Source organism: Fringilla coelebs (genome assembly GCF_963513975.1).
Source record: "Fringilla coelebs genome assembly, chromosome: 4".
Lineage (NCBI taxonomy): Eukaryota > Metazoa > Chordata > Aves > Passeriformes > Fringillidae > Fringilla > Fringilla coelebs.
In genome coordinates, this window is record NC_140032.1 from 46,397,940 (window position 1) to 46,523,634 (window position 125,695).

Consider the following 125,695-nt stretch of genomic DNA (forward strand, 5'->3'; position numbering starts at 1 on the left):
CACAGAGTGTTTGCCAAGATGACACCAGTGAGAGCTGCTTTTGCAAGTATGATACACAAGCAAAAGTATCAGTTTGAATGTTCAGAAGAGATTAGTTTCAGAGACAGAAATACAGATGCAATTGGGATACTACTGCTTCCAGGGGTAGGTGGCAACTGGGAGAAATCTTGAGGGCACCTGCCTGAAACATGGAACCATCACTGATAGTTTTGTTAGAGAGTCTGACTGTGTTCCCAGAGAAGTCTGGGACATGTTGGATAAAAACTTTGTTAAAATATCCATTAAAATGAGACAAAGAGAGTATTTTGCTTTCTCAACAGCCCAGAGTTTTAAAAGAGCCGGTTGAGGACCTCAGTATTTCTAGGATGAATTTTAAACAACTATTTAGAGACAGAGGCATCTTCAGCTCTATGCCAATGTTTACAATCAGAAGATGGCATGATTCAGATGCTTTCAACTGCTATTTCTCACCCTGACATTCATTCTGTCTAAAGTATTTTAAATGGGATATAATAACAAAATAGAGGAGAGAATTAATGAGTTTATAATTATTACTTCTTGCTATTTATTAAAGAGCTTAAATGGATGCTTTCATATTTGAAATAGATTGCTAGATAAAAGGATAAATTTGGCTAGCAGTGGGGAATATAATGTCCTCAAACATCTGGTAAGAGTTTGATTAGATCTTACATAATATTTTGATACTAAATAAGACTGCCACAAAATTACCAAAGCACATCTTAAAAAAATAAAATGGGTGACAAGTCTTCAGTACATATAAGCAGGTAACCATGAGCAAGCATATCTTCTTACAGAGTGGTCAGCTGGTGGCTGCTTCTTGATCATTGACTAACTGCCAGAAACCAAAGAGGTTTACAATGACAGCAATGTTGAGCCTAAAAGCCAGAAAGAACAATGTGGTTTTCTGAATAAACTGAGAATAAGCTAAACAGTGTAGGTCTTAAAAAACTGAAGTTTATTACTCAAATACATGATCTGGGTGCAATTTATAATAATAAAAACTAGTGGAGGAAATCTTCCTGCATCTCAAAAAGCAGCATTTCTCTAAAGGATGGGAAGGGTAATTTGAGCTGCTGGGGTAATCAGCTTCTCCTTGACAGGATAGGGTCTAATGCAGTCCTTGGATGTATAAACAGAGGTAGTTCAAATAGCAATGGAGCAATGGTATTTGGATTTGGCACTGGAGAGAGCACTAATGGAATCTGTGTCCAGTTCAGTCATTTGAGAACGATATTGGCAAACTGAAATGGGTTAGAGAACAATTAAGAAGCTGGGAAATACTTATTACGGGCAGAAAACCCACAAGCCAGGAGCTGGTGTGTATTTTATGGAAAGAAAGTTAAAGGGTGCCTAATTTGCAATCCATGAGTTTACCAGGGAGGAAGGCTTTGGTGATGGCTTCCTGCTGCCTTGAAGCCAGAAAAAATGGAACTAGAAGCATGGCACAGGATCTAACAGTAAGGCTCTCATCAAAAGTCATGGTAGCAATTGCAAAACTTTTTTTTCTTGTTTTTTTCTTACAGCTACACTTTAATAAGAGTCAACATAGGGGAGTGCCACTCCAGAGTCACCCCCATGGGCCTCAGGAGCCACGAATCTAAGAAAACTACTGAGAGTATCTCAAACAACAAGTGAGTTAAAATTGCGTGAGCACCCACACAGAGCCATGAGGTCAGGGTCTTACCTGAAACCAAATGCTTTGAATAGTGAGAAAACTGTTCTAGACTGTTCACATGTACATAGAAAACAGGCACCTTACGGCACACTGGCTGCCAAGAGAGAGGTAAGAAAGTTCCAGTGTTTGAGACTGAAAAAGGAATCCAATATTGCAAGGGAAAAGGGTTGGTTGGGCAAATAATGTGTAAGGTGTGGAGCAATGAGAGTAGCAGAGAAGCCAAGTAACTCCCTGCCATGAAAGGAGGTCTGAGAAGAATGGGGTTTTATACAAGCATATAAGGGTGAAATTAATCCTGAAAGGAAAATGGATGAGGTAGGGATTTGTGTTAGGCTCAGTTTTTATGCAGGTGTTCTCATTAATGTGAGAGTAAGGGGAACTGCAGATGATGTGAAAGTACAACTGCCCTGGAGGAAATATAAAAGAAGATATAAAAAAGTGGTAGAGGATAATAACACAGGCACAGAAAAACAGTGTGAGATTCAGAGTGAAAATATGTAAATTAACTCATTGAGGCAGAGGAAAAGATGGAATTAATCCAAAGGAAGGGAAAATTATACAGAGCAGCTATGCTGAAAGATAAGAAATGTGCAAAGATAGAAATACAGAGCCAGTGAAATGAGACTGCAGTGTGATATGGGGCTTAAAAGATGGCATTAGTTCTGTATTTCACATGTAAAACCACAAATTCGGAGTCTAGACCTGTAGGAAGGTCTGCTGCCAGGCCCTAAGCACAATACAAGGTAAAGATGTCCTCCTAATGTTGTTTTCTTGGGAAGAAAAATACCATAGTGTGAGTTGAAATATCAATAAAACAAGGCAATTTTGGGGAACTGAAATTAGTTCAAGCAGGATCCAGACATGGGTCAAAGTGCATTTGGATCAGAATTTAGCTGAGGTATTTTGATATTGGACAGGCTCTAGCCAAACTCCCATTTGCACATTGAAAAGTGACACAGATCGGATTGAGGCATGTTGCTCAGGAAACTACAGGCTGAAACTTGAAGAAAATTAGTTCTGAAACTGATCTGCAAATCTGAGTCTTCCTTGGTTGTCAGACAGGGCATTTCCTTAGAAAACTTCTAACAACATTTTCACCATCTTAGATACAGCACTTCTACAACTGTACCATAAAAATGTTTCAGAGGCAAGGAGATGGATTAGAATACTCACGGGGTTTTTTCCGCCTTTGTGACCACTTTATGAAAGCACTTTGTCAGCTCTTCACTAACTACTGTGTACTTAGCTCTGATCTGTCCTGTCAGTCTATGGTTTGGGAAGTTAGATTTAGCTATAAATTCCAATCTGTTTCTCTGAAATCTAAAAATAGAATAGTTGAGAATGTATGGGCTAAATTATGGATCAAATGTGTCACTGCAGAAATCAAGGACAAAATGTGTGACATTAAACTGATGTAAAAGAAAAACTCTTTACTTGACTATTTCTGTACTCATAGAGTACATTTTTCATATGCAGAGCTCTGTGAAGACATTAGCTAATTAATCTTCATAGGATGTCAGGGGACCATTACTCACACTTTTTAGGCAGAAGAGAAAGTTCAGAGAATCTTTCCATCTTCCAACTAGAATCAGGAATATGAACGTCTTGCCCGTTGCCCCATGCTGAAGTCTCCAGCCCACACTGCCACCTAATGCCTGTCTCATACATGGGAGAAAATGCAGCCTTGACAGAATGAATTAAGTAGATATTTTCAAACTATTCACAATTTTTAGTATTTAAAAAAAATTATATGCTACATAAATTGGCTCAAAGGAGGTTTTGGACTGGTTTATACTGGTCTGGACTGGTTTGAACTGGTTTGAAATGGTTTAAACCTGTTTAAACTGGTCTGGACAGGTCTGAACTGGTTTGATCCAATTAGAACTGGTTGGAACTGGTTTGGACCGGATAAAACTGGTCTGGACTGGTTTAACTGGTTTAAACACTTTTGGGCTGGTTCTGACTGGTTGGAACTGGTTTAAATTGGTTTGGACTGGTTTGAGCCGGTTTGGACTTGTCTGAACCAGTTTGAACCGGTTTGGGCTGGTTTGAACCATTTTCAACTGGTCTGGATTGGTTTGAACCGGTTTGGACCTGTTAGAACCGGTTTAAAATGGTCTGGAGTGGTTTGGACCGGTTTGAACCGGTTTGAACTACCAAAGGCAGATCCAGCACACACTGAGAAGCATTGTTTCCTCCTGTGAGCAGTCGCAGGCTGCCTTCCTGTGCTGGTTTGGTACAATGTGATCCACAGCAGCACAGGCACAGCCTCTGCACATCTCTAAGGAGCACTCGGATAACTCCTGGCTGGGGCCAGCAGTCATTGGAAGGAGTTTCCACATCACTCAGGGGGCTTCAGCATCGATATTCCCCTCTATCACTGAGGCAAGCATTGGTGTATGAGCTCCACCTTTCTGGTAGAGGGGGAAACTAGGCCAGCCTGTGATTGCAAGTCTTCTCATACCTCAGGAGCTCAGGAATCCCCAGCCATCACTCGTGATTACAGCAGCTGCTTTGCCCTACATACTGATGAAGCCAAAACTTGTCCTGGGACCACAACGCTGAATTGCTGCTCCCTCCATAGCAGTAACTTCTACCGCATCATCAGTCACAATTTCTTTTTCCAGATCTGCCACAAGCAGTTAGAGTAGCTATATTCACACGTCCATGCCCAGCACAGTGATATTCATAGGCACACAGGCCTCTGCGTGCTGCCCCTGGATTGTTTTCAGCTGCTGAGGCACACACGGACACATCCACCCTGGCCCTGGACCAGGAGCACACTGTTTGCTCAGCCATCGACTGCGAGATGCCACTGTCCTCGAAACAGAGCGAGGTGGCACACTTGTCGTGCTGAGGTAACATTCCTGATGCACCTACACTCTGGACTTGCTAAAAGGCATGCTTGTCACTACAGCGTGCAAGTAAGTGGCCATTGCCCAGAGGCAGTATAAAGCAATTGTAAATCTTTTTTCTCAAATTCTCCAACAGTTAGAATATTCCATTAACAGTAATATTTGCATGGTCTTGCTACTCACTGAGCAATTTTCTTGTAACTATTAGGTTTAGTACCGGCTTAATGAACCCTGATATTTTATTGTCCCAGCAGTGCTGACAGCATTGCCACTGGAAGACAATAACAAGGGAGAATGAACTTCTATTGTCATCTTGTTGCCATTTTTACAGAGGTGAAATTCTGTTCTGCTCTGGTTGAATAACCTTTAAATTGGGGGAAAAATCAGGCCCATACAAGCACTCTTGCGTTTTCATGTACAATATCCTGAATGTAGGGGGTTGCTGACAAGCAAGGGAAACATTCATAGTGAGAGCCAAGCTTTTTCCATTGGAAAACATTTCTGTCTTTCTGACCATCATTCAGAATTCCCTTATTAATCTAATGCATGGCTTGTCCAAAGCTACAAATGTATTCTCAGAAACGTATTGCTATGCTTTTGAGGATTTGGAGATTACACAGTTTGCTTTTGTCCTAATTCAAGTAGAAAAACAAAATGTTTGGAGTCCTTTATGTCGGCACTTGAAGGCATCCTTACTCTTGACTTATGTTGACTGCATAGCAGACATCTCTAGACCCTTCAGTCCTAAAAGTACCCAAGATTTGTGCCTGCCAGAGATCTGTGCACAAGGCAGACTAGCTTACCTGACATCTTTTCCTTTTGAAGAGAGCTGCCAACTGACTGGGAAATGGGACAGGCAAGAAACCTGCTGAAGAGACCTTGTTTGTTTTCTTTCTCTCTAAATTTCACTGCTACGGGCACACATTTGCAAAGCATTTCAGGTTCAGTTAATTCAGCAACTTGTAGTGAAAAGAGAGTTTTCTCTGTTCTGCCCTCCACACAGAGGTTCTAATCTTACCAGAAGATAGCTAAAATTACTGAGTTTTAACTTTCATTAGAAACTGTCAAAGAGAAAAATTTATAGCCTGATTTTTAAAAGGTAATGACTGCAAACTTTCCCACTGGAGTGCACATGCTTGAAGAAATTAGGTTATTTTCCTGTTTCAGTATCTTTCAAAATAAGCCAAATTCAGCTTGGGAGAAAGTAATTGTATTTATTACAGGAGAACTCAGTTTTCTGGGAAGTCAGTGGCTTTTTCTCGGGAAAACTTCTGTTGTTGTTACTATTATTGGTAGTGGTGTTGTTTCTGTTAATTCTGTATGGCAGGCCCACTATGTTATGTAATATAAGATAAAAAATACTCCCTACATCAAAGGAGGTAGATCTCAGGAAAAAAAGAGCAAAGCAAGGAAAAGAAAGGAAAGGAGGGAGGAAAATTGCAGTTTCCCCATAGGATCACGTGTATAGGCCTTACTGTTTCTTATCAGTCATCTTCTAACTTTCCCCACTGCCACTCAAGTTTAAAAAGGAAATGTTTTTGATGTCACCCACCCCCCTCTCAAAGCACCACAGTGTCAGTACTCTGTGCTGGGTTTCCAAGTGCATTCCCAAGCAGCCAATTAAAGCAGACAAGATAGGTACCAAAGGAAAAAATAAATATTTGTCAGCTGCCACCTTGTTATGGAATGCAAGCGCCTGTCTCCTGTCAGAATCACTGGAAGGTTTTTGCAAATGCATAAGTGCATAAATTGTGTCTGGGAAATTGCAGCTACCATTGCTCCCAGAGAAGTGCATCCTGTCTAGCTTGCTTTTTAGATTATATAATTAAAGATATAAGTGAGGTTTGTGCAAAATTCAGACATACTGAATCTAGACCATGGACTTTTGCAATATTAACAGGGCTTCCATTCTTCACATATCTTGGCACATATCCTCCTTTGCCAAACATTTCCATTCTGCTGTTTACTAGATATGGGACAGGCTAAATTCAAGAAGAAGCAAAGTCCTGGTTTTGACTAAGAGTGTAGACACAATTTCTTGCCTGCAGTGAGGTACATGTAGTAGCCACTCAAATGTTGAGACTTAGTATGTTAAGACACACAGAATTGCCCTTCAGAAGAAATAATATCTTATGCCTATGAGGCAGCAGACATCAATTTACATAATTTATCACGGATCAGTCATAATTAGTGTGAGGAGCACGTGCTAGGCCTGAGCATTTTATTGCCAAAGTTATGCGGATACAGTATTTGTATAACAGGAATGCTACACTTTTTGTTTTGTTTTTGTTGTTGTTGCTGCTAAAACCAGCACATTATAGTGTTATTTGTATTGAGTGGCTGTGGGGAGTAGACCTCCCCTCTTCCCTTTGAGCAGAGGGTGGGACAGAGGACATTTTGGACTGTGATTTCTACCTTTAATTGCTACTGTTTTCTCCTTAGAGATAGGTTAGATAGAATATGTATTTCTGAGCCTGATAAAAGAAGCTGAGATCAAAGGGTTGATCTTCTTCTTAGTGGCATTGCTGTAACTAACTAAATTACTTGGGAATGGAAAGATAATGAATACAGAAAATGGATTGGAAATGTTACCAGAATACCTTAATGAAATTAAAATTTTAGAAAAGCAATTCATCAACACACTGATTGTCCCTTACAAAGTCACACATAACAGTGAGTGCGCAGTGCAAAGTACAGGAGGAGGAAGGGCCTCCCACAGTGACCAGCTTCCATTAAGTAATAACACCTAATGAGGAAGGTTTTGTCCTTGACCTCACCTTTGATGAGCCTTGGTATTCTCCCTGAACTTACTTATGATACTTTAGGTTTTACAGGTCATTTTAGCTGACAACAGGAGTGAAAATCTTGCCATTGTAAATTGTTGGTTCAAAGATAATCCCAGTTGCTAGTGGCCAGAATTCATGACAGCTGCTTGCTGGCACACATGGCCAATGCTGGCATCCAGGCTCTGGTGAGATAAATATCCAGGTCCCAGAGTCACCATGACTGGCTTTACTTGCATTTGCAAGGAAGGGATGTAGCTGGAAGAGATCTGCATTTCCACTTCTGGAGGCCAGCATGATCATGCATACTGCTTTTGATATTTCTTTCCTGGAGGGAGGTGATTTGCCTTCAGTCCTATTTGAGGCTCTCAAAGACACCTCACTGCCTTGCTGGAAGGGAATACCTCATGCAGTAGAAAAGCCTGTTTTCCCACACACATTTTTAACTCTCTGACTCCACATAAACACAACCCTTACAGACTGAGTATTTCATAATAATGCAGTAGGAAAAGAGCAGTACTTCAACTCTGTCAGTTCCCAGGTGTGTTCATGTAGCTCTTAAAAGCCTGGCACCTTCAGCAGTAAAACCCTGCCTTGTAAAATCTGAGTTGCTGTTTTTCTGGTGGAGCTGAGGAAGTTGTTGGCATCCAAGCTGCACAGAACACCTTATTGTTCTGCTTGTCAGCTACGATGCCAGGATCATTGCCTGCACGCTTCAGTGCACATCTCACAAATTATAGCTGTACCTGTATGCAGGCTCAATTAGGTTTGTTTGTGTACAGGGGAGCTGAGACATTTCAGTGCTGCCTCTGCCAGTGCCTATTCCCAACACTCTGATGTGAAAAGAAAGAAGAAAAATACTCCTTTTCACAAGAGAGAGCAGAAAAACCAGAAAGGAGACCTGCAGTAACACTGGTCACTGCTTCCCATTGTATTATCTACAGAACAGGCTGAAAGATCCAGGGTAGTAGCAAGGGCCTGAGATGTGCGCAGGCAACTGGGAAAGCAGGGAAGGAGCACCAGTGATACTGTGGGGAACCCAGGCCAGACCTTTAGGGCCAGAAAGAGGTTGGGAATAGAAGCAATAAGCTTGAAGTTGATTTATAATCATCTGCCTGTTTGGTTTTTTCCCCTTACCTCTCCTCCCCAGTTAAAGAACGGGACAATAAATTAATATTTCTCTAGTTTTCTGGTAACTGAGGTCTTTAATTTTACTCATAAGCTGAAAAAGCAATGAAAAAAAAATTCAGAATGGAAATTTGAACCTTTAGGTTTCAAAGGCATTGAGATGAAATTTGGCTTACCCTAAAATATGTTATCGAGGCAAAGAAAAACATGGGATCCAAACTGATTCAGCTGAATTCATGTGTGATCACTTGAGACTGAATTCTCTATTACATTTAGCTGCATTTGCTAACAAAGTTTAACCCAGTCTTGTTTTTTCTTTTTTGTTTAATAATTAAAGTTTATGGTACAACTATGCTCATGCTGTAACCTAGATAGTTCCCACATGTGGATGTCTGGCTGTAATGCTATTTCTAATAAATTTGGACTCCTTTTTATTTTTCATTTCTTACTACTTAAATGAAAACTATTTCTGATATGAAATAGTTCTAGATATTGAAGAAAAGGTGCTAAAAAATGGCATAGTGAATGTTTGAAGATTAGATTTCAGTAAATACACATGGGTTTGAACAAATTAAACAAACCTTGCCAGAAGATCCATGAATTATGTTTTATCTAGGTGGTGAGAGATGCTTATAATTTATATAGTAGGACTTGCCCTTAAAACGTCTTTTACAGTTAAGGTTCTTATGTCACCTGTATTTATGAATTATTTGAATGAAGGGGAAATCAACCAGTTCCTTAACATGTGACTGAGGGGAACATTTGTCCGCCAGGCTCTGAAAATGTGAAGTAACATAGGGAAGAAACAGATGTGAAGAAACATAGACATTATTATGGCCAGCAGGTGGACTGGGGCTACAGATGTGCTACTAAGCCTGAAACCTGCATTTTCATCATCATGCTTGTACTTTGACTCAGTCTTCCCGGCTGCTTGAGCTACAACACAGCTTTTTGGAGACAGAGTTTGTTCTGTTTGAAAAAGAGGGTGGTGACCTTCCAGGCTGGAATGACAGATGAATGCCTTTGGAAAGGCAGCAGGAAAACTGTCCTTAGTTTCAGCTGTCAAAAATGAAAGGCGTGTCTATGTCAGTCATGGTACATATAGGCACACACAGTTCTGAATTGATCTCTGGTCCTACTTAAGAGTAACAAACAGGTTAGAATACACAAAATGCTAGGAGATATTTTTAACCTTCAATAATGTGTATGGTAAAGCAAGGTGCATAGTAACTTAAAACACAGGCATAAAAAAGAAATTTATTTTTTCATTATTTCTATACAAAAAAAATCAGTGGTGACAAAGTTGAATGCATATAATTGTCTAACTCTTGCCCAAAAATAATTTCCTTTCTATTTCAGTTTCCTTTCTCTCCGCTCTTCATAGACCCTCAGTAGTTTTTGTCCCTGCTACTTTTCTTTTAGCTCAAAGCATGGCTTCCCTGCAGAGAAAACACATGAAAGGAGTTTTGCCATTGATTTCAAAAGGGACTTGATTTGACTCCAGATCATCTTCCTGGCCATCACAAAAAAGAGTAAGGGCTGAAACACACAGTCTAGGAGCTTTTATGGAAATTCAGGGCTTCATTCTGAATGCACTCAGGTGCAGCATTTCACAGGAAATTTCCAAAGGTTCAGCCAGATGATAGAAATCAAAAGTACAGTCTCACAGCCAGTCTGACCACTTTGCCTGAAACTGAAAATCATGAGGATCTCCTTTGAGCAGGGCTGATCCCAACAAGTGCATCAGGCCTTTGAGGTTAAATGTATTGAAAGGCAGTCATTAATGTCACTGGAGTTATAGCAGGGATGTATTTATGCTGAGAGAAATCTGTGGTGTAGAAGTACAAAATGCCAAGCCCAGTTGAAATGTTTTGGGGCATGTGTGTGCAGATGGGTAGAAAGATGTGATTTCTTTCTGCTCTGTTTGGTATTTGGTTTTTTATTTTATTAAATTTTTGGAGTAGTAATTTATTCAATGCAGCATGTAGTGCTATTTGTCATCCTTATTCCTTCAACTATTCCAAAATCAAGGCTTACCAGCTTTGGGTGGCACATTTCAGGTCACTAAATCAGGAAATGAAATGAAACTGGAAAGCCTGTAGAAGTAAACCACTAGGAAAAACTCCTAAAGGACTGCTATTATCAGAGCATTGAAGAACAAATATGGAAAAAAATATGCCTGTGTTTCCTATTTATCTGAGCAAAACAGTGACTGTGACCTACATAAGTTGTGGACAGGACAAGGTCTGTTTGTCTAGATCCCAACCACGACATGGACACATACAGCACTTTCTTCAGGGCTCCTGAAGGAACACCTTAGCCTGTCCACAGCAAGTCAGTCTAGAAGCTTTTATTTATAGATTCCAGAATGCCAGTAATATTGGAAAGTTTTCCAGTTTCACTCTGCAATTGGAGGAAAATCTCTCCCATCACTGCAGAGACCATAGTAATTGTGTGTGTGTGCACGAGTATTAGCTTTGCTGGAGCACAATCTCCCTATCAAGGAGTCTCCCTTCAAAAATGCCTTATTATTCTAAGGCAAATTCAAGGTGAGCCCACAACCCTTCTTGAATGTGAGGGCAGAAACTAGCCCCAAAATGCAGCTCAATGAAAGTGTCAATGAAGGTATTTCAGAAAGAATAAGTCAGTTACTCATTTTATTATTAATTTTGATCTCTCAGGGGTCTTTGCAAAATCATTGAATGAAAATGTGATTTGGGATGTTTGCACTGGATGTGGAGGCAATATAGAGTCTTTCTCTACATTGCTGTCAGCAGAGGAAAAAGCTGTGATGGAATTCATAGTAGACTTGAACCAGCTGATGTCAACAGCCCTACCTCCACTGACTTCCACACAGCCAAATTGGTTGACCCTCATTAAAAATCTGCCCCAGTAATTCTGGTCCTTCTCCAAATCTGTCTCTTATTAGCAAATAAGTTTCCTGAAGCACCTTCGTCCATCTTGTGCCCCTCTTCCTATCTAATATTTTCCGGAGTAAGACATCCTTCAGTAGAATATATTTCACTAGGTTCATTCCCCTGAGGTTTATAAATAATAAGTCACATAAGCACAGCATCTTATTTGCTGTACCTGCTTCATTTATTTCAATACAATTCAGTTGTATTTCCCTGCATGGAAGCAGCAGGATATAGCCTGCAAGTACCTAACAATACTCAAGACAGTACAAAAGATTGTACTGAATAACAAGCTCAGCACAGCTCAAACATCCAGTGAAGCTGTGACAAAAGCCTCTCACAGACCACAGCTTACAGACCCAACCTCCAAACTATCTCTTGGTGCAAGAGTCTTGATTGTCCCTGCAAAATAGAGAAGGAAGCAACACTTAAAGATAGTTCAGCAGCTGGGCCTACTTATCAGGGTTTCTCAGTCCTAAGGCTGGTGCTTGCCATCCATCTATTCAGTGGAGAGAAATGGAGCTGGCACTGGGGAAAAGAGCCTGCTAACAGGCTGGAAATTGACGTATAGACTGCAGGAATTAATTAAACTTCCACTGAAGCAGAGAGGAACCAATAGTGAGAGCTCTTGTGCCCTGCAACCAAAATTTAACTGGGAGCAGAACACCAGAGCTCAGGTGCCTGGCTCTAAGGTTTATTCAGGGTCTATCCCAAACCCAGCAGTGGCACCATTGCAACCAACAGGACCTTTAAACCAGCGGGGGAGAACTGTTACTGGCCCCACCCCTTGAATCAGCAGCCTGGGAAAGCCCTCAGGGACACATGCTGCTGGGAGGGGGGGCTATGGAGGGCTTACTTGGTTTTCACTGTCTGGCTCTTTTGCTCAAGCCTGGTTTTGGGTCTGGTCATTCCCCAGTAGTGTCCAAAACGCAGGCTCCAGCAGAGGGCACAGCCACCCAGCAGAAGCAGAGAGCTGGGCCAGCAGCAGAGGCAGTGCCAGAAGCAGGATGTTCCTGGGAGCAGAGATCGCAGAATAACAGAATCTGCTGAGTTGGAAGATACCCACAAGGATCATCGAGGCCAACTCCCAGCTCTGCACAGGGCCATCCCCAAGAATCACACCGTGTGCCTGAGAGAATTGTTCAAATGCTTCTTGAGCTCTGTCAGGCTTGGTGCTGTGACCACTTCCCTGGGGAGCTGTTCCAGTGCCCAAACACCCTCTGGGTGAAGAACATTTTCCTAACATCCAACATAAACCTCTCCTGACACAACTTCAGGCCATTCCCTCAGGTCCTGTCACTGGTCACCACAGAGAAGAGATCAGTGCCTGCGCCTGCTCTTACTCTCATGAGGAAGCCATAGACTGCAATGAGGGTCTCCTCAGTCTCCTCTTCTTCAGGCTGAACAGACCAAGTCTCTTCCTTCTAAGGTTTCCCCGAGGGATCCTCACCATTTCCACTGCCATCCTCTGGACACTCTCTAACAGCTCTGTGTCTTTCATATATTGTGGTGCCCAAAACTGCCCCCAGCACTCAAGGTGAGGCCATTCCAGTGCAGAGCAGAGCAGGATAATCCCCTCCCTTGCCCAGCTGTGCCTGATGTCCCCCAGGACAGGGTTGGCCCTCCTGGCTGCCAGGGCTCAGTGACTCATGTTTAACTTGCCATGGACCAGGATCCCCAGCTCCCTTTCTGCAGCGCTGCTCCAGCCTCTTGTTCCCCACTAAGTACATCCCAGGTGCTAAATCTGGCACTTTCCCTTGTTGAACTTCATATGGCTGGTGAAGTCTCAGTGCTCAGCAGAACTGGCTCCTGCTGACCCCAGATGCACGCCAAGAGGAGCTGGGGTCCTTTTCTAAAAACACCCTGGTCCCTGCCACTTCCAAGAGAGGTGCAGCATCTGCTTTTAGCACCACAGCATATGAGCACCTGGTCCGGGCAGGTTAAAGAAAGGTAGCACAGCCAGAATGTTGGGGTGGAGTTTTTTTGGTGGGTTTTTTTTTTTTTTTGGGGGGGGGGGGGGGAGTTGGCAGTTGGGTTTTTGGGGTTTTTGGGGTGTTTTGGGTTTGTTGTGGGGGGTTTTTTTGGGGGTTTTTTTGGGTTTTTTGCATGGTTTTTTTTTTTTCAGTGTTATGTTTGATCTTATTTTGGATATGTGCATCAGACAGGCTTCCTAAGCTGGCAGCTGAGGTTTACCATTTCTTCCCACTAAACTCAGGTTCTAGATTCAGGGGTGTTTGACAGTTACCTGGTTAGAAATTTGCTTGCCTTGCAAGAAACAGAAAACCCACCAGCTCTAACCTGTAACTAGCTTTTCTACCCAGTTCAACAGGGAGCCATGGGCCTGAGGTGAAGTGGGCCATGGAGGCCCTTCCTGTCTGAGCTGGGACACCTCTGCTTCCTTTCCCCTCTATTAGCCTGTTCAGCATTTCAAAGGGACCAAAGCAAAGGGAGGGCATTCCTCCTTTTCAGCCAACATGTGAGGAGAAAGCGATAAACATCCTTCAGGGAGTTACAAATCAGGAGATGTGCCTTCCTTGTGCGAGGGAGAGCTCAGGGACCACTTCTTCCTGTGATGCCTCCCAGTGCTCATTTTAGCTCTGTGCTCTCCCCAGTCAGGGCTCTCCCTCTGTGGCATGATTGAAAGCACACTTGAGCTTTCTGTTTGTCTCAGTAGAGCATCATGGCAATTGCAATTGGCATATTATACAACATGACAGCAATTAACACCTAGCTACAGCACTATGGCATCTAGGTCTTTCTCCACTGATGACCACAAATCACAGACAAGCATTTACACTATGAACAGTATGAACAGGGCACATTTTAATTATGTGGACAACGTTTGTAACAGATATGCAGCATAACAATTATGCTTTGTACATAAACACTTTCCTTCTAAGGCTTTCCCTACATTTAAACCTCAGTAATGAATTTAGCCTTCTGAATCAGCTGTGATGGGAGAGTTTTGCTCTTTAGAGAGAAAATGAAGCAGGGAGTTTTGCTCTTTAGAGAGAAAATAAAGCACAGAAGTGACTTTTCAGAAGCATCTTGGAAACTCTGCCATTGACCCATTTAGGCTTAATGAATACAACCCATAAAGTTCACAGGTTTGGCGTGTAACCATAAATTGTGTTTGCTCATGCCTGCTTCTGGGGCCTGACTGAAGCCCAACAAATATTCTGTTGATTTCTGTAATAAAGAATCAGCACTTTGACCTTTAGAGATCATGCCATGACACAAGTTATAAGAAGCAAGTGATGAAATTTCCTGTCTTCTGGGTGTTGAACAGATCAGTGTTCAGATAGGAAATTTGTTGTCCTTCCTAAGGAAGCTAGTGAAGAGCACCATATAGAAATGCAAAGAATCTTCCTCTGGTCAGTTCCTCATGCTGATCAGTGCTCATATCTGACCTATGTGTATTCAAATCTTCATCCAATTGTCATATAAGCATGCTGGAAAATTCATCTCTCTTTTTTGGACTGTCCTGGACCAGGGAGACAGAAATGACAGGAAAAAGGATCTTGAGATAAAGTTAGTGGTATATTTCTGTATCTTCCTATGGGAAGGCAATTCTTATCCCTGGAAGGATCTTTCCCTATATCTGTACTTTTGAAAATGCTGGAGAAAAACCCATAGTTCCAGATTTCATCACCCTTTTTTCATAGTCAATATTACTTAAACTGATAAAATGTCCTACCTTATGTCCATATGACAACTTATATATGTCCCTCATACCAGAACTCTGAAACCCCTTATTTCCAATTGAGAGCCAAACTTTAAATAGAGCCCTTTCCCACACTGAGCACAAGTTAACTAAGCTGAGCAAACCTGAACCTATCCCTTTCTGATCAGAACAGTTGGCCCAGGGCTAATCTATTTCAAGCACTCTGCTTCTCTGAGTGAGAAGTTGTGTCTGCTGTAAGCTTGCAATGCTGCAGGCTTATCCTTGGACAGCACCTGGCTGTAGCAATGTGCATTTCCCAGTTTACAGATTAGTAGATAGATGACCACTGAAGCAGGAAAACAAGATTAAAACAAGCAGATAGCTGGAACTGAGGAACAACCTGTCTGCTCAGTAATGTATAAAACCCAGAGAGAACTGACACCTCACACTTTAGCACCCTTGCCATACTTAGCACGTGGTCTTTTTTCCCTGCCCCTCCCACAGCCCCTGGAGATGTTTCAAGAGTTGGCCACTACAACTTGCTGGCTCACTTGGCCCCTTTAGAAGAATGCAAGGGAGCATCCCTGTGCCAGCTGCACCACCAAGCACACTACTCACCCTTTCTATGGGCCAGACCTGACCTTTCAGGGAGCCAACACAATTCATTGCACAAGCTATTTACCTTTTTTTTAGATGAATTACCCACCCACTGTAGTGAGCAGCATCAGCTGATGGAGGGGCCAAGGGAATGCCAGGGTTGCAGAAGCAGGGGAACCAACAGGAAAGCAAGGAGCAGAAACTCCCCTTCTGTGGCAACCAGGCTGGTTCAGCCCTTCCACCCAGGCCTTCCTGCCAGTGTGGCAATCGGTTGGAGTGCAGAGAGCAAGATGACATGTTATTTTGGAACACTCCCCAAATAGCATTCATCCTCCAAACAACTGTAATTCCTGTGGCTCTTCTGTTGGAATGCAAACAGCTCGAGGCACACAGGCATGGTTATGTGCCCAAGCGCAGGTGATTGCATCCACGGGTAGGTAGGCTAGGGTATCCAGCACATTTCCGGGGCTGGCATAGAGGACATGAGATTTAGGGGAACACCTGCTGGAGGCCAAGAAGAATACTGGAGGATATCTCAAAGAGCAGTACCAGACACCTATCTCTCTGAAAATGAGCTGAGACTGAAGCAACTTTTGTTAAGGGTCCTCAGCCATGATGTAACATAGCTCCAGCTACACTGATGGAACTGCTCAGTTATAGGATACTCCAAGACTTGAGTAGCAGGGGCAGAGCCTGCACACAGACTTCCCCAAACCTCTGAAACAGTGACAGCAGATTTAACATACAGCTGGATACAAAAACTTACCCTTGACCCCACTGACTTCCTTGTAGTTTTATTAGCATCATAATTTGTTCTCCTTTCTTCATATATTCAATCTAATGCTATCATAGACCATTTTTTATGCCAACAAAAAGTACTTATGAAGCCAAAAAATACATGTGCACAAGATGTTCAAAGATGTGTTTAAAAACTAAAAGAAGTCCTTTAGAAATAGCTTATCTGTGCAACTGTGCAACTGCTTCTATAAAGCATTCCTTTCTTGTACTTTTAAGTGCATGCATCTCTATAATGCAAAGTAAAGTTCTTTTCAATAATATTTTTGCACAGATTGCAGATGGCACAGAGCAAGTGACTCTGCTATTGAGAACTAAAGGTTTCAGAGGAGGTGACTATAAAAATTTCTTCATCTTTTGCATCCCCTTCCTCATTGTCTGCAGGGTTTTGTCTGACTGATGAAGTGAAAGAACAAGAGAAAAGCTCAGCAATCATTTCCCATTTTCAGTCTTGAAGAATCAGCTTAAGCATAATTTGAGGCACCGTTACTTTTTTGATAATTCCCTAAAAGTGAATATAATCAAATATTTGTATGGTTAAATGTCTCATTATTACATGGAAGAGCAAGACCTTCTTTTTCCTCTTTTTAATCAGTGAGCCTTTGTGCATACCTGTATGATCTCAGCAGCAGCAGGAAGATTATGCAGCATACCTATGACTTAGTCCTGTCCTTCATTTTGGTAATCTCTACATGGCACTTGTGTAGCACATCCACATTTGATCTAATAACAGCACTAAGTAATCATAACCTTAACAGATAAGCAATAATTAATAGGATTTAATCCTGTTCCTGCTGTGAAGGATCCTAAGTGATAATTTTCACCTTCAAACAGGCAGCAAATGGGCACCATTTCCAAATCCCATCTCTGACTCCATCGCCTCAGACAGCAAGTGTGCCACCACATCTAATCCCTGCTGAGACCAGCAGGTCTTTCCAGACCCACTGCAAGATACAGCCCAAAACTCTGCAGCAGAATCACAATCTGTTTGTACTGCAAGCTGAAACAGTTGGGATAGAGCCTGTAAGCTATTTGGCAATGCCACTGTTGCATTATCAGGGTTTTTTAGGGAAGGGAGTGAACTGATTTGTTCAGGAGTGATAGCAGTATCAGTTGTGTTGGCTCTGGAAGCAGTTAAACCTGCACAGAGCAGAAGCAGGTGAAAAGTCCAGGCCTGTTTGATGACACTTTCCTAATCACGGCTGGCAGGCAATCTCACTGCTAGAGGGTAAATCATAAAGAAAAAAACCCAACCACAAGATTTTCAGGATGCCCAGTATTTTGCTCTGTGGCCACTTTATCAAAGCACCTGTCAGCTTTTTGCTCACTTTCCAAGAGCATGAAATATGCAGAAGCTTGTTTTCAAGAAATCTAAACTATAAAAAAGGATGGAAGGTAAAGGTTGAAGTACACACACTTGTTGCTATATTTACATCTTTTCACTCTTTACCCAAAATACAGGCATACTTATCCGACACCGGCAATAACAGCACTAGGCATCTGAAACCATGTTTTCTGCTTCTCTTTTGTACTGTAATGTAAAATTAAAATAGTCTGTAGAATGTGATTGCACAGACCCCATTACTTCAACCATATTTTCCATTTTTAACTTAATTCAATTAAAAAATAGTACGTAGGAATGTCAAGAAAATATATGGATTATATAGAATATATGGAACATCAAATATCATAAGTCAGCTCCTATTCCAATCTCTGCCATAGACCTTTATCATGCCCTCAGCATGAAACAGGTAGTTCAGCAGAGGCATCCAGTTCCAAAATTATGTGCCCATATTTGAACTTCTTCATCTTTTGCTTCTGCATCTTGCCTCCTTGCCTTATAAAACAGATTCTTTTTGTTGAGTTCTGAACAACGAAAGTCAATTTACTTTCTCTCCCATTTACTGATATCATCCTACCCAAGGTTGTAGGGAAGGAAGGACGCTGTTGGTGTTGTGCTTTCCCCAGCTTGTATGGTTGAAGCAATCCACAGGTCTGCAGATGTACTGGCAGATAATGCAGAAAAAGACTTGTGTCTTTTGCCTATGAATGAATACCATCTGGGATATGCTGAGAACTGCTACTAGCGTGTGCAAAGATAGCAAATACAAATTTGGTGATTTATATGGAAATGGCTGTAAGGAGGGAGATCTTGCTGTTGGATTGTGCTTCATATACAAGATGTCATGTGATCTAAACCCACAGATATTTTCCACTTCTTGCCACAAACCACAGGCTAGCGCTTCGGCTCAAACTGAAGAATGCTTCTGGTTCTTATGGCTGTGGAGGAAATACTGAGAGGGGTTGAGGAGGTGAACCATGTGAAGACAAAGATAAAATTACCCCACTTTCAACAGTCAGATTTTATCGAGCCAGTCTAAACCATAGCCCTGACGATGAGGAGGGGCAGATTTCCATCTGAGCTACCCACAAGGGCTGCACCCTGGAGCTGCTGCCCAGGTCTAGCATGCACTCTGCAGCTTGCTCCTGCCCATCATCTTTTCTGTGGTAACTGGCATGAGCTGCATTAAAAATATTTCAGAAGAGCTCAGATCTAGGTGGCCTCAGAGCGCACAGTTGACTTCTAAGCATGTGATCAAGCTGAAGTCCCTGGGTTCTGTAGCATGACAGAAGGGAGCACATTGAGACACAGACTATTTTACAGGCCTTAAAGATGACACAATAATCCTGCTTTACATTTCCTTGTAACATTGTAATTCAGGTTAATGCTTCTATTAATTTATTATGTGCTAACACTTTCTGTGTACAACGGTTGGTTCATAGGGTTGCTTAGACTTAGCATGGAATCCATTCAAGCACCTTCCCAGCTGCCCATGGTTGAGATCAGGACAAATGCAGTAGCACAAACAATTTGCAGGCCTGAGTTGCCAGGTAGATTTGGGATGAACATAAATGCCCTTTGTCCATTTTTGGTTCATTGCCTGGCACTTGATGAAATCTTTCTCTCTGTTAAGATCATTCATTCTTGATACTAACTCCCATTACCTTATCCAAGAGCATCACCGAGTTGTTTCTAAATTATGGGGTATATAGAAGAACCCAGTTTTCCATGGCTTCCATTATTGCATGTTGCTTTCATTTCAAGTATGCCAAATCACAGATGGAGAGATTAAATCCTTTGATGCATTAATTGATACAGGTGGAAATAAACTCTTGAGCACACAGGCCTCCTTCAAGTCTTTGTGTGTTTTAGTAATCGATGTCACATTTAAATCACAATGTCAACTCTCATTGCCACTTACTATACCTTATGTTGACTTGTCAGCAGTACAGCATCTCATTTCCCAGCAGCTGCTAAGAGTTTAGTTGAGACCTAGCTATACATCAGCAAGACAAACTATTCAAAATTACTTCTTACAGCAATAGAAGCCTAATGGTTTTTGCAATAAATTAACTTTATGACACGGAGGGAAAAGTATTTGCTTAGTAGCAGAAATGATAATGGTAAGGTGCCCAACCTGATTAGAGAGTTATCTGTAAATCCTGAATGAAGCTGCTTGTATTATTCAACCAAAAGGTCTTGGGTAAATGGAAACAGCATAAACATATATCTGGTAGAAAATGTATCATTTACCTGCCTTCTGCACAGCCTTAGGAGACATGCTAAATAAAGGGAATAAAAAGTAACGCTCAATAACTATCCACTTATTAACAAGATGGGCACCCCATAAAAAACCACAATAATATAGAGGTATGCACATGAACAAGCACAGAGGCACTAACATTGTACTCCCTGCCTCTTGAGACCACATAATTCTCCCCACATCCTTTCTCCTGAGAGACATTTCCTACTTTCACTTCAAGTTTGCGCTGTGATGTGAGAAGTAATTAAATTACTTCAAAAATGGTCACACAAAAGTTATTTTCCTTTAAAATAGACTATATGTTTTTGTTTACTGTTCTTGACAGTGATCAGTTTAATCAACTAGAAGCAGGTCTTACAAACTCTTCAAGGCTAAGAAGGTTTTTATGCTTTTCCATTGTTCACACAGATTTTGCAAGTGACCCCAAGCTCGAGGATTAACTTGTAGATAGTAATGTGCTAGAGGAAATTTTCAGGTAGAGCAGGACAGGAAAGGAAGTAAGACTCACTGCAGATTGTTTAACCTATGCAGAAGTCATAAGAGCTATGGAAAACTTGGAAAAGTCCCCAGTGAGTTTTTGAGACTCACATGAATCTCAGTAAGGGTTTTGTATTTCCAGGCTGTTTATGTATTTTCTGAAACTGTTACAGCAAATTTTCAAGTCTTGCTGTGACTTACCCTCTACCTGATATCTTGCAGTCTGCAATGAAGGCTGAATGCCACATGGATGCTTTGCGAGTCTGGTTGACAGCTGAGCTCCCAGGTAGACAGAAACCCTGCAGGGGCCATAGTCAACCTTATCTGAAGCTCCACGGCCATATTAACCCTAAAGGAGCGCTTGTCATAACATTTCATAACCTTCAGCTTCATCCTGTGCACTCCACCAGCTCTGACACCAGCTTTAGGAAGCTGGCAGTGTAAGGGAGCAGGTCTTCAGACTGAAAAACATGACTGAAGAGCGTGGTAGTCCAGTTGCAAGCAGAATCATCAGACTGGTTAGCTGTTGATGTCCCAGTACTTGAGGGCTCTCTTTTTTAATGCTTGGGTTTAATGATACTAAAAACTTCCATATCAATGAGAACTGAAGTCCAGGAAAGTCAAGAGCGTGCTGACCTTGCTGGACCTACTTACTTACACTGGTTTCTTTGACCCTGTTTTCCTCCTGCCTTAAGACTCCGGGTTTAGTGGGGGCTGGGACCACTCTTTTAGCTCGGCTTGTACTGCAATGCACAGCCAGGATGCTGCTGGAGTCGGAAGATCACAGCTGGAAACATCAGCAAGAGGCAGATGAGACGGGAAGGAAAATTAAGGCTACATAAACACCGTGGGACCCAACTGCGAGAGCGGCTCAGCAAGTGATGGTTAGACTTAGGGTCTCTGCCCCAGGCTCCACCAGCCCCACGCATACTGTAACATCCAAAAGCGTGTCTGTGCACAGCAGGGAGCTCGGGGCAGCCTGGCTGCTGAGGAGGACGGTGCACCTCGCATGGGCACACCCAGCTACAGCCCCTGTTCCCGCAGCAAGCTGGAGCCGGCTGGGTAGGGGGGCCGAGAGCCCGCTCCCGCTGGATGGAGGCAATCGCAGCAGGTGCACTGGGGTCTAAATGCAAAAAAGGACACGTCCGGGGTGTGTAGGCTTCTTCTGAGGGTGGGTATGCGTCTGCCCTTCTGGCTAAATTCGAGCCTGTTCTTTTTAGTTCCCGGCTGGCCGGCAAGGGCACGCAGGGCGCTGCGGCATGGATTCAACACGGGGGTGGGGGCTTCCTATTTTTGTAGCTATTTTTGACAGCCTGCGGTGTGTATGGGGGGCTCCCTGCCATGAGCGCAGCCCCAGCGCGGTCCACGGAGGAGCGCCGGGGCTGTGCGAGGGGCGGCGGGGGCGGGGGGCGGGTGTCCCGGGCGGCGGCGGCGGCGGCGGCGGGCGGGCACTAAGACCGCGCCGCCCCCGGGCGCTGCGCGGCGGCCGCAGAAGAGGAGGAGACCGGCGGGCCCGGGAGGAGAGGCGCGGAGGGGAGCGGAGCTATGTTAAACCTGGGGTACCGCTGAGGCGGGGCGGGCCAGGCCAGAGGCGGGGGCTCTCCGGCGGCGGGCGCGCAGGGGCCCGGCTCCCGAGGCGGCGGCAGGCAGCATCTCGGCGCGGGGAGCGGCTCCGCAGCCACCGGGCCAATGAACATGTCAGTGTTGACTTTGCAGGAATACGAATTCGAGAAGCAGTTCAACGAGCATGCGGCCATCCAGTGGATGCAGGAAAACTGGTGAGTGCCGCCCCCCGGCCCCGCCGCCCGCCCGGATCGGGGAGGCGCTGAGCCCATCCGGGTGCGCGGGTTGCGCCCGGCCGGCGCGGTGCGGCTCGGCTCGGCGCGGCTCGGCTCTGCGCCGCCGTGCGCGGGCACACGGGCGCTGCCGCCGGGGCTACCTGCGCGCCCGGGCGGGGTCCACCCCGCCGGGTTACACAAGGCCGGAGCATCCCGCCGCGGGCGCGGTGCGGTGCGCTGCGGGGTCCGAGCCCCACCGCCGCCCCCTCCCGCCGCGCCCCGGCTGGCCCGGCGGCGCCGAGCCGCACACGTGCCCCGGCTCTGCCCTCGGCCTCCCTCGCCTCCATCCTTCCCCGACCCTACCGCTCCCGGCGCTGCAGCCTCGTTCAAACAACTTGCGCGTTTGCCCGCGCTCCCCGCGGAGCCCCTTTGCCTTCCCCCTCCCCTCCCCCAGCTCGTATTAAACTTCATTTGCAGCCATGCGGTTATTAACTTTCCCGGCGTGTGCGTGCGGCCGGGGAGCCGGGGCTGCGCATGGACCCGTCGGGACTTCCCGGGTGGCGGCGAGCCGGACCTGACGGCCCCGCTAAGGGGTCCACGCTCACAGCCTGCCCCACCGAAGGGGAGCGGCTGTGCCGGCAGGCTGCTCTCTGCCAGGCACTGCCCCGGGGGCATCCCTGGGCCTTGTCCGGTAGCAGGGAGACGAGGATGGAGAGAGCGCCCCAGCTGCCCTTCCCCCCTCCGCGGCGCCCTCTGAGCTCTCCTCGGGGCCGAGATCTCGATGACACTCGCCCACCTTGCCCCAGTCCTTGTCCTGGCTTTGTCCACCTGCACGGGCCTTGTGTTCACGGTCTTCCCCCACTCACCTGTGCCTTGCTGGTGCACTGTCCCTGACCACCCTCTCCTAGTGCCCAGTCTTGCCCTTTCTGCTGCTCCTGTGGTCTCTCTCTCCAGCTAGCCCCCAGCTTTTGCATTGCCCTCCCCTGACAGGGCTGTGTGCCCTTTTGAGCTCCTGAGTGAGGACCTTCCCCATGCCACCCTCATGGGACAGTGGTAGTATAGGACTGCCTCTGGGCCCAGGCTATGGTCTCCACATTTGTAGGGCAGAATGGTCCAGGATCCTAGGTGGGTCTCAGCCAGGGATGTGCTAGAATCCTTTAGTGATTTGTCTGGGGGTTTTTAAGGGCAGTATAATTAAAAGTGCATGTATGTCTCCCTCTGTTCTGCAGGTGAGCTCATTACCTCTTGAAGGGTGCCTGGTGTCACTCATGTTTCAGGAGAAAGGAGACCACATAGATATTCTTGGGCTGGGAGTATTGGATGCTTCCCATTCTGTCTATGTTCCAGAAGAAAATTGGCTTCATAATAGGACATGCTGGTGAAAGAGGATGGAGGGGGTGATACATCTGTATATATAATAATCAAATAACCCAGGAGAGATACAGCTTACTTTAAAGAACATGCCTAGCAATTAGCACTCCTGCATCTTCTCCTTGACTCTCCTGTGCTTCATGATGTGACCTTGGGAACATTACATAACCTCTCCTAGGCCTCAGTTTCCCCAGCAAAGAAAGACCAGGGGAGTGGGAGATAATAATGCTGAAATGCCCTTATGAGGTGCTTTAATGACTTAAGTAATGTTTACCGAGTGCCCTGAAGATGTCAGGTACCACAAAAACACTAAGCAGTGTTATTGAAATCTCTCTGGCAGTTTCATGTGCTGCAGAGGTCGTCAGCTGGGATTCCGTAACGCTGGGCTCCCACTTTCCGGGTTCAGAGGAGGAGACTGTCAGTGTTACACTGCTGCTGTACAGCTAGAGAGGCACAATCATACATGTTCACATGCTTTTCGGTCTAGTTTCACCTTCTCTGAGGGAACTGATGAATTAATGTCTTTGATTCTTGTGAAAGTGAAGGAGAATGATCTTCCTGTGTCCTGGGAATGTTTTTGGAAATTAAATAGAGCTGTGCCCTCTAAGGTCTCTGTTGTGGCAGGCTTTTCCTAAAAATGTTGCTGAAGACTTTTCCAAGTTTCAGGTTAAATTGTACATTTTTATCTTGAAGAAACGCTCTTGCTTAGTGAAACAGGTCCTGTTCAAGCGTTTGGGTTTTGCAGGGGGCTGAACTGGTACAATATAGCACCTTTTTTTACTTCCTTGAGATGACTCAATAGGTTTGTGTATGCAGACATCAATGGCAGAGTACATGGCTCCTGTACTTCGTAGGTGTAGCCTTAATGTACACATCCTTAACATAAGAGCCATCCGAGATGAAGTTGTCAGGTAGTAGTAGTATGTAGGGATAAACATGTTCCTTTGCTCTTTGAGAAGGAAGACCAGAAAGGCTGTGGCAGGATTTTGTACTGTAATTGTTATTTAAATCCGGGTGCAATACTGTTACAATGTCTAACATGAAGGTAAACAAATTCTATAGGTGGGGCATTTGCTATTTTACTCATCTCAGAACTATGTCTCATTACCTTTCAACATGCACACACACAGAAAAAAGGCTGTGGGGTGTTAGGGGGCATGAATTGGCTCTAAGGAGTTGACTCTGACTTTTGGATTTTGAAATGTCTGACTAGGTTGCATATGAAGATGTAGCCTAGTTTAAGGATGGATGTGAATCCTTTTACATATCCTCTGAGTTCTGAGCTGGTTAAAGCACCATCATGCCCTTTTAATTAAAACTGTGTAAGCCTAAAGCTGGAAAAGCTTGAACTCAAAGCCTAGGGGTAGTGGCATACAGCCCTAGGTACTGGTATGGTTGGTCAGGAGGGATCATGGTGCAAGGTCTGGTTCTGTTCAGCCAAGGCTTGCCCCTCTTTGCCTTGGTCCTTTGAGGCTGCTCCAAGCTTCATCACTCCCTAGGGCGAGTGTATGTCCTCTGCCCTCCCCAGTAATTGGGACCCAGTCTTTCCTTTCCCATTCCAGGGCTTGTTTCTTTACTGCCATTTGCCCCTGAAAATCCCATCTGAGGGCCTGTTGCTCTAATGGCAGTGAATGAGCTCTTCCTTGCTTCATTCCAGATGGTCCTGCTTCACTAGATGGAGGACCCCATCCTGAAACATGCACTGAGACCTCTTTAAAGCTTGGGCCTGGATTAGCAGTGCTGTAAAGAGAGTGCTTTTTTTGAGAAGAAGTTAATAGTCTGTTGCCTGATACTTGTGAGCGGATGGGTTTCATGCTTCCCTGAATGCCTGGCTTTATATTTACACCTTTACAGAACAGCCCCCAGACTGCCTGGTTCTCATGCAGGGAGGCAGCTTGGAGACTGCAAAGATGGACCTGCAGCCTGCTGGTCTCTGATTATAAGAGCTGCCAATTATTTGCCTTCCCTAAATTAACAATGGTGGGATTTCAGGAGGTTAAAGAACAGCAGGTCCGTTTACTCTCATGAAACTCCTTATACTTTATGTTGTGGGATACAACATAAAGTATACTCCTTATACTTTATGTTGTTGATACATGTTCAATATAGTGCCATGGAGTAGCTTTGCATATAAAATACAATATCACTTTAAGATATTGTCATGTTGTACTCAAATCATAGGAGGTGAGATTTCAGTATGTTCAGGATTAAATCAAATGTTTATTAAAATAATTGCTTAAAATGATTTCTCAAATCAAACTCTCTCAGCACCTCCTCCCAAACTTCTTAAAAGAGGGAAGTGATATGAAGTAAATAGTTTGCAAAGGATTTTTTTTCTTTAAACTGCTGCATGAGAATTAATGCAACTCTAGTCCTTTATTTCTTATGGGTAAGTATATTCATATTTGTGGAGAAAATTCACAAATGTTCTGTCAGACATGCAGCAGAAAGTGTAGTAGCACTGAGATCCTGATTCCCAGCTGCAGCCAGTGAGGCACCAAAAAGCTGGCTGGTGCTCAGGAAAGGCAAAGTGACAGAAATGCCTGGATGGAGTAGTGACCGCCAGAGTCCTTCTCCATCGTGCTGCAGAGCACCAGGTTCAAGCAGCAGTACGAAGTGACAGTCGTTCCTGTTATAATTGTCTGGCCAATAATAATTATCTTCAGATGTCTGCTGACGAGGGGCTCGCCAATGGGGAGGCAGGAGGCCTGTGCTGACTGCGCTGAGATTATCTGGGAGAGCTGACGTCACACCAGGGCTTGCCTAAAATCACAGAAACTTTTCCTCTGCTGCTCCGCCGGCTGCTGCAGCGCTCCGGACATCCCTGCCCCAGCCTGATGTCCTCCTGCCAGCTGCTGCCCTGGGCAGGCTCTCCTCACTCCTCTCTCTCACTCCTCTCCCGTTTTGCTTCCTAAGAAGCCATGGTTTAACCCTTGACAGCCGGCAGGATGCTCGCAGGTAGTACTGGGAGGAGGACGAGCAGGATGAAAGTGAAACTGGTTATTCCCTAAGTGTGCTGTTGGGCTCTGCTGCAGAAACTGGCTGGTTTTGTTATCATTACCTGAAGTAATGATTCAGTAAAGAGAGAAGGACTGCATAAGGACTGCTGGGAATTTTTTGGTATCTGACAACTCAGTTCTGAAATCATCTTAGTGGACTTTAGATGAGGATAACTGTTTATGTATTTGAAAGAAAACATCTGTGCAGGAAGTTATTTTTAACCTTTTGTTACCAAAACTTTTATGTGACAGAGGCAGAAAAGGGAGCCAGTGCTGGCAGAAATTTGTCCTTTGGTGTGATTTTCTTTCAAGTCAAAACTAGAAATAAATGTGGAAGGGCAGAGGGTCAGCTAATTTGGATTTGTAAATGCACTTGCCTTTTAATAATTCACACAAGCACCGTCGTCCTAGACAGGTTTGTTTCCTAAATGCAGAACAAGCTCTCCTCATCCACTTAAGCTGCTCTTACCTCATGCAGAAATCAAGACTGAGAGGCTGTGAGCGTATCTCTCCAGGCATATGTGCGTAGCAGCCAAAAACTGATGTAAATTACTTCCCCCACCCCGTGCCCCCCCGAGTTCTTGCTAGATGCCAAGTGAAGGATGTAGAGAGGGATGCTGCAGTCACCCTGTACTTTCCTCTATGCTGCAGCAAGAACTCAAATGGAAGATGTGAATTGGTTCTTTTCAACAGAGAGACTGTTTTTACTTGAGCAGAATTCAGTTGGCCCAAAAATTTACTCCACATGTCATTCTCCAGACGGGATTTTTCATGCTCTCTTGTGCAAACTGGCCATAGAGCCAGCCAGCCAGGGCCACCAGTGCATGGCAGAGATTAGAGGATCCCACTTATTTGCCTTTCTTTCATCCTGCAGGCCTTTCTGAGCCAAACCCTGATACTTTGGAATATCACAGGGTTTTGGCTCTTTGAAAATTAAAGGATGGAGTCCATGAGGAATTACAGTAGATGTCCTTTCAGAGTTCAGGTGTTTTCTGTCTGGGTGGGTTTGGGGAAGGAAAAATTTTTAAAAAATGGTGGACAGCAAAATGTCATCCTGAAGATAAAAACATCAGTGTCTTCTTGATTCAGCTTACCACTGAAACATAGGCATTGGCCTTTGGTTTACCTCTGTTCCTAGAGTATGAATGTATCAGTCATGATGATACTTTTATTATTTTAAACCTTTTGAGAGTGAGGGCTTCTCTTCTACTTTGTGAAACACCACATACTTCTGGGAATAATAAACTTATAGGAGTGGAGCCAGGAGTAGTTTAGGAGCTTGCTGTCATCTTCAGAAGTGAATATGACATCTGGGGACGTGGACGTTCCAAAACACTTTTTGGAAAGCTCTGTTAAGAATTTAATCGCTTTTGCTTTTAATGGGAAAGAGCAGAGATTAAAACATTATTTCTAAATGTAAATTAGTCTGAAATATAAAATGAATTTTTTACTGGCTTAGACTATACCAACATGTGAGATGTCTGTGTAACCACATTACCTGTGTAGTGCTGCCCAGTAAATTTTTTCTTACCAACAGTTTTGTCAGCCCACTTGAGCCTTGCCCTGGGTTGGAGTGGTAGGGTTTTGTCTTCTGCTGTGCTGCCCCATCACCAAAGTGTCCCAGACTGCTGCTACTACAAGCTGTGCTGTTCCTGTGTGCATCCCAGCATCACATCTCCTGGGGCTTCCTGGATTCACTGGGGAAGGCTGGTGCAGCCCCATGGGGAGCTCTGCAGGGACGGCCAGGTTAACATTTTGCAAGCTGTCAGCAGAGCAGGAAACAGTGAGGCTGTGGCTGCGGCCTAACAGAAGGAGAAAATTGTATCAGTTTGTGTGCAAGGTTTGCAAATATTATGATTGCTTTCAGAGCCAAAGCAGCAACGGTACCTGATACTGCCCTTCACGGTGTGCCTTGTACTATGTGCTCTGTTGCAAACCATCAGTTGCAAGACTTGTTGACTTTTGTGAGGACTCAAACTTTTTTTGGTGTGAATTTTTATTTACATACTAGGAGCAAGGTGGAAGGACTCCAAAAGCAACATGACCTCGGTTTGCCTGGAGAAGGGACCTGGGTCACACAGAGCAGACATGCCATGAAATGATGGGCAGAGCTTTCACCTGTTGGGCAGTCTTTGACCTCCTGTGGGAAGAGCTGGTATTCAGAGTGGGGGAGAAGAGGGGGAGATGCGAGTCAGTGCCAGGGGAAGCAACGCATGCCAGGGAAGTTGGGACCTTGCAGAGCACAGGCAGTGGTTTATGGGGTGCGTGGCATGCAGGGGAAAGATATCTCTGAGGATGTGGAGAGCCTGCCTTCAAACTGAAGGCAACCATAGCCACTTTTTAGAAGTTGGGCATCAGTCAGGTGCCTGAGTCCCATCATTTCAATGGAAATTAGGACTTGTGTCATCTCTGAAATTTTCTCTTTGTGCCTTAGTTCCTCTGCTGTGACATAGGGAATAATTACTTTCTGGGCATATTCAAAGTTGGCTTTCTGCCATGTTGCAAAGTTGATCCTGAGGTGGTAAGACCTGTATATAACTACAGTAAAGCAGTACAGAAAACATAATGGTCTTGCACTATTGCTATGCACCTTTACACTTGTACTAGCAGCAAAGAATACTTTATTCTTGCCAAGGATGTGGGGCAAAGTTTGTCTGCTTGATTGTGGTAACTGAGGACTGAGAAGAGCTGCTGTAATATTAGAGGCGAGACAGTTTAGTGTTGGTATCATAGGATTAAACTGCAAAAGTCCAGACCACTTTTAATTGCAAATTTATGAAAGGAACTGTCATTCAAATAGTCCAATAAAACTTCAGGCATCAACATCTGATGATAACTTTTAAAGAGAATTTTTTAAATTTGGTGGTAATTAGTTTTAGTATGTGAAGTCTGCAAACTGAGTAAAAAATGAATTGGACGTCATCCAGGTGGTGAGCTCGTCAGATTGAATGTGTTGGTTTTGGTATCTGATGGCCTCAGTTACCCCTGGACATAAAACTTAAGGTCAGTCAGGAGTGTTATTAAGGCCAAATGTCTGCTCTATATGTCTTGAGCCATAAGCAGTATAAATACACCTGGAAAGAGCAATCCCAGGGAGTGCCAATTAATGTTTTAAGGGGAAGAAACAATGGGCCAAGTTAATTTTTGGAAAAAGACGACTCTCATCTTTTGACTAATAAAATTTCCTAGGTTTCAGTTCTCTTTTTTTTTTTCTTTTTAAAAAAATTTATTTAGAGCCATTAAGAGCTACTTAAGATAGCAGTAAAATCCCCTAAGTATAAACAAAAGTGGGATGCCAAAGTTGTTGCACTGTGCCATTCAGATAGTGGGCTTATTAGCAAATGTTTAGAAAGTCTGTCTTTTTCCTTATGTGATTTTCCTTTTAGCTTTAATTGGGAATTTACCCTCTAGGTCCCTTGATGTGATTCTTCTGAATGCAGGTCCTCTATAAACATAATTGGGAATTTTGTTGTTGCCAACATACATCATTTCCAGGCAGCTGAAAGCCATGGCTTTTCTTCCTTTTTGTTCTCCCTAGTGGAGCTGGCTGTCCAACTCCTTTTCCATGACTTTGCAGGTCACAGGCAAACGAAATGTTAGTTTTTAACAGGAAATTATGTAGACACCTTGCATTTCAATTCCTTCTTATTTCCTCACTCACCTTGGTTTGACAGCCAAGCAGAAAACTCCAAGCTGTTCTGTCCAGCACATGGATGCCTAGGTGCCCTTGTCTACCTTGACTTTCACAAAGACTTCTGCTCTGCTGGCACAGTAGCTCTGGGGCTGTCAGCTGCCATGGACCCTATTGCACCTCAGCCCTGGCCCCAGCTGTGGACAAGGATCCATCCTGTTCCATGTGTTCATGGCATCTTCCATGCTCATGAGCATCCAGCCCAAACCCAGCCAAACCCATGGGTAGTTTCACTGCCTTTTCTAGGTAAAAGCAGAAGCTGTGAGGATGTGCTGAGTGGAGCTGCTGATGAGAGAGTGCAGCATTCATTTCAGACTTACGAAGAAACAGGTTGTTTAGCAGGTTTAAGTATTTCAGGGTGCATAATGTTGTCTTTACATTATTTTGTGAGGGCATTTCCCCATTATAGGCTTTTTTAAAATACTGCTGTTGGCACTGGCTGAAACAACATACTGCCTAATTCAACCTTTGATCTGCTCTGACTGCTCCTGTGTGCTTAAATATCCTATTTTGATCACATGTCTGATAAAGAAAATACTATTTTTGGTCACACAACTGTTTGGAAGTGACATTGCCTCTTGAATGGCAGTGTACACAGATGATCAGATTATTTTGTTGCACCATTATTTGTTGTTTTAGAACTCTGTAAGTACTCTGGAGTTAAATACATTTTTTTAAAATCTTGCTTGGGAGTCTCATACTAGGCAAGGCACTGCCCATGGATGCAATGAAAAACTCTTGTCTTTCCCCTAATTTTGGGTTTAGTTTAAGACTAGTACCCCAAGCAGACAAAAGTCACTATTTTTTAAAAGTTTAGGCAAATTATTGCTTGGATTGTGACAGTCAGATCTGTGCTGCTACTTTGCCACCCTCTCTGTGACCAGTGGGGAGTTTTGCTTCTGTTCCATTGGAAAGAGAATGGCTCCAAACAGCCAAAGACCATGAAGAAAAGTAATGTTATAGCACTGAAAGGAATCTTCAGTGTCCTTGTTCACTAACTTCTAATATCAGGACTAAAATGCATACTTTTCAGTTTTAAGAAATTCAGATAAGATCTGCAGCATTTTCCAAGAGCTCCTCTCCTATATCAGTGCTTAGATCACTGACAAATTTAAAAATTTTGTTTGAAAGATAGGATCAACACCAGCTATTCCTATTGTAACTCTTGGAGCCTGAGTGTCTCAAGGCTGTTGTACCGAGGATGCTCACACTTCTTAGGAAATAAAGGAAAACATTTTGCTGAAAGAAGGATTCTGAAAACCAGTCCCCTGATGTTTGTGAGAGGCGGTCCTTGTGTAATGGTACCCCTGAAAAAAGATGGTAGTTACAGTGGATGCCCTTCCCAGATCCTTCCACGGGTGATGTCTTTTGATCCTGCCTGGGATGTTTGTTCGGGATGTTTTGTTTAATGTCCGAGATTCTGGTATTTGACGATTACAGACAATTTTTATTACTGATCACTCAGTCAGGTCCTAGGAGCATCTTGCAGGCACTGGTGATGGCATTTGTCTGACCACAGATGCCTGCTATGTGAGGTGTCTGAGTCATCAGGAAGTGGGCAGCTGAGAGAACTAAGTTTTATTGTAAAACCACTCCCTCTCTTACCAAATGTAGACACTCAGGGAGCAAACTAGACCATAGTTATTTCTCCTGATCCTTCTTCCTTCTTCTCCCCCATAATGCATTTTTTTCTTTTTTCAGGTACCTGTTTGGTTTTAACTTCCTCCCACCCTTTCCCATTCCCCTTTCATTTTGTGTATATCTTTTTACTTTTTAGGAGCAGTTAAGTCAGCAGCACAGGTTGTTGGGGAAGGCCCTGGATGTTTCTGCAGAACACCCTGCATGGTGGGAAACAGCTGGTGCATATTTTGGTGTTGGGCTGGTGAAGCTGGGCAGCACAGGCCTGCTCTTGAGCTGTCTCTGGCTGAACGTAAAAAACACTGCATCCAGGTAGTGCCACTGCCAACTATTGATAAAATCACTTGGTTTCTGGAATAAGGCAATAATAACCAAGGAAGAGTACTTGCTTGTACCTTTCCACAGCCCCATGGTATACTGGTATAAAAGGACCCTCTCTTTTAAAAGCCGCTTCCCAGTCACTAAGTGGAAAAATACTAAAGTCAGTCCACGGTAAAATGGCAGTTGGCTTCAGTGTAAAAGATTTAGTTCCTAAATGTGTGTTGGCTAAATGTAATGTAGCATCTGGTATGTAAAACAATTATGACAATTCACATATTTTGAAATGGTCATTACTGTAAATGGAATAATTGGAAAAGATGTTAGGAGAAAATGAAGAGAAAAGAAGTTGTGCCTACATTTGGAAAAACATGCACCAAGCTGATAATATGGGCAATCTGGAGATCAGAGAGAAATCCTGGCTGGAAGAGCTACCACAGCTTTTTATTGTGGGGTGAACAAGCAAGGCTCCTTCCTCTGCTTTCTGTAGTGGCATGCCATTGATGGAGAGGAAAATTGGATGAGGGTAACAAAACAGGATCTTTTAGCATCGATCGTGTATTGGCATTAAAGCTGGGAATGCAGATTTTGACCTTAGGCTTTCCAAATGTTCTTGGCTTAGCAGTTCTTGTGACTTCAGCTCTTGGGGTGCCTTGGAGCACCTTCTCATATAAATTCTGGTGGCTCTGGGGTAGGCATGCTAAGTGTGTAAGATACTGAGGGTGGTCCTTTGCTGTGCCTCAGTGAACTGTTGCAGGTACTGTGACCAGTTTTCATTGCTTCCAATAAAATGGCATATAGGATTGAGGGACATTTTTGACAGACCACAGGTATCTTGCCAAGCTTTTATGATTGTGGTCCAGCATTTTGTCTTTACAGGCTGTGTCCTGATGACCTTAGTTACGATCCATATTTATTGGTGGCAGAGTTAGACTCCTTTCCATAAACTAGATAGACTTGTATGTGTTTAAATGGGGTACAAATTTGGCTTCAGACATCTTTAACCATCTTACCTTGTTTAAATTTTCAAGAATGAGTTTTGACTTGATGGAGTTTCAGGTCGTTCTCATGTTGTAAAATAGTTGTGCATCTTGAAAGAGGGACACTTGTGTTCACCGTATTACCATGAAGAGCTGTAGTATTTTAAGATTCCCTTTCCCCTTTGCTAAGATCAAGACAGAATCCCACAGTCACATTCCTGGTGAGTTAGATACTTTAATGACACAAAGTTCTGTAATGTAGCATTTCTAAGAACAGGAAGGATGCCTTGAAAGTGGTGGATCTGCACAGCCACCAGGGCTGCTCTGAGAGCTGCCTGAAGCCATTGCAGCTGGAAGTCTTCCCAAATGAAAATGACCGTTTCCACTGCCTTTCAGCAGAGGTCTCTCATCTTAGCTCCCAAGTCCTGTGTGACAGTAAAAGAAAGCAAGACTTTAGTTCCCAAAACTTTGGAGAGTCTCTCATTGTGTGTACAGACAGAAACTTGGTACCATCGTGCATTTTTCCTGGCTGCTGGATCAAATGCTCCCTCTTGAACGTCAGCCAGTCTGTGAGGCAACAGGGACAGCCTGCTGGTCAGCCAGGTTGCACAAGGGGATGATATCTGGGTGGGATGCTTTGGGTTTGCTGGCAGTGGAGTAGCTTCCCAGGCTGAGCTTTGGCCCCATGCTGCACACGTGGAAGCACTGCCACAGCTGGGTAAACTGAGCTGCCTTTCATGACTCCTCCTGGGACTGTGATCTGCTGTGGCAGAGTGGAAGGAACCAGCAGAGGCAGTAAACTACCACAGTGCTCCAGCTGCCTTGCCTGGAGGCTGCCTGTGTAGCTGTCCTGAAAGCAGCCCTGGAGGAAGCACAGCATGGAGGTGATGTGTCCTGGGTAGTACTCACGGTGGCATCTATGCTCAGGTGCTTGTGTGCCCAAACGTTGCACCCAGGCAGTCTGAGCTGTTTCATTCTGGCTGCATGAGTGGGGATAAACACTCTTAAGACGTGAACTGAACAAACATCCCTCTCTAAATGGATCCCACAGTCTGCTGTGATAATGCCCTATGGTGTGGTTCCTAGACTATCCTGCTCGACCTGCTTCATTCAGTGAGTGGGTAAGGCACCCATTCGGAGAGCTGGAGACTGTCAGGGACCTTCATTATTCAAATTGGGGCGTGGGCTTAATCCAAATCAGTGGGAGGCATATCCATGTTGGGAATGGGAAGAGGATGTAAATTTTTGTGGATGAGTAATGAGATGGCTCTACCATTACCTGTAGCTTTGGTGCAGACAGAAATCTGAGTGCTGTTGAAGTTGGACCAAGCCACCATCCCACAGGATTCCTGCAGAAATACTGGGGAAGAGTTTTAAATGCAGGATCTGACTGTGGAGTAAATGATTAGATATGGGAGATCACTAGAAAGCATGAAGACTAAACTGAAAAGGGCTTGTTTCCCAGAGACAGGGTTAGATGCAGTCCTCTCTGTGCTAGTGCTCCTCCTCCAGCATAAAACTATCCAGCGTTGAATGAGTTAATTTGAGCAATGGCTTAGGCTGCCTTCTTCCGTGCTCTGGGGTAGTGGCTGTACACTGCAGAAAGCCTTACAGAACGAAAAGGGGAAAGATGTCATTTTAAGTCAGGCTGTGTTGACTCACAGGAGACATTCTGAAGGTTATGGATATATGTTAAGCAGGTATTAAATAGCTCTTGCTTTATAAATATCATTTACAAAAGCAAGTATCCTTCAGGCACCAGAGCATATAAGCATGTGATTTAATTAGAGCCTGCATTTTCAAAGTGGTGGAACCACAGGATTTAGATGAGAAAATCTGCAATAGGTTTGCTGATGACGTGAAATCCAGTGACTTCTGTAAAACTTCCTGGCTTTGTGCCTTGCTTTTTCTTCCCCCTCACTGTTTTCTGTAGCTGTGTCCCTTGGACTCTGTGCAGTGGGTTGTGATGTGTGTGGCCCCAGAGAGGAGCGGTGCAGTCCCGCTCCCCATGGCTGTTGCACAGGTTCAGCACTGATGGGGACATGGCAGTACTCTGAGGCACTCAGTCACTTCTTTTGCAGAAAAAGCAGGCTGGCAGGAGGAAGAGCCAAACCACAGGCTAAACAGGCTCGGTGAAGCATTTCATAGCCTGCAAAGTGACCAGGCTAATCCTGGAAACCTGCAGCCTTTATTGTGACACCTGACACAGCCAGCCTCCTCTGCTTTACCAGATTTCCATGCTCACATCTCTGTCTTTCTAAACATGGCACAGATTTTTTCCTTTCTCAGTCTTAAGGATGGGGGGAAGGTGGGGGCAGTGGAAAAAATCTACATTAAAGCCTACCCAAAAGCTGTGTGAAAATTTAGAGGTCCCCCTGCAAAAGGATGGAGGCCCTCATGCCAGGATGGTCTTCCAGGTTATCAGGGCTGTGACTTTGCAGCCTGGTGGTGCATTCAGAAATGCTTGCCTGACTAACATATTGCTTACATTTGCTGACTCACTCTTGCACTGCCTTTTCTTTCTTGTTCCCTGGATGTGTTGATTTTTATCTCTGTTACTAGGGCTGTGTTCCAGACACTGTATAATCACCGTGTTTGTGTTTGGCTCCTGTGTCGGTGGGAGGTATTTACATTTGGATACAAACGTTAATATCTTTCACCCGCAAGTGAATAACAGCAACTGAAGACCCCTAGCATGGGAAGGAGTTTAGTTCTGCTCTTGGGCTGGGCCATCCCCAGCATCACTGCCTGGCATTTCACACCACCAGCTGCATTTGGTCTTGCTGTCTCTTCAAGCCCTGTTTGCCCAAACTGTTTTGGACAATGAATTCAAATTCAGAATCATAGAATATTTTGAGCTGGAATGGACCCACAAGAGCCATCAAGTCCAGCTCTTCAGTGAATGGCCTGTGGGCAGCCTCGTGTTTCACCTGCAGAAGCCTCTAACACAGGCAGCCTGTCTGCTACATTTTCTAAGTGGGAGCCATCCGTGGGCATGGCTAAGAATGTCAGCAGAGCTTCTGGGTCCCACTGTCCTGCTTTTCTAGGACAGGTATGGGTGATCAGAGGCCCTGCCCTGGTTGTAGCTTGCTCCTGGAAGGGCTTCATCTGGCTGCTCTTCACCAGCTGTGCTGCAGCAGCCCTGCCTCCTCACATCCCAGCGTGCTTTCCCACTTCCATCTCTCACCCAGAGCCATTTAGTGTCCATGTCTCTCGCCACTTCAAAGAGTGCCTGTTTTTGATATACACTGTCCAGATACTTCTGGAGGTACAGCTCATTTCTGACATGTCTTTTCAAATACCAGTGATCCTAAGTGATGGTCCTAAAATGTTTGAGGGCCCAGGTTAATATGCAAGGACATTATGTCTACAAGTTCTTTCCCTTTAAATCCCAGGCTCCTAAACTTTTTGTATGAGTAGCGCAGATGACTGCAACTATCTTGTCTTCTCAATGGCTTCTAAACAAGCCACCATTTATTTTTCTTGTCCAGCTTGTTTAGGTCTAGTTTGAAGCCCATCTCATTAAGTTGTCATCACATGATGCTCCTTTCTCTTGTTTTAATCAGATGATGTTCAGTGTATTCACGCAGTCCTCATGCAAGGACAGTGCCTGGCCAATTACCAGGGAACTAATTAGCAGCTTCTTCCTCATGGTTCAAAGAGCACTATGCATGAGTTCCCATAAGATCATACCGCACAGCATCACCTTGCAGCAGCATTGCTGTAGACAAAGCATGTTGTTTGCCTCTCTGCCTTCTCCTTCCTGCTCACCACTTTTGTGTCAGTCTAGGTGCAGACAGACAGCACTCCCCAGCATCACCAAGAGGAATCATCAAGAGGAATCCAGCTTCCATGGTGCCTTTGAAACCCTCCCTGAGTTGGAGCTGCAGCCTCTCTGTGCTGGTTCTGCACTTAGCAGCTGAGCAGAGCCAGGCTTCTGAGTGCCTGGACACTTTGAGGAGCTTTAGCCTAGAAAGGGCTGCCTTTTTGGTTCTTCTTAGGCATGATTGTTTTTCTCAAGTTAAACAGTATTTATAGGATTTCTTTTTGCAGGTTTCAGTGTTCCAGATTCAGTGAGATCAGTGATATTTAGCATTTGCAAACAGAAACTTCAGAAAAATCTTGGCATTTTTGATTGTGACTTTTGTAAGTGCTGGAGGGAGTTAAACATGCAGCTTCTCTGGTGTCTTCTGTTATCTGTTTATTCATAGTGGAAATGACTGTCAGCTTCTTGAATCAAGCTCTGAAAGCTCTCCAGGCATTTCAGTGGCAATGCTAAGGACTTGTGCCCAGCTTTACTCTCTTTAGCATTTACATTTTTGTCATTGATTCTGAATACATAATGGACGGAGGATATATTCAAACAATATCAGGACAGTATGTGCTTGTACATATAATTTTGTACACTTGTTAATGCATTTTTCTCAATCCCTTTGACAGGAGAAAGCAGGCTACAGTCTGCTTTCACTTGGAGGGGCATGCAGTATGCCTGAAATCCACTGCCCCAGTAGTAGAAATACAGCCCTACCATCTGCCATGGACTTACCCAGACTCCAGTGGAGTGGGATAAAGCTTTGGAACACCTGCAGTACATTGTGTGGGGCAATAAAGCAGAAGTTTTTGAAAAAGGGAACAAAATTGTCCAAATCCTTCTAAAAGTCACTTGTTTTTACTGAGTCGCAAAAGCAGTGCCTGGCACCTTGAACCCATATGGTGAGAACTAAATGATGAGCAGAGCTTTTGTTTTACATTAAATTAGCCCATCTTCTCTATCCCAGCTTCCTCTGAATTTGTGTTATACTTACTGGCAAAGAGCATCTAGCATGACCCATTTGTAAGTCATATATTTAGATTTATTTTGCCCGAGTGAACAGAAGCCAGTTCCAGAACAGACAATAATACAAGGGCTTTAATAATGATGCCTTATGTTTATCAGTTAGGGGTAGTGCTTGTCCTGGTGAGGTCTGCTCTACTGAAATATTTCTTCATTTCTCTTGCCTAAGGTGAGCAGTAAGCTTTTTCTTCAGTGTGACACACTCTCACAGGACTGGGTGAGCAGTGGTGCTGGAACAGATGAACCACCTCCAAACAGCAGCACCTGCTCCCAGTAATGTTTTATGTTCCTTTGTGCAGCTGGATGATGAATTTCTGGGATGAAAAGCTGCTTCAGTGCAGAGTTTAAAATGGAAACCAGGACTTTGCCACCCAGCTTTCAAATCCACTCTTCTAGAGAGTTGAAGGGAAGGCTTTGTTGCCTTACTGGAGTACCCAATAGCCTGGAAACCCTAAAGGCCTGCTTCCACCCTGGTTGGCCTCCAAACTGCTGACCCTTCATTTTTTTGCCATATGCCTTCCCCTGGCGACTTGGCTTTTTCTGTAAGATAAAGAAAGAGGTTTGTACCTCTGGAAGGTGCTCTAGGCTGCAGGCAGAGTCAAGGAAATATCCATATATTAGTTATATGGATAGTTAGATCAGATTTTCCAGCTGATTATTTTACAAGCCTGTTGTGACATCGTAATGCAGTCAGAGGTTATTAAGTCCAAGTTGTTAATTTTAATGATTTTAATAGACCTGTAGCATTCCTGTTTGATCCAGTGCTACTTATTGGCTCATGTTTTATGTTGATACTTTTTGAAGTGTCAGATTTGGCAGCTCTCTGAAAGAGTACCTGTATTTCCCAGATACTTGGATGAATTTCTTTCTGCTGTTAACCAACATAGACTTTGTAGCTGCATTTGGACTAAAATTGAAAGCCATCTGCAGAAAGAAGCCTGGTGCTGTTGTTGTAAGCAGCATCACTGGCTGATTTTGAAAATGGTGCCTGTAGGTGTCTGCCAGGCAGAGGCATTGGGTGGAAGACTGGTTGAGAGAGAAAGAAAAAGATTTGGTTTGGTTCAAATGAGGCATAAAATATTGTACCAGCCAAGGAGGCCTAAGAAGCTGCCCAGCAGACCATGCGACCTTGTTCACTGAAGTGAAGCCTAGCACAAGATGCTTTCAGCCCTCTTCAGAATCCCTGGGAGAAACATCCTGCTGGCTAAAGCACAACAGAATAAGTATCAACCACCTCTTTTTTCTGTGCTAGTTAATCATCTTTTCTTTAGGCTTAAAAGTGCTTCTCCACTAATTCAGTTTTAAGTTTCAAAGTTTCTAGACTACATTAGCATTTAATCTGCCTTCTACTAGCTGGCAATTTCTATCCTGATTTGCAGTGATTAAAAAGTAATCTAGGTAGGATTTAGTGGTACTCCAGGAATCGGGCATTTTGATCTTTTAAGTCAGATTTTAAACTAAATGTACATTACATGTACACCTTATTCTAAAAAACCAGAATCAGGGTTTCATTGTTAATGTAAAGACTATTGATGGTTTTCTGATTTACTCACAATTGTATAGCTGTAGCCACACAATGAGAGAGTACTTTTCATTTGACTGGTGGCATCTTTTGTGGCTGCTATCAGAAAAGTCCAAAAGCAGTTTGTAAGTCTTTACCTGTGGCTGGTACGTTTTTGCTGTTGTGTTTCAGGAAGGAAGGCCAGGCAAAGCTTTCACTAATGCCATAAGGACAAGTTTTTTCTATACCACGAGCAACTGTAAAGGAATGCTAACTCAGGAAGAGAAGAGACTCAAGGCCATATGAATACTTGTTTCTCTTACAAGATTATCCCAATGTGATGTTCCTAAATATTTTGTCAAGCTTTTCTGTCTCTTGTTTTCTTTAGTGTATGTTGGCACTACGTGTCTGCTGACTTTTTTGGATCAGCCTTCATTGTTAATAACTTCAGGTAACGTGTGCAAATCCTGTACTTTATTTATTTGACTGGTTTATGAGTAAATCCATCTCAGTGTTTGTTTAAATCTGCTTGAGTCTTAAGCGGTGAGGATGTTGATACCCTATGGATGTATTGCAGGTGCACATGACAAATTTTGTTTAATTACAACAAATTACCATGTGGGAGTGCTGATTGGGGTACATGACTGAACCAGTTGGAGTGAGTCCAAATGAGGCCATGAAGATGATCAGAGGAATGGATCACCTCTCCTGTGAAAACAGGTTGATTTTGATTTGTTTCTTCCTGGAGTAGAGGAATTTCTGGGGAGACCTTAGAACAGCTTTCCAGCTTTTCCTCCCAAAGGGGGGCTATAAGAGAGCTGGAGAGGGACAGTTTGCAAAGTCATATAGTGGTAGGAGAAGGAGTAATGGCTTTAAACTGAGTGTAGATTTAGATGGGGTATAAGGAAGAAATTCTTTGCTGTGGGGCTGATGAGGCACTGGGAACAGGTTGCCTGGAAAAGCTGTGGATGCTCCATCCCTGGAAGTGTTCAAGACCAGGTTGGAGGGGGCTTTGAGTAATGTGGTCTAGTGGAACATGTCCCTGCCCACAGCCAAGGAGATTGGAAATAGATGGTCTTTAAGGTCTCTTCCAACATAAGCCATGCTGTGATTCTATGGTTTTCCATAAATACACCATAATTAGTTTTCATCTAAATTCTTCCTGGCTGCTTATTAGTTCATAAAGGGCTACACAACACTTTCCCTGGTTAAATTCAGTGATTAGGCATGTATGAAGAAACCCATCTAACCAAAGCTGTAGTCTTTGGTTCCTGGTGTCACTGCTTCGTCCATATGACTTTCATGGCTTGCCTTTCACTTTTTCATGTTATGATCTGTTTAGCTTAAGATATCTTTTGATCTTCGGCTTGTAAGCAGAAGCAATAAACACTTCTGTAATCTGTCAAGGGCTTTGTAGAGAGAGGAGTCTGTTGTGCTGTTAGGTAACTGTTTAGTGAAATAGCTTATCCCACTGGACACTGAAATGCATTGAAATGGTAATCCTATTTCTAACCCAGGTCAGGCAAATAACTGTATTTGGATTCCTTACCAAATGTTAGTGTGTTATCCATTAGGCTGCAGTCACATTAATGTCAGACATTGTTTTATCACCCTTGAGTAGAAAATAGTGTCATCCTTGAGTAGCATCATGCAGTGTCTTAATTTTATGGCACCACTCAAAAGCAGATGCAGTGAGCATTGTTTTGTTTTTATTGTGCCTGCAGTCACTGACACGTGGGGATAACCCCTGTTTCCATTTCACTGTGCATGGTCTGTACTCTTGCGTTTTACATCATTGTATTTACTTGGTGCCCACCTGGGCTGTGGTCCTGCATGAGGTACTACCCTTTCTCTCACTCTGGAAGCTGCTTCCAGTTCACCTCAGGGTGAAGATGCAGCAAATCTGCATGCAAAACATGAAACATTCACGCCCAGGTTTCAACTATATTAGGGCTTTTGAATATTGAAAATCTTTGATTTACATTCTTACTAATTTCCTGTAGTGAATGTGAACTAGGTCTAAAATTGCACCATACTGTACATTTTAAAGTTCGTATAAGTTCATTTTATTGACTTCAGAGAAGATTTAAAACCTTTTAGGGTTACTTTTTCTGAGTGAAATAGAACAATGCTGTTACTGTTCTTTTGTATATAGCTCGGTTCTGTGACTTCTTCAGTTTTGTACAGTACATTTTTGGTATTACTTGGGTAACATTCTTAGTCTGATAAGAGGTTAATATAGAAGACCTAATCTTTAAACTTCTGTCATTTTAACAATCTGATCTGGAATATATTAGCAGAGTTTTCAGCATTATAAATTTGTTGTCTTCTGCAAGTAGATTAATAAGTCAGAACCAAGTTCTAAGTCAAGTAAGTAAGAAATAAAGTATCAAGTACAGACTTCCAGAATCAAAAAGCACAAAGGTTTAAGAAAAAAAAAAAGCACAGGCTTTAGTGAGATGTAATGTTCTTACCTTGCAGAAAGAGCTCTCTAGAGAAAGATCACTGTTGTCTTTAGACTATTATCTAGAGTCATATGTTTTTCTACTAACAGCTGATCTCTAATACAATTGCTGTTCAGTTATAAAATAATTTTCCTTGAAACACAAAGGCTCTCTTCTCTTATTTAGTGATTCTTGTTTTTGCTCTCCATAGGTGTGACCATAATAACTGTCTTACTACACAACAGACATAGCAGACCAAATACAGGCACAGTAGTGGTTTGCCAATTTTCGGATAGATCAAGTAAGGCAAAAGCAGGTAGCCAGATTCCTGAGAGCATTGCAGCTTCAGCATGTGATGTGTGGGAATCTGGATGCTCTGCACAGGACTTCACATTGGAGTTAACTATGGAGACAGAGTCCATTTAAATGGTGATCTTTCAGAAGGTGATAAAATAATATCTTAACATTTACCTAAGCTATTCCTCAGTAACAAAAGGTAATGCAGGAACCTGCACAGGTTGATGTGACTAGACTAGAGTGTCCAGTACAGAATGACAATTATGCTGTCCTTTTACTACCTATTATCAACAGAAGAATGATGGACAGCCCAAACTGCAAACTCATGTAGACACTGCATGCTCTTTCCCCATTCCCATGCTTGTAGAACTGTGCAGAGATCCATCTGTTCTTCTCTGCACTTCAGTGTCTATGTGGGGAGAGGAAAATCACAGGTTTGCAATGTTTTTAGGCTCAGTCACAGTCTTCACAGAAGGCAAATTTTGAAGTCGTTTTAGAAGATCATAATGAATGAATCAGCTAGCCCTGTACTTTTCAGTTGTTAGAATGATTACATAATTCTATATTAGATTTAGTTCAATTCAGTGTACTTTAGGTAGTTAAAATAGCAGGGAAATAAGCAGGAAGACTGGAGAATGAGTCCAGGGGAAAAAAAATCACCAAAACCTGGTCAGCATCGCAAAGGCTTAGAAAACTAGCTTATTTGTAAAGAACTTCAAGCTGCCATTTCCTGTAAGGCCAAAAGGAATTTCCTGTATTCTCTCTGATCTTTCTGGATCACTCCTTATGGTTCCAAAGTGTAAAGGTGGCTAAAACTAAATTTGCTTAATATAGAAAAGGACTATGTATTTCTTAACCTCTTCTTTCAGTCCAGGATGGAGAGAATTAGAAAGAGAAGAGAAGAGAACAGCTTATAAAGCATGGTCTGGACCTTTCTTTGCAAACCTGATTAACCTGGAGAGCTCTTAGCAATTATGGGATTTCTCTTTATAGGGTCTCTTCAGTGCTGGGCTGTGTAAACAGGAAACAATTGGAGAAGAAATACAATGCTCTATTTCCATTGCGTTTCCTGTGCAACACTGTGGGCTGAGCCATTTGCGAATTTCCTCTTAATTGCACCCTTGGTTGTGAGAGGTGTGTTGATTGAGCTTCAGCAAGACTCAAGTTCTGAGTCCCAGACTTCATCCAAAACAACCCTGGGCAGTGCAACAGGCTTGGGGGAAAAAGAGTTTGGAAAGTGGCCCCATGGAAAATGACCTGGAGATCCTGGTCAACAGCCAGCTGAACATGAGGTCACATGTGCCACGTGGCCAAGAAGGCCAATGGCATCCTGGCTTGTATCAGCAATAATGTGGCCAGTGAGACAGGGCAGTGATGAGGTCCTCAAGTGCTGTGTCTAGTTCTGGACCCCTCACTACAAGAAAGGTATTAAGGTGCTAGAGTGAGTCCAGAGAAAGATGATGGAGCTGGTGGAGGGTCTGGAAAGTTAAATTCTATGAGGAGCAACTGAGGGAGCTGAGATTATTTAGCCTGGAGAAAAGGAGGCTCAGGGGACCTGATTGCTCTCTTGTACAATTACATGAACGGAGGGTACAGCCTTGTGGGGGTTGGCCTCTTCTCCTGGGCAACAAGTGACAGGACAAGAGGTGCCATAGTGACATAGGTGCCAAGACTATGCCTTCATGCCATGGTCTAGGTGACATGGTGGTGTTCGAAGGTTGGACTTCATGATCCTGGAGGTTTTTCCCAACCTAATTGACTCTGTGATTCTGTGGCTGATTTTACCTCACGCACATGCCCCCAAACACACCTACTTGGAAGAGATTAGGGCAAATTGCTGTGTGTAAGGAATGGTGTTTCAGCTCAGTTTGCTGTCTAAAAAAACAGAGGGCTGAATTCAGTCCTCAGTTATGCAAGATGAGTTGCAGAGAGATTGTGACCCTCTTGTCAGCTGTGGGAGGCGGACTGCATGGTATGGGCTTGGCATCATCCTTCCTTCAGGCATTTCCAGAGAAGTATCCTCATGATTATGGCTTCTGCTGGTTGCAGGTAGCCGCGCTGTGTGGCTGGGGAATGCGCCCCTGCCCTTTGGTCACACGTGAAGTTGTGTGTGTTGCACAAATAAACCTTACCATATGTAATCCGCTGAGCTCTCTGGGATGAGCTGCACTGCTTGCCTTGGGGCATCCTGTTTGTTGCCATGTTGCCATGGTAATAGTAATGCCATAACTTCAAATCAGAAGAGGAAGAGACCATCTGAGGCAGGCAAGTCCTTTGGAAGTTTAATGAGTGCCAGCAAAATGGAACTAGGACATCAGGGTATCCATAACTCCTTGAAAGTTCAAGGAATTTGTGCCTAATTAATCACAGTAACGAAAGCAGAGCAGCAGTTGAACATTGGTCTTGGCTTTGTTTTGGCAACTGCTTGGTATTTCCGTTCTCTTGACTGAGAAGGAGCAAGGCTAGAGGCAGGTTTCATTGCTGTCAAACTCAACCCGATGCCACTGGCAAGCTGTTAAAGATCTCAGAATTGTGTTCTTTCATTTGCCTTCAGAGATGCATTAGTTTTGAGGTATCCAAAGGATTAATTTGACTGCATATACAGTAAAAGCTTCTAGATTTGCCCAAGATGAGTAAGATCTTTCCAGCTTTCTCTAATGTTGATCCAGAGGAAGATGCAGGCAGTTGTTCTCAAACTCCTCCTTTAAGTCTGCAATTAAAAGCTATAGGGTTTTGTGATACTTGCTGGATTATTCATCTGGATTATCCAGAAGATGTAGCTGTGCTGTAGGGATTGATGCAAACATACATGTAAACTTTTGAAAGGCAATTTTAATGGAAAAACTACAAAATGACACAGCATGGGGATTACTGCCAAAAAATGTTTTAAGCCACGGAAAGGGAAGTAAAAAATAAATGCATGGTCAAACTTAAAATAAATTTTTTTATGTTGGTTTGTCTGTTTAGCTGGCTGATTATACATGCACTCTTTGCTAAGATGATTTTTCTTGGTGTGATTGAGATATGTATGTAAAGATCACTGGTTGGATTAGAAGTTTCTGTGTGAAATTCCATTTGGCTTCTGCTCCCTAATTTTTCATTAAAAAGCATTTTATGATCATCCAACATGAAATATGAGATTGGATTGATAATATATCCATAGCTATAGAAAACAGTATCTTTTGAACCTGTGCACATGAGGCAGAATTAACTCTTTTTATGTAGCTGTATTTGGAGGGATGTATTTAAATTACAGCCTAGAATAATTACAGGAAAACAAACAATTACATTCATGCATCTGATGTTTTAGGAGTTCAGTTTCTTAAATCTATTTGCTGAATAAATGTCACCTTGCTGGAACTTGCACAACCTGGTGATGTGTTCACTTGCACAATCCAGAGCAATTCAAACAAGGCAAGAGGACAAAGATAAACTTGGTTTTGTAATGATAATGCCAAAGGCCTTTATTTTTGTGCAATTAAAATTTCACCTCAAAATTGCATAGTGAGTTGTTTGCAAAGCATTTCCTTTGATTCTTCAGCCATCTTATTCCAAGAAAGTTATGTAAAACATGTGCCAAACAGCTGCTGAGCTGTGCTGTGTTTGGAGCTCTTCTGGGCTGTGGTGCTTTCTTCTGATGAGGTAGTGGTCAGGATGTCAGGTGGTGCTTTTAGGTGTAGTCATCCTAAGTTTGTCTGCTTTCATATTTCTTCCCAAGGGCTGAGAATCACCTCCAGTGAAACATTTGTGGATAGCTTAACCATTTTGCAGTTAGTCTTGTGCCTCTCGGCCTCTGAGTGCTTTGATATTTGCTTTTTATTGCAAGAAGGAGGAAATCCCAGCTTTTCTTGATTGTTTTTAATCTTTGGTGGAGTGCCTTGTAGAGAAATCAAGCTCACACAGCCCATGTTTAATGGTACATCCAGTATGCTTGGGGGTCCTCTGATTTCAAACAGCTCTTTTGGAGGATTTGCCAGTGCATCAGCTGTTGTTGTTATAGACAGGTCAGGTTTTTCCCTCCACAGAGCATGCTCAAGCCAATGTCCAAAGAGACAAACATGGAATAAAGTAAAAAACATTGTTTTGGATATTGAAAAAAATAATTGTATGTATCCAGCATTGACAGTGTTATTGCAAAGATGAAAAAGTTGTGAAAGAGCTCTCAGATGATTCAAGGTCCACAGAAGATGCCCTCTGAGGAAAAATGTAAGCGTTTATCTGATAATTTTATCCAATATTGTCATGTTAGCACCAGAAAAGAAAGAAAATACTGAGCACTGAAGAGTTCTTCCATCTTGTAGAGGGAGGATGAGCAAGGGTCTGTGCCTGAGAGGTGAAGTCCTATGCACAGCATCTGTGGCTGGTAATAAGCTTGATTATGCATTGGGGCAAATTAGTAACCTACATAAGGAGACTACTGTAAAATGTTTTGGCACCTAGGAAAATTTTGTCCTTTTCTTAAGTGTTTTCTGTCAGTTTTTGTGATAATCACATCTTTAGAAAAAGCATATATTTTTATCAGTCCCTAGGAAGAAGCCTTTGATGTAGAATTTCTGGAATTTCAGTAGTGAAAGGAGGTTCAGAAACTTTAACTGCCGTACACAGTTCTTCATGTGTGCCATTTCATGTGTTCCCAGTGTTGATGATGGCATTCTGGGACTCATTGTCACATAAACAGCTGCTGGAGATGAGATGCATCCCTTTCTTTACTCTTACTCACTGTTGTTCACAGGGTCAACTTAAATGTATGTTCAGTCTGTTACCTGTATAGTTTTATTAGAGCAGTTTTATTTATTTGTTGCTGCGGATGTAACAATATTTAGAGATACCATTGCCTTTAATTTTCCACTGGATTAATATGTTTACTTATACCTTTGACCAAATTATTCAGCCAGAAGGTGAAGCCATAATGAGGAAACTGAGGAAACTAAAAATATTGAGGCCACTGAGCTTTGGTATGGGTAGCAAACCTTTTATTTTCCTGAAAGCAAAAAGTGTTTGCAGTGGGTAAAGCCAGGGGATGACAGAATTTTTGGTCAAATACTGCTGCTCAGAACTGCCATTTGGGTTTCAGAAACCAAATTTTCAGATAAAATAGAACTAAACACTTGGAAAAATTATTAAACCCTTGTGAATTAAGTTTGCATCAATATGTAATTTTCTGCCGCGTTGCTGGAACTGAATTGAATGCTGCCTATTTTTTATTTCTGTAGGGCACTAGTTCTGAGAGTTTAATGATAACAATTTAAAAGCATTCTTTGCTGATTCCTTTGTGGGCAAACACAAAAGAAGTGGACTGGGGATATCACATCTGAATGCTGTCTGCCATCAGAGGTGTGATGGGCTGGGTCTGAGAAAGCAGTTTTAGGGTTTGTTCCAATTAAATTCCCTCTCCTCCCCACACATCCCAATATCAGAATGCACACAGTGTGTATGTAGGGTGTGTGTAGGTACTGCCTTTGCACAGTGTGAGAGACATATAGGTTCCAGATAGTAAATTTTGCAAGTTTGTCTTTCCTAAATGCTTGTGTTCATTAAAAGCCCATTATTGGCTGGTTCTGGAACAGAGGTAGGACAGTTGATGGTGGGCAGCAGAGAGGAGTCTGTGCCTTATGTAAAAGATGTTTCCCCAGTCCAGCTGAGCTCTGGGCAGTCCCTGTGGGTGCTCTGCTCCAGCAGCAAGTGACCTCATGCTCTCTGTAGGGGCACGGTGACTCAGTAGCAGACACATCCCATACAAACACCACAGCGCTGATGGGAGAGTGCTCAAACACAGCAGCCAACAGGGATTTGAACAGTGTCTGTGCTTGAGAAAATGAATCAGAGGCAACGAAAAAAAATCACCCTAAATGGTTGGAAATTAAAAAAAAAACCAACCCAGCAACCAAAACCAGACCCACATAACAACCATAGCACACTGATCTGCTTATTGAGATGTGTGTGTGTGTCTGTCCTTCTCTCTCTCTCTTTCTAGTAATCTTCTCCACTGTTACTTGGTATGCCTGATTTTTGAAAGACTAGGATTGTTTTTTATTAAGAAACTAACAAAAGCACTATGTCAATTAGTCAATTGTTGTGGAAGCAGGCTGCTTATTTTAGTTTATTGTAGGAGTAAAATATGCAGTTAGGTCAGCAGAGACTAGCTAAGCCTTGTAAAGCTGCTTATGTTGTATTAGAGAACCTGTAAAGTAAGGGGAGGCTCATTATTTCTTATTCAAAGTTATTTCAGGAATGTCACTGTGAAGTGCAGAAGATCCCACTTCAGAAGAATCCCAAATATTTGGAAAAAAAAGAAATTATCATTGCAAACAATAAAAAGATCTGTCAGTAGTACAACAGTGCCATACCTTGCTGCTTGAGGGAAAATATAAACACAGAATAAAGTGCCCCATTTCTAGAGAATCAAAGCTTTGTGTTCAAGCAGTGCTGTTAAAAGTGCACATTCTTCCTGTCAAGTCTCTGAATTCAGACAAATTTGGTTTTGCTACATTGAGGTAATTCTTCTGTTGCTTTTGCCTTGTAATGTCAATATGTTTTGGAAGCTGCCATTCAATCTGTTTAGAATAACTATTAAAGTCAATAAACAAATAATTTGAATGTGGTTGTAGTTATGATGACTGATGGTTTGGCTTCCTGGAGAAAAGCGCTAGCCACTCATCGAGACACTCTAGTGTGTCAAAGGTTCTTTTGGTTGGAGCCTTTTTTAGTGTTAAGGGTTTATCTAGGAAGGTTGTCTGTGCACAAGTGGGTGTTTATGCAAGGACTGCAGGGGTGGCTTCATAACCCAGCCGGAGACAAGCAAATGAAAGCACGGAGCAGCTGGGTTATTACTGAAGAGTGCATGTGTAATTTAGGGAAAGCCATGTTTGTTTATGTGGTGTCAGATTTGGAGGGTTCTTAAGTAATTGAAGAATTATTTGTTTGAATCTTAACACATGGCATTCATTACTCTGCTGCAGTATTTGTGTGAAATCTGGAAATGGTGGGAAAAGAATGCCTGTGAACGGGCCAGAATACGGCTGCACCATGTAATGTGAAAGTTTCCCTTTGAAATGTTCATGAAGTGAGATGCTTGGATAGCTACTGTGTCTCGAGGTTTTTCAAAGTGACTAATGGTTATAGTATCTCCCTAAGAGTTTCCTAGTCAGAAGCACCTTATGAGAGTCTGCAAAAGGTACTGAGCAGCTCTGCTCTGAAAGCCGGACTGGCCGCCAAGATCTTGGCCACAAGCATTTATAGTCACTGTTCCCTGCGACATGTAAGACAACACTGCTCAAAAAATTGTTCTTGGCTCTTTCATGTATTGCCAATTGCTGAGGCTCAGTCATATATATGTAAATGTAAATAAATGACAACTTCCCAGTTAGATCAGTGACTGGTTTTTACCCAAGCTGCAATCCTTTTTCTTTAAAAAAAAAGGTGAGCTAGAATTACTATCCTGTATAACATGACTAAATGCTAAGTACTGATCATTATTTTTTAAAAATTAATTAAATAAAAACACCTTAAAGCATTTAATTTGTCCTGCATCTGCACCCATGAATATTGGAAGGCTATATCCTGTAACTGCATTTGAAAGAGTGCTCTGATGATATTGTCAAATCCACAGAGGACTGGGTGCCACTCAGCAATTTTAATTTCATTTTCTGTGGGCAAAACAATGGTGAGGGTTTATGAGATCTCCCACCAATAATCTCTTGCAGAAAATAATCCAAATAAGGATTATTTGGTAATAAATGAGGTAAGCTGGGGAATTGCATTTATTGCATACATTACCTGTTTTGTCAAAATCAGTGCTGGAGGAGGGTTCAGGATATGTTGCGTGTCTGTTGTGACTCCATGTAAAAGCAAGAGTTAGATGGCAAGGTGAAGGAACATGGGGCTGGAGGTACCATCCTGTTAGTGAGACACATAACCTTGGTCAAGCCCATGTGCAGTCACAAGAGAAGGGTTCCCAGCTTAGAATGCTTAGAGTGCTTAGAATTTCTGTTTGAGTAATTACAATGTGCCTCCCCATTCTAAAGTTCCCCATGAAAATGTAATAAGTCCCAGTTCATTTAAGTCCTTGAGCAAATATTTTTGTTGTTTGTCCATGTCACATTTTACTGTCTGTGAAGAGGTAGCAATATCTTTTAAGGCTTGCACTGGAATGCTGTCAGGGTGAATTTATTAATTTTGTTATGTACTTATGCGTGGGCTGAATTGTATAGTACCAAACAGAAGAGTATAAATTTTTAAAGGGGTGGACACAGTATGTGTTGGCTACTGCTGAAAGTTGTGTGTATTTTGGTTTGCCTGGCTGTCAAGAGGGCACAATACACCAGGATTAACATGGTTCACATCCCTTAATGCACTTCTGAACCTAATGAGTGACTAGCTAAACCTTAGATGCAGTATGATCTTTTATGGGTTTAGTATTTATTTATTTTTCCTGTTCTCTTTACAAGTGTGCTGAAAGCAAACAATCTGTGACAGTGAGTCAGAGAGGCTAATGGTGTCTTGCACAGAAAATCCACAAGCTTTTTCAACTCCAATTATTTCTCTTTCACCTTCACTGAATTCATTACTGGTGAAAGATGCTGGGTGAACAGTCCTAATGTCTGAAACATTCTGACCACAGCTGTGTAAAAGTAGCAGTGACCTTCCTCAGCTTTGCTTTTCTGCAGAGAGGAAATGATAAGGCTGTTTCTTGCTAAGCACGGGCTTAATGCTACCAGCTCGACTCGTGCAGATTATCAAATAGTCTTCAGGTAGTGATGACCTTTGGTCATGGTGGACATGGGCCAGATCTAAACTAGCAAACTGTAAAAGGATCTATATCCCATTACCAAGCCACTATCTGGTCTTACTCATTAACATTTTAGTGGCAAAAGTTCAAATTAGTTATTTCATTAATAGTCATGAAACTAATTACATTGAAGTGGATCTGTCAGTGCACAGCTGACTTCTATGCATGTGAATAAATTCAGTCTGTGTTAGGAAATGTTATTCTGCTTCTAAATGAGATAAATACATTGCAAATCATGAAGATGTATTAAAAAGGAGAATGTAGATGTGCCCTACATGTAGATGTGCTTGATGCTGCAGCTCCCTAATGCAGTCAGTTAATGAAGTGAATAATGAGAAGTGCGCTTGAGTAGAGGCAGGGTCTTGGGCAATATTTTGTACCTTATTTCCTCCCACAGAGACCAAAAATTCTGCAAGGTAAGAAGGGTAATGGGGCAGGAGTGCTGTCACTGACAACCTTCACATTTGGTAAAACCAAATGCACCCCAGTATCAAGACTAGTTTGGATATAGGGGGACCTGAGTATAATGAGAGTGAGTCAGGGAGGAGAGAGAAAAGGGAAGATGTCTTACATCTGTTCCTCCTAAGTTTTGCCATTGGACAGCATTTCTCCTCAGAAGAGACTCAAAAGCACGGGTAACACTGTGGCCAGGCCTATTTTTGTAACACAGCCTTCTGTCTGTAAAATGGCAGTGGCCTGTTCTGGGATGAAGTAAAAAAGCATGTGAGAAGGAGGTGAGCAGTGAGGAGGTTACACAGGCATTTAAAGTAGACTGACCACCTTATATAGTAATTATGGCCAGAAGTCAGCTGCATTTACCAACAGTCCACTGTTAGGAAAAGTACTGTATGTGGGGAGTTGTTACTGTCAATCTGTCTGTACAAACACATCTTTATGTGTCTCATAATGCTGTGGCATTTTGCACAGGTATGAGAAACTAGCAGAAAAATATAGTTTTCCCTCTTGGCTCTGTTGTCTCTGATTTTTGTGTTGTAAGCAGGCTCCAGCAAACTGTGTGTTCCAGGATATTACAGGAGGTGGGGGGTCTCCAAAGTTTTAAGAAGATGATACAGAGATAGAAAATATAATTACGTGTTTATTTTACTATATAACTAAATTGAGATGCTTCAAGTGACCCACAGTGAAGTTCATGAGGTAGTACTTTGATATGTAACATACATGCTGCATCCAGTAAGCTGTTGTAAACCAAAGCTGAAACTCAGTTACTTTTGCTCCTGGTAAGTTCTGGTTTTATTTCTGTTCTTCACACCTACTCTAGAGAAACCTCCACTAGGGTGGGTGTACAATAGAGTTGTACAATGCAGATTCACAATGCAGACAGCCTGGCACCAGTGCAAATTACAGTCTTGTAGCACTGCCACAAATGTCAGTGAAATGAACTTTAATGGGCACAGCTGGGTTGTGCAGGCCAAAGATTAATAGAAAGAGAGAAACTGGTTTTTTTCTTTTGTAGAATGCAACTTGCTCCTACTTTGTAGGAATGTTCTTCAGCAGCCTGGGGACTTCCAGTTTTTCTTGGGAAGAAGCTAAGCTGTAGTGGGACCAGGGGTGATGCCCCCTCTCTGCAGTGAGTGGGAGTCTTGCAAGGAAGCAGGAAGGCAAACCTGCATTGATGTCTATCTCTTCTGACTTCCAGCTAATGCCTGTTGTAAGGATGCAGAGGCTGCAAATGGCTTGGATTGGCTCCTGTAGTTGACCACAGCAGGAGCATGGTCAGATGTGTAGTTCTGCCCTTGAGATTCCTTTGTTTAATTCACTCTTGAAAGCTGGGCCGTGTGAATTGTTTTAGATGATGAATAGCTTTTTGAATTGTTTCTTTTTCACTTACTAAGCAATATAGATATAGTCAACACACCCATACAGGGAGTGGTAATCTTGCCAATCCAGTCAGGAAAAGGCAAGGTACTGCAAGGAACCCCAGGGAAGGAGAGTAGGGTTCAACACATTTTTGCCTGTGAATAAGTCACACAGAAAGAGAGATCACTGAAAGCTGCTAAGTCCCTTAAGAAAGTTTGCTTAACCAAGAAAAAGCATTGGGTAGGGTCTTGGGGGACTAAGAAATAATAAGATCATAAAAGCTGTTGAGTTTTGCTGTCTGACTTAGGGATGTCAAAAAACAGGGTCCACCAATTAATATGCAACTTTTTCAAAGTGCTCTGAAATTTTAAGGAATTTCTCATTGGTGGCTCTAAGCTTGTGCCAAACCTAAGTGTTTCTCTGGCAGTCAGAGAGAGGTGGAATCTTTTCTGACTTCTGTGCAGTGTTTGGCATCCTCTGTCTGTTATTTCCCACTGGGCCCGTGCAGATAAAAAGGACAGGATACAAATGTGTTTGTTCTTTGTCAGGCAGTAGAGCAGCTTTGCCTGCAGCATTTATGTTTGGCTTGGAGTTGCTGAGTTGTGTTTCTCAGATAGAGAAATAGGTGCTTTCTGCCAGCTTGTGCCTTAAGCAAGGGTTGTTCCCTACCCTCTCTGCCCAGTAAGTTGCGCTAACTTATGAGCCTGTCCAAAGAAGGGCAGCGAAGCTGGTGATGGGTCTAGAGGGTAAAGTCCCATGAGGAGTGACTGAGGGAGCTGGGGTTGTGTAGCCTGGAGAAAAGGAAATTCAGGAGTGACCTTATCACACTCTACAACTATATGAAATGTTGGAGTGAGTTGTGGGGTGGTCTTTTTTCACAGAGTGGTTTATGTTGGAAGGGACTCCTGGACATCATCTAGTCCAGCCTCCCTGCTCAAGCAGGGTCCCTTAGCACATGTTACTCAGGTTGTGTCCAGATGGCTTTTGAATATCTCCAGAGAAGAGACTCCAGAACCTCTCTGGGCAACTGGTTCCAGTGCTAAGTCACCCTCGTAGTAAAGAAATTCTTTCTCAGATGGAGCTTCCTGTCTTCCAGTTTCTGCCCATTGCCTCTCACCCTGCTGCTTGGCACCACCAGGAGGAGTCTGGCTCTATCCTCTTTGCATCCTTCCCAAATAGCAGGGAATGGGACAAGAGGAAATGACTTCAGGTTGCACCAGGAGAGGTTTCAATTAGATATTAGGGAAAATGTCTTCACAAGAATAGTTGACAGGCACTGGAGCAGGCTTCCTGGGGGGTAGTTGAGTCACTGTCCTTGGTGGTTTTAAAATGTAGATGTCACACTTAGGGGACATGGTTTAGAGGAGAACCTGGCAGTTAATGGTTGGACTCGATGATTTCAAAGGTCTTTTCTGTCCTCAAAGGTTCTATGATTCTATTTTGTCTTGATACATGCATGGTTACAGCTAGAGAATTATGTGGAAAAACACATTTAGCCCTGGGACCAAACACCAGCTTGGCAGCCCTTTGTCCACCCTTACAGGCTGATCAGTGCAGGTCTCTCTACATCACCTCAGCTGCGACCTGGGCTGACTTGAACTGAAGTGAGAGAGTGACTCAGTTAGTTCCCTGTCAGCCCTTTTGGCATTGGCTGCCACAATGGCTGAGCTGCCAAGTGCTGTCAGTGCCTTGCCATGCTGTCCTTAAGGAGGTCTCTTGGCAAAGGGGATGAAACTACAAAGGACTTGTCAACATCTGTTGGTAAAAACTTCCGAGACTTACCAAGTCTTGAGCTCAGTTAAATGCTGTTATCACTAAGAGCCAGGCTCCCTTTCTCTCTCCCTTCTGCACACAAAGTGTAGGGCCAAACCCTGAAATCTTTATCCTCTTTCTATTCTGTGGTAATGCATAACAAATACCACTGATCCAAACCAAGCCACACAGAAACATGCTCTTACTACAGTTGACATATTTGCTAGGAATGGGCTAGCAAATAGTTAGTTTACTGTTTAGTTTCAGGAACACACTGTTGTCAGCCCAGTCAATGCACTGATGCAGCAAAGCATTTTGGCAAAACAAATAGAAGGAGGAATCTGTGCAGGGGTATACTGCTCAGTGAGCCTTTTTGAGTAAGAAATTTAAACATTTGGCTCTGAGTTGCCTTCTAAACTGGAGCCCTTTAAACTGTTTGTGTAGCTGCAGGGATCTGGAGTGTTGAGCAAAGCTGGGCTTGGCTTGGGGAAGTGTGGGAGCCTGTTTACTGGTAAATTGTAGTTCTTCATGTTCTGCTGTGCAGGAGGCGAGCACATGGGGGAAGGGAAGCACAGGCCAGTAAAAGACTACATTTCTGCTATGAGTCAGCCCCAAAGGAATCTTAATTTTAATTTATTAGTTTTAGGTTGAGCTACCAGCTATTATTGGTGCAGCCAAAACCCCTGGGTCTGCAGAGCACTGCGCTGGAGGCAGACTTGATACCACGACAAGCCCCACTTTGGGATTCTTGCTGATCCCACTGCCACTGCAGCCACTCCAGCCCATCTCAAGGTCCAGAATAATGAGATTTTCTCAAGCCTCATCCCACGTCTTGGTCTCTGTGTCTGAGTGGTTTAGACAGCACTTGTCTTCAGGGGCCCTGGAGATAGAGACCATCCTTTGTCACCGGTCTACAAGGATACGGAAGATGATGTAGCAGATAGGCTGGCAGTCACTATATGGCCGTGCAAGAGCAGATCTTTGTGTTTCTTAATGCTTGCAAACTTGCTTTTCCTTTCCTTCTTTCCTTCTCTAGATTTGCCTTTCTTGCTGATAGCTCTGCAGCTCTCATAGGTATGCAGTTTGTAGGAAGTTTCCTGCCCAGAGGAGGGCTGTATATCATTTTTATGCTGCTGTGCTGTGCAGGAGTCTCAGTCAGAGTTTCACTGTGTACATGTTGCTCAACGAGTCCCAGCCTTGCAGCCTGGGGGATTTGCGTTGGCACTGCAAGTGCTAGAAGGCAAAGGAGAAGCTTTTGCAAATTAAAGGTGCTAGGCTTGCATGCTTCTGTTTGCAGAATGGCTCTGTTGTAGGGTAGAGGTGAGACTTGTCTGCCACCTTTGTGCGTCACACCCAGCTGTACCCAGCAGCACCAAGCTTTTCTTCTCCTGGGTCTGTGCTCCCAGTGATCACTTTCAGCACAGTCATGCAGGAGGTGATTGGGTGCAGGCAGGAGTGCCCAAGCCCAGTTTAATTTTGTAAGGAGCTTGAAGGGTCATGCAGCCCATCACCTAGTTGGTAATTATTTTTTCCCCCCAAACTTGCCCAGCCCCATCTTTGAAGCCAGCAAACATTTTTGCACTTGGAAAGCAGAGTCTCCCAGAGTATGGATGTCCTAATGATGGGGAGTCATCTTCCTGCCTACACTTAGTGGTGGCTGGCGTCTGTGGGTTTGTTCTGCTGCCAAGAAAACTGAAACGATTATGTACCTTCCTCACCTTCCCTCTTGCATGAGAGCAAACTCAACCTGCCAAGGTTTTTTAATAGACATGAATCAGGGAAGAGTTGTGTGAGCCTATGTAAGGCATCAAAAGATACTTTAAAAAAAAATAAAAATAATTAAAACATGTGCGGTTAGTCCAGGCTGAGGAGCAAGATAATCCTTTAGACCTTGTGAGATCAGCCATCCACTGTGTCTGTTGTGATAAATTTGCCCAGCCTTTGTGCTAGAAACTGTTTCTGACTGTTATTTTGTCAGTGTTTATCATTGAATATGTATGCAGAAATCCTCAATCATTTAAGATGCTCCCTTGTTCCTCCTCTCCCTCCCAAACTAAAGAAGGCTGAAAAGTAAGACTGTACTTAAGCAGAGGCAGCAAAACCTTTTCCTAGTACTAAAAATGGAAATGGATTACAAAAAGCAGTTGCATTGGTTTTTTTTTCTTTTAATGCAGAGAAGCATGTTTCCTTTTCATTTGTTAATGATAAAAGAAGATTTACCAAGGTGAGTCTTGTTAAACAAGTCTGGCATTGAGTGGGGAAAGAAAGCAAAGAAAAGGACCTGCCTTCACTCTGTAGCTGCTTGATCCAACTCACAGCCATGACCTGAATTGAGTTTCCTTCCACCACCTTTTTGTTTCCACATTTTTCCTCCAGTTTTTTTGGTCCAGTATTGACAGCTCCAGGTAGGATGACAGAGCCCTATATTTTGCCCCCAGGCACCACATGGAAATGCCAGTTTAGAAATTAATTCGTCAGATGTAGACTTATTTCATGCGACACACACTTGCAGCCCAGGGAGCCGCGGAAGCAGTGATGCGTGCCCATTGCTGGCAGGCAGCTGCAGGGACTTTAATTTCCCAACCTTCTCACTGCCTGTCTGACTTCCTCTTCCTCAGATATACTTCCCCAGCCCATTTTACCTCTCCATAAAATGTTTAATTTGGGGGAAGCCGAGATTTTTTTTTTTCCAGGCAGACTAAGACACAGTGAGTGTGGGAGCACTTGGGATGAGCTCCCTTGCAGGTTGCTGACCTGAAGTTATGGAAACATCTCATGAAAAAGCTTTTGACTAGTGAAAGGAAAGAACTGCAGCTCTAGGTCTAAAGTTCTGCCCCCAGAGACACCATTTGGAAAGCTCACAGAGTTTGCTGGAAAACCAACTAAATAGTGGAGAAGCCTTCCTTTTGTGAAGGAGCCCTAGTCCTGGTGGGTTTTTGGAACTTTGGATGCAGACAGTTTTCCAGGACTGCTCTCTATCTCCAAAGTGCATTAGCATGTAAGAATAAGCGATGCAGGGACATCAAGACATTATTCTGTCACTTTCCAGTTATATTAGCTGCAGGATGATTAGGTTTTATACCAGGATTTTCATATTTTCATTTTGGCTGCAGGATGTATGCCAGAAGGGTGCTTTATGTGCCACTCCTACAGTTTAAACAACTGTATGGTTTAAAGTGCTTCACTGTACAGTGGTGAGGAAGAGAAGCAGCTGCTTGAGAATGTTTTTGCACTGTTGCTCTTTTGTATCAGTACAGCCACTAAATTCATACAGACACATTACCAGCTTTTTCTTGGTCTCCAGAAGCTTCCAAACCATTGCTTATTAACACATCCTGTCATCAATACATTTTAAAAGGTCTAATGGAATTAATTCATGAGCCTTCTCAGAAAGGTGTCAGCCTAGCGCAGCCTGTGAGCACCAAATTTAGCCAAGTTGTTTGAATATAGCTTTACTCAAAATTTATGGTCTTTCTGTGAATGCAAATTTAGCACTGGGGTTAAGTTTCAATTATATGGTGCCACATTCTCAACTAGTTACCTCTTTTGTGAGTAAATCCATTTTCTTTAATTATTAAAGAGGCTCATTTAGCATGTTACCAGTAGTAGTATTATCAGTAGTATTTAATTTTTATCTGTAGTGCTGGTGTTATTTAACCAGAATGAGTGAGGAGTAGAAGTGAGATTTGTTCTTCACACCAATCAAGCAAACAAGCACATGTGAGACATGAATAAAGTGTGTTATAGTGCTATAGGGAATTTGGCGTATATCAGCACATTGTTTAAATACCAAGATAGAAGAACAAGGGAGCACAGTCTGATTTAAGTAGTAAGGACTGGTACAGTTGTGACTAAAGTCTAGTTATGTCCATCATCTGATTTGTAGCCAGATTAATACCTTTGTTTTATTTAGAGCAAAAGCTACCAGGGGTGGGGCAGGATGGGTGCAGTGGCAACTGTAACACAGATCCAGCATTTTCCAGAAATGTGGATGAGAAGCTCAAAGTTGTATTTATGAGAATTCAGTTCCCCAAAGAACAAACTCCTGCAACTGCAGGCTTGATATATCTTTGAACAAGTCACCAGGGTCCTATGAGATTGCTAAATGTCTAAGGCGGGGAGTTGCTGATTGTTTTTCCTGATAGAGTAGACAGGTAGAGCGACTAAAACATAAACTATAGGCTGAAATAAAAAAATTTGCAGTGAATCACAAACTAATTGTAATTTTGCTTGGCCCAGCCTCTTCTACCAACGGGACTGAAACTGCTAAACCAAAACTTTGAGCATGAATGTTGTTCCTTCTTGGCAAAAGACAGAGGACTCCATTATTTTTCTTCAGCGATTTCTCTTTGTCACTTGTCCCTCTGTACTTGCTATCACCTTGGTGATTCAGACAAGTGGAAAGGACCAGAATGAAGGGCTGTGCTGGACATGTCCACATGAGCTGGTACACCCTTGCGCTTTGCTGACTTTGGGGACACAGCAGCCTGGAGCCCCAAAGATGCAAAGCAGAGTTTGTGCCTGAGACCATTGCTGCTGGCTGTCAGTGCAGGTACAGGCTGACTGCAACACAGCAGAACCACAGCCAGGATGCAGGCAAACGTAGGTGTCTGTGTTGGTGGTCACTTGGTGATGGAGGTCCAGGTCTCTCAAATGTTTTTGTTTTTAGTGAGCTGGAGTCCCAGTGACCGGAAGAAATTGGATAAAGTAGAAAACCCCTTGCAATGGGGCAGAAGGGAAATCACTGGCATAGCTCCCTAAAATGTGAGTAAGCTCTTTCCCCTTGGTGCTTTCAATTCCAAGACTGTTTGCCTTTTTGGAAAACTATGGACCCACATAACCCCTAAATGAAGTGCTACAGAAAACAGGCTGGAGTGCAGTGTCAGTCCAGATGCAGAGTAATTGTGGAAGTCTCTAATATGCATTTGTAGCATGCTTACACGCATAAATCCCAAAGCAAGCTACAGCAACAGAAGAAGCAAAACCAAAAGCAGAGCAAACTGCCATTTGCTCTAGGGTATCATGGAAGTGGAAAAGCTTGTTGAATACACAGCTGTGCAACTTTTTCTCCAGGCAATTAGGTTAGCTGGGTGGCAAACGTGCAGTTGAGTTGATCATTACCAACCTCAAAGAGATAGCATTTACCTTCCCAAGGAGAGGCTCATAAAAACAGGCTACTGTTAATGTGTACATAATGCCCAGAAACTGGAGTGCCCCACCCCTGGAGAGTGTGGTAGGTGCTTGGATCATGCAGGTTTAGCAAGAAAGCATCAGATATTTCTCAGTTGCCTGTGTGGGTTTTGTGATGGGGCCACCAGGTGCAGGGGCAATGAGGGTGACCAGTGCCTGGGTGTTGCTTTTGTTCGGCTGGTGGGCTCTGGTGGAAGAGTTGCAAAGCACTAGAGCACCTCAGGGCATCCTCTGAGAAAACAGTGTCTTTGGGAAGATCACCTTCTTCCCCCTCTCTTGCCCACCAGATCCTGCATGCAGGGGCCAAGAAACTCTTGTGTTCTCTTTGCAAAGGCGGTAGAGCATCCTTCAGTGAGATACTGGTGCAAATGGGTTCATGTGTCATCTGATCATAGCATGAGAGAAACAGTGGGCAGATACAGGAGGCAGATTTACTGCTGACTTTACAACAGCCCCACGAAAGAAAAGTGGTAAGCATAGGTGATGAGAGTGGAGAGTATTCTACTATGGTAGCTGTGTGATACAGAAATTAATGTAGGACTAGCCTGGCTTTTGACTGGAACAGATTTTTTTTAACCTCTTTATAGGCCACCCCTAAGTTAGTAAACCTGCCATGGAGAGAAATTTGAGCAAAATCCACAAGTTACAGTGGTGTACAATCCAGTGAAGAAAAGAACAGCAAATGGAATGTAGTAGGAGATGTAAAACAAGTTTTGGTTATGTGACTTTTGAGAACAAACCAAGGTCAGGTAACTTAAATAAGTTCTTTACCTTCACAGGAGGCTGCTTCCAGTTTGAAAAGAATCTGAAGGAGGATCACTGACATGCTAACAGCTCTCCTATTCACTTGCAATGGTTCTGCTTTTTTGTCCCTTAGTGACCACAGCCATTGAATTCTGACTGTTGATGTATGCGAGTTGTTCAAAATCTTGTTCATATTTATGCCCTTGCTTGCTCCATTTGTCAGCCTGTCCAGAAGAGCTGGATGTCAATCACTGCTCTCTCCTCATAATGCTCCTTTTCCTTCTCTTGGGTCAGCCACTTCCACCCTAGTCCAGATTAATCACCTTGTTTGTCTGTGATTTCTTTCCTTTTGGTATCTCCTATCTTTTAACAGGTCCCCTATGAGCAAGATTTAGCAGAGACTGACTCTTTGTATATGTAACACTTTCATGTTACACTTCCTAATCCTTCAGTAACCTGGTCTTCTTATGCTGCCATGGAAAGTGAAATACAGCTAAGCAGTTTAGTATCCCATCTCATTAAGTGAGGGGGTGGCTGAGGGCAGAATGCAGTCAGTCAAAGCGTCCTGGCTGGAAGCAAAAAGAGACTCAGACTCTTTAGTTTGGGAGGCCCAGTGGGTCCTGCCACCTGTTGAGAGAGACAGAGGGGCGTGTGCCAGGCATGACGCTGCAGGCAGAGGTGGAAAGCAGAACAAGCTGTCACAACCATATTGCTGACAGGATGGAGATAAGCTACATTAATGCCTTGTACTTTGTACTGCTTTGTGCCACTCCTGCTGGTTTATGCCAATTGTTTTGGAGTTGTTCAGGAGTGCAAGTGAGATGTCTGCAGAAAATGGCTAAAAAACAGCCAGGCTGTGATATTTAGTTGAGGAACAGGTGTTGGTGATTGTCCAGCTCTTGCTACATTCCTTTGTCCCGTTTTTTCCACTACAGGTTTAGGAATGTCATCCTGCTTCTTACATTTTGTCCACCTCAGATCCTGAAAATTCTGACAGTAATTGGAAAATTACTTCCACTAGTTTATTGTTTGCAGTATTTCTCATGGTGTTTAATATACTCCTCAAACACTTATTAGTTGGATTCAGGCCAGCTTGCCTCTACCTTTGCATTTGAAAGGGTCTGCTTTAAAGATACTGCCTTGACTGATTTCAAGTAAAACAATTCTGGATTTAATGGAGAAGATATAGGTCATGGTCAATCACATGGGAATTGTGACAGGTTGAAAGTACCCGGAAATTTATTAGCAGATTATTCTGGGTATTGAAGCCTCCACTGGGAAAGAAAAACAAGAAATTCTGAAGTAAGTAGTAGTGAGGTTCAGTTCACAAAAATACCATTTGGTAATGACAGCATAATCAGATAATGATGCCTTCCCTGCCAGTGGGCACATGGGACAAGTGGCAAAGCATTGTGCTGGAAGGAGGTAGCAGCATGTAAACCTGCCTCCTAGCTACTCCAAACTGCTTTCTATTGCAAGTTTTGAGCTCTGCTGAAACACCTTTCTGTTTGTTCTGACCTGATTCCCAGATGGAATTATTAAGAAGCAGAATGGCTGTTGGGTAGAGCTCTTTGTTTTAGAGAGGTAATTGAAAAGATTATGAAAAGATTGCCCCATTTTTTTTTCTGGATATTGCCAGTTTCCAGTTGGTCAAGAGTTAGGTCTGGCTTCACTGCAGCATGTCCATTAGCATTCTTTGTCACTTGCTCTCTCACGCATAAACAAAGGTCACATGTCCTTGAAGATTCTATTAGATACACATCAAGCAGTCCTTGACATCATGCCTCAAAAAGTACTGTGGGACCACTCGGAGCAGGCGGTTCTCAAGATGATTTTTCTTCAGTAGGGGATGCTGGAAGATATTCTTTCATTTGCTTTTCCACCAAAATGTCCTTTTTTATGAGTTCCATTTGCTGCCTTCTCTTCCATAGGTTGCCTGGGCATTCAGAATGTTTGAAAGCAAGACATTTTATTCCACAGTTCCATTACTGCAATGTCACTGGCACCAGTATCCCCTTCTAACCAAAGCTGTGCCACCAAATGATATTGCTGGCTTGCTCTCATCCATGTGTATGGCTTTAGGTCTTTAGGTGGGGAAGAAAAGGGGAGTAAGTGTATATCTGACCTGGTTTTGGAATGGTATGTGCCAGTTTAGAATTCCCACTTAAACCCATGCTCCTCTCACTCACTCCCCTCCTGGCCACTTTCCTGCTGCAGAGGAGAATTGGAGGCACCACAGGTTGGGATAAGAACAGTTTACTGGAAAGAGCAATGAGAAGAGAAAACAAACAGTAGCAGCAGCAATACAGGAAAGGAAGGATTCACACACAAAACCCCCAGCAGCCAACAGGACTGGACAGCTCCCCCTGCCATGCTCACTTGACCGGGAGGAACCCCTTCTTCCCAGAAGAGACTCCCTTACCTCCAACCTCAGCAGTGACATGTGGTGGTACAGAATAACCTCTGGGTCCCAGCCATGTCCCCTCCTGGCTACTGCAAAATTAACCCTGTCCTGGCCAGACCCAGGACAGTATTCTAAATTATTATGCTTTTCAGGCATCCCCTTAGTTTGGTTTCCTCCAGGATAATTTAATGTTTGCTAGCACTGAAAAAGGTATATGGTGATGCTTTTTATAAGGTGATCAACAAGCCCTGGCTGTAAGGTCTTAATTATGTATTACTTTTTGCTGTCCTGTTTCTACCATTGCTCTCTGCTCTATGGGAAAATCACGCATACTCCTTTGGCTGAGAATGCTCTCAGGGAGATCAGAACAGTTTTATTTGTGTTTTGCAATCCACTCACAGTTGTATCAATATCATTTTCTGAGGCTGTATTGCAGAAGGCTGGAAGGGAGCAATGTCTGCTGGAATGTCTTTTGGGGTGGATGGATAGAAAAATAACACACTGCTTGCAACCTCTCCATTTTCCATGCTTCATCTTGAATGACTGCCTTTTTTTTTACTTAAATATTTTTTGAGATCCAACAGACACTTTCCCAGAATAGTTACAAATTGCCTTTGCAATGGTAGAGGGACCTGAACTTGCCATTGGGGTGCTGAGGCTTTCTGCAGGTGCACAGGCAAAGGCATCTTCAGTAAAGTATTCTTAATGATCTGTTAGTTGAGTTGTGTTTTGTTCTGTTTAATAAACAAATATCTATCTGCTAAGCAGTTTAAAAAAGCAGCACCTGTCTATATAAATAACATTTTGAGTTTCTTCAGGGATCTTCTTGGATTTGAAGGATTTACATTGACGTACTCCTTTAAGTGCAAAATTATGAAATGTCATAACCATTGATTAATTTGATCAGATAAAGCAGATCAAAGGAGTAGTTTGGAAATCTAGTTATTTTCAGCTATGTCTGTATGACATACCTCTATTAGTATCTTCATTAACTGCTTTCAGGTGAGAGGTAGGAACAAACAGAATTATTTCAGCTGGGAAGGATGTAGGTTAGTAGTCCCCAAGTTCACTTGCAGTTGTGTTTACTAGCTCCAGGTTTTTATGGTGGAAGCCAGAGGTTTACATTTACATTGATGAAATTAAAAGTGAAAGTACTATAGCTTTTCATCAGAACTGCAGTGCCTATGACCTACATTAGCTTCTCTGCTTTCTGCCATCTCTCCACCAACGGCCTGAAAGTCTCAGCAAGGCCTGGAAAAACCAAGTGGAATTGGGACACCCTGACTTGTTACCTGTTATAACCCCAAATCTTTGTCTTAAGAACTATCTATGTTGTCAGAGTGATATCAATGGATTTAGCAGAGACTCCCAGTCAAGGAGTTCCTCTGACTACACTGAGCTTCTGTAAGGGTTCTTAACAGGGACAGGGATGATCATCATTTTTCCAGTAGGGTCCTGTGGGGCTAGATTCGTCTTAGCACTGGCCCTGTAAATCTTGGAGGGGGTTGTGCAAAAAAGGTTGTTACCTATGATCAGTGTCAGTAGCAGTGGGGTCAGATGCCCATCTGGGGATGTGGCCCATCTTGGGATGTGTGGTGGCACTGAGGATGGGGTGGTGCAGGCTTTGACTTAGGCTGCCAACTGGGTAGGAGGGTATGGTGTGGCTCGCCCCAACCCACTGGGCTGCAACTTCCGCTGTTGTCTGTGCCAGGTGAAAACTTCAGGGGTGGCTGTTGTCATGGCAAGCACACTCACCTGCTATCTCCACTGGGTGGGTCCCCACTCAAAGCTTAAGTGGAGGAAGTCCGGGGCAGAGCAGAGATGAAGCTGATTTTCCTTCAGAGATAATTTTGGCAACTTGGTTTCAAACCCCAAAGTTTTGGAACTTGTTTTGGGGTCTTTTTTGAAGTGCTTTCTATTTGAGAGGGTCTTTTCTCTTGTGACATGGCTTATGTTTGGGATTGTAACTTATGATTTTCTTACAGATTTATGGTTTGTTCCATCAAGACTGTATGAGGCTTATAAAGAACAGAGGACTGTGCTTCAGAGCTGAGTTTGCCCCTTCTATCTGAAAAAAAAAATTGTTCCTGAATTTTAACTTTGTTTTCCCACCCTTATGCTTTTCTTATATTTTCCCACTCAGAAAACAACAAAACTTTGCTGCTTTCTTTGTCCCTAGCTGCCCACATTTGAGGTGCGTGGATAATACTCTCTAACACCTATGTTTTACAAAGATGAGTATTACAAGTTACTGGCAAACATTTCAACAAAACAGATGCAACCATCAGGGAGGTGCAGGACATGAGCCACCTTCCCCCATGCCCCCACTTCCGTGCCCTTGTTTCTCCTCTCTGTAATTTCAGGGCTGTTGGCTGCCCTGCCAAGGCAGGAGTGGCTTCCTGCCCTGGGTCAGACTGAATGCAGTGTGGGCAGAGGCTCAGGTGGGCACAGCTCCCCTGGGACACTTGGCTGGTGGTGAACTGGGGCTGTCTCCACTGGACCAGAGCAGCCTATGAGCTGGTGATATAACACAAAAAAATAGTTGCTCTGCTCTTCAGAGGTTGCTGCCCCTGCAGTTCTCACCTTTGGCACTCTGATCTGGGCAGTGGGGACCTGGTCTTCAGGCTGCCCCTCAGCTGCCCCTGTGCTTGGGACAGTTCTCACCGCAGTCCTTCTGGCAGCCTCCTGGCCCCATGTTTCTTTCCTTTGTGTGGGTTAAGGGGTCGGGGCAGTGACACAACTACTGTCTGGCCGTAATTACACAAATTGGGTGATGGGAACAGCACCCCAGAGAAAAGGCACATGTGGGGGAATAACTGTCCCTGGTTCATGTGTGTTCCCAGGGCCCTGACACCTCTTCCCTTCCTCTCAGACAGGAGAGAGGTGCCTGGAGAGTTGCTCCAGCCTTGGGGGAAGCACAGACTTGCCCACCCAACAGTACCTGTCACGAGGAGGCTGAATGGCCTTTGAGACACAGGCTTTAGAAATGAAGGGATCAGATGATTGGTATGAGATACGTCTCTGGTTACTCTCCGGTAGCTTTTTACGTCAGAGACCATCATCAGTGAATCACCTACATGTGTGTGTGACTGTCATCGCTGCTGTGCTAAATATAAACGTCAGAGGGTATTGAGCTGCAGGAATAATCAGACTCTGTTGGCATGTGCGTATCAGACAGGTCTTCCTCTTCTGTGTGTCCTTCTTCCTCTGTTTTGAAGGCTGCTACAGTCAATGGGAAGCAGCTGCAGGAACTCAAATCTAAGCCAGGAGTACAGGTTATATTTTCATACACAGATCTGGCATATCCACACATTGGAACTCTTCTTGCTGGTTCTGTCAAAATTATATCAGTGAAGAGAGAGAGAAAGGTTTGCTTTGACAGTATTTCTGAGGTAGAAACACTGAGAGACTGAGAAGCGTTTTCACACCCTTTTTTATACAGAATGTGTGATTTTTAAATAAGCACCAGAGAGAAAGTAACTTTGCCAAGGCTACCAGCCCTGCTGCCTGATCTGTGGACTTGGGTATGTTGTGTGATTCACATGGCTTCAGGTTAAAGCACTTGAGCTAGACTCTCAAGTTAGCAGTTTCAATTATAAACACAAGTTATTGTTGTTATTTTCTGCTGAAAGCTGGGAGAAAGCAGTAGGAAATTCTCTTATATTTCATATAGTCAGACATTATTTCTTTTTTTTTTTTAGTAAATCTGGTTTGTTGGTTTGGTTTTTTTTACATCAATAAAATGGTGATGAAGAAGGCCAAGAGAAAAATGTCAGGAACCTGAAACTGCTTGTTTACTTTCCAGAAACACTCTGCTCTGGCAACTGCAGTGGGCTTTTTTTTAACTCGATGGGCTCCTTTTACAGCAGATGAAGAAGTGGTAGTGAATTTAAAAATGAGCCTTGAATGTGCAAAGTAAATAAATCTTGATTTAAAAAAGCTTTAAAAATCCTATGGAATGTAGAAAGAGGGGGCTAACACCACTTTACTACTCCCTTACTGAAGGCTGTTATGCAGATAATCCTGTATTACATGATAAAAGATAGTTAAACAATCTGTGATAAGGTTGTCTTGTGGGCATTTCTGTAAGGACTTTCCTTAATGATTATGGAAAATCCTGTGGAAATAGTCAATTTTATAACACACACACACACACATATATATCTGTTTCAGTTTACTCATTAACATCAGAGAACTCTACAATAATGACTCAGGCTGCTATTTTCAGGGGAAAAAATGGCAACAGTGCATCTGGGCTTGAAACCACCTCCTTCAGCAGTACTGCAATATTCAGGGCTATTTCACTTTGCATCAGAGACAGGGGGATGTCTCACACTGCTGCACATGAGGCTCACCCTCAGGCTTTGGCCCCTCATTTTAGAATACTGTGGTAATTCTTACATTTTCAGCATTTTATAAATAAGTGCTCCTGTGGAAGTCAGGATTTCTTAATCCTTAGCCATTTGTTTACAACTGCTTTCCTCTTTGGATTATTTGCTGCCCCTTGCCATTGTTGTGTTTTGCTGCCTGAGGTTTGGGTGGCTGATCCATGTCACTCCATGGTGCTTTGAGTGGGATTTCCTGCGTGGGACTCCCTGGCTGGAAATGAGAAAAAGCTTTGTTTCTGTCTTTCTCTGTCATTCTCAGTTTCTGCCGCCCTTCTCAGCTTTACTTTTCCTTTTCCTCTTTTCTGTCTCTATTCCTCTGCCACAGGCATGCCCATGGATGCAGGGAGCATCCTTCCAGGGGTTCCAGTGCAGAAAGATCTTCAAGGCTCCTTGCCTTCCATGCTGTCCCAGCTTTATGTCCATCTCATGGCTGCCAGCTCCCATCATTTGCTGCCATGCTTACTGTTCATCCTTTCTCTTCTCTTTCTCCCATCACATCTCCCAGCTTCTTCCTGTCCCTTTGCCTCCTGGCACAGCCATCTGCCTGCTGCTGTCCTGGAAGATCTGTCCCACATCTTTAGCCCATAGCCCCTCTTGCCTCCCTCTCTTGTAGTAAGCCCAAATATAGCTTTTAATAGGTTCTCCAGAAACCTGTAAAGGGGGAAGGAGCTGGCAACTTTTGTCAGAGGAACATGGAGTTGTATTCAGTAGAGATAGTACTTAGTCCCTGAAGTCTGAAAATGTAGGAAGGTGGGAGACAACTGTGAGAAACAGAAATGTCAGAAAAATGTGGAGGATTTGGCAGCCCTGTCTCTATGTCTACTGTGTTACCCTGCAGAACAGAATTGAAGACAAACACATGAATGTGCTAACATTTAAGTTATTGATGCAAGCCTGTTACTGAATTACTTTGAGGGATTTTTTTTTTTTTTTTAGTTTCAAGGTTTATTTTTTCGGTCATCATTCTGCTCTATTTAGTTTCTCTTCAGGTAATAGTTTGGAAAAGGTACATCACGGAACAACTCCAAGCCTCTGTCTTTCAAAATGCTTGTTCAATATTGCTCTTCTTTGGCTAAAATAGTACCAGACCTAACTGAATTCTGTCAGACTGCCATTGCTTTATGTCACTAGCCCAGCAGCAGACTGTAGTATGAACCTTTGGGAAAATGCATCATAAAAACACTAGTAGGAAACTTGTTAATACCAGTCTAATGGAGCTTATCAGATTATTTTAAGAGTACATACCTCTGCAACCCCTTTGTAACTCTATCACCTGGCCTGTCCAGTTCTTTTAACAATTGTTAGGCTAAAAAAAATGGGGAAAATTCTAAGTCTTTTGTGTGCAAAAAGTAGCAGGGATCAAAACAGTGGATGATTTCAAGATCGGCCTAATCATTATTCAGTATTGTGCTTACCTCTGATGGGAGATAATACTACTGTGTCCCTCCTTGTCTGAAACTGCTTACAGCTGCTCTCTGCAGCTCACATCATGTGTGCAGTCAAATCTTGCCATGTCTGCCGCTGCTGATACAAAGCTGCTGCTGCTGATACAAAGCTGCATACTCTGGGAGTACCATTTACCATCATTGTAAATAATGCTGTACTCATTACAAAGCTTTATTGTGACCTAAAATTTATCTTTTCTAATTACTGTGACATAACTATTGACCTCAATAAATTGATTGAACTCACAAAAGATAGTTTCAGTAATAAGAAGCAAAATGAAATGTTACTTGATGTAGATATATAGAGGATCTGGCTCAGGAAGAAGTGGAGAGACGGAACATAGACCTGAACTGCTAACTCATTCAGACTGCTTTTCTTGTCTTGAACTGGAACTGAAGTTGAATCATTACTTTGAAGTCTCAGCTGTGTTTGATCTAGAACTGAACTGTTTCCAGCTTGCCTTCCTGCAATGTGTCTCTAGCCCCTGCTCTTGAGTCCTGACATCCACCTGTGCCAGCCTGCATGGGCTGTGCTGTGTTGGCAGCTGCATGGCAGCACTGCATGGCACTCTTTTCCCCTGCACCACTTGGGATGTCATCTGCACTGCTCTCAGTTGCTTTGGAGATCAGCACAAGACAGACCTCACCCACGCCCAGGGTGGCAGTGGGCTGGGCTTCACACTGCTGCTGAAAAGGCTGCAGAGGGAAGGAGATGGGAATGCAGTCCAGACTCAGACTAAGAGCCTGCTTCTATCTTTCAACCCATAAATCTTGTGTAAACAGTTAAGTGGTTCAGTACAAGCAAGCTTGAGGTGGTTCATCATTACCCAGACTGGTAAACAAATATTTACCGATCTCCAGCCAAGTTAAAGTGCAGTCATGCTTTCAAATTGTTGATTCTGTCCCTTCCCTGACCAGTGAAGTAAAAATAAATGCTTTTTTTCTGAATTATATGAATAAGGGCTGACGCTTTGTCATTTTCAAACCCTGGTCATGATAACCATTGACCTGGCAATTAGAACATCTCAATGCACAAGGTGAAAGGGTGCTGCCTCCTGGGTCTTCCTGGGGCTTTTGCCAGCATGGATGCTAAAGCTCACCCAGTGGATTACAGGCACTGGGTCCTCCCTTCTCAAAACATCCGGTCTATTTTCATGCAGTTAGTTACCTGCATTTACAACACAGAGCTATAAAAATATGAGTAGAAACAGATTTTCTCGGTGGGCAGAAAAGGGCATGCTGCAGAATGCTTACTGATATGCATCTGACTCTCCTGGGTTAGTTTTTACTTAGCTTTCAAACTTATATAAAATTCAAATAATTTATCTTGATTGAAGGTTGCATGTGCTTTCTTTGTGTTTCCAGTCAGATGTGCTACAGCTTTCTTAGTTTTTCTGAACCTTCCAGGAAGACCTTTGGCCATCCAGAGTCTTGTGATCCATTACCAGCTGCCTTGGGCAGGCACAGACACATGCTGTGCTGTGCCACACTGCTTGGCCCTCAGGACCATGCTGTGCTGGGCAGATTCCTTGCCGTGGGATAACCTCAGCTGGCCAGTCACAATGGAAGAGCCAAGAGCTGGCATCTACTTGGTACCAGTAGTGACACCATGGCACATACTTGTTTTTATCTTGAGGTGAAGCAACATAGTGTCATTTAAACACCCAGCTGAAAATCCTGTGAAAAGTCTGAAGACCTCAATATGGGTGAGCCTCTCTCCCAGTGGGAAGCATGGGCAGTGTGCCATGCCCTGATCATAGGCCTGGCTTCCACTGCTACCCTCCAGTGTCAGAAAGAAATCAAGGTCTTGTAGCCTGCTGATGTTTTATCAGTGATGTTAATGAAATAGTTACCTTTCTTGAGAGTATTTGTCATTCTTTCTTGGTGCACAATAAGAGCCAGAAGCTCCTGGTTCAAAACCATAGTCCAGCCTATATTTGTGAATGTAATGATGAATTATGTAGAGAAAATTCTATTCTTGAATAGATGCCCTTTCAGTTAGGCCACATTAATGGTGTACATCATTAAGCCTTAGTCAGTATAATGTTGTGCTGTGTGGGAAGGAATCCCAGGCTTGGTCTATTTTAGACCTCTAATGGTTGATTTAAAATGAGTTACAGTAGCAGAGTTCAAATATTTGGTGATTATTGCTGAGCTGGACTACTATCAGGCAGTTTTAAAAATAAAATTTGCAATTTGAAGAGTATAATTGAAGTTCCTTTAGAGAGCTCTGCTTGACCTTTCAGCAAATGCACTGGATTTCCTGAACCAGCAGTCATGGGCAGGGCGATGCCACAGGGCTGTGGCAACCAGCATGGTCCTGCTGCTTAATGGGGCTATTGACCTCTCCTTGCTGATCCTGTGCTTCTTGTGAGGCTCATCTTGGTGTGTTGCAGTGCTGATGATCTTTAAGTGTCTTTTTAGGGGAAACAGTGGGAAACTAAATTGTCACGTAGGGAGGATCCTCCAGGGAACAAAACTTTGTATGAAAAAGATAAGTGAGGCACAGAATGTGATCAGCTGGTTCAAGTACCAGCCATGCTTTGCTTGCAGAAGTGTGTCTGGGCTCTGCCATATCTATTCTATTCTTCACAGAAGTTCAGTCTTCTGAAACTGGTGAAGAATGGGAGCCAAATTTGTCTGTCCTTTTGCAGAAGTTCCCCAGGGTCAGTTTTGCCTGCGCCCAGCCATGAGTGTATGTAGGCATGTAGTTTCATACAGAAATGATAAGCTCAGCTGGGATGCAGGAATGTCTCTGAAAGAGTTTCCTTTCAAGGAAGCGCACAAGCCCTTAGCAGTGGTGTCCATTTGTGACTCTGCTGTGTATCTAATATTAATCAAACATTTGACAGGTGTTTTTTGGTTTTGTTTTGCAGGAAGAAATCATTCCTGTTTTCAGCTCTGTACGCTGCCTTTATATTTGGTGGTCGGCACCTAATGAACAAACGAGCAAAATTTGAGCTGAGGAAGCCGCTAGTGCTCTGGTCTTTGAGCCTTGCCGTCTTCAGGTAAGCACTTCTTCACACCACCTGCCTTTGACACCAGGCCCTGAGGAGGTTTGGGCTTCTTCACCTACAGCAGCACTGCTAAAGCAACAACAGGCTCACACAGAAGTGGCATTTCTTTGCTTCTGCTATTCAGGGTTGTGTCCTGATCCACTCCATAACATTGAAATTATCTCCTTTGACTTACCAGATCACAGAGTGTTTGAAGAGGGGAGAAATCAATAACAAAGGTGAAAATACAGGAGGACATGAGAAAAAGTGCTTATCATTGCAATACATTTACCATGCAAGCTACAAATGGAAATAAACACATTAAGATGCTAGTCTTGTCTCATTGTGCTAGTAGTATTATGTTTATGTGGTATTATATATGGAATACTTAGTCAGGACTCTGATCCCCATTACAGTGAGGTAAAACAAAAGTCACTGTTTTGATGACAGGTAAATTAGACCACTGTAACTGATATCAGGAGCTGACTTCTGGTTATTTCATCACAAATTGCTTGTGACTGTAGGAAAAAGGTAGCTCCACAGGGAAAGGCTGTTTTTTAGTGGCACACATCTCTTGGCTGTGTGTTGACTCCATATTTAGTATGGGGATGTCATGTTTGGATTGTTGGTAGTTGTTGAAGTCAGAAGTAACATTGGCCAATCTGAACTCCACTTTATATGCTTAATATGCTAATTTTTAATGAGGCTGAAGGTAAATGAATGAAGAAACAAATGCTTATAAAAATAGCCCTTACAAACACACGAATTGTTGTACAAATTACTAGTAACAGTACACAGATAACCTGAGGACTGTCCTTCATTCCAGAGACTATTGGGACTATAAGTTAGAGCTCACTGAACAACATACAGACCATCCACAAACCATTATCAGACACTGCTACTCGTTCTTTCTAATTTCAATATAATACTTACTGATTATGTTACTTCACAACTACATAAAACACGTTTGCTTACTGAGCAGGTGTGAATGGTGCATTGCTCTTCACAGGATGGGAATAGTTTTTGCTGAGAGACTCTACAGAGTGAAATAAAGCAGGAATGGGGAAGTTTGTATTTTTTCATGGCTTTTCCTTTTGCTCTCCAAAATGGTATCACCTTGAAACTTTCCAAAACTCTGGCAGGGGAAAACAAATTGTATTTCTAATAACTAGGGGATGCTAACAAAAGAACTTTATTTTGGCTTGGTTTTAATAGTTTGTCAGCACATCAAAGAATATCTCAGAGCAAACAAAACTTTTAGTGGTCTGGATAACTTTGAAAGCAAGTTCTAACACTGTGGAAATTTGTAATTTTCATTTGATTGCACTTGGTGCTGTATTTCTGGCTGTGTGTCTAACATCATTTTGCTTTAAGGTCCTGTAAGCAATTGTCGTTGTTTGTTCCAGAAATGGCTGAATCTCAGCAGCTGTTGAATTGGTTCCTAGATGGCATTTTGGTTCTGGATCAGTTTGTAAAGTTGTTTGTAGCCAGCAGGATCCCAATTCTGATAGCACTTTCTTAATAAATGCGGACAGTAGGAACTAGCACAAAGCATTTGTAGTTTAATTCTCAATCTGTGGTGGGGAAGCATGATTTTGGAACTCTCCTTTGCATGAGATGTCTAGGGAGAATTTAAAAATCAAATTATTTTGAGATGTGGCTGACAGTCACAGTGTGGAATTTTGTGAAGGCAATTTGACTGGCTGATTTCCTCCGAAAATCTCAAGTGATCAATGCAGTGATCAATGAAGAGCATGAATTTACACTGCACTGCCTAGATGGACTTTGAAATCAACAGATTCATTACTTGCTGTTTGGAGTTTCCCATCATAATCATATGAAGTAGCTAACTCATGGCCAGCATGAGCTGCTGAGTGATGCTGGGTGATATAAAAATGTGGACTTCATGTTTTAAAGCTTCAAGCTGCCAGGATGAATCTGCCACAGCGATTGACCTCAGGGCAGGCACTCGAGGAGAGCTCTGCTTGTGCAGATGAGAAGCATTGGCCAGAAGGGTTCAGTTGGGAGAGAGATTCACAACTCCCCAGTCTGCTTCCTCTGTCAACTCAAATAGCACCACTCGGGGACAAGGGTTCCCAAAGCCCTGCAGAGCTCCCCCTTTCCTCTGTGTGTTAGGAAAAGAGACAGCAGAGTGGAGGGGTGTGTCAGATGTTTGGCCTGCACAGGAGCACTGTGCATTTAACCTGCTGGGTTTGCCATGGGCATCAGTTGATTATGAAAATTGTATGACTATGTTTTGCTCTTCTGAGGTGCTGAGTAGTGTGCAGAAGAGTGAAATGGGGAAAGGGGAAAAGCAACCCCAAATGTTTGCAGTAAGACAGCATGAAACCTTTGTAGCTTCCCCAGCAACATGCAATCCCATATAAAACCCCTTGACTTCTTGCCTGGAAAACAGGAGAGGTGCCAAAGAATTCATGGAGAAATGACAAAGACTTGTAGAAGTGGTCAGTGGCACATCCATTACCAGCAGCAGCGTCCTTTCTGGGGCCATCTGTCACAACCTTACTGAGTGTCTCAGCAAGCAGCACTTGAAATGCTGTAAACTTGCCAAGTAACTTGGATTTGGTTTTTTTTCTGGCTCCTGTTTTAACTAGGTGTTGCATTTATATATGCTTGGTCTGAAAGGCATTCCAGCTTCCTCCAAAGGTCTATTCAGGTACATTTAGAGGACTGATCCAGGAAAATGCTCCTTAAGTTTCAAAAGATTTCCTCTCTGGCTTTCTGGGATGCTAAAATGCTCTGACTTTTACAATACCTTGCAGAAATTCTAAGTAATGTATTTGTCTGCCATGAGTGGTTGTACTGAGGAAGAAAAACCTGCCTGGAGAGCCCTCAATATTCTGCCCCAAGGTCAGTGTGAGGCTTTTTTCTGGACTCCTTGTTTATCTCCCTTTTAGCACTCCTACCATTTTACCTGCTTCAAATATCCTCAGAAATAGTAACACTTAGCAGAGGCTGAAAAGATGTGTTTTGGGCTTTAAAAGAAAAGGAAATTGCCTGCCAGGCAATCACATGATCCTTCTTCAGAATGTATCCTGTATGCCCTCACGCTTGCCAAAATCATTTAAATGTGGTAGCTGCTACAGTAGGAAACTCGCCACGCTTATAAATAAACAAAACAATTACACCACCCTGCTGAGCTTGCTGAGCATTCAGGAGCCTGGTCAAGAGCAAGTTTTGTGTCAACACCGGCAGCCAGCAGGATTTCTGAGAGAAAAAGCAGCTTTATTTCCCTTTGAAAGCATTGACTAGTTTTCAACATTTTGTCACTGAAAACTTTAGTAGGAGCAATGACAGTAAATCTTGCTTTTCATTTGGAAACCACTGTGAAAACATCATGTCCTGAAATCTTTGGCTGAGAAATTATTTTGAGATACTGGGGTTGCTGGGCTGGTTTGGTCTTTTGGTCCCTAGCAGGTTTGTTGACTTGTTTCAGTCATTGAAGGTTTGTTCTGTTTTGGGTTTTTTTGTTTTCTACACTTTAATTAAGTGTGTTTACCCAGCCTGGTTATGTACTGAGGTCATTGGGGAGCAGAACCGTGTTGCTCTGTGCTAACAGGAACCTGCTGTTAGGCAGCTACACAGAAGGTCTTTCTTTAGTCCCTTAAGACCCCAAGGAAACTATTGCTGCTGCACCTACACAATTAAAGGACAGTCAGTCCTGTATTTCTGAATATTTCTTGGGGGCAAAACACATCATACCTCAATTGCCAGTTTTATATTCATGACACTTTGAACATAAAGTCAGGGCCATTCTTTGAATGTTTTACTTGGAGTCTATCAAAGCTGAGGCCAGGACTCACAGAAGGATACAAAGTCATTAATTCATGTTTTCATTACATCTCAGATGGATTTTTGTAATTCCTTTTATAGGCCACAGAGTCTGTATGTGGGTAGCTTTTCTTTCAAGGAGCTTAAACATGTTGGATCGCCTCGTCTTCACGGAGGACAGCAGCATGGCACCATTTTCCTAGGCATCCTTAAGGGGCTGACAACAGAAGTTTCAGGGTCAAGGCTTGAACTAATAATAGTAAAAGGTTGTCTTCCCTAGGGAGTGCTGTCACATCAATGCAGGAGGCAAAGAAGCTAAAACATCTAACGTGATGCAATCATTTGTAGGGAGAGGCTAAGCTTGACTGTGGCTGGTGGGTGCAGTGAGAGGAAGAATATCTCTTCATCTAGCCAAGCCACACCACTATAATGCTCTTATCATCTCCTGAGATCACTTAGATTCTAATCCCAGCCCAGCTATGATTTATAGCTGTGGTGGAAATGAGTAGATGTCAGTACAGGGTTTCCAAATGTCTTTCTTCCACTTTCTCTAAGCAGTAGAAATAGTATCAAATGTAGGTAAAAGGTTGCTACCTGCTTGCCACAGAGCTAACCAGAGCCTCAAAAGCAAACTCCCTTAACTATAGGTGTTATACTTGAAAGACAACCCCAAAAAGACACACTAAAGGAAGGTGACTCACTTTGCCTTTACAGAACTGGTGTTGACTGATTTCCTACTGAAAGCACAGCAGCACGTGTTAGAGGGCTTTGCAGCCACAGAGGGCTCCTGACAAGGGAATCTGAGACATGCCTTTATGTGAAGAGCTCAGTTCTGAGCTGAATTAAACAGAAAAGACAAAACATATATTTAAAGAAAAGATTTCAGTTGCTTGGATTTGTGACTCTGAAATACATTCTAGTTATATGCGTGTAAGTAGGAAAATCGATCAAAGATGATTGAGATTTATGTCCTATCGTAAGAACTGTTGTTCACAGATACTTGCTGTGGAGATTTAAACACAACCTAATTTCACATGTTGCTGAGCAACACATCAAAATCTTAAAATACTCTGAAATTTTATAAGGTCCTGACAGTACATTCAAAGAGAAAATTAATTACTGAAAAGAGGAATGTTTGCCAAATAACATTAAAATTAATAAGCACATTTAAGGTGAATTAATAATCTTCTCACTTATAAATTTAAAAGTGAGTTAATTCAAAGTGAAACATTCCCTATATTCGTAATGCATATTCTCAGGACATTTCTCAGAATTCAAATCAGTAAAAGGCTTAATATACATCTACTTAACAATTTATTTCTATAGGACCATGTTCATCTTTACATACTTACCTGATTTTCTTACATGACAGATAAAGAAGCATCTTTTTAATTACCATTTTGGAGATGAAGTTGAATGTTGGGTGAACAGTAGAAATTCAGACTGATTGAAGAGAAGACAAAAATCCATTGGATAAGATTTAACAGTTTAAGAAGAACAGTTTCTTTTCCCTAAGTTATTGTAATTCCAGTAGGAAAAGAGAAACACTGTTGTGTAGAGTGAATTCATGCAGTGCAAGACAAATGTTAGCTGGCATTAAAAAAACTTTGTAGAGGTGATAAAAATATACAGACTAAGAACAATAAACTGGCACAAAGAACTGTCAAGAAGATGTGTCTCCAATATCTACCTTATTTATTCTAACTAACCTTATTCCCAGATTTGTAACTGATGCCATGTGACAAAATGCTGCACCCATCTTCTATTATCTCACCCCTTTGTTCACGCTGCTGTTACTCCTGGGGACTCCTGTGTCCATCAAAGTAATTTTGAATGTAAAGCTGATTTTACTGTTTTTAGCTACTCAGGCCTAATTAGAAGTAAACCAAGGAGTAACTGTGAGACCTGGCTGATTCTACTTTACAGGAGATATGGATAGAACTGTCTAAAAATTATTATGAAAAATCTCTTCTCAGTGCTAAGCTGGGCCTCCTTTCTTTAAGACCTTTTCTTTTTCTCTCACTTAGCTTGCTTGCCTTTATTGCTGGAAAATGAACATCTTAGCAAAGTGAATTCAGTACATCATTTGAAAAACTGTTGTTGTGCGCATTTTGCCCCTGTTCCTTCCCTTCTCTCGCAGTCAGTGAGTGTGTTGACACTCAGTGTATCACCCTGAATTACACCTTTCTCATGGGCTCACCCTGTCCCAGTCCACAGGAGCCCTCACAGGTCACCCACCACCCACCATGAATAATACCCAAAGCAAAGGCCCTAAGAGTGAAATTTTGCCTCTCAATTTTATACAGGGATCAGACTGAAGTGCACATTTGAGGAATAAAGAACATCTAGTGGCTTAAGCAGGGAATTGTACTAGAGAGAAAGTATATAATTAATTTAAAAGGAATCAGTCAAATCCATCATCAAATTCTCTGCCCGTGTGGTGGCACTTTGCATTTTACTCAGCCTCAACCCTTGGTTCGTGAGCGTGGTAAAAGAGCCTTCTCCATGCAGAAATCCCTGGGGAACTGGTATCTCCATGTGTTTCCTTCTGAGTAAGTCTCTGACAGCTTGTGTTTGCTGGAGGCAGCGGGAATACAGCCCTGAGAGGTGTGAACTCACATGACCTATCAAAGCCAGCGCTTTGCCCGGGCTGTCCATAAACCCTGCCAGAGCCAGCGGGGCTCGCACGCAGGGCTGGGCTGCGCACGGTGTCGGCCCGCCGTGTAGCAGGGTCATGCTTTTGTCACAAGTTCAGCTTCTTCTAAGCAAATGTGTCTCCTTGGGCCCGTACCATCCAGCATCCTCCCCCAAGGCTGTTGGATTAAAAAAGAAAAATACATTATTTGCCAACTGTAGGCGAATCCCTGAGACGTGAATTTCTTTAGGTGCTTGCAGGAGTATCACCCCACTGAGGACAGAATGAAAAAGATCAGTGGGTCCAGGCCAGCAATTGGTATTAAATTTATGGATCTGAGCAGCTCATTACAATTGTGTTATAACTTCTAGCTTCTTGAAGCCTCCTTTATTCTGTCAAATACTAGTGTTTCCCTGTAATTTAGATTTTTTCTTACTCTGTTATCTGCCAGTTTTACAGCTTTACTCATGGTTAGTTTCATCGGTTGGCTTGATCCTTTGCTAAATCTTTCACTTTATTACTGTTTGGCTTTATTTGCATAGGATAGTTTCAAACTCCTGAATACATAAATTTCAGTGCTATACATGACAGTTATTCTGCCAACTTGATACTTTTGATCCTGTAAGTGTCTTTAATTTATCCTGCAGAACTAGATAATGCCACTTTTTTGGATTATGATTTTAATCATTGTAATTCTGTACTTACTCTAAGATTGCCTTGAGATGATGTTGGATGCTGAGAATAATTTCAGTAACAACACAGGAACAAGTGCAAATGCCCCTGATGCATTCATTAAGGACTGCTTAAGAGGCACACTGTGCTTATGAATCCTCATGGGCTACTTTAGAAATCCTCAGATGGATTCCTTAATTCCTATGAGATTTTGCCCCAAACACAAGGCTTAAGTCGAAAATTGATTTTTTTTTCCTTTTTGGTAGTTGAGCCACAGTCCAAACTTGTCAAAATAAATATCCAAGAACCAGGAAATACTTCGTGAAAGAAAAAAATATCTCATTGAATATGCAGCCTTCACAGGGTGCCAGAGAATTTCAGCTACAACAAAGTCCAGTTATTATTTAGTGATGGTATTGCTCAACAAGTAACAACTTTCATCAGGAAATATTGTTCCTGCAAGTTCCTACCCTCCATGTGCTAGATCACCAGGAAGCAATGTCAGGTAGCAGCTCACTGAATGGCATAAAACCAGGGGATAGGTAATTACTGTTGATAAGCTTATAACTGACTCTTTGGAAATCAGAGGAGATGCAAAGATGCATGGTTAGAGCTGGAAAATTATTTTTCATTCTCTGTAAGAAAAGAGTTCTGTGATTTTTGGCAGTGTATGGGTACAAGAGTGTCCCTCTGGTGTTCCTCGAGCGATGATTGAGTGCAGCTGCCCTTCAGCCTGACCACTGCTCCCTGCTTATCTCTGCCAAAACCCAGCGGGCCGTACATAGCTGCTGAGTGCTCTGGGTAAGGCTCTCCATGCAAGAATAACTCTCTTCACTTTTACCAATTATCCTCCCCTCTGTTGCACAGACTACTGGTTGGGATCTACACCCCCGCTTTTTTTTTTTTTTTCCTACTGTGCTTTTTAAGCAGCACAAGTTCTTCCACCAGCTCACAAAGCTTCACTTACTGATTTTTTTTTGGTTTTGTGCTCTGCTCTTGGGATTGTCTGAATATAGCTATTCCCAGTCCTAAGGAAGGCAGATCTGGAGAATCAAACTACATTTATTCAGGCTCCATGAGGAGAGACTGGAAGGCAGAACCTGTGGTAGATTGATTTTTATCCCCACATACAAATAAGCCTTACAAGTATTAGTTGCAGCAGTTGGCAGAATTATTGAGTTTGCTGCTTTAGCAAGGGAGAGTCAGATGGATTTTCCTCTGCTGTGGTGTTAATGTGATTAAAATCTCTAGATGACAGTGTCCATTGATCGGGAGCCCTGCAGAGATGTCACTGCTTGCTATGCTTAATAAGGTCCCTGGAGAGGGAAGAAATAAGTTAGGTCAGGCTTTCCTTCCAGTTTTGTCAATAGAAAGGACAAAGAAATGGTTTGGGGAGCCGGGTGAGTTGTGGCTAAGAAATCTGCCAACAAGAGGGAAGGGCTGAAGGGAGTGGGCCCACACTGAGGAATTTATTGCAAAAAGAAAAAAAAAAGGCTGATGCAGGATGCACAGTAACTGCCCTCACTTGGAAACCACAGAGCAAGCCATCACTTTGATAGACCTCATTACCTTCCCCAAAATTTATCACACGGGATCCTAGCACCACCCAGGCATGCATCCATATGCTTATGGGTCTATATAGCTGTACACATGATATATTATTTCTTGGGGCCCTGTAAAATATTTGCACAATTTCTAAATCAGTCTGAGCTGGCCTGACTTCAGATTTTGGTCCCATCTGAGAACTCAGTTGATTCTCATTGAAAAGCTTTCTAGAAAGTCATCTGGATCACTACAGTAGACAGGTCTGAAAAGCAAGGCTTGTGTGCTTGGTTCAGTGGTAGGGATCTTTTTTAGAAATGGAAGGGGAATTCTCTCAAATTTGCTTTGGGGTTTTGATAGGACTGAGCCCAAACCTCAAAGTATGCGTGAGTTTATGCAAGAAATTTTCTGCCAAGAAGACTGATGATAACTGCAAAGATCAGCACAAGTTGTGCTCACACACATGGTCCTGAGAGCCAGAGAACCTTATTATAAAGTACTTCCAGTACTGCTAGCCAGCAGGTTTTAGGATAAGCAAGCAGCATACTGTACAAAAGTGTTATTCCTCATCTTCCCCTATTCCTACTGTTTTTTGGGGTTTTTTTAAACATTACTGTGGCTTGTACTTTGCCCTGAATGAGTCTCCTTCACCTTCAAGTCTGATAAAGGAGGACTGTGTGAGTGAGCTGCAAGATTGATTTGTTCTCCTTCCCAGTTAGGAAATGGTCAGAAGGAGAGGCTGAGGAGCAGCTGGGCAGCAAAATATCAAAAGGAAGGTTTTGCTGTTGTGGCTTTTTAAATTCTTGGTGTTTTCATGCCTTTGCATTTGTGTATGTTTTGGAGGGACCCATTTCTGTTATTCAGAGCAGTGGATTATAGAGATAAAAGTCTGTAATAAACATAATTGTACCTAATACAGCATTGGTACAGTTCCTGCTGCATTCTCAACTGTACCCTGTGTATTTCTGAGCTTTTGAGTCACTTCTGGGATTTTCTATCACCCTGTAAAGGAGCATATTTAAAACAAGATCCATCAGAGATGCCAACCACTTCATTTTCAGTGGCTTCCTAGAGCAGAAAGCTGCTCAGAACACAGCACCTCATTTTGAACTCTCCAGTGCCAAGGCTGGCTGGAAAGGCTCCCACCTTTCCCAGTCTTTGTTTTCCCCACAATGAATGAGAGCAATGAAATCATGTCATTAAGAAGGGAAGGAGAGATTGTTTTAGCTGCGTCATTCACCAGTCCAGGTAGATGGCACGGCCATGGAGCCATCCAGAGCAGCACAGCAGGGTGGGCAGCAAGGCACTGCAGGCAGCACCTGCTTGTGGGATGGGTGGAGGGGTCAGAGAGCTCCAGCAGGAGAGGGCTGGATGGATGGAGTGCATGGATACAGGAGCTTAGAGCAGAGGAGAGCCACAGAGAATGCCCATTGCTAGTAATCACATTCACCTCCCCAAAGAAAGCCAACATTTTCTAATAGTGCATTCCCTCTCCTCTCTCAGCTGGAGAGGCAAAATTGCAAGTGGGAGCAAAGGCATTAGTCATTGCAAGCTTTCAGGCAGTTTAGGAAGTTAAAGACATTTTCTAGTCGGAAACATTTGTGAAAATAGTGCTCTTAATTATAATGATTTAGTCATTTTATAGATACCTTGTAGCCTTTGAGACACATGGGATGAAAAGGATGTGTACTGTCTTCTTTTTAAAGAATGAGATTAAAATAAGTGCTGTTAAATGACTGTTACATTAATTTTTGAAAAAGTGTTTTTAAAGGTGTTCAGTTCCCATAAGAAAAAAAGTGTATCGTGGAACCAGGATGATTATTCCATTATTTTTCCCTGCCTGTTGTAAGAGAATGAATAATGGTCCCAAATTATTTTATCTATAGGCAAGGCCTTGGAGGACACAGGCATGAGGGAGTTGTTCCTGTGCTTTCAATTTTCTGCTGAATTGTAGTAACTGAGCACATGGTTGTCTAAACACAGTTAATAAGGTGTTGTCTAAACACAGTTAACAAGGGGTAAAATATGGTGGCAAAAACTTCCTTCTTTGTTTTGACAGTTTTACACTAAAATTGCTAGATATAGAATGTGCACATAAATAGCTACCATAGTTCATCAGCACCAGAGAAAACTTGGTAGCATTTTTTCACATCTGTGCCCAAAATTACTTTTCATAAAGGAAAATGTGAGAAAATTATAGCCGGTGTGATTTTTTTTTTCTTTCCCAGTGAAATGCAAACCATGTAGAGCAGAAGGGAGTTCAGCTTAGGTGCTCGGTAATGTCATGATGGTCCTAAATCCTAAACATACAAAAAGAAGCGTTGCAGTCCTCTGAAAGAAATAATCAGATTTTTTCATTTCATGGTGAAAATTTAGGGTTCTGTTTTTGTCCATCATTGACTCACTGGTTGTGTCTTCAGGCTTTTCCTTCATAGATTTGGCTGGATAGAAGCCTTTTAAAAATGGATTTTCCACATACTCCGTTGCTGATGAATAGGATTAAAACTCCATTTTTGTAGTTTTATCAATTGAAGACATAAGTAAAGGAGTTTTTAAGAATATTGCCATTGAATTTTCCACCTCACTTTTGTATCTGCTTATGTCACAAGCAGGAAAGCACCCCATCATGGATTCTGATCCATACCTGATTTTATTCTGGAGCTGACTGGTGCAAAACACCAACAGTAGTTAAAACAGCTGTAAAACTTCCACGAGGGAGAAAATCCAAGTATTTTCTGCTACAGTTAAGGTCTGTTGCTGCAGTCTGGTCCTGTGCAAACTCAGGAGGTGTGACAGTGGGGAGGAGGTGGAAGCATGGATGCCCTTGAAACTCATTTCTTAGGTTCACATATTCTGTCACTTCTGTCCAGCTGTGTCAGGCCAAATCTGCCCTGGTGTTTGCCTACCGTCCTTTCCTAAGAGAAAACAGAGGGAAGGCAAGGGTCTGACTGCCTCTGTGGAAGGCACATCTGGTGTTCAGGCTAGGTCAGAATGTTTTCAGCTGTTGGGTGTTTCTAGGACAGCACAGCTTCGTAAATTTGCACTGTATGTCTCTGCACATCACTCTGTATTTTTAGATCTTGAAAGTGTGCTGCCAAAATATCAAATGTACAAGCAATGCAGTGTTGTTAAGAGGTATGCCAATAGCTTTTATGTCTATAAACTATTTATCTTGAAAGGTATAGGTGTACCTTGGGTAATTAAGATAAAGGACTTTGGACTTGAAGGTTTAGAGAGCAACTTCAAAAAGTTGAAAGAAAATCTTCAGTAGGTCAAACAACTCTGAAGAAAATTCCTCCTAGTGGAGTGTGTTTACGGTTATTTCAGCTATACTGTTTTCAGTGACACAGGGTGAGGTCAGACCTCTTTCTGCTTACATCCAACAGACCTCATGGGTGGGGCAATGAACCACAACTCACAGATTCACAGAATAAGCAAGTTAGGAGAGACCCACAAGGATCATCAAGTCTAACTCTTAAGTAAATGGCCCATATGGGGATTGAACCCACAACCTTGGACTCATGAAGTTGCACGTCATTTCCTATCCCAACTCATATACAGATTTTTGACAAGACAATTAAAATTCAGTTTGCCTCACCTCTCTTTGAAATGGGTTTTATGCTTAACCACCTTACAAGACTATCACCTAAGTAAAGGCCATAAAGTTCTGTGAGGAATTCCTACATAAAATGTTAAGGGCCTTGGAGATGCCCACACAGACAGAAGTCTGAAGGAAGTTACCTGAATAGACCCCAGCTTATGAGCAGCTTTGTACTTAGCAGTTCTTCACGCAGGACCATCTGACCTAAAGCAGTGGCTGGCCTAAATATGATTTAGGTTGGTGACTCTGGGATAGCCCAGGCTGAAGGTGGTAGGTCTTGGCTGTTGGAAAGCAGAGAAGGCCAAGATTTTGGAATGGCAGAGAAAGGTCTGCTCTGTGGAGAGAATGGAGATGCTCATTTAATCTGAAGTGGATGCAGTAAGGAGGCAGAGCCTTCTGGAGAGGTACCTGGATCAGTTCTAGGAGGTAAAACAGAGAAGTGCTTTACAAATGTCTTAAAACAGCAGTCTTTCTGCAGGATCAGGTCTCCCTCTTCATCACTAATAGTTGCATTGCTTGAAAGCACTTTGGAAATGTTGAAAGATGATGAAACAATAGCTTAATTGCATTAATTTTGTTTGCCATTTCTTACAAAATAACAGCTGGGCTGAGTTCAGCAGCTGTGATTTGAGCAAGTGTCTCTCTAGGATTTCAACATAACTCACTGTTACAAAGTCCTACCTTTTAAATGCTTATAAAACACCTCAAAAATATTACATTTAGAGTTAAGGGTGACCAAATCCATACTCAGTACCATTCTTTTCAGACTTTTTTGTACCATATCGCTGTGTATCCTTCACAGACCAAGAGACTGATTAATTTAATTTGGAAAGTTAAACACTCTCCCACAAACCTAGCAAAATATTTTTAATAACTAGGCACAGACTTACAAAGCTGGTTCTTCTAGTCAGTTATTAATATCAATGAATATTTTGTGTAGGCTGCCCTTGTGTCACATTGACCTTTTAGGATGTTGGGTGCCAGATCCTTTTCTAGGCTGTTTTTTGTGAGTTTCGAGGACTCATTATTTTGCAGTGACTTAACAACAGATCTCATTAACTCTGTGAAATCAAAATAAGAGCCATTAATGCCACTTAGGTCACTACGTGGAACCACAGTCAAATGATAGCTTTCAGTCATTGGTCACATTTAATTTGTGCTTAATGACTGACTTTTCACCATACAGTACAAATATCATGATTTTGCAATCAAAGGTAAGTCTAAAGAAACCATATCGTTTCTACACCAGTTAAAATACAGGAAGATACAGGACTTATGGCAGTTCATGGAATTTATGTAACCTAAATTTTATTGAATACCATCAAGACAAACTAAGACAGGAGTCACATTTGAGATAACATTTAGGTGGTCTGACAACCTTTTCGTGACACTATGTATTAAGATTTTTGTAGGCATAATTGATTCCTTCTCTCTTTTAGAAAGATTTGTTCCATAGATTTTTTTTGTTCCAAGATTTTTTCCTCTCTGGAAAATCCAACTCTTTTTTTTTTTTTTTTTAGTACTGCATCATCACATATTGCACATTGTCCAGTGAAGTTGGTGCTGCTCCTCTCTTCCCCCTGCAGAGCTGGCCAGATGTGGACAAATATGTCCATCTGTAGAAAAAAACTCATAACAAGACGTAAGAGGTGATTCATTTAAAAAAAAGAAGTGGAGGAACAGCTACAGTGAAATCTAACCAAACAATCCACAAACACCCAAGAGCAGCTTGGGTATCAGAAATAATATCAAAACAATTGCAAATTCTGATGGGTTGAGTTGCCCCTGTACCATGTTCCTGCACATGTCAATCCCCCAGAAAGCGGGGCCCACAGAACCCACATTCTCTCTCAGTGATACCCTGTAAACATGTGCCCATGGACACAAAAGTTTAAGGAAACTTAATTAGCCAGGAAACGTATTTCTCACTTGTCCTTTGCTTCAGTGCACTGGAAGGTTGGTGCGTGACCAGGTTTTTCACCATCCCTTATCAATGGAGGAAGGAATGCTGTCTCTGTCAGACAGACTCTTAAGGAGCCTACTCTTGTGGTCTTAATTCATTCCCCAGCCTTGAAACAGTCTGGCACATCTGCCCACAAAAGATTTTGGAACAATAGTCTTTGAATAAGTGCCCAGGCACCAGTAAAAGTCAGTAGGCTGTTGGTCCATAATTCTGGTCAGCACAAGCAGACCATAGTGTATCCTTTCCTCACTTGTTGTTACCCAGATAAATGCTTTAACCTGGACATTCCCTTTTGATATTGCTCAACTTTAAAAAGAAACTAGCTTCTCTATAGCCACATCCTGGGAGAACTGAAAAAAATGCAGTTCCTTTTTTTTTTTTTTTTTTTTTTTGGCAGATGATGAGGGCAGACTCCCATAAGCATTCCGATTTAACTGCTAAAATTTTGTTTGACTGCCTTCTCTTTTTGCCATTAAGGTTAGAAGTTTCACAGAGTACTCTGCTCCTAGGGGACCTGAAACTACCAGAAAATATAAAGACAGATTTTAGATTAGAAGCAGGCCAATGGTTCATTAAATCTTCCAACTTTCCCACTGAGCTGATAGTGTAATCACCACAGCAATAGCAATACAGTAAGCACACTGAGATCTGACTACCTCACCTGTCTACACAGGTAATAGTTTAGGTTTATCTTTCTACAGTACAGCTGTAAATATATATTTAGTATGTGGTTGCCATACAAATGCACATTCTCAGAACTGCCCTGTTTGCTAGGTAGGAGCTGTCATCATCTCCTTCCTCCCTGGAATAGGCCATTTCCCAACACTGATCTGCCAACTTTTTCTGCAGTCACCTAGGAAAAAATAATACAAATTTGGAAAAAACCCTTTCCTCTGCTGGTTGGCAAGTGCCCCCTTCAACACCAGCATCCTCTGGAGGTGCCCCAGTGTCTATTGAGTCAGCCAAAACTGCTGTTATTTCTCACATGGCCAAAGCAGGGTCTTATAGGACACCAATAGAAATCTCCTACAAACAGCTTAATTTCCAGCAACAGAATCTGTCAGTTTCTTAAGAAATCTGTCACCTAGCCCTGTCTGCTGTGTTGTTTTTGTGGTGCGTGTCTTTGATGGGCTGGTACTCTGAGACTGCAGAAGAAGAGAGTGATTGGAAAGAAGTTCACCCTTACCAGGCAGAGAAGAAAAACTAGAAGTACTTCCAGAGAACTGCAGAACAAGCCTACCACTCATGTTGAAAATACAAACTTATTTTTAGGAATGAGTTAAAAGCACAGCAAGTGAACGACTGAATGATGTGAGGTGTTCTTTGACATGGAGATGCACCCACCTTGGTACATGGCAATAGCAGGAGTTCCTGAGTTTCTTTATTCTTTTGACTACTGTCCTGTGGGAGACTTCAGCAGTGTTTGATGAAGCCACATTTCTTTTCAGAGTTGTTTCTGATACGTGCTTCCTCCCTGCATTTTCCCAGCGTTGGTTCATAGTTTGTGTGTGTTCTGTTGCTTGGCTAAGCACAGGAGTACTCTGCTGCCCCTTTGTACGGATGCTCCTGTCTCCAGGTGTGCTCTCGAGACCGTCTTGCTGCTTGGAACTGACAGACTGAGGGGTTGCTGTACTTCCCACGCTCCTGTGCTGAAGCAGTGCAACTCCTTCCTCTTTCCTGAGGACTGTGGGATTTAAATCAGAAGGGCACAGAAGGGCCATTTTATAATGCTATGAGATAACTCTTCAGCAGCAGAAGGGGAGCTTGGAATAACTGCCAAGGTACTGCTGCTGAGCAGAACAGGAAGGTGAACGTGGTTTGATTTGTCATGAAGAAAGGTGTAGGAAACTCCACATTCTTCACCTGCTGCCCTTTAGACATCTCAGAGTCTGCCTTTGTAAATATTTCACATGCTAAAATAAAAAAGAAAAAGAGTCAACAAACAACTAAAGAACCTGTTTCCCTGCTTTTCTTGCTGCTATGGTACAAGCAGGCTGCAGTCAGTGTGGTCATCTCAGCTGCTTTCCCAGGACCACTGTCTGCTCAATGTGGCTTTCACAAAGGAGGACTTTGTGCTTTTTGCCATAGCCTTGTGCTTCCAGGGCGCAGACTTACCTGCCAGAACTCCCGTGAGTCACCCTGTAAGCAGGTTGGAGCAGAATTAATATCTTTTCTCTTTTCCAGCTGGGCCTCAGGCTGGGAGCTGGAGCTGGAGCTGTGGGAGCTCTGTCTGGGTGGCTGGCTGGCTCACTGCTGGACTAGCCCAGCACACTCACAGCACACTGTAGTCCAGCACCTCAGAAACTGGTTGAACCAGCTGGGCACTGTATATACAGTTTGCATGGTTTGTTTGGTTAAGTTTTTTTTAAAACCAGAGCAGACACCTTCCACTCTGTGATTATCCTTTAGGACATGTTGCTGTATTCCGTGCTGCACTTCTAAATTTGTTCTTACTTGGAAGTCACGTTCCCTGCTCAGTTCTGCAGCGTTGATCCTGGACTCGGGTGTCCAGAGGTGTCAGGAGCCAAGTGCAAGGATGGGTCTCCATAGATAGCAGCCCTAGCAAAAATGTGCAGTGACCTCCACTCTGAGGAGGAGCTGAGCCTGCTAAAAAGCCACCTGGGGTTGGACTGAAGGCTCGAGGTACCTGCTACTCACTTGGGCTTTTGGCAAAAACATACTTCACTCCCTACTGGCAGGAGACAGCAGAAAGTAGCAATAGGCTTCATACAATAACACCTGCATTGCCTTCCCATCAGCCAGCTCTCCAGCCCTTCTTAATTCTGCACTTACCCCATGCCTGGAATGTGTTTTGAGGCCCTCTGAGTACTGGATTTCTGTGGCCAGGTTTTGGCATCAGGAGGACAATTCCTCATGCCCCTCCTCCCCTCGCCACTGGAGGAGGAGAGGTAGAGAATTCAGGAGTAAAGCTAAACCCAGGAAGAAGACAAGGTGGAGGGTGTTTTTAAGATTTAGCTTTTATTTCTCTATATGCTACCCTGTTTTGATTGGTGATAAAGGAATTTCCCCAGGTTGACTCGGTTTTGCCCCTGATGGTAACTGGTAAAGGATTTCCCTGTGCCTTTATCTCAGCCCGGGAGCCTTTTGATATATTTTCTCTCCTGTGCCCACTTGTGGAGGGGATTGATAGAGCAGCTTTAGTGGGCACCTGGCAAGCCAAGGTCAAGCCACCAACCCCTGTTTGAAAACAAGTTTGAGATGGAAAAATATTCATTTTTATTTTACCCATGGATATATTTTGATAATACCATGGACAGTAAAATATCAACTGATAATACCATGGACAGTAAAATATCAATTTTTTAACTTACCAGAGAGGTCACTGCCTGAAGGGAGGAGAATGTAGGGCACTTTGAGCCTGAATAGATAAGAAAGCTGCATTAGATGATGCAGTTTCTGATCAGTCTCTCTAGTTGTAAAAGACTGTAATTGTACACTAATTCACTGCTACCTTATTTTGAAAATCCCTGCAGATGATTCCCACCAGACAGACTGCTTTGGTAAGCAGTTCATTTCAATACCTCACAAAAGCTACAGCAGAGAGCAGGGCGAGGACAGAATGAAGCAGAAGTGATTTACTGAGTAAGCAATGTCATCACTCTGCTGCACATCATGTCTTTGCAAGATAGAAATTTGTTGGTTGATTTTACCTTACAGAACAAACAAGATTAAGTGGCAGAGGCACAGAAAGCAGGCTTATTTCTCTGGCTCCAAGACACATTTGCAGGCATGCATCAGATCTTTTTCAGTCTCAGTTGGCGCATACTTGTTGGCAAGGCAGTGTTTTGGCATGCACCACTTCTCATAAGCTTCTACCTGCTCATGGTGTCTATTATTAGTTGAATCAGTTACTTGGAGTTTGCTATCCTTCTTTTGCATAAAGCCTTCCTTGGTGAATTATGTGAAAAGGTAACTTGGTTTCTGTTGAGAAAAAAAATACAGATTAGTCTGACTCACACTGTGTAGAACTGTAATTGGGGTCACTTCTAGAGTCATGGAACTAGAGGATGCCACCATTCTGTGGAATTGTAGAAAAGTGTGTGAGTGTGCATCAGTGTGCGTGTGCTCCAAGGAGAGCTCTGCAGTAGCTGCTAAATGGAAAGACAGGCAGAATTACATTAATATAATCTCAAAGACAGCAAAGGGACACTGTAATGCCCCCATGCACAGACTCTGTGGCTCTGTTATCAGTCTGAGTTAGATCCCTGCGTGTCCATACCCAATCACAGTTAGATCACTGTTTGCCTGCTGCTCCAACAAGTGTTCTTCTTATTTGCATTTTTGTTCACGGCACAGAATTCTCTTTGGTTTTAAAACTTTAGTAGCAAACAATTTTTTAGAAAAGCAATACAGCTTCTTTATCGAGAAAGACATATTGCTTGCAGCTATTTGATTTCATTATTTAAAATTTCCTTTTCTCCCTCCATTTTAATGTCAGCACTGAGATACTTACTAATGGGAGAAACCAGTGTATCATTAGGTATTCTGCCTGATCTTCCTCCACCCAGTTTTGCAACCACCCAAAACATAAGAGCAGGCAGCAGCATGCCCTGGCTAGCCTGAGGAGTTCACTGCCTCAGGAAGTGATCAGATCACATCTCTGTCAGGATCTCCTGTCTTCTTGGGAATGAGAAAAAAGAAAAAAAAAAAGGCATGTTTTAAACACCAAAGAGAAGACACAGAATGAGTTGCACCTCATTTCAAAACTCCTCCTGCAGGTTTTGGCACTCTGCTGAGTTTAAAGGACTGATGCCTGAAGGACGTGAGAAAAGTGTGCTGAGAGAACATTTCTGGGAGGAAACCACCCTACGTGGAGAGGATGCACTATGAGCTGTGTGGATGCTCAGAGCTCTGCACTGTCTCCTCTGCATGCAGGGGTGGGTGAACGTGGGAGACTGCAGTGGCTCTCTTGCCTAAGCCTGGGAATATGTGCATTGCTCTGGGCAATGCTAATGGGAAACACAGACTCAGCTAAGCTTCTTCAGCACACCTGGAAACCACAGCAGGATGGTTTTTTACTTGCACATAGCACAAGAGGACTCATCTGGCAGCAGAGCCAATGAGCAAATACCACTGTGCAAAGAGCAGATAATAATAGTAGCTTTGTAAGTGCTCACTGTCATCTGAATTTCCTGATGGTGGGGTGAAACCTCAAGCATCAGAAGGTAATGGTGCAGGAGCAAGGATGCAGCACTCCTCCATGGGCTACCTGGCTGTAGAGCCCCATCTGTGATGCCACTGACAGCCCAAAGAGCAGCAGGCACTGTGGCACTCCACTGGGCTGCAGATTCCATGCAGTGGACAGGGGAGAGCAAGCTGCATTGTTCCTTAGCAGCAGGCAGATTTGACTGGGTATAGCAATGCTGCAGATCTGGAAATCTGAATTCTCTGTGCATATTTTATATAAGTTAGGTAGCAGTTTTAATGTGCAGTAGGCTTGCCAGAACCATCTAGTCTGACCAAGAAGCATAAAAACTGCCATCAAACTCAGCTTTTGAGGCTGCCTTGATGATTGTAAAACGGCAGTTTTTTACAGAATATTGACTTCATAAGACAAGGGCAAGTAACCAAGAATCTGCAGTTTCAGAGGAACTGTTCCTTCTTTCACACACTTTGCATAAATGGTAGCTTGCATTGCACACATGTGTTTATACACCAGTTTTAGGTGGGTTGTTTCGCCTGCTGCCATGTAATAGTCACAAAAGACAGTGAGGCAGAGTGGGAACCAGGTTAGGTCAAGGTCATAAAGAAGTTAGAGGGGAAATAAGATGGAGCTGGGTAGAGGGATGAGGACGTATGGTGCAGGCATAAAGAAAGATATACTCAACTCCTAAATAGATTGTGTCTGTCTTTGCTCAATTTCTTTTTGAAAGCTGCTTCCTTCACCCAGTATTCCTCACAACTTATGCAGGGCCACCAAGCTGCAGTAGTAGACAATGGGCAGGCGTGTTCTTGCCATAAAACAATGAGACAGAACTCCTTCTGCAGAGCTCCTTGCTGGTGAGACAGAAGCCTTTGTTCCTGATATGAGCTGGATGTCAGCCTATCCCCTCTCTAATTGCAGCAATTAATACTGCTACAAATCTGTTGAAGTTTCTCATTTACAGAACATTGTTATCTTACATCTCACTTTGATGAGGTAAAGGTGAATCTGCTGTTTACAGCTTGGTTTAACTACCTGTTTCCTCTGTTAGCAACGACCTCTTCAGGGATGAAATCAAGCATGCACTCCAAAACACTGGCTCTGACTGAGATTCCTCATCAAAATTTGTGTGCCTAAGTATGGCTGTGCTCAGAGCTCCTGTGGATGTAACAAATACAGGGAGAGATGAGAAGAAACTCTGAGGAAACCAGAAGAGTGAATTGGTCCTGATTATATTGCTAATGCAACATTTTATCAACCCATTTCTTGCACTTTTCCAGCCATCAGCATTAAAACTCTGCATGTTGTTTTGAGCTGAAATAGAATGTTTCCCTGCTCCTGAAAGCTGAAGGATCATTCCTGTGGTAATGAAATAAAAAACACTGATGTTAGCATTCCAGATGTGCACCAGGAGATGTGGCTGCAGTCCAGTTTACAGGTCTGAGTTCAGAGTAACTTCCTAGAAGCCAGCAGAGCTTCTTCAACTTTCAAGCTGTCTCAAACTTAATATTTCAGCACAGTTATGTCCTTTTCTTCATAATGGTTTGAAGTGATGGCAAATGTCCACTGACCTTTCCTAATTTTCTCTTTTTGTTTTAAAGTATATTCGGTGCTGTTCGAACTGGTGCTTATATGCTGTACATTTTGATGACCAAAGGCCTGAAACAGTCAGTGTGTGACCAGAGTTTTTACATTGGACCTGTCAGCAAATTCTGGGCATATGCATTTGTGCTAAGCAAAGCACCTGAACTAGGTGAGTACCCTCTCTCTTTCTCTCGTATGCATTTGTGTATTTTTAGAGAAGAAATGTCCATGCAGACAGCACAAGAAGGGTCTCATCACTGTCAAAATCCCATTTAAGTCTCAGAAAAACTGAGTAAGCATAACCAAGCCCAAACTACATGTTCTAGCCCAGGAATAAACTGCAGTGATTATACACAGCAGGGCAGTGAAGAAGTAAAAGCAATCTGGTCCATACCTTTTCCTGAACTACTTGCAGGCAAATAGGAGTGGCGTAATCAGCAGTCACACACCCTGTGGCTACAGTAGTGGAGAGTGGGCTAGAGCAGCTGTGTCAGCAAGAAGCTTTGAGTCAGGCTCTGCCTCCATTCTGCAGCTTTCGTTCTTTAATACACATCTGAGTGTACAATTATGAGCAGTACAGTGCTTCCTCCCTAGACTGTGAAGGCTGTGACTGTCTGCTTCCTCCAAGTAGAATCCAATTTCCCATAATATCCCTAGCTTTTCCAGTCTTGATTTTTGTAAACTTCTCTCTCTCCAGCAGTTTCTTGATAAGGGTTCTTACGATGTGAAAGCCACCTCGAAAGTCAGGCTTCATGTGTTCTCATCCATGGCTTATTAGTGTAAGAAAGGATTGTTTTAATGGAAAGGAGCAGCCCTCCAACTTTCATTTCAGAGGATGCCCTTATTAAACCCCAAAGGACTGCAGCTCTTGCTGTGTTCAGGTGTACAGCAAAAATGAGACTATACCTTTCAGCAGGTAATTTAATTCAGCAAATTAGAGGACAGCAATTCATCAGCATTAAAACTAGAATGAGACAGACACCAGTTGCCTTACTGTGTCAGAATCCCTGGGTTCCCTGCTCCTTACATTGCTGCAAACCCACAGAAATTTAGTTTTTTAAAATGGGGAGCATCAGCTAGAACTGCACAGCAACAATACATTGAAAATATGATTACTCATTAAAATATGAGTCAACATCTTGCAGTTAATGAAGTGAACAGTAGCGTTACGTTTTATTACAGACCTTGTGAAGACAGTGCAGTTTTGCTTCCATCCATGACTAATATTCAAGACTTAGATTTCCTAGGATACTTACACATCAAACTAAGTCCCCTGGTTCAAATCTCAGGGATCCTTTTGGAAACACTGTGTGTATAACAGTGGAAAACAAGTAGCATACATATATATCCAGATAGCTAATTGAGATGCTCATGGCAATCATGAGAAACAGACAGAAGAAAAAAAAGCAGGAAAGATGAATAATACTTACTTTCCTACCATAGTAAGATTGATTTGCAGAAAATGAATGTTTCAACATAACCCAAATTTCATCTTGGAAGTATCCCTTTCAGTATGGTAAGTTGCATATGCAACAGCTTTTTTGTGTATTACTTCAAAAGGCTCTGCTGATTTTAAGTAGGTTCAGTTTGCACGTAGACGTTTGAGCCAGAGGACACTGTGCTGCTTCCTCTGGGTTTTCTGCTCTCTGTCAAGCTGTATTTCTCTTCCAGTCATGGTATATAATGGGCAGTCTCGCAGTAAGAGATACACCTACGTCCACCTACCTCGCCCCAGACTTTTGTGGATAATGTTTGCAGCAAAGGGCTACCAAGTCAACCTATAGAGTTTTCAGATGGAGTTATCTATACAGGAAAATGTTGATGCATTGGTTTGCTAAATATTGCATAGAAATTTGGAGCCAAACTGGCTCTCAGACAGGCTCTCAGATATAGAGCTGAGGTGGATTTCATGCTCTAGTTTATACTCCAGCAAAAGCAAAGGCAAGAGAGCACTGCGTTAACTATGGAATTGTTTGACGTTTGATATGTTTCTCATTTCCTTCCCCTCTTCTTCTTCTTCTTCTTTTTTTTTTTTCTTTTTTTTGTGTGTTTTCATTACAGGTGACACAATATTCATTATCCTTAGGAAGCAGAAGCTCATCTTCTTACACTGGTACCATCACATTACCGTGTTACTTTACTCTTGGTACTCCTACAAGGACATGGTGGCTGGCGGGGGCTGGTTCATGACCATGAACTACGGCGTGCACGCTGTCATGTACTCGTACTATGCCTTGCGGGCTGCCGGCTTCAGGGTCTCGCGCAAGTTCGCCATGTTCATCACCCTGTCGCAGATCACTCAGATGTTGATCGGTTGCGTGATCAATTACCTGGTCTTCTCCTGGATGCAGCATGGCCAGTGCCATTCCCACGTGCAGAACATCATCTGGTCCTCTCTCATGTACCTCAGCTACTTTGTGCTCTTCTGCCATTTTTTCTTTGAGGCCTATATCGGCAAAACCAGAAAAGAAAGGAAGGTTGACTAGAGGTAGAAACGAGAAGCCATAGCTCAGGGTCATCAAGAAAAACAAAATTATAAGAAAAAAAAAAAAGGCACAAGGAAACACATATATGTATGGTGCAGCTAAAACTTGGCAGCTTAGGGAAAGTTAGCATGGTTTAACCCAGTAAGTTTATGATCCTATCATGGTGAGGACTCACTGAATTCTACTCTATCTCAAAGGACTGCTGATGAAAGACAACTTCCTTCTTGTACCTCTCTGCTCTAGAAAAGAAGGAGAAAAGAAGAGAAAAATCAAGAAAAAGAAAGAAAAAAAGAGGGAAGAAAAGAGAAATGGAATAATGTTAAGGGAGGAGAAAAAAGTACATTAAATAAGCAGTGTGTTTCCCCAAGGTGGAGGAGAGACTTTTATTTAAAAAAAGAAAAAAGGTTTCTAAATCCTTTCTAATAATTTCTCTGCATTAAACAAACAAACTACAAAAAAAAAAAAAAAGCAGAGGTGACAAAAAAAATCTGTCTATAATAACAACAAGATTGCAGAATTAAAATCTTTTCCATAGAAGGTTAATACCTTCAGCCAAAATGAAGCCCAAAAATATGTTTCCTGCATGGAAACTGGCTGAACTCCACACTGTGGTTATGTATGGAAAAGAGAAGAGATTGATTTCTCTGCTATGTACTCTGCCAGGAGAGCAGATCTGGGATACAGAGTGACCTTCCTCAGAAGGTGGAAAGGAGCAGTATTTTTACAAGAGTTTAATGTGAAAAGATGCACTGTTGCAATACGTATCTCAGAGAGTGCATTTCCAAGTGCATTTTTCAGTTAAAGGCAAGGAATTTCTGCAGCAGGATAAGTCATAGAGGGTTAAATCAATCAATATTTGCTAAATTACCAGGGGCTAATAGCAGAGGGACGTTCATAAAGGAGAGGGAGACAGATTTTTAGGAATTATCCATTGCTCTTAATTTAGCCCGCAGCAACACCGAATTAAATGGGGGAAATCAGGAGAAATCGCAGTTAGCAAGAAGAGAGTGATTTATCTGCCCGCTGTTTTCAGAACAGAGCCCTGTGGTACAATCTGGATTCTGTGTTTTTGCAGACACAAGAATGCCTGCCTGAGTTGGGAGAGGTGGCAGGACTGTGCGACATTGGTATCACTGTGCTTCTGCATCTGCCTCCTGGGCAGTGCAAAGATGTTCAAAGTGCCCTCCTCTGGTCATGTGGAGATACTACTACAAAACATACCTGGAATAGGTTTTTCTTGAGATTTGTGTTAGGAAAAAATCAGTCTAAATGAAGTAATTTTGCTGCAACAGCTTGACTCTAAAGTCCAGAGAGAGTAATGTTTCATTAAATAAATATATCTCTGCAGAATCTGTACTGTAACATCAGACTGACCGCTTAAGAGACACTTTCTTCTCTGAAGTCAGCTACAGATACAAAGAGAAATGTATTTCACTCTGAACCTTAGAGAGTTAGTTGAGAACAGCCATATTCTTTCAAAGACAAGTAGATTGCATTATCTGTGATATTCCAGTCCTTACAAAGCCAAATAAAATGTGTAAAAGTTCCTAGTATTTCAAAGACGCAAGTATGTAAACTTGATGTTAAATGTGTTAATGTAGTATTCTAAATTGTAACAGCTAGGTAGTTTAACTAAACAATTAGAAGAACTAGATCAACAAAATAGGGACTGCTGTTCTGCATAGAGTATACACACACCTATAACTACACCCATATACACATTCTGTGAATTGTCAACAAGAAAAAACAGCCCAGTGGCAGAGAATCACATTTCCTGGCTAATGCAAAAGATTGTCATTATCTTTCTTGCTTTAATTTGAGATTGTACAGTACAAAGGGTTTTTTTTTAATTATGATTTTTAGCTTTAATTGTGCTGTCATTCATGAAACAGAGCTGCTTTAGTATCCTGTTAAGAGATGACAAGGGCTTTCGGTGTCTCATTATATACAAAAGAAAAACAAATAAAGTTACATTCCATATTATGTGAATGGTCTTACAAATCAAAGGCCTTTTCTGGCTCAAATCGTAATTATAACAAGCAGAAAATGAGTTTACATTTGTGTTATTTAAGTTATTGATGTGCTGACATTATTTTATGGTACAAACCATCGCAAAATGTGATATGCAGTAATGAAGCTATGATATTCATTAATAGGACTACTGTATACGTGGAAATATTAGACAAAACCAATTAAATGTGTAGACCATTTTGTTATACAGCTTGGGAGTAGATAATTATAATGCTGAATAAGCCTTTTTCCTCATGTTTAATTTTGCCCTGGCTAAAAAGCAGGTTAAGAAGACCAGTAAAGAGTGGAAAAGGCAAAATTAAAGTTAACTGCAATTAGCTGATAAAGTGTTAGTAGGAGCCCACCATTGTGCCATTTAGAGCCTCAGTCCCGTGTGTCTTAAGTCTCTCAGACAGAGCAAGAGGGGCTGGAAGTGGTCCAGTGTCTGGAGCTGAAGCTGGGGCAGACTTCTTGGACTCCCTGAAGTCAGTGGAGGCTTTGCTGTGCTTTGAACAGATCCAGTGTGCCTGACTGCCTTTATCTGAGCAGAGGGGAAGGAGCCCTGCATATCTCCTGCGAATTTGAGGCTTATGGCTCATGACTCAAAACCTTTATTGATGGCAAGTGACATCACAGCATGGCAAGAACTTGCTGCCCAACTTTAACACGGGCTTGAAACAGGGTGGGTTGCAAACAGCAATCTACCCTCTTTCATACTCTGTTTTCCTTAATTGCATAGGATTAAACCCCCACATTTCTAGGTGCTGGATGGCAATGCTGGCAATGCCAACACTGATTTCAGCAGAGCAAGAAATTCACCTGCTCTTTCCTCATGTCCCATGGGTACCTCTGCACCATTCCCAGCATCTGCTCCTCATCATGCCCACTGCCCTCCCCGACAAGGCTGGGGGTGAGGAAGGCAGCAGCTTCCCTGCTGCCTGGGAAGCGACTCCAGTGCAGTCACCAGCCTGAGTGACCTCCTCAGCAGGCAGTGCAGATGCACCCCTGGTGTGCAGGGGAAGCTGAGCACCGAATGCAGGGGGTATCCTGGCAGGTGACTGGGCTGCAGACAAGCGTGCTTACAGGGATGTGGCAGCAGGATCAGACATGTAAGGCACAGTGACAAATTAGGCAGCATTTGTTGTCACACTGGGAGCTGGCTGTGACACTGCCATTTGCTTCAGGAAATTATAACATCACACACACATTTACACAGGTCCTGTGGCCCTACTGTACCAGTGGGCTTTTCCTCTGAGGTTTTCCAGTGGAGCCCAATGGCCTAACTGGCATTAAAGAATTTGACACAAAGACAAAATACAGCTGACATTGTTTTTCTTACTTTTCTTCCCCTGAAATGTACATGCATCATATTTAGACATCACATTTAATCCACTTGCAAATTCTTAAGCTTGTCATGTAATGACACCTCAGCAGTACTCCTGCTGTTCCAGCCTTTGAGCCGCAAGATACAAACAGAGCTAATTGGGTCCTACTTATTTCCCCTGGCTTGAGTCTTGGAGTCATATTTTCAGATTTTTCTGTCCAGTACCAGAACTCTTTTTCCACTAATTATTTTGAAGACATCTGTAATTCTATTGCATTCACAGATGCCATGGGGAACTCAAACGTTATATAAATTTACCAAGGATTATAGGACCTGTGACAGCCGTGAGAGATGCTAGAAATGCTGTTATGGGATCCACTGTTAAAGTCAGGAAAGTTCCACTGGTGATGAGGTCACTCTGCCGGGGTCAATGTCTGTGTTTTATGTTTTGATGGATGAATCCAATGCACTGAAATAAAACCAGAAAGGTTGGTATGAATTTATGCTTTGGCAGCTGCCAGCAGAATTTGGCTCTTCCTTAAAACTACTTCTGTGTAGTGAACACTTTAAGGAAAATATTTTAAACTAGTTAGTGGGAGAACAAAAGCTTGGATAATTCTGCAGCCTCCTTAAACTGCCTGTGATGAGAAGGAAACCCCTGGTTCTTACAGACCTTCTGTAACAGAGTCACAAATGACTCTGGGCTCATCGATAGCACCCAACTAGGAGCAGCTGGCTCCAAAAGAGACCTCTCACCAGCATCTCACAGTAAAATGATTCAGGTTCTTTACAAGATAAGGGCCGAAGTGTGCAGAAGGAATCACTCAAAAGAGTCAGGCAAGGTAGCAGGAATGGAATATTGCACACAAGTTGCAGGAGAGACACAGAGGGAGATCTGTTCCATATCCCAGGGCAAAGTATTTCCAGGGTGAACACTCACTCCTTTCCAAGATGAGGAAAGGCAATGTGGAAGGAGGGTGGGCTGCACAGTGCCAGGTGCTCAGGATGGGGTGGCTGGTGGAATAAAGCATCTATGTAGGGTCCCTCCTGGAGAAGTTAATTAGGCACTCCCTGAGTGTGAAGGTGGGTCTGTGGATTTGTTTGGAGGAACATCCATGGTTTGATAACTTGTTCAAGACCTGGGTGTACTTTATTTTTTTCATCTGAAAGTAAAAACTTGGGACATTTTAGTCAAAAACAATGGTACCTTAGAGTTCAGGCGGCTCTAGGCAGCAAAGAGCATAAGAGACCAATTACTGTGACCGTGACTGTACTGTGACTGTAAGCAGTGCCAGATAGAACGCAGTGGTGCTGAAATATCTCTAGTAGTCGTAGCTGTCGTGTACTTCAGAACCAGAAGCAGAAGTACAGCATCATTGTAGAGAAACCATAAACACAGACATAAAGTAATGAAGATGGCTTTGATCAAGGAAGAAGTCAAAACCAATTTCAGACCACACTGCATAAGTTCAGGACTTATTCCAATGCCTGCTTAAAGTGAGATTGTTGGTGAGATGTCGAATGACTTCAGGTGGCTTTGCTTCAGCCCACTGGAGTCCCGTTGCAGAGGGTGATGTAAGACCTAAATTCCCTTTTTGCTTAGTGGTGACATGAACCATCTGGGGCATTGCTCAGCTCTGACGTGGGTCTTCAGTCATATTTTCCAGCCCAGCATCAATGACCCCTCTACAAGGGAAGAATTGTAACTCAGAATTGGTGGGTTTCCACTATTTTATTTCAATACATTTTCCATTCCATTTATTTTATTAAAAGCAAGCTAAAGGACAAGTCCTTGATCCTGCTATCATGAACGCTCCCTTGCAGCCAGTGCACCGTACACAGGCTCTTGCTTACAGGGGTAAAGGCAGGACCAGGGTCTTGTTACTGACTTAATTTCTAGCAGAGCAAACACCACAGGGTAGGATTTGATTTCTTAAATTGAATCAACTGTACCAACACAAATAAGATTGGATCTGCACATTAACTTGACAGCTAAGGGTAACCAGGGCCCTCCCCAGGACATCATAATGTAAAATGCTGCATGAAGAGGGGTTAGAGTGTATTTCCCAATGGGTATAAAATAATACTTCCCTAAAACAGTGACCTTCCTGAGAAATCTCCCTTCTGTCCGGTCCTGGACAGCTTCAAACAGGCCTGTCTGCTGAAAAAATGCAGTTCTGATTGACTTATCTGCTTTCTCAAAAGGGCCACTACATGCTTTAGGCTTTTTGGAGCCTTAAAGCTCAAGCTAGATTTATATTCAGAAAAAGAAAAACAACCTTAATATGTGTACAATAACTAGAAGAGAATAGTATGATAAATATCTTTATTTTACCATTTTCAAATGGCTATTTCATTACATAAAAGGAAGTTTTTATTTTTATTTTTGGGGGTATATTGATATTCCAAATAAATTTTAACTTTTGGTTCAAAATAAAATCTGTCTCTGTGTTTTATTAATCTGTAGCATCCATTTTTTTCTCTCTACTGGCACCAAGTCCATTTCTTGAAAAAGAGAAGTCATTCTCCAGATGTGAGACTACAGCACGACTACTGTCACTTCCCAGCAGATCCCTACCAAGTTCGTATTTTTGTGCACCACGCAGAAGTATCACGTGGCTTTTTTTCTTTTTGTGTTCATCACATGCATCTGTGTGATGAGAGTGGGTATCATACAGGTGCTGAAATGTCCTGACTGTACACACCTACATTTTGGAAATCCTAATCTTTGCATCTGTGGTAAGAAACAGAATCCCTGTCCACCATGGTACCATCTGTGCAGGGAGACCATGAGAGCAGAGCAGCACTTGCCAGTGAGCCCTGCCAGCACCGTGCTGTTGTACTGATGGCACTGACTGCTCTGCAGCATCTCTCACCAGCCATTCTCTGGATAATCTTGTGTCTGTTGCTCCCTGAACATCCCACCTACCCATCCCTCTGCCAGCAGCGTGGCTTGTGCAGACAAGCACCCCTGCTGAGTGATGGATACAGCCAGCCCTGCTCTGCCCAGCAGGAGCAGTTCATGGCTGGTTTTGCTCTTTTTTGGAGTTAAGCTAAAGCAGACTATAAAGGAAAAGCTTTGTTGCCCTATATACACAAATCAATGAAGTGACTTGGCATCTGGCATCTATTGCAGGACTAACCAAAATCTGAGGCAAGATCCAAAGTGAAAAATGTTTGGGCTGCACCATCACCCTGCTGAACCCTCACCACTCCCCGCTGCCTTCCAGCCCCACAGCAGCTTTCTGAGCAAAGACAGCAGAAGCTGGAGGCAGAGGGAGGAGGGTAAAGTGGAGTGGGAAGCCCACAGTGGGGACACATGGGGATGTGAGAGACCCTGGTGACCTTCCTGAGGACTGGCTTGGGAATCAGCCCAAGGAGCAGTCTGGAAATGAAACAGCAAGAAGAGGGAATTGCACATATGGACTGGGAAGTGGTGTCTACCATCTTCAGTACTATCATGCGGAGAGTGAAAGAGTGCAGCAGAGCAGAAGGAGGTTTAAAAGGTAGGTGCAGCTCAATAACTGGTTCAATAACCAAGCAGAAAAAATCAGGACGTGGGCAGTATAGGATTGCCTCAGGCTTTTAGCAGAAACTACATTTTCTTTCCTCCAGCTCTCTATGCTTCTGATAAGTACCTGTGACACTGTCTATGCCCCCAAGCACAAAAGTCAGCTCTTCTTTCTAGTTTCTTCTGTCAAGCTGCTGTGGCTCACAGTGAGCTTGTGCTTGGAAGTCCCCAGCAGAATTAGTCATCCTGGCATGCCACTAAACATGGGCTGCTGCTTACCCAGAAAGATGATATCAGGATGAAAGAAATTGTGTTGTGCTTGTCCTTCGGCACCGAGTGGACCCGCAGGCATCCATCACCATGTGGCTCTAGCAGTGCTCTCTTTATTGCCATCCCAGCAAGAAGAAACATTCCCTAAGCTGAGCACATGCAGGGGCCCAGCCACAGTGGAGGGGAGCTGTGGAGCTGTAGCTGCTGCTCTCCTGCCAGCTTGTGCAGGGAGTAGGGTACAGCCCCACCTTGGTCAATGCTCTGTCCCTCCTGCGCAGCGACTGCCTCGGAGACAAAGCTGAAGTTCTTCACTAGGGTCACATGAAGTCCATAGCAAACACAGATTCTACTGTGATGTTGGACTTGGCCAAGAAGTTTCTTGAGTCTTTGCCACATTGCTTAATGTCAAAATGCTGAATAAACATTCTTCATCCATTCTCCTCCGAGTAGCTTGGTGACCTCTGTGCTCCCTCAGAGTGATGTGCCCACAAAATCCCTGCCAGAAACCCCCACATAAACGCCTTCAGCTGTGCCTGCTCTGCCACCTTCCAGCCCTTTGGAGGCCTGAGAACTTGTCAGGCAGCAAACCCTCGCTGCTGCTCTGTCAGAAGCTCAGCAGGGAAGGCTTAAAAGGGGTTATTTATAATGACCTTTACAGTGGTGGAGCAGGCTCTGTTGCCTAAATTATTGATCTGGGGGAGACAGGTGAAGCCAGATGAATTCTGGAGCACAGTGCTCTGTCTTGCCTCTCATCTACACTACTCTTCACATTTCCTCTCTGCTTTACACAGCCCAAGATCCTGCTGCTTCAAGGATTCTGCCCAGGCTGAAATCCATCGCTTTGTGTAACAGAGGATGACTTTTCTGTCCAGCTGCTCCAGTTCCCATCCCACTGTTGCCATCTGCAGTTTGCAGTGCAATGCTGGAATCCTTTCTGCTGCTGTGGTCGCTGTATTTCTTCATATTCTTCATGCATTGCATCTTAGCTGCTGCCCCCCAGCACGGCTGGCACCTCCACAGGGTGGGGGATGAAGAAAATCTAACCACAGAAATGGCAGGAGGTGAAGTTTCAATAAAAGAAACAGTAATAGAAAATACCAGGTTTTGAACTGGTATTTTATTAGAATAATTTGCTCTTGCTGAAAGGACCTTAAAGGTCACATGTAAAGGATTTTTTTTTTGGTCAGTATTTTTTCCTTTAAAATTTTAATAGAAATGCCAGGCATCTGAGGTTTGTCCAATGGGACTTGAATACAAATGGTGCCATTGGAACCACTAAGAGCCTTTAAACCCTTTTTCCTAAGTATTTGTTAGACAGACAGCAAAATACAGTTAACAAAGACTTTGCTGTTCACCTCTTCTGCTTTCTCACTACTGCTTTTCTTCCAACATGGCTTTATCCATGATAAGCTGAGCCCACAGAGGCTAATGAGCATTAAGGGTATCTGTCCGTAGGATAGGTAAGATCTTGGCTATTTGGGGCTGTACTGTCTGCTTAGGAATGTTTTTTCTGTTGTGTAATGGAGTCTTTTTCTAGGAAGAGAAAAGCTGCTCAGGCCTGTTATCACTTAAGAGTGATAACACTCATCACTTAAGAGTGATAACACTCATCACTTATGCATCTCATGGTGGCAGCTCTGTACCATTTCAGTATTTAATTTACAGCTATTGATGTCCATAGAGTTTTAGGCTGGAAGGTTAAATCACTTCAAGTATATCTTATGAAACTGTTGCTTCAGGTGGAGTTTTGCAAGCCCCAAGCAGATATGAGCTCCTTTGTCCCACATGGCAATCAGCATGATGCAGGCAGGCATGGGGCTTGAACCCGCGCAGAGAAGCTGGAGGGTGCATCTGCAGGTGTGCTGGGTCTGGCATCCTGCAGCTGGGAGGAATATCCATCCTGGGCTGTCCTTGGCGCTGTCTGGGGGCAGTGAGTCTCCACAGAGCGGTGCCAGCGCTCCCAGGGTGTGGAGAGTTTTGTGGACGCCTGGTTAGAAGAGAGGGGACATGATAAGTTGCAGCTGGTAAAGCAAAAGGGTCTTGGGCAAGGACACTGTATCCTTGAGCAAGGAGTTGTGCGATAACAGGACCACAAGCATCCTGAGTATGTACCAAGAGACGTGGAACTGGCCTCTAACACCAGACCAATGATGAGCTTCATTTTTGCAATATGTATGAGCCTTATTACTGTGCCTAGAAAAGCATGCTTATTGCTCCAATAAAATTGAAATTTGCTGATCATCATCTGGTGTGCTTATCTCCCGTCGACTCCAACACCAGGGAGCTTGGAGAAGGCCTCATCAGCCCTGGACCACGGGCTCACCACAAGACACGGTCTGTGGGCTACTCTTGGTGAGGTTTCTGCCCCTCAGCTTGCCCCAGGCAGCTGCTGGTTTGGGTGGGCAGGAGAGGACCTTGGCTCCAGCAGAGTGCCTGGAGCCAGGAGATGCTGTTTGGGGCTGTGTGGCTGGTAATGAAAGTCATACAAGGATAGAGCTAATTTAAATCAGAAGAGGACAAAAAACACAGAAAACTTGGCTTCTGAAAAACATCTGCTGCTTTTAGTTGATGGAACATTCAAGAGAAAACTGGCAAAAATCTCAAAGACTCTAGCTTAAGGTTTTGGTCTTATCTGAGGTCCTCTGTGAACTTCCACCCTGCTTTTGCAGCCAGCCCTGTCAGTACGAAACCATCCAATATAATACACTGTGTGGGCCAGGAGAAAAATTTGCATGAGTTAAAGAGTTGTAAGTATGAACTACACCCAGGGAACAAAATTTCAGAATACCTGCTCCTATGCAATATATGTCTCTTTGAGAGAACACCTTTGAGCTGCTATTTTCCCTGCTTTATCCCAGACTCATTGGAGGTAAACCAGGACACCTGTTCCTTCAAGCAAAAGAAGAGCACAAGAAATGAGATGTGGCAGCTGGCCAGGACCATTGCATGCATGTAAAATGTTGGTGGCTTGTGTGGATCTGCATCCAGAGGCTGGGAGCACCTGGCTTGCTCAGTGTGAGGAAACCATGCAGAAATCCCAAACAGACAGCTACCATGGGCTTACACAGCCTTGGCACTGGCTTGCTCTCTTCCATGCAGCTGTTAAGCACTTTTGACCTCCCTTCACTAAATTGGTGCAGTGGGAGGTGTGGGCAACATGCAGCAGCACTCTGGTACTCAGGGGCTGCTCACTTCTTGCACTGCCTTGACAAAATATTGTTCACTGCCTGCTCTGCCACCCCATGGTGTGGCCTCAGTATGTGTTAAGTGAATGAGGCAAAGGGCTTTTCCCTGAGCAAAGGAAATTATTAATTTCTAGCAGGGAAGGAGGTAGCTGCTGTTTTAAGGCTGTGCACTGCCCTGCAGGGCAGCAGAAATGCCACTGGCAGGTCCTGCATGCTGCCCACAGGACTGGTATGGGCTCCAGGCCACCACACAAAATGGCATGGCTCAGAGAGAGCAAGCTAGGCAAGGCAACACTGCATGGGAGCCTCAGAACAAAGACATCTCTGTCTTCTCAAATCATACAGCACCACAGGGAGGATTCAGTGAAGGAGCCCAGCAAAAACTGGACAGCAAAAAGGCTCCTTTCCCATCCACCTCCCTCAGTAGGGTAATGCTAATGAACTTGAGGGTCTCAGGTTAGAAAATAAAAGCACTTAACTTCTAAAAAATTAACTTCAGATGTAAAACAGAAAGAAAAAGTTGCTGGTATCTGAAAGAGGACAAAGTGGTTGTCATCATTACCCATCCAGACTTCCCCAAGCCTGCCTTTTTTATAACTGCAGATACTGCACATCTGACCAAAAGCCTCTGGCACAGCTTGGCAATCCAGGACATGCTGTGATGTCTCTGCTCCATCAGCACAGCCAGAGCCACCTGCTGACCCCTGAGTCCCAGAGAGGCTGAGCAGAGAGAGCTTTCCACTCTTTTAAAGAAGAACTTCAACCATGTACAGCTTCAGTAACTCCAAACTGTACAAGTGTCTCTTGAAAATTCAATTGCTCTCAACTGTGTAGAGTCTTTTTAATTTTTTTTTTTCTGCTTTCTCAAACTCCTTTGTGTAGAATAGTGGAAGTAAGAGAGTAAGAGGAACCAGGAGTTAACTTTGTTGCTCAAATTCTGTAGAACTCCAGAAAACTCACCAAAAGTATGTGTGCATTTATATATATAAAATAACAATATTTTAACTGCAAAGATCTCATAGGTGAATATTTGATGTATAGAACTTCCTGGAGTAATTTTCTTAAAATGCAGCAATGGAGTTTTTTCTTAAAATCAGGAGATTTTGGAAGCATAAAACTTTCATTATGAGTAACAACTCACTGCTTGAAAGTATCCCATGCAAACTTTGAACTTGCAGTGTTACAAGCAGTGCTGTGAAATGGCAACCAGCTGCAAAGTTTCGAGAATACAGTTTTGTTCCTGATTCTGCCTTCAGAAATGACTTGTATAACTCCGTATGCAGCGTGCCCTTGCCAGTCCTTCAATAATTCAGTGGGAAGTTCTCAGCAGTCAAAACCCCACAGTGCTGGTCAGCTGCCTGCAGAGTGAAGTGTGTGTGTCAGACACCAACAAGTTGGTAATTCTGCTGCTGACAGTTTTTAATTTGGAAATTAAGCAATAATGCTTGAAGCATATTGTTCTTTACTGGTACTGATAAACTTAATCCTCCAGTATGGCAGACATTTTGGGTTTAAGATCTGTAATGCATTTTTGTGAACCTTTTTTTTTTTTTTGTAAATTCTTACCTGCTGTAATTCTACACAGGGCTGCCTGTTCCTGAGTCATCCCCTTCTGAGCTGGAGGGAAGCACACAGGTCACTTCTGGCTTTGTCCCCTACTCTGAGCAAATCCTTCTCCTTGTGCAGCTCCTCTCTAATACACTGGCAAGCCTAGAAGAGGAGAAAAGAGGGAAAGGACATGAATTATTTTTCCAGAATGATACCAGGTGAAACTGAAAAAGTCACTTTAACTCACCACATGTCTGAGGAGACACTCACAGCCCCTTTGTTCCTACCAATGCCAGGACTGCCAAAAGCTCAGGATGGCTGGGCACTTGGGCCCTCTCTGCTGCAAGAGTTAGAAGATGTGAGTCTCAGGTGTGCCCCCAAACAGAAGTGGAAGCACTAAAAATAACAACCAGGAAAGGCTTTGCACATGCAGTAGCCTACAGAGGTGCAACTGTGGTATTGTGATGTACTGAACCAGTTCATTTACCAAACTCTCCATTTAGGATTATTTCCATCCATTGCTTAATGACTGTCTGCTTGGTGAGGTGCCTTTAAGTGCTTGTGGCTGGTCAGCTGTGCACCTGCTGTTAGCCACAATAGGTTTGTTGATAAATTCTTTTCTTTCTATTTCTCCCCCTGGTAACACTGGGCTTGAGTGCACGACTGATGAGCTCTCAACATTGATGATCCTGTTTTGTACTGAACCCAGTCTTTATCCTCACAATCAGTGTTAATTAGACTGGTAAAACTTCTATTTTTTATTTATTTTAAGATTGTCTAGATAAGACAGACACTATCTGGGTAAGGCAGTAGTAGTCATTCTACGTGCCTCCAGAATTTAAGTTACTTATTTAACTTCCTCAAAGTTCTGGTCAGGTATCTACAAGATATTTCTTTGTTTCATCATTTGTTACTCTTTTTTTTTTTTGCATGCTCCAATTAGATGCCTTTCTCTGGTTCTAAAAGGTAAGATAATATTATCCACCACCTTTCAAAATCCTTTACAAGAGCTGCAAACATGAAACTTCCAGGCCTGCTTGCTATTTGGTTGAGCTGTTCCATAGCAATAGTCATAAATTGTGCAAGAGGAATACAAATATATCTTCTTGCATTCACAAAGACTATTTATGCTGTTGAGCAATATATACCTTACAGGGATTAAAGCTCTGTAGAGGGTGGAATAGTTAGAATAAAAAAATGTAGTTAGACTGTAGATCTTTAACTTTAGAAAGTAGCATTCAGTAAAGAATGACTCATCAGTCCTTTCTTTATGTCCACATTTACAGCTTGAGCTGCATACTGCTATAATTAAATGGGAAAGCTTCCAAAACAAATATAAAGAAAGATCCAGGCAAACATGTTTTTGTATTTTAGCTGAAGCTAATCTCCTCATTGGTCACGTAAATGGTAGAATGGGAGCCAGTGTTTTTCTTAAAAATAGATATTTCACCAGCAGGACTGTCATGAATCCTATGCTTTTGGGTAATTATTGCAGCAGGACTCTTGAACCTCGGAAACATTTTCAACTACGCAAAATGAAAATCTTGATGTCATAATTCAAGGGCAGGGGATTTGTGTGACCTACTCTCTAGGCATGAACCATCTTTTAACAAAGTCCTCAGCACTCATTATTCATGTTTCACGTGGATACAAATGCCCTCACTTAGCCTGACAGCTCTCCATTTGGAGAGGAGTTGGAAGAGGTGCCCAAAAAATGCCTCCAAGAACCTCTCCTGATTTATGAGAGGCCATGCTGGTGTTTGCAGTCTCTGCTCTGCAGTACAAAACTACCACAGGAGCATCTGCAGACCCTCTCCTGCTCTGCCTTTCTCTGTTTCTTCCAGTCCCCCCAAAGATGGGATTTGAGGGTCAGAGGCGCTGTGTCTGTGGCAAGCTGCCTGTTCTCACGCTTGGCCAGGAGGGCAGTGGGTGCTGTGGTGGTCTGTGATCCCACATTTGCATTGCACCTGGCTGGCCACTGACTGCTGCTCTTCACAGGTTCCTCCTCTCCAGAGAAGGTGTTTTAAGGGATGAGAAATTATTTACCTTCCTTCTACCAGCTGGGCCTGGAAAAAATAAAAGAATTTTTTTCACCTTAAAAATTTCTGGAATCTGCCATTTCAGGAAAAATACTTCCCAGCTTTCATCACAAGCTTGGAGCCTAAGCTAGTAGGTTTTCTTTCTCAGCTTGAACTCTATGAGAAGCTTACTTTTGTTCTTGTGGTAACTCTCCTTCCCCTTCCTCTGGCACCAGGATGTAAAGGAAACTTAGAAAAAATGATCTTTTTCTAAAATCCAAGGAAAAACTGTCTCTACTCCTGCTTGGAACAAACTTTATTCCCATGAAGCAAGCCACCAAATAGCTCCTGGGGTTTCCTTGTCAAAAGAGATCATGACTGGGTGATCAGCTAACCAGAAGGGTGACAGATCTGTAGACAAAGGACTCACTTCAAACACAAGGTATGTGGAAGAAGTTGGCCTCCAAGACTTTTTTTTCCCTGAGTTGCTTTCCAACTGAGAAATGCCCTTCCCAGCTTCAGCTCCCTTTTTGGCACGCAGCATGAAGGGGAAACCTCTGTGCCAGCCTTCCACCGCCTGTTGGCAGCACATGGATTGTGCTGACCCGGATGAGCGGGTCAGCAGGAGCGTGTGCCTCGCTGCTGGGAAAGCTTTGCCTCCTGCTGCACTGCCTGCAAGCAGAGCCTGTGTCACCGAGTCCCTGGGCAGGGAGGGCACCTGGCAGCTGGGAGGGTCACCGTGGGCTGGAATAGCAGCCCTTGGTTTCATCAGGCAGTACTTTTTCTCCCTGGAAATACATTTTGCTACCCAACTCCAGGCTAAGAGCAGGGAGCACCAATCCTAAAATCGCAGTGTGCCTGGGCTTTTGCTGTTGCAGCTCAGGAGGAGAGGGAGGGAGTGCTCCAGCCGAGCTCTGGAGGTAGCTACTGTGGAGGAGCAAGGAGGACAGGGTTTGCAGACAGAGAGGGAAATGGAGCAGCATGGGCAGGCCAGCCTGCAAGGGGAGACAAGCAAGCCCTTGCTGAAGCCTCTGCAGAAGGCATCAAATGGGCTTTAGTTTGCCTGCCCTGATGTAATCTCTTACTCCGCCTCATCGTACTCAGTCACAGGACAGAGGAAAGACTTCCTCAGGAGCTGGAAGGGATTGTTGTAGGTTTGCATTTGTACAAACATTCAAGCAGGTAAAGGGATTTTCATGTGAAAAGTCAGCCCTGAGGGAAGAAAATATGGACACTCCCCGGGAGCACAGCAGGGAAGGAGGAGTATTTTCTCTCATCTGCTCCTTTTCTTCCTTCACATGTAAGCCTACCTGAGATTTTCTGGAGAGAATCTGAAGGAAAGGAAAAGAAACAAGTTTCCACCAGGACTGGGTTCTGATGAAGCTGTCCTGAGAGGGTGTGAGTGAGACATAATTCTAAGCATGTGTCCACTGTGCAGCCATGGCTCTCTGTGAGCCATGAGCAAAGCTCACTGTAAGCCATCTACAAAAACTGGGAGAGAAAATGACCGGCAGGGTACCTGACTGCTTAATGCTGCACAGCTTCCAGGGGAAAAATACCTGTTTGACAGCCCTCTCAGTCCCTCTAATAAAGGGAAAAACCTGCCATTCCCAAAACCTCCTGCTTTCTAATCAAGAGAGCTGAGATCAGGCAGGAGCTAGGAAGTGACTGCAAATGAGTGAATAACAAATATCTGTGCCAAGACATGTGTCATGGGAAGAAAGTGAATGTCCCTGGGGCTTTCTTTAATCATCCCCACAGGAAGCCCTCAAGAGGAGCTCAGGGGACATTTCAAGAGAGAAGGAATCTCTATTTTACTCTGCCATGGAAATTCAAAATGAAAACCAATGGATGATGTATGCTGCAGTTCTGGTGGCCACCTGAAGGCTCTGCCCAAAAAGGTGGGAAGCACCCATCTGAACCCTGCCATCAGTGCAGCCACAGCCCTGCTCTGTTACAGCAGCACTGTCAGTCATGCCATGTGTGGCCTGCCTGAAATGCCAAAGAAAGCACAAAAGTAATTTGGATACTCCGTGGGACACCAGCCTGAGTGTAGAGACCCTGCTAAAAGTAATGTGGGTCTGAAAAGTCACAGCTGCTCTGTTGTTGTTTTCCACAAGCACAAGGCTTCTGAATTTGCTAATCAGGCTGCTTCATCACCTAGTAAGACTTCAGTCCCTTAAATAAATATTTACAGCCTTCAAATTAAAAAAAATCATGTTACTCCTCCTGTCTGCAGGCTTCTCTTAAATGAGTTTTCAGATGTTCTGCTGGAAAAAAAGGGCTAACTAAACTGATTTCCCTCTCTAAATCCTCATGTAACAGTACAAGGTGACAAGTGCTGAACATGACAAATTCAGAGAACAGAACCAGGTAAGGGCTGGCTCAGTGCCACTTGTCCCACAGCTTCCCTAAGCACTTTTGATTTCCACTCTTTTACACACGCTAACTAGCTGCTTCCTGCTGGATAGTTTAATTTGCTTCCAGAAAAGCCAGAGAAAATTTGCAATGGAGAGCCTCACTCAGTAGCCTGGTGGATCTGGTTTTCCTGTGTAAATGGCCATAGTTCACATTCCTGCTCCCATAAAAATATTTTGCATATAAAAGGGAACGCAGGAGCTGTGAAGAAAACCTGCTCTGTTCACTGTCTCTTCAATTATTAGACCTTGTCTGATTGATGAACAAATGATAAGAGATGGCTTCCCTTATCAATCCTGATATAAATCAAGCAGAGCAGGGTGTGGGAGCAGCCTTTCCCACACCTTTGGGAATGCCCCCCCAGCAGCCACGCTCTCACCCTGTCACACCAGCAGCCCCGTGGTGCCTTCCTTTGACAGAGGGATCAGACAGTGGGAGCACCAGCAATTCCCCTCTGGTGCCCCTGAGGAGCTGGATCACTGGCAGAGCTCTGGCATGGGAAGCACCCCTGGTCCCCAGCCAGCATCCTTGGCCCATTGAGGAGAAGGGCAGCAGGACATGGAGAGTGTGGCCAGCTTGCCCATAAGGGGATGGATAAAACCATTGTCCAGAGACAAGCATGGCTCTGGGATTTCTCTGGCAGCATCCAGAGCACCAGAGGGACGATGGTGAGCCGAGGCAACCTGTGTCAGCTTCGAGCTGGCAGCATGGTGAAACAGTCTCAGGTGTGTCAGTCAGGTCCCTCCATCCCTCCTACTGACTCTGTGCATTTCAGATGCACATTCTCACTCCCACCTGCCGTCCCTTTCCTCCTAGTTCCCTTCTCACTCCTCCTACGCCTTGGCCCAGGCAAGCAGAGCAGGGCATGGTTGCACGTGGACAGTAGATGGGTCAACCCAGCAGTTCTCTTCTTTCATCAGATGCATGAAACGACATTTCAGACATCACTCAGGCTTTTGAGATAATCTCCCAAACCTATCAACTATGAACTAGCCCCAGGGTTTTCTCTGCATTAAATGCGGTGCTTATGTGATTTGGGGGAATGTTTGGCAGAGTAGGAGGTGTTCACAAGAATAATACAGGCCAGGCAGAAACTCAGTGGGGAACTACTTACCCAATGCAAATTGGCAAAGATGGCAGCATCTCCTTGAGAAGACTCAGAAAATTAAATTGAGGCCAAAAGCTAATCTTGTTTCCATTCACCAGGACTAAGTGCTCCAGTGTCACTTACTCTCTCAGGAAAAATTCAAAGACTTGTTGATATTGCATCGATCAGCGTTAATAAGGCCTTGGGAAGGTTTGTCCTTGAAGGAGGCACCCAGAAAGCCAGCAGCTCAAAGGGACAGACTAGCCCTTAGGAAATGGTGAAGGCAGAAGTGGTCTGATGCTCTGGGACTGTAATCCTGCACTGCCAGTGGGAAGATGGATACACTGAGGCTGGAATAAATGTGGGGATGGGCAGTGTGAGGAGCAAACAGAGGCTCTGACCAGGACTTGGCCTCCAAGTGAGCAGGAGCTCATCTCACAGCAGGAAACCAACCAACACAAATTGCTGTCCTGTGTTTCCATTGCTTTCCATAGCAGAGGTGAGCAGTTATGCAATGATGTAAGGAATTTTATCAGGATTAGGTAATTTTTTTCTGAATTGAGAGAGTGATCTTTGATCTTTCCCTCTGCAGAAAGGATCTGTACAAGCATGGTGGGCACGTGGACTTGCATGAATGGCTTGCATTGCTGTTAGGCAATACATCAGCCAGGAGATCAGCCTCCTGAGAAGTTAAACACTTAATTTCTGCAGGTCTATGCTTTGCCACAAGAAGAACTGTCAGTATCAATTTTTTTTGCTTCAACTCACAAAGCCAGGAGACCTTTTAATATTTTCTTTCCTTCTCTTTTTCCTTCTTCTTTCTGAGGAGTCTTTGTTTGTCTCACACATCTTGTAGTGTTGTTAAGGCCAGAAAAAAGTAGAGCAAATCAATCATTTCTTCATCTTTAATGAGGTGATCAAGGAAAGAATGAACATACACAATCAAAGCAAAGTGGATGCTCAGAGCTTTCAACAAGACAGACTCTTTTGTTTGGGAATAGAAGCCCCTCTTTTTCTTTCTTATGATGCAGTTACTTATTTTACAGGAATCTGACATAAAGTATATTGAAGCAAATATATCTTTCCTAACAGCCTGACTACCACAGGGATTTTCAGCAGCTACACTAAAAAAAAAAAACCAAAGCTCTCTATTATTGATCCAAAAAAAAAAAAGCTTTAAATGGCAATGCTAAAAACTGTCAAAAGAATCCTTATTCCATGACAATTCACTCAATTACAGTTTAGACTGTAAAAACCTTGCCAACAGAGAAAGATCAAAAGCATTACTAGAATTAAAGTCATAGCATTAACTGGAGTATCTAGGTGTAAAAATCAGCAAATTAGAGGGTTTGTTGTCCTTTTCTTTTTAATCCAGAAAGAAACAGTGAGAAAGAGGAGGAGATCTGCCTCCTAGGCCATCCCCACCCCTGCTGTTTCCCCTAGCAGATGGACATTGCAGCACTGCTGTGGAGTTTGGTGGGTGATCCGGGGCAGTGGAAAGGGGGGCTTCCACTTGAGCCCAGCCAGGCAGCACAGAGCCACCCCACACTGCAGGGCTGCACCAGCTCAGCCAGGCTCTGGGCGTGCATTCCCCAGTCCTTCCTCTGCCAGGGTCTTTGCTCTCAGTGCCTGGATGGGGGTTCAGTCAGAAGGAACCTCAGGAAACCTTGAGGTGCTGAAGATGCCTCGTGCCTGCGCTGAAGTAGCATTTGCCAGCCTCATCTAAGATTTAGGGCTGGTTGGGCTCTGCTACCAGGTGGTCAGGTCCTTAGTTGCCCAAATGTAGGCTGTCTGATTTTACATAAAACTTTGAGGGTAGGCCATTCTCACATTTGCATCCTTTCAACACATTTTTTTTTTTTACCCCTTGTCAACACACCAAGACATAACACAGCCTGAGCTCTTCTCTTAATTCACTGTATAAGCTTTCCCTTAGAGTATCAAACCACAAAAACAGCTTATAGGAAGTCTTGGCAAAGTTATTCCCATTTGTCCAAAGGCAGCCTCCTCTCAGTGTGATAAAGAGCAAACAAGGATCAGTGGTTTGCTGCTCTCCCTCAGTTACAGATTAACTCTGAATGATTAACTCTTTATGTATCAGCTGAGATTTGATTTTGTTTTTTTTATAGTGATCCACTTCCTTTAATTCTTTACAAACTTGTTCTGGGGATAGGCAAAAATTTTCAGGGGCAGCAGTAACTTGTAATATTCCAGTGTCTTTCAGTCAAAATGACTGGACACAGCAGAACATCTTGTTCCATTTTGTCACATAATTGCAAAACTTTGTGAAATATCCCTCACAGAGCTTTTTCTGAAGCATGCAAACCACAGAGCATCTCCTTTTCTGGAGGAAACTAATTCTGTTTTCAGGCACAAACATGCACATGTATGCAAGTTGCCATTTGGCTATTCATTTCATGGCATGTGCAAAGGCTTTCATGGGGGGGACATTTTTCTCCACTCACACTCATAAGCAAAAATGAAATCATGTTTCTTGATCAGACTCCTGATTCTTCATAAATCACAAAGCCCCTCAGTTTCAGGGATGCAGATTTGCAAACCCACCATTTTGAGGAAGGTCAGTCAGAAAGTTTTGTTCTAAAACAGATGAGTGGCTTGACTTTTGGGGCTCATCTATAACATTTCAAAGCATCCACAGGCTGAGTGAAGGATTTGTAGCTCACACTGTCTCAAGGTGAGACAAAGGGTAGTGGGAAGAAGAGACAAGTACTGCAGTGTGTACTGCAGGCAAGGCTGTGGTGTGGTGCTTCCATCACTGGAAGTATTGGAGAATGTATTAGGAAGACACAATATGACAACAGAATAAATATTTTTACAAAGGTAGTTGTTCTTATCCTGGAGCAGAAAGAATCAGGCAAGCCACTGGATTTCTTTTCAGCCCTGTTCTGCTATGATTTTTATTGCAACCCTCAACGGGTTTTCCTCAATTGTTTTTCCCAAGCTAGAGCTGTACAAAGTATTTGCTAAGAAACATAAAACTCACAATTACCAAGTTGTATGGTCAGTAGTAAAGCTGTAAGTGTTCACTTTCTAAAGAGGAACAGATGGGTTTTATTCCAGGGGATTTTATATGACCAAGAAAGTGTACTTAACTTACAGAAAAGGGCCAAAATAAGTCCTCAAGCAGCTACTAGGCAAAATGGTATTAAAAGCATAATCAATCTTTCTGTCATATACAGCAAATGATAGAAAAACTGTAACTCTCTAAAAATCAACTGGTATATTTCCAGTGGTCACCCTTGGCCAGTGATGGTGGCAGAATTTACATGGATTTTCAATAGCAAGGACTGGGGCTTGGCGGTCAAAAATGAGCCCATAAGCTTCATTTATTCACTGAGGCCCTGCTTGCACAAATAACCAATTTTTATTTCGGGGGGTTTTAATTTTCCATGTGCCGGAGTCTAACTTAACAATCAAACAAGACACGTCAGAGCCACAACTAGAGCTTTTGCTTTGTTATAAAGGGGCAATTCTAGGCGCTGCATGAATGTAATTCTAAAACATTTTGAGGCTTTATAGAATTACTTTTTCCAAGATCATATCGCTGCTCCTACTTTTCATAAGTGTGAGCATATTTCATAGCAATTTTTGAGGCATCCTATGACTGGGAAGGTGGAGTGACAGCAGGGGAATATTTTGGTAACAGCCATAACAATACCGCACCAAGTGAGTGGTCCAGGCACAAATAAAAATGGAAAACGTCTGCTGCACGGCAAATGCAGTGCTGTAAACCCAGGGCTGTGTTTGCATGGAGATGCCATGAGTGGGTTCTGGTCAGGCTGCCGCTCGCTGCTGCAGGAGCGCTCGCAGGGATCTGCCCGGCCGGGCTGCGGATGCTCTGTGCGAAAGCCCCCTCTGCTGGACCAGCCCGACCTGGGACCCAGCTGATCATCCCGCCTCCTCCCAGGAAGGGACAGGTCAGCAGAGCAATCCCCACCAGCTGTGCCTCCTGCGGGGAGCCCTTTCCCTGACTGAGGCCGCAGGACTGGTTTTCTAAAACACAGCGAGCTCGGATGAGCACACCCCTTACCTGTGCCGCACAGAAGGCCTTTTGTCCCAAGTGTGGAGGACTCCTGAGCTTCAGGCTGTGTCCTGATATCCTCTCAAGGCAGTTCTTACCTGGTGGAGGGCAATGCCATTCACCAGGAGAAATTTCGTGCTGCCAATCCTTTCATCTTTATGGAGAGGGTCCTCTTCATACTAAGGAATGTCTAAACTGGGAGACAAGCTGGAAGGTTGAAGAGTGAAACCAGAGTGTCCCAGTGAGGTGAGCAGGTTACTCTGATACCTTGAAGTCACTCAGCATCAGAGAATTCCTGGAGCAAAAGTAAAGATTATTATTTACCTTGACATGGTGTTAAAGAGTTATTTTCTCTGTACAGAAAAAGCTACAAAGAAAGGAATATGTTGGACTCCAGCTTCCCTGCTTTAATTTAGCTGACTGTTGTCTATGTCCCCTTCCCTCATGAGCCACTGGAGACAAAGGAACTCCACACTACTTTTGACATATTCTCATGATTACCTGATTCTTTAGACAAGCACCATCATTACAAACTGTCCATTTTCAGCTGGATCTTGACTCCAACAAAATCTTCCCAGCTGCCCCTTTCTCCTCACTATTGCCACACCCAACATCTGAGCTGCACCCAGGGATGACCCTGTCCAGGGTCAATAATGCATTAGGGCATCAGTCAATATGGCTTTTGTCAATGACCTGCTGTCTACAGCAGGAGTGCCTTTTAACATCAAGGAGGGCAAAGAGCTGTGGGTGCTTGCTGGACAAAACTTGATGCTGTTGCCACCTGGCTTCATACTAAACCAAGTTATGCTGTGTTGTCAGTGTGAATTTCCCTGCCAGGCACTTCTGCTTAAGCAGTTAACGATGGCACAAATCTGAGGGTTCAGCATCTAGCCTGGCTATAACAAAGTCATTTATACAACCTGTGTGGGGTTCCTTCTGGTGTCTGGTGACAGGGGTTTCAAGTTTCAGAACTAACAAAATGGATTATCTTCACCATGTGGTGTTTTATAACACATGCTGAAAATGACATTTAACACAAGCCTGTAAGTGAGAGGCAGTGATGCAGCCACTCACTCTGCCTTGATGGAGACTAAACATGACAGCAACTCAAATAAACATGGGGACTATCATTAGTTTGCAATGAATCTCTCTCACACACGGCTTGCTGGAGCTGTGTGACAGCATCTCACAAAGACAAAAGAGAAACCATCCCCAGTGAGCAGAGGGAAGAAGTGGAGGGGAAAGGTCCACAAACCCCTGAGAGGTGAGAGTAAAAAGCAGCTGAAACACGTGACTGAGGAGAAAGGAGCCCTATAATTTTGTGAGGGCTCAAGTGAAGAGAATGAAAGCCAAGATACTCAAGGAAAGGCTCACGATTAAATTTTTGCAAATAGCAATTAGTAGAGCAATAAATGTAACCAACACTTTTGGTGAAGATAAAGATGGCAGAGAGGCATTAAGAGGTGGTAGAAGAGAGACGTAAGTGTGGAAGAGGTGGCATAGTTTCATGGAAGAGTATCACAGGGTTGGAGAAGGAGCAGTCCATAAAGCTGTCCAAACCCCTTGCTTGTGAATCAGCACACCTGAAAAGCAATGAAAATAAATAATGTTCATTTCTTTTGGAAAGCACATTTTAAATCAGTATATTAATCTGAGCCCCCAAATGACTTATTTTCTAGAACATGTGTTCCATGTGGGCAAACTGTGAGATAATGGCACTCACCTTTCTGCCCCACACATGCTTCTGTCACAGCACATTCTTTTTCTGGCTCCACCACCTGTGAAATGAGAATAGTAGTGCTATCCTGCTCTGTCAGACCTTCTCAGAGATAAATACTCTGGTATTGCAAGGGCTCAGGTACAGTGGTGCCCTGAAGGAGATGAGCACAGAGCAGTCTTAGCCTTCTGCTCCAAACACGAATATCTACCCCTCTGAGCCATAAGAGGCAGTGTTTGCTGCTTTGCTGTTGTAGTCACAGTATGTCTCTGATGGCCAATCTTTGAACTCCTGTGGAAATCAAACAGATCAGTAAAACCCACTTCAAAGTTTACTTTTGAAATTCACAAAAATTTTGACCAAAAAAAACCCACAAATCTTGGTCAGCGGTGTTAGCTAACACAATATTTCCAAAGTTTCCTCTTTCAATCTCTTGAAACAGGAGACAATAGAAATATCTGGCAGAAGAGGGTATGACCAAAGCTTTCACAATGCATCTCCTTGACATCCAGAGGTTTTGCTAATGTCTGAAACAGTGCAGTTAACTTTAACCTTTTGTCTTCTCCTTCTCCCTACGCACTCCGCATATTTTGCTCTTTCAACCCCTCCAAGCAATTCCTTGCTTGGACCAAGGTTGTATCAAAGGGATCTCATCCCTAGTCATCATCTCAATTCAGCCATGTGGAAATGGCTCTTTTTCATTTCTGAACTTCCACCTACTTGAAGTTCAAACCTGTTACAGCTCTGTAACAGCTCTGTAATTTTTGATCAGTTTAAATATTCTCTTTCATCCACAACTGGAGCAGGAAAAACTGATTCTCAACAAATAACACATCCCATGATGTAAGAGTCTCTTTCCATCTGTAGAATACCCAAGAACAATTGTAATTTTCTCAAATATGTTTCGTTTTCTACAACTGCCAAAATAATTGTTTTGTTCTGTAAATCTCTAGTTGCAAACACCCTTGTGCAAACATCTATGCAACTGTTGAATTTACCAATTACTTCAATAAGTAAATTCATAATAATCTACTAAGTCAGAGTGCAAAGAAATACTTGATGTTCCAGGCTGAGGTTTGCTCAGATGTTATTGGCCATGTTTGGGACTGCTTCCAGCCCTTGGCAGAGAGAGCAAAAATAACAGTGTAACTTATATGCATTTCTGTTTCACTGAATGCCTTTGCATTTAGAGTCTGAATGTAGCTCCTCTCAGATATTCCAGATAAAGTTTTGTACCAGAGAACAGACAAAATCAGACATAAAGTAGCTGCCAAAATTCACTCAGATGTTAATTCATAGCAAATATATTTTTGCAATACTGGCTTTCAAGCACACTCCTATACACCCTCAGTGAGCAACAAGGAGTCCCACAGTGCTAAGGTCAAAAGCTTTCTGATTAAATTACAATTTTTATGGCCCCTCCTTCAGAGAGAATAACAAAGCTTGTTAACAGGTTCATAAATCCAGGTGTAATGATTAGCCCAGTCATCCAGGCCTATATGTCCTTACTGAATGTATGTGGTTTTGGAAGATGGTAAATAACAACATTAGTGTTTACTGTTATGTGCTGAATGCAAATTGGAGTCATCTTTCCCCTTATACTACAGGATATATAACAAATCTGAAAATCTATCAGCATTCTTCTACAGCATGCTTCAAAAGAGCTTTTATTCTTCTGGGTCAGGTTGAACAGTTCCTGGATTCCTGATTATCCAGAGTGGTGAGCAAAGCCAACACATGAAGAAACCAGCTCTCTGTGTTAGCTTGCTACAGAACTTGCCTTCACACTTATCTGAAGTGGCAGCCCCTCTGGGTATGCACTCCTTACTGCCCTTCATTTAAATGCTGCAGCTTCTTTTGTAAATGCACTTATTTTGAACAGAAGACTAAACAACTCTTATATCCTAATTTAATCCATGTAAAACCTCACATCTAAAAGGGTTGGACAATAAAATGAAAGAAGATGTTAAGACTGAGTACAAATGCCCATAACCAGACTCCAGCACTCAATTATCTTACAAATAAAAACTACATGACAAGCCTCCAATGGGGCTTAGAGCCTCATTCCTGATCTTTCTGCAAGATACTCTGAAAACCAGAGACACTGAACCCCTTGGCAATCTAAAGCTTGTTTTATCAGAGTTACAGCCAACTTCTGTTTGTTCATGGACAGATTACCCAGGTTCAGCAGCACAGTGGGCTCCTGCTTTCCCAAAAAAGTTCTTTGGCTACCACACAGAGCCCAGTACAAATCCTCAACTTTTCCTGCAGGAAAAAGAACCTCTTTCCAAATCAAACTCTCCAAATCCCCTTTTTCTTTCCCCAGTTACATATTTTTGTACAGAAATTAAATCCGTTCTTTATCTCTTTACCGTCATGCCTGCCATATTAAAACAATAGTTCTCGTTTCTATTCCTTAAATGCATATTTTTTGAAACTTCTTCCCAGTTGATAGTTTGGGGAGAATATAAAGCAAAGCAATGTATATACTTCCTTTCCCAAAAAGAAAAAAAAAATGGCACAAATCCCCTAACATATTCAATGCTGTTGCTATGCATTTTCTCTAATATATAGTCATTATTGTCAAATTGTCCCAACACGTCCCCAAAAAAGTTTGATATGAGCTTTAGGAGAAACACCAAACAGGTTTTTAAGTGCATACAAATTGGGTCACATCTTTGTGTAGGGGCACTGTCAGGCAGCAGTACAGGCTGGGCTTTTAATAACATCTTATTTTACAGCTCCAAAGGAAATGTAAGCTCCCTGGGTTGGGGACTTGCACTTGTGCATTTTGATATGATCGTTGCCAATACCAGGAATTGGGAAAGTGAAAGTGGAAATGAAGGACAAAACAGTGTGTGGTGTAAAGCCAGTGGGGAGCTCACCTGAGATGCCCCAGCTTTTATGATGCTCCATCCATCTGCTGCCTTGGCACAAAGTTTCTCATGCTCAGGCTGTCTACCAGGAGCTAGAAAACAAATTGACATCATCTCAATAACAGTGGTTCACAAATTATTTTCCTTCTGATTTCCCACAAGGAGAGAGGGATAGAGGAGGGCTGATGCTGGCACCACCCACGAGGGTGCTACCGACCCCAGGTGTCAGAATCCACCCAGCTTTAGTAAATGCAGCCACTTGCACAGGTGGATGTAAGTGCCTTTCTGCACTGACAAAAATTACTTACTCTCCAAATGCCTCAGGTGCCCTGTACAAAAATACAAATAATGTTTCTCTCCAGCCAGGATTCATAAGGATCAGTGACACACTTAAGGGTTTGGGTGGAAGACTTTCTCTATAAATATGGTAAGTAATATTAGACACTGTGCTACTATTCCTCCAAGAAACACAGCTAAAATACATTTAGTGATGTAGAAAGGTTTCTGGATGATCTGTGTACTTCCAGGGACTTCAGAATGGCTCAGAGAGAAAAGGCTGTGAGATGGCTCTGCTCCATTAATGTGAGTCCTGCTCCTTTAATTTTGCTCTCACTTTTGTTGGGCAATTATATAATTTTTCCATGACAGCACTGGACAACTCTAAGATTTTACTTTCTAGATTTTAACAATAACAGTCTCATTTGCCAGAAGTCCCTTTATTATTGCATAGTATAGAAAACAGCAACCAGTAAATTTAAAAGGGTTCTTAGACACCTCATAGTAATAATTAGCATTTTACATCTCTTCTTATGTTCAAAGCAATTTACACCAGTTACCCAATTAATCCCAACTCCTTGGGATTCTCTTGCCTCACTGCACTGGCCAGCTCCATGCCTGCCTGCATGGCTCAGCAGCCCCTGCCAGGAGGAGGATGGATGGATGGTACAACCCTGGGTATGCTGCCCAGCTGCCCCCAGTCCGCCTGGCCACCCATGGTGTTCCACAGACCGCCTTTCCTAGCAGGTTTCTCCAAGCATGGCCACTTTCCAGAAGCTGCCCCTCTCTGGGCTGCAAAGCAGCTCTGTAGCAAAACTCAACTGCAGTTTGCAGGACCCAGAGAAAAAGGGCAAACCTTTGTCCAGACATCAAACTGAGCAAATAGGGCAGTGTGGGGTCATGTGTCCCCCGGTGCTCTAACCCCAGATCAGAGGTGAGGATGCCCCTGACAGCCGGCACTGAAGGTGCCTCCATGTGCTCAAAGCACTGGAGGAACTCTTGGCTCCCTCCAAGCAGCCCAGGACCTTGCTGTGGGATGAGCCTGCAGTAAGGCATGATTCAAAATTCAGACCCTCTGAGACCACCCACAGTCTCCCCAAAGCTTTTGCCACTCTCACCTCCCACTAAACACAAAGTTTCTTTTCCTAATGCAAAATACTGTGATAAAGAGGTTAAGCCAAACAAAGCTCAAGTGTCCCTCCTGTCCTCTGTGGAGAGGGTACAAGTTTCTCCCTTCTTTCATCAATCAGACACCTTTGGACAGCTAAGTGGGTTAATGCACATGGCTGAACCACAGGGACTGTCCACGTGGGAAAAGTGAAAGCAAAAGCTTTTAACATAAACCTTGGCAAAGGAGGTTTTTTCCTGCCAGTGAAAACTTTGAATGTGTCCTACTGTCTTTCCTCAGTCCCTCATTTCACTGACAAATTAGCATCAGTTTGAGGCACTGCATAAAATACTGGTACAAGTCACTGATCTCTGCATTAAATACACACAAAGAGCTACGGATTTTTTTTAATAAAAATTATTTCAATAACTGAATTGATAGCCCATCAAGGCCCAAATTACCTTTGATATTAACAGGATCGTGGGTTCATGATATGATGATACATGATAAAGAGGCATGTTTTAATGAAAGAGATCAGCTAAAGTAGTAACAGCTTATCTCTGCTCTCTAAAGATTCCTTAAATATGGGTCCCCAGATCCTTATTTTGTGTGTTCTCGCATAAAGAGCACTGTGCTATTTCACCTCCCTCTGCTTTAATCTTCTGACAGTCAGTGTAGTGCAGTACTGTGAGGTTTTGGGGTGAAGGGGTTGTCAGTGTTTGGGCTTTTAAATTAAATCTAAGTAAACTTTTAATGTATTGCAACCTAGGAATGTCTAGAAAAGTTATTTAAATATCCTTGTTCATAAACAACTCAAGCTGCACCAAATTCAGACCCTCAGATAAAATCCTGGCAGATTGCAGGGAGAGTTTCAGTTCTGGCTCTGTGAGCTGTTCTGCAGAGCAGATCCCATACTCAGAGGTACAGGTTCTGTGTACCCCAGCACACCAGCTGGCAGCAGCACCCCAAATACCCTGCAGACACTATTTCAGAAGTGAGCAAATCCTAATGTAGGTTTGATGACATGGTGCCCCAATCACAGAAAGATTAAACTGTGTCCCTTGGTCCAGCTCCAGAAGAAATGACCCTAGGTCATTACATTACACCACCTGCTCTTGAACAGATAGACTGAAGATAAATGTGCACAGTATTGAAATATTTTAACTGGTTTTTACTCTTTTACTTAGTAAAAATTTCTTTCTAAGTTAGTGCTTATGCAAACAGTTTTACATTTCCTGCTCTTTTATTTTTTCTCCAAACCCTGGAAAGGGCTTGTCAGCCCTCTCCTCACTCACAGCGCTTCGTGCCTCACACTTTTCCTTCAGGATGTTTCTTACTCCTTGTCACTGGTGGGAGGTGCAGCTGCATCACTTCAAGAGACTCCTTACCAGACACCACGGGGCAGTCTAGAGGAAAATCATGAAAATTTGACTTTTGTAGCTCCAGAGTAGGTCTGTCCAACTAAAGCCTGATGGTAAGAGAGGACAAGGACATGCAAATGTACATGCAATGTGACAGGGGGCTCGCCTGTGGCTTTCCTCCAGTACTCCTTTTAGTCGCCACGGATCTTTGCAAAGCAGAAAGGAGATGGATCAGGCCTGAAGGTACCATCCTGGTGTAAGAGGTCCAAATCTGGTTAACAGGAATTACCCTCTTACAGCAGGACTACACCAGCACAAGGATATTCAGCCTGCCTCTGGCTGTATTTCATATGATCTATAGATACACATTATATGCAGTTCATCATGCTTACAAGAGCTCCATATTCATTACTCAGTGATATACAAAATACATTTCTTTATCTATTAAATCTTCACTATCTGTAATTATTCCCCAGGGTACAATAGATAGTGAGTCAGCAGGCCCAGATTTAATTATCAGTTTTTACTGTAAGATGATGATGTTTATTGATATCACTATCAGACAGACACTGAAATGAAGCAGATGCTAATCTGAGGTTAAGCTCCAGGAGGCGCCTAGCAGTCTGACCAAAGGCACTGATGTTCATCAGATAATAAAAGAGGAGACCTCCCTCCCTCCCTCCCTCCTTCCCTCCCTCTGGAGGCCTGCATAGAGCTCACAGATGTACAATCTTGTTCTGCAAATTCCTCCTCGCACCATTTCCAACCTCCTCTGACAAGCAGCTTGCCCCAAAGCTTTCAGCCAGCTCTAGCAGACAGTTTAACCCAGCATCTTCTTTTGCTCGCACAAGAACTTTGTGGCTGGATTTGGTTTGTTTTTCCCCAGTATATCCTAAAGGGTGATGCCAGAGAAGTTGAAAATAGAAGTGAAGTGGTGGCAAAGCTGCTGTGACATCACAGTTGTGAGCAGAGTCTGTCACGGATGCCCATCACACCAACGTCTGCCTTAAGTAAATCCGTAGCAAGGTAAAACACAGCTCCCAAGTTCACATGGTACAATGTAATGGAAAAGGACCTTCTGAGGGAAGGACAGGATGACAAACAGCAGCTTCCCATGGGTCTCAGAATGCCATCACTTTCTAGTGTTGAGTGCAATAATGTGACAGCCTATAAACTAATGAAAAATATGCTGCCAGCTGACACTCTCCGAAATATATTAATGTTTAATATTGGAACTTGCAAAATAACTGGTGAGCTGGTGCAGAGGATCATTTTATAAGTAAATTTCAGTGGTACACTTCTTTCCTAGCAAGAACATATCTGTCAGTTTCAGTGAGAGATAACAAACCCCGCATGATCTCTTTTCTACACAAACGTTCACACTGCATCCTACAGCAACCCCATAATTTTTATTATTACCATTTGTGGATCAGCAAGGGAATTATTAGGCCATACCCTGTTGCATTCAGATCCTTCTGTTCTGCTTTCAGCCCAGAAAAGGCATGGTCCAGCCTCATGCCCTGCCTGCCACAGCAGCTGGGCGATCCCCCTCTGGCCCTGGTTTGGCTGACATGGACAAGTCTCTGGGCACAGGACTGCAGGGCATGGCATGGG

The 125,695-nt window shown here is 43.1% G+C and overlaps 1 protein-coding gene across 1 annotated transcript; it reads left to right on the top strand.

The window, feature by feature from the left end:
* Nucleotides 1-22,204: 22,204 nt before the first annotated feature.
* Nucleotides 22,205-96,507, top strand: ELOVL6 (ELOVL fatty acid elongase 6; the record flags this gene model as incomplete). Its single annotated transcript, XM_084205231.1, has 4 exons — nucleotides 22,205-22,293; nucleotides 71,772-71,903; nucleotides 92,862-93,013; nucleotides 94,906-96,507. 4 exons carry the CDS (start codon nucleotides 22,205-22,207, stop codon nucleotides 95,328-95,330), a joined length of 798 nt encoding a protein of 265 aa, XP_084061357.1. The 3' UTR covers nucleotides 95,331-96,507.
* Between the last annotated feature and the right edge of the window lie 29,188 nt (nucleotides 96,508-125,695).